The sequence below is a fragment of the Coregonus clupeaformis genome, chromosome 19 (assembly GCF_020615455.1).
Source record: "Coregonus clupeaformis isolate EN_2021a chromosome 19, ASM2061545v1, whole genome shotgun sequence".
Lineage (NCBI taxonomy): Eukaryota > Metazoa > Chordata > Actinopteri > Salmoniformes > Salmonidae > Coregonus > Coregonus clupeaformis.
This window is the reverse complement of record NC_059210.1, coordinates 24,273,482-24,417,660: the sequence shown is the minus strand read 5'-3', so window position 1 is coordinate 24,417,660 and position 144,179 is coordinate 24,273,482. Positions and strand designations below refer to the sequence as shown.

General features: G+C 42.9%; 7 protein-coding genes and 1 pseudogene across 10 annotated transcripts in view; 6 read left to right on the top strand and 2 right to left on the bottom strand.

The window, feature by feature from the left end:
- The window catches only part of LOC121531497, a 5,195-nt pseudogene extending 1,756 nt beyond the window's left edge, over positions 1-3,439 (top strand).
- Positions 3,440-10,502: 7,063 nt separating this feature from the next.
- On the bottom strand, positions 10,503-11,257 carry LOC123481386 (cyclin-dependent kinase 10-like). Its single transcript, XM_045205149.1, has 4 exons — positions 11,207-11,257; positions 10,936-11,075; positions 10,692-10,744; positions 10,503-10,597 (listed from the first exon to the last, which is right to left on the bottom strand). The coding sequence occupies exons 1-4, from the start codon at positions 11,255-11,257 to the stop codon at positions 10,503-10,505; spliced, it is 339 nt and encodes a 112-aa protein (XP_045061084.1).
- A 26,735-nt stretch (positions 11,258-37,992) lies between these two features.
- LOC121531807 (charged multivesicular body protein 1a) lies at positions 37,993-47,350 on the top strand. Its single transcript, XM_041837278.2, has 7 exons — positions 37,993-38,122; positions 40,470-40,489; positions 40,590-40,667; positions 45,390-45,536; positions 45,723-45,851; positions 46,142-46,338; positions 47,060-47,350. Exons 1-7 carry the CDS (start codon positions 38,116-38,118, stop codon positions 47,079-47,081), a joined length of 600 nt encoding a protein of 199 aa, XP_041693212.1. The 5' UTR covers positions 37,993-38,115; the 3' UTR covers positions 47,082-47,350.
- Positions 47,351-51,732: 4,382 nt separating this feature from the next.
- LOC121531808 (P3 protein-like) lies at positions 51,733-54,208 on the top strand. The gene has a single exon (XM_041837279.1). The coding sequence runs from the start codon at positions 52,332-52,334 to the stop codon at positions 53,730-53,732; it is 1,401 nt and encodes a 466-aa protein (XP_041693213.1). The 5' UTR covers positions 51,733-52,331; the 3' UTR covers positions 53,733-54,208.
- A 3,907-nt stretch (positions 54,209-58,115) lies between these two features.
- On the top strand, positions 58,116-82,994 carry LOC121531809 (Fanconi anemia group A protein). Of its 2 annotated transcripts, XM_041837282.1 has the most exons (42): positions 58,116-58,345; positions 58,746-58,858; positions 58,993-59,089; positions 59,234-59,367; positions 62,890-62,985; positions 63,845-63,918; positions 64,092-64,192; positions 64,311-64,424; positions 64,552-64,615; positions 64,709-64,821; positions 64,955-65,031; positions 68,055-68,196; positions 68,385-68,518; positions 68,623-68,733; positions 68,842-68,937; positions 69,134-69,193; positions 69,318-69,406; positions 69,545-69,605; positions 69,697-69,746; positions 69,885-69,961; positions 70,120-70,224; positions 70,301-70,434; positions 70,598-70,668; positions 72,843-72,942; positions 73,082-73,269; positions 73,425-73,524; positions 73,735-73,953; positions 74,064-74,137; positions 76,248-76,379; positions 76,490-76,568; positions 76,849-77,012; positions 78,796-78,901; positions 79,166-79,225; positions 79,337-79,441; positions 79,539-79,654; positions 79,768-79,918; positions 80,373-80,435; positions 81,502-81,604; positions 81,713-81,788; positions 81,882-82,032; positions 82,167-82,265; positions 82,548-82,994. In XM_041837282.1, exons 1-42 carry the CDS (start codon positions 58,285-58,287, stop codon positions 82,644-82,646), a joined length of 4,359 nt encoding a protein of 1,452 aa, XP_041693216.1. In that variant the 5' UTR covers positions 58,116-58,284; the 3' UTR covers positions 82,647-82,994. The 2 variants fall into 2 exon arrangements, with proteins under 2 accessions (XP_041693216.1, XP_041693215.1); XM_041837281.1 differs by having other exon boundaries at positions 81,713-82,032.
- Positions 82,995-87,018: 4,024 nt separating this feature from the next.
- vps9d1 (VPS9 domain containing 1) lies at positions 87,019-118,216 on the top strand. Of its 2 annotated transcripts, XM_041837283.2 has the most exons (16): positions 87,021-87,106; positions 96,266-96,338; positions 98,610-98,810; positions 98,894-99,056; positions 101,024-101,138; positions 109,345-109,407; positions 110,185-110,237; positions 110,545-110,632; positions 110,776-110,861; positions 110,983-111,452; positions 111,570-111,699; positions 112,250-112,455; positions 112,744-112,822; positions 114,944-115,048; positions 116,103-116,219; positions 117,359-118,216. In XM_041837283.2, the coding sequence occupies exons 1-15, from the start codon at positions 87,035-87,037 to the stop codon at positions 116,212-116,214; spliced, it is 2,016 nt and encodes a 671-aa protein (XP_041693217.1). In that variant the 5' UTR covers positions 87,021-87,034; the 3' UTR covers positions 116,215-116,219; positions 117,359-118,216. The 2 variants fall into 2 exon arrangements, with proteins under 2 accessions (XP_041693218.1, XP_041693217.1); XM_041837284.1 differs by lacking the exon at positions 96,266-96,338 and having other exon boundaries at positions 87,019-87,106.
- Positions 118,217-137,078: 18,862 nt separating this feature from the next.
- On the bottom strand, positions 137,079-141,439 carry si:dkey-238o13.4 (uncharacterized protein LOC560780 homolog). 2 transcript variants are annotated; one of them, XM_041837287.2, is made up of 6 exons: positions 141,199-141,439; positions 140,202-140,309; positions 139,919-140,058; positions 139,593-139,689; positions 139,243-139,367; positions 137,079-137,881 (listed from the first exon to the last, which is right to left on the bottom strand). In XM_041837287.2, the coding sequence occupies exons 1-6, from the start codon at positions 141,317-141,319 to the stop codon at positions 137,705-137,707; spliced, it is 768 nt and encodes a 255-aa protein (XP_041693221.1). In that variant the 5' UTR covers positions 141,320-141,439; the 3' UTR covers positions 137,079-137,704. The 2 variants fall into 2 exon arrangements, with proteins under 2 accessions (XP_041693221.1, XP_041693222.1); XM_041837288.2 differs by having other exon boundaries at positions 141,235-141,433.
- Positions 141,440-143,192: 1,753 nt separating this feature from the next.
- Positions 143,193-144,179, top strand: part of LOC123493211 — a 5,285-nt gene continuing 4,298 nt past the window's right edge. Inside the window, exon 1 of the mRNA XM_045227131.1 lies at positions 143,193-143,372. The gene's annotated coding sequence lies outside the window, so the exon portion shown is untranslated. The remainder of the gene's footprint in view (positions 143,373-144,179) is intronic.

The window sequence follows — 144,179 nt, the reverse complement described above, 5'->3', positions numbered from 1 at the left end:
GCACTCCATGGAGATTCTGCTCTTTGGACCCCCTGGGACAGGAAAGTCTTACCTGGCCAAAGCAGTAGCCACAGAAGCCAACAACTCCACCTTCTTCTCTGTGTCATCATCAGACCTCATGTCCAAGTGGCTTGGAGAGAGTGAGAAGTGAGATATAATTTTTATTTGTAATTCTACTGTTTGTGTAAATCCCCATTATGCATCCACAACTGATTGGATCTCATTCTTTCTCACTGATACTTACGTATCCTGTTTAATTTTGTGCCTCTCTTTTTCTCTCCATCCGTCAGACTGGTGAAGAACCTGTTTGATCTTGCCCGCCAGCACAATGTCACGAACGTCGTATGAAGGAGTGGACCAAAGCGCAGCGTTAGTTGCGAACATACTTGCTTTATTTAATTAAAGCATACACACGAAATAACAAAACAATAAACGACTCGTGAAGTCCTCAGTGACAATGACCGAACACGGAACAAAAACCCACAAACACAAAGTGAAACACAGACAGTTAAATATGGCTCCCAATCAGAGACAACCAGCACACAGCTGACACTCGTTGCCTCTGATTGGGAGTCACTCAGTCAAACATAGAAATAAACAACCTAGAACACCCAACATAGAAACAGAAAACATAGAATGAACACACCCTGGCTCAACATAATGAGTCCCAGAGCCAGGGTGTGACAGTACCCCCAAAGGCGCGGACTGCGACCGCGCCTAAATACGAGCAAAACAGGGGAGGGCTGGGTGGGCATTCCTCCTCGGCGGCGGCTCCGGCTCCGGGCTTGCCCACCACCCTCCAACAAACCCCCCATAGCGCCCCTGGTCCGGTCTGGCCCCGCTGGCTGGAGCTGGACTGGACGTAGCAGGAGCGGTAGGCTTCAGCTCCTTAGTGGAGCAGTAGAGCGGTACCTGAATTGGCACCGATGACCCAGGCACGGGTTGTGCCGGACTGACGACTCGCACCCCTGGCTTGGTGCGAATGGCAGGAACGGGCCGGGCCGGGCCGGGCTGGCGACGCGCACCGTAGACTTGGTGCGAGTGGCAGGAACAGGCCGGACCGGGCTGGCGACGCGCACCGTAGACTTGGTGCGTGGAGCAGGGACAGGCCGGGCCGGGCTGGCGACGCACCCCGTAGGCTTGGTGCGTGGAGCAGGGACAGGCCGGGCTGGGCTGACGACGCACACCGTAGGCTTGGTGCGTGGAGCAGGGACAGGCCGGACAGGGCTGGCGACGCACACCGTAGGCTTGGTACGTGGAGCAGGGACAGGCCGGGCAGGGCTGGCGACGCACACCGTAGGCTTGGTGCGTGGAGCAGGAACAGGCCGGGCTGGGCTGGCGACGCACACCGTAGGTTTGGTGCGTGGAGCAGGGACAGGCCGGGCTGGGCTGTCGACGCACACCGTAGGCTTGGTGCGTGGAGCAGGAACAGGCCGGACAGGGCTGGCGACGCACACCGTAGGCTTGGTGCGTGGAGCAGGAACAGGCCGGGCAGGGCTGTCGACGCACACCGTAGGCTTGGTGCGTGGAGCAGGGACAGGCCGGACAGGGCTGGCGACGCACACCGTAGGCTTGGTGCGTGGAGCAGGGACAGGCCGGGCAGGGCTGGCGACGCACACCGTAGGCTTGGTGCGTGGAGCAGGAACAGGCCGGGCTGGGCTGGCGACGCACACCGTAGGTTTGGTGCGTGGAGCAGGGACAGGCCGGGCTGGGCTGTCGACGCACACCGTAGGCTTGGTGCGTGGAGCAGGAACAGGCCGGACAGGGCTGGCGACGCACACCGTAGGCTTGGTGCGTGGAGCAGGAACAGGCCGGGCAGGGCTGGCGACGCACACCGTAGGCTTGGTGCGTGGAGCAGGAACAGGCCGGGCTGAGCTGGCGACGCACACCGTAGGTTTGGTGCGTGGAGCAGGGACAGGCCCGGCTGGGCTGTCGACGCACACCGTAGACTTGGTGCGTGGAGCAGGGACAGGCCGGACTGGGCTGTCGACGCACACCGTAGGCTTGGTGCGTGGAGCAGGGACAGGCCGGACAGGGCTGGCGACGCACACCGTAGGCCTGGTGCGTGGAGCAGGAACAGGCCGGGCTGGGCTGTCGACGCACACCGTAGGCTTGGTGCGTGGAGCAGGAACAGGCCGGACCGTACTGGGAACACACACCACTGGCCTTAAACGGGGATCAGGAACGGGCCGGACCGGACTGGCAATACACCTCAGTACCTCTCGCCGTGCCTCTACAACTTCCTTCCCTCCTCTCGCCAATGGCTCCCGTAACCCGGTGGCCTTCTCTCCTCGTCTCCCATTTCGCCCTGTGGCAGCCTCCTGCTGCCCAGTCGCCCATGCCGTGTGCCCCCCCCTAAAAAATTATTGGGGGTGCCTCTCGTCCGTCCGACAATGGCACTGCTGACGCCGCTGGTCCTCTCTCGCCAGGGCCTTAATCCTACCCCAAGGTCCCTTGCCCCCGAGCATGTCCTCCCAGGACCACGATTTGCCCACCTGGGCCATCGCCAGCCTCTCCATCTCCTTTCCTGGTGCTTCCTCCCATGTCCAGTCTGCCTGCTCCTGGACACACTGCTTGGTCCTTTTATGGTGGGTTTTTCTGTCACGAACGTCCTATGAAGGAGTGGACCAAAGCGCAGCGTTAGTTGCGAACATACTTGCTTTATTTAATTAAAGCATACACACGAAATAACAAAACAATAAACGACTCGTGAAGTCCTCAGTGACAATGACCGAACACGGAACAAAAACCCACAAACACAAAGTGAAACACAGACAGTTAAATATGGCTCCCAATCAGAGACAACCAGCACACAGCTGACACTCGTTGCCTCTGATTGGGAGTCACTCAGTCAAACATAGAAATAAACAACCTAGAACACCCAACATAGAAACAGAAAACATAGAATGAACACACCCTGGCTCAACATAATGAGTCCCAGAGCCAGGGTGTGACACACAAGCCCTCCATCATCTTTATTGACGAGGTGGACTCGCTCTGTGGCTCCAGGAATGAGAATGAGAGTGAGGCAGCCCGGCGGATCAAGACAGAGTTCCTGGTACAGATGCAACGTGAGAGATTAGTCACTACACCCACTCCCCACTATCTACCAAGACAGCCTTTACACTTCAGACCAAACAAACACCTCATCAGAGAAGACTTTAAACCTAAGCTTCTGCATCAGTTGACTTGAACCTTTCCGTTTCAATGCGTGTTCTATATGAGCAACAGGCTTATATAGAGTTCTCAAACCTCCTCTCTGATTGACAGGTGTGGGCAACAACAACGATGGAATCCTTACCCTTGGGGCCACTAACATTCCATGGGTTCAGAATGCTGCCATCCGCAGAAGGTCAGTGGTCAAAATAAGAGGAAAAGTAATCATCAAGTATTCTCATCACTACATTATGTCACCGTCAGGTTTGAGAAGCGTATCTAACGTCCTCTCACTGTCAATAGCGTTTATTTTCAGCAAACTTAACATGTGTAAATATTTGTATGAACATAACAAGATTCAACAACTGAGACATAAACTGAACAAGTTTCACAGACATGTGACTAACAGAAATTGAATAATGTGTCCCTGAACAAAGGGGGGTTCAAAATCAAAAGTAACAGTCAGTATCTGGTGTGGCCATCAGCTGCATTAAGTACTGCAGTGCATCTCCTCCTCATGGACTGCACCAGATTTGTCAGTTCTTGCTGTGAGATGTTACCCCACTCTTCCACCAAGGCACGTGCAAGTTCCCAGACATTTCTGGGGGGAATGGCCCTAGCCCTCACTCTCCGATCCAACAGGTCCCAGACATGCTCAATAGATAGCTAGCTAGCTAATGAGGTTACATGACTGAACAATGTGTAAACAAATTCTCGCAAGTGGTTTTGGAACAGCCAGCAAAATGGTTTATGAATATAAAGCCAATTCACGATAGGAAGAAAAAAACTTTGCACTGGTAATATGGATCATATCTTTTTACCTGTTTGTGCTAGAAACAATCCATTTTTGCTGTAGCAATGGTGCAACAATGACAGTAACAAATCTAGAATTCACCCCCCTTGGCATTTTTCCTATTTTGTTGCCATACAACCTGAAATTAAAATAGATTTTTTGGGGGTTTGTATCATTTGATTTACACAACATGCCTACCACTTTGAAGATGCAAAATATATTTTATTGTGAAACAAAGAAGAAATAAGACAAAAAAAACAGAAAACTTGAGCGTGCATAACTATTCACCCCCCAAAAGTCAATACTCTGTAGAGCCACATTTTGCAGCAATTACAGCTGCAAGTCTCTTGGGGTATGTCTCTATAAGCTTGGCACATCTAGCCACTGGGATTTTTGCCCATTCTTCAAGGCAAAACTGCTCCAGCTCCTTCAAGTTGGATGGTTTCCGCTGGTGTACAGCAATCTTTAAGTCATACCACAGATTCTCAATTGGATTGAGGTCTGGACTTTGACAAGGCCATTCCAAGACATTTAAATGTTTCCCCTTAAACCACTCGAGTGTTGCTTTAGCAGTATGCTTAGGGTCATTGTCCTGCTGGAAGGTGAACCTCCGTCCCAGTCTCAATTCTCTGGAAGACTGAAACAGGTTTCACTCAAGAATTTCCCTGTATTTAGCGCCATTCATAATTCCTTCAATTCTGACCAGTTTCCCAGTCCCTGCCGATGAAAGACATCCCCACAGCATGATGCTGCCACCACCATGCTAGCGTTTTCCTGGATGGCCAAAAAGCTCAATTTTAGTCTCATCTGACCAGAGTACCTTCTTCCATATGTTTGGGGTGTCTCCCACATGCCTTTTGGCGAACACCAAACGTGTTAGTTTAGCAATGGCTTTTTTCTGGCCACTCTTCTGTAAAGCCCAGCTCTGTGGAGTGTACGGCTTAAAGTGGTCCTATGGACAGATACTCCAATCTCCGCTGTGGAGCTTTGCAGCTCCTTCAGGGTTATCTTTGGTCTCTTTGTTGCCTCTCTGATTAATGCCCTCCTTGCCTGGTCCGTGAGTTTTGGTGGGTGGCCCTCTCTTAGCAGGTTTGTTCTGGTGCCATATTCTTTCCAATTTTTAATAATGGATTTAATGGTGCTCCATGGGATGTTCAAAGTTTCTGATATTTTTTTATATCCCAACCCTGATCTGTACTTCTCCACAACTTTGTTCCTGACCTGTTTGGAGAGCTCCTTGGTCTTCATGGTGCCGCTTGCTTGGTGGTGCCCCTTGCTTAGTGGTGTTGCAGACTCTGGGGCCTTTCAGAACAGGTGTATATATACTGAGATCATGTGACAGATCATGTGACACTTAGATTGCACACAGGTGGACTTTATTTATTTAGGGGCTTCATAGCAAAGGGGGTGAATACATATGCACGCACCACTTTTCCGTTATTTATTGTTTTGAATTTTTTGAAACAAGTTATTTTTTTCATTTCACTTCACCAATTTGGACTATTTTGTGTATGTCCATTACATGAAATCCAAATAAAAATCAATTTAAATTACAGGTTGTAATGCAACAAAATAGGAAAAACGCCAAGGGGGATGAATACTTTTGCAAGGCACTGTATTTTTATGTTTTTTTTTACCAGTATTGCCAGCATTACCCACTAAGTTTGCTGCAGGGAGAAAATCCTTCGCCTCTCCCGAGTCCGTGGTGGGACAAGACTGTAACTACCAATTGGAAACCACGAAAAAGGGGCTAAAATCTTAATTGCACCAAGCCTATCATTTGGCAGGGAATAGTATTTATAGATCAGTGATTCTACACCTCACTTTGCTTAAGCTGATCCTCTACAATGGACTTGGAAGTTGTAGCAAAACATTTGTAAATTAGGGGCAGTTTAAAGGGAGAGTCATTAGCTAGGTTTCTATACAATTGGCGACAGATTTTTTTAATGCGAATATTCTAAAATCCGCATAAAGAAAATGTTCCCACCAGTAGTGTTTCCACCAAAACAGACTTGTTGTGGATAAAAATCAGTGCCTTATGACATTGTGTACACAAAATGTCCTTTTTGGTAAAGTTTTCATGTACCGATTTAAAAAACAACAACTATTCTGATAGTTTTGTCATAAAAACTGTTGCGTTAAATAGCAAATGTGTTTACTATGGTGTTGGCACGTGCAAGCAGATACAGTGCCGGCAGGTTAGTCAACATTTAGGTTTTTGGTATTTTATTAGGATCCCCATTAGCTGTTGCGAAAGCCACAGCTACTCTTCCTGGGGTCCACACAGAACATGAAACATGAAATAATATCGAACATGAATAGACTAGCAGCTCAAGGACAGAACTACATACATTTAAAAACAGAACACATAGCCTATACAGTTTATCAATACATACACACAAAATATCTAGGTCAAATAGGGGAGAGGAGTTGTGCCGTGAGTTGTTGCTTTATCTGTTTTTTGAAACCAGGATTGTTGTTCATTTGAGCAATATGAGATGGAAGGGAATTCCATACATCAGGGGTTCCCAAACTTTTTCACTCAGGCCCCCCTTCCAGCATTGGGGAACATCCCGCACAGTAATGATGTGCGACAAAAGGTTGTTGAGCTGTACAAATCAGGAAATGGCTATAAGAAAATAGCTCAATGGTTGAAAATGCCCATTTCCAGTATTTATTTTTAGTGATCCAATTTACATTTTAGTCATTTAGCAGACGCTCTTATCCAGAGCGACTTACAATTAGTGAGTGCATACATTTTTCATACTGGCAATAATTAAGAAGTTTAAAGCAACTGGAGATGTTAAGAATCGGCCTGGAAGAGGACGTGTGTCTATATTGACCCCACGCACAGTGAGGAGGATGGTTTGAGTGGCCAAAAAATCTCCAAGGACCACAGCTGGAGAATTGCATATGTTAGTTGGGTCTTGGGGTCAGAAAGTCTCCAAAACTACGATCAGATGCCACCTACATAACCACAAGTTGTTTGGGAGGGTTGCCATAAAAAAGCCTTTGCTGTCATCAAACAACAAACTCAAACGCCTACAGTTTGCCGAACGTTACTGGAACTTTCAATGGGACCGGGTTCTATGGTCAGATGAGACCAAAATAGAGCTTTTTGGAAACAAACACCAGAGGTGGGTTTGGCGTAGACAGAAAGATAGCCATGCAGAAAAGTTCCTCATCCCCACTGTGAAGTATGGTAGTGGATCTTTGATGTTGTGGGGCTGTCTTTCTTCCAAAGGCTCTGGACAACTTGTTAGGATACATGGTATCATGGACTCCATCAAGTACCAGCAGATATTAAATCAAAACCTGACTGCCTCTGCTAGGAAGCATAAACTGGGCCGTGGTTGGATCTTCCAGCAGGACAATGATCCAAAGCACACCTCAAAATCAACACAAAAATGGTTCACTGACCATAGAATCAAGGTTTTGCCATGGCCATCCCAGTCCCCTGACCTAAACCCCATAGAAAACCTGTGGGATGAGCTGAAGAGGAGAGTCCACAAGTGTGGACCTCGGAATCTGAAGGATGTGGAGAGATTCTGTATGGAGGAATGGTCTCAGATCCCTTGCCATGTGTTCTCCAAACTCATTACGCATTATAGGAGAAGACTCAGAGCTGTTATCTTGGCAAAGGGAGGTTGCACAAAGTATTGAAAGAAGGGGTGCCAATAATTGTGGCACACATTTATTTGAGAAAAATATTTGTTTTATGATAAGAATGTATTTTTTTGAATGAAAGACCAAGAGGATAAACAATAAAGAAACAAAATTCACAGCCCGTTTTGCTCATATTTACGAAGGGTGCCAATATTGTTGGTCCGGCAAAATTAAGGCTGTTATACAATTTTTAAAACGTTACAATACATTCATAACAGATTTCACAACACACTAAGTGTGTGCCCTCAGGCCCCTACTCCACTACCACATATCTACAACACAAAATCCATGTGTGCGTGTGTGTATAGTGCGTATGTTATCATGTGTGTGTATGCATGTGTCTGTGCATATGTTTGTGTTGCTTCCCAGTCCCCGCTGTTCCATAAGGTGTATTTTTATCTGTTTTTTTAATCTGATTCTACTGCTTGCATCAGTTACCTGATGTGGAATAGAGTTCCATGTAGTCATGGCTCTATGTATTACTGTGCGCCTCCCATAGTCTGTTCTGGACTTGGGGACTGTGAAGAGACCTCTGGTGGCATGTCTTGTGGGGTATGCATGGGTGTCTGAGCTGTGTGCTAGTTGTTTAAACAGACAGCTCGGTGCATTCAACATGTCAATACCTCTCACAAATACAAGTAGTGATGAAGTCAATCTCTCCTCCACTTTGAGACAGGAGAGATTGACATGCATATTATTAATGTTTGCTGTCTGTGTACATCCAAGGGCCAGCCGTGCTGCCCTGTTCTGAGCCAATTGACCACACGACTGAATAATAGTCCAGGTGTGACAAAACCAGAGCCTGTAGGACCTGCCTTGTTGATAGTGCTGTTAAGAAGGTAGAGCAGCGCTTTATTATGGACAGACTTCTCCCCATCTTAGCTACTGTTGTATCAATATGTTTTGACCATGACAGTTTGAGTTTGCTCTAATTTTGTTATTCTCCTCAATGCAACCCTTACCCAAGTACTTAGCTTTAGGAAAGTGTAAATTGTGCTGTCAAGCAGTTTAGTCGTCTCAACTTGCTCAATTTCCACATGATTTATTACAAGATTTAGTTGAGGTTTAGGGTTTAGTGAATGATTTGTCCCAAATACAATGCTTTTAGTTTTTGAAATATTTAGGACTAACTTATTCCTTGCCACCCGTTCTGAAACTAACTGCAGCTCTTTGTTAATAGTTGCAGTCATTTCAGTTGCTGTAGTAGCTGACGTGTATAGTGTTGAGTTATCCGCATACATAGACACACTGGCTTTACTCAAGATTACCCCGTCCATTTGGATAATTACTGCTATGTACATGCATTCTATGACAATTAACATGTTTTTACAACCAGGCACATATTCTATGTGTAGTAGTAGTAAACATGACCATACAGTGCATTCGGAAAGTATTCAGACCCCTTGACTTTTTCCACATTTTGTTATGTTACAGCTTTATTCTAAAATTGATTAAATTGTTTTTCCCCCCTCATCAATCTACACACAATACCCCATAATGACAAAGCAAAAACAGTAAAAAAAAAAATCACATTTACATAAGTATTCAGACCCTTAACTCAGTACTTTGTTGAAGCACCTTTGGCAGCGATTACAGCCTCAAGTCTTCTTCGGTATGATGCTACAAGCATGACACACCTGTATTTGGGGAGTTTATCCCATTCTTCTCTGCAGATCCTGTCAAGCTCTGTCAGTTTGGATGGGGAGCGTCACTGCACAGCTATTTTCAGGTCTCTCCAGAGATGTTAGATCGGGTTCAAGTCCGGGCTCTGGCTGGGCCACTCAAGGACATTCAGAGATTTGGAAGGTGAACCTTCACCCCAGTCTGAGGTCCTGAGCGCTCTGGAGCAGGTTTTCATCAAGGATCCCTCTGTACTTTGCTCCATTCATCTTTCCCTCGATCCTGACTAGTCTCCCAGTCCCCGCCGCTGATAAACATCCCCACAGCATGATGCTGCCACCACCATGCTTCACCGTACAGCTGGTGCCAGGTTTCCTCCAACGTGACACTTGGCATTCAGGCCAAAGAGTTCAATCTTGGTTTCATCAGACCAGAGAATCTTGTTTCTCATGGTCAGAGTCCTTTAGGTGCCTTTTGGCAAACTCCAAGCGGGCTGTCATGTGCCTTTTACTGAGGAGTGGCTTCCGTCTGGCCACTCTACCATAAAGGCCTGATTGGTGGAGTGCTGCAGAGATGGTTGTACTTCTGGAAGGTTCTCCCATCTCCACAGAGGAACTCTGGAGCTCTGTCAGAGTGACCATCGGGTTCTTGGTCACCTTCTCCCCCGATTGCTCAGTTTGGCCGGGCGGCCAGCTCTAGGAAGAGTCTTGGTGGTTCCAATCTTCTTCCATTTAAGAATGATGGAAGCCACTGTGTTCTTGGGGACCTTCAATGCTGCAGACATTTTTTGGTACCCTTCCCCAGATCTGTGCCTCGACACAATCCTGTCTCTGAGCTCTACGGACAATTCCTTCGACCTCATGGCTTGGTTTTTGCTCTGACATGCACTGTCAACTGTGGGACCTTATATAAACAGGTGTGTCCTTTCCAAATCATGTCCAATCAATTGAATGTACCACAGGTGGACTCCAATCAAGTTGTAGAAACATCTCAAGGATGATCAATGGAAACAGGATGCACCTGAGCTCAATTCCGGGTCTGAATACTTATGTAAATACATTTTTTGCCAAAACTTCTAAAAACCTCTTTTCACTTTGTCATTATGGGGTATTGTGTGTAGATTGATGAAGACATTTTTTTATTTAATCAATTTTAGAATAAGGCTGTAACATAACAAAATGTGGAAAACGGGAAAGAGTCTGAATTCTTTAAGAATGTCACTCTCACAATTAACTCCATGACATTGCTATGAAGGATGTTGATGAAGTTACACTTTAACGCGTTTTGATTGGCTCTCTATAGCAGGGACTGCCCTTTTATTTAGGTTATGAGGGAATGTTGGCATCAGATCAGGCTCACAAGCTAAAAAGAGAAAAAGAGAGACTTTAATCACTCATTTAATTACAAAAACACTGTTCTAAGCCCTTCTGTGATATAACTCTGAGCCCACACTTACGTAAAGGTTTCTCCTTTAAGTAGGAACTCTCCAAGCAGTCCTTAGCTGTGGCCCTGACAGAGACAACAAGAAACACTTGTGAGCCTTGCAGGAATGAAAGGAAGTATAAATGTCTTCATTTAAGGTTTCTGTGTATACCATATTGAAGGAGAGTGTAAATATGTGAATGACAGAATGTGTAGAACTGTGTGTGGGTGTCTTCATGAAGGTATAATGCTTTGCAGGTTTGTTATTTGGTTGTTACCTGTGTAGGGGATTGTACATGAAGAGTAGGTTGAGTAAACACAGCCCTGCATCAGACAACCAGGTGAACTCATTCTTCAGATTGTTGTATGGTTTTTTCCTCAAACTATACTGTCCAACTAGGGGAAGACAAGTGAAGCCCTACTATCATTTATTGTTGTATAGTGTAAAGTTAATCAACCTTTAGCAAATCCACACATTAAACGGGTAAAATATAGTGTGTAAAATCTTAAAATAGGGAGCTCAATGATTCTCTAGGAGAGAGACATTACCGTCCAGATGTTCTCATTAGGGGTACCCAGCAGTTGCACTATGAGATCCATTCTTACTTACAAGCCCTTAACCAACAATGCAGTTCAATAAATAGAGTTAAGAAAATATTTGCTAAATAAAATAAAGTAAAAAATAAAATAAAAAGTAACACAATAAGATTACTGTAGAAAAGGCCCATGGAGTTGGTGGAATCGCCCTTTAATTCATGGCCACTTGCGCAGCTGGGCCAGTGCGCTTTAATTAGGTCAGTTGGAAATATCCGACAGATCTCAAATAATTAAAAGGAGGAAATCGCCACCGCCCGACCTCCCTGCTTTCTCTTCCTCAACTCCGTCTAATCCAGACATTCTGTGCGTCCACGAATCAACGTAAATCCACCGAATCTGTTATCTTTCATCTGAACTATCTGTTGAGATGAGGATATTGCTTCTGTATAACACTCACCGGGTAGGAGTGCTCTGCAAGATTCAGGCCATCTGCCGTGAAGGTGTGCGTTTCACCTTCAGGACAGAGGGACGTGGCCTACAACATCACCAATGCCTTCACGGCAGATGGCCTGAATCTCGCAGAGCACTCCTGCCCGTTGAGTGTTCTACAGAAGCAATATCCTCATCTCAGAGGACTGCCTCTTCCCAACATGGCCAGGGTTGCGCCACTCATCCTGATCGGGTCAGACCACCCACACCTCGTCACCCCAACCGAGCTTATACGAGCTGGACCAGAAGGAGGGCCCATTGCTGTCCATACATCCTTGGGTTGGGCTGTGTAGGGTCCAGCCCATCTACTTCTCTCCATCCAAGCTGTACAGTCACAGCAAGTCCTCTTTACCGGAAGCTGTCCAGCTCCATCTCCCTGTCCAGTCACTGACCTCCTTCGGAATGTGGAGGTGCTCTGGAAGATGGGCAACTTCTCCAACCGGAAGCTATAGGAGGTCACCCGCTCGAAACATGACACCTATGCATTAGACCTCCTGGAGAAGCACACCACCACCACTGAAATGGATGGCGTTCAGAGGTACACAACCCCACTGCTACGGGTGCTCAACCATCCTCCTCTGGTAACCACAACACGGGCTGTACTCCCACTACTCCGCAGAATGGAGCGGCGACTGGTGAAGAGTCCTGACTTGCTGAAGTTCATAACCAAGAGATTCATAACCTTGTGAAGTGGAGACATCAAAGCCGTTTCATCAGATTCGTCTGCTGCCTTCCGACACCACACTGCTCCGGTTCATATGGCGAGATACGGAACGAGACGCAGAGCCCACAATCTATGAATGGCAAGTACTCCCATTTGGCACCACATGCAGTCCTTGCTGTGCCATATACGCTCTGCAGAGACACGCCTGGGAGCACCCAGACAGTGACCCAGAAGTCTGGGATTCAGTGGAGAATGCCTTCGGTGTGGATAACAGCTTACAAAGCGTCCCATCCACTACTGAAGCGAAAGCACTCCTCTACAAAGTCCGGAATCTCCTGTCCAAAGGGGGATTCGAGGTCAGACAGTGGGCGAGCAACACAGCAGAGGTTATCCAGCACCTCCCGCCACAAGCCAGGTCAAGTAGCAGTGAACTATGTCTGTTGCAGCCTGGCTCTAACCCACAAGAGCCCACGCTAGGACTGAGATGGAGCTGCATACCGGATACCTTGGGGTACAAGCACAGCTCAGCCCTGAGCACCGAAACCCCCACTCTGCGCACCATCTATTGGACCCTGGCCAGTCAATATGATCCCCTCGGGTATATCCTGCCATACACAACCCGGACCAAAGTCTTAGTCCAGGACCTGTGGCAGACCAAGAGGGACTGGGATGAACCAATCCACCCAGCTGACCTAGTAGAACGATGGATCTGTTGGGAAACAGAGTTGTCGGAGCTCTCCAAAGTCCAGATGCAGAGGTGTTATGTGCCACTCTGTGCTGACCAACTGGGATCAAGCCGGGAACTTCATGTGTTCTGTGACGCTTCAGAGCGGGCTTATGGAGCAGTTTCCTATCTCAGAGTGGAGGATGAGGCAGGCCACACCCATGTCTCCTTTGTCATGGCCAGGTCCAGGGTCACACCCAAGAAGCAGTTGTCAATGCCTAGGCTGTAACTCAGCACTGCCCTTTCCGGAGCCCAGTTGGCCTCCACCTTGCGAGCCGAGCTGACCTTGTCAATCCAAAGGGTCATCTACTGGAGTGATAGGACCACTGTACTGACCTGGCTCAAGTCGGAGTCCTGCAGGTATAAGGTGTTCGTCGCATTGCGCAAGTCCAAGACCTAACGGAAGTCAATGACTGGAGGTATGTTGACAGCGTCAACAATCCTGCTGATGACATCACTCGTGGTAAAACTCTTAAGGAACTGGCTCAACCCCATCGCTGGAGCTTGGGACCACCATTCTTGTCCCAACCAGAGAACGAGTGGCCGACAGCCCCCGGGCCTGCGGCCCCTCCGCAACCAACTGAAGCTCATGAGTTAAGGAAGTCCGCCCAATACTACAACATCTCTACGGAGCCGACAACAGCTCTCCCTGACCCAGCACAATCCCAAACACTGCAGGTTCTGATCACCGCCACCAACCAGACCTCAGATGGGGTGGCTTCCATACCCACCTCCCTCACTGCAGAGACACTCCTCCTACAGCATGCACAGGCAGTCTGCTTCCCTGAGGAGCTAAAAGCTCTGAAAGCCGGTAAGGAAGTGGCTAAGGACAGCCGTCTTCTCTCTCTCGCCCCAGAGTACGACCAAATACTCTGAGTGATCAGAGTCGGAAGCAGAAGCAGAAGTATTGGATCCCGATGCTATCCATCCAATTATCCTTGACTCCAGACACCCTTTCACCAGCCTCCTCATCAAGAGTTATGATGAGAGGCTTCTCCACCCAGGGCCAGAAAGAGTCTATGGGAGATGAGGTGGAAGTACTGGATACTTGGAGGGCGAGGAGCAATTCGCAAGCACGAATACGCCTGCATGGAATGTCAGAGATGGCGGGCCAGAGCAACTTTGCCCAAAATGGTGGATTTGCCCCCTGCTCGCTTGCGCCTCCTTAACCCCCCTTCTGGTCAACAGGAGTAGATTGCTTTGGGCCCTTTACAATCAAGCTAGGTCCACGAGTGGAAAAGCGCTGGGGCATTCTGTTCAAGTGCTTGACAACTAGATGTGTCCACCTGGACCTACTGGAGAGTTTGGATACTGAAGCCTTCCTCATGGCCCTACGGCGGTTTATCTCCCGACGGGGGAAACCCTACAAGATCCTGGCTGACAGGGATACAAACTTCAAGGCAGGAGAAGCCAGGTTGGAGGAAGCTTTCCAAGCAATGGAACCAACCCTCCAGAATCAACTGATGGACCAACAAATCTCCTTCAAATATCACAACTCCAGGAGCTCCTCATTTTGGAGAAACATGGGAGCGAGAGATCAAATCTGTGAAGACGGCCTCACGAGTCATCCTGTGGGACCAAGCTGTCACTGAAACTGTCTTGCGGACCATCCTGATAAGAGGTGGAAGGGATACTGAACTCCTAACCCTTGGGATATCTCTCTGCAGACATCGTTGACCCAGATCCGGTCACACCGAATCTGCTCTTGATGGGGCGCCGAGACGCCATGTATGCTGATACCAACCTCATCGGGATTACCTACCAAACCAATAGCACAGAGGGAAATGGCGGAGAGAAACGGCCAGCCTGGACACTGGCCAAGTAGTAATGATAGTGGACCTTCAACTGCCTCGAGCCTCCTGGCCAGTGGGCCATATCACCAAGACCATGCCTTGGACCGACGGTCGTGTTAGATCAGTGGAGATCCAGGTAAAGAACCGAACATATATCCGGCCAGTTGCCCGACTAATTCCTCTCCCTGGGATGACAGAGGACGTGGAGCGATGAGCATTTTAAGGAGTGTGGAATTTAACAAATTTCCGGGGTGGCTGTAGAAATGGCCCATGGAGTTGGTGGAATCGCCCTTTAATTCATGGCCACTTGCGCAGCTGGGCCAGAGCGCTTTAATTAGGTCAGGTGGAAATGTCCAAAAGGTCTCAACTCATTAAAATGAGGAAATCGCCACCGCCCAACCTCGCTGCTTTCTCTTCCGGATATCCGTCTAATCCAGACATTCTGTGCGTCCACGAATCAGTTATCTTTCATCTGAACTATGTGTTGCGATCGGGAGAGCGGGCCATCAGTTATTGTTTAAAGTTATTACCGCGGAGCGCAGCTTGGAACGCACGCTTCAAACATATTGTGTTATGTCAATGGACAATGATCACGGCCCTACAGATCATCACAGGCCAATTATGCCATTGATATATGGTTAAAATGTAACGAAATGGCATGTACATATAAAGACAAACCTGGAAGGATTAAATATGAAACGTAATTATTATTTGCTAAATTGATAAATCCTGATATCAAACTGATTGAGATTATAGGTAGAATAATTGATTACTGATCGATGTATTTGCATTATCATGGTTATGAGCCTAAATGACTCAATCTGTAAGGACAGACGCTGGGAGACGAGAAGCAAGTACAGGGAGTGAACATTTAATAAAAAAAACAGACATGAACAAAACACCGACAGCTTCTGGACAACGGAAACGAAACAACATTAATGCAGACACGGGGATCAAACTGAGGAACAGACAGATATAGGGGAGGTATCAAAGCAGTGATGAAGTTCAGGTGAGTCCAATGAAGCGCTGATGCGCGTAACGATGGTGACAGGTGTGAGTAATGTAAATAGTCCGGCTGGCCATTTTATTAATTGTTCAGCAGTCTTATGGCTTGGGGGTAGAAGCTGTTAAGGAGCATTTTGGACCTAAACTTGGCGCTTCTGTACTGCTTGCCATGCGGTAGCAGAGAGAACAGTCTATGACTTGGATGACTGGAGTCTTTGACAATTTTTTGGGCCTTCCTCTGACATAATCTGACCAGGTGAAGGCTATGATCCCTTATTGATGTCACTTGTTAAATCCACTTCAATCAGTGTAGATGAAGGGGAGGAGAGGTTAAAGAATGATTTTTAAGCCTCCAGACAATTGAGACATGGATTGTATATGTGTGCCATTCAGAGGGTGAATGGGCAAGACAAAATATTTAAGTGCCCTTGTACGGGGTATGGTAGTAGGTGCCAGGCACACCGGTTCGTGTCAAGAACTGTAATGCTGCTGGGTTTTTCACACTCAACAGTTTCCCATGTGTATCAAGAATGGTCCACCACCCAAAGGACATCAAGCCAACTTGACACAACTGCGGCAAGCATTGGAGTCAGCATCGGCCAGCATCCCTGTGGATCATTTTCGACACCTTGTAGAGTCCAAATTGAGGCTGGTTGCAACTCAATATGATGAAGGTGTTCCTAATGTTTGGTATACTCAGTGTTTTTGCACAAGACTCGATACTTTTCACTGTCGTATGTGTGCCTCTGAGAAAGGTGTCAGCATGTTTTCTAGCAGACTGGCCAGGTCCAGCTCACAGAAACGCATCACTAGGAAGAGACTGAGCAGAGACACAAACAGATCAATTACTGATAAAAAGCTGAATGAATACAGTCAACCAAGATGGGAGAGTTAAATACTGAATACACCCACACTAAAATACTATGTAACAACAATGTTGAGTTACTATAGTAATGCCTAACTCTCCAGGTGACTGCCCACCACCACCTCCTTCAGCTCTACTATGTTGGGGTGTCTGAGCTTAAGCAGCAGGGTGAGACTACTGATGGGGATCCCAGTTTAGAACAACAACCCCAAATCAAACAAAGCAAAACAACAGCATTAGCCTACATAACAAAGGCCCTAATTAAAGAAGCTATTAAGAAGCTATTAATATGATAGAAATGTCACAACTATTGTATACTTTGGCAAAAGCAATTGAAGCAAGGCAAGTGGCTGAGACCCAAGCTGTCAGCCTACCATCCTTATCTTTGTCCATCCAAACCTTCAGTGCTACAATCTCATCAGACCTGGTGTCTTGGGCTCTGTCTGTGAACAGGACACAGTGTTTCAACATAGGCTTACAGGCACATACACAGACAAGTTGTACAGTACATCAAGCGTTGTTACCGGTAATTAAATGTCTAGGGGCCTATGTGTAGGCTTAATCTGTGTTGCTTTTGAAAGTAGAATAAATTACTCCATCAAATCATCTCTTTCTAAGAATAGACAGTCCAGTGATAATAGATCAAGGATAACTTACACATAATTCCATATGTTCCCTCACCGATTCGGTTCAGTTTCTAAAATTCTTTCACACTCCTACAGTTCCGAAGCTGACAAATGAAGAGGAAATACATGCTTTTTTTCAAGAATTGATAATAGAGATGGACAATTCCACAGTAAATTGTTAAATGTAGTCCTTGTGCATAGAGTTTAAATCAATGGTTTTTGTTTGGTAAGTGAAAAATCTGAGTCTCAGTGTAATTCCTTTACCATGGAATTGCCCAGACCCATTTTGCAATTATTACTAATGCCACCTGCAACTTGGGAATTTCACTTTAAAATGTATGCCAAACATAACACAATGCTTGCCAAGTTAAACAAACCATACAGCTCTATGCACAAGGATTACTTTTAACAATTTCCACTGACATTTTTACAAAAACATTTACCAGTACTTAAAGAACAGTGCAGTTGCAAAGTTTGGTAACAGAATGACGGTTTGTTATTCCAACAATTGTTTACAGACAGATTATTTCACTTATACAGTGGGGGAAAAAAGTATTTCGTCAGCCACCAATTGTGCAAGTTCTCCCACTTAAAAAGATGAGAGAGGCCTGTAATTTTCATCATAGGTACACGTCAACTATGACAGACAAAATTAGACAAAAAAATCCAAAAAATCACATTGTAGGATTTTTTATGAATTTATTTGCAAATTATGGTGGAAAATAAGTATTTGGTCAATAACAAAAGTTTCTCAATACTTTGTTATATACCCTTTGTTGGCAATGACACAGGTCAAACGTTTTCTATAAGTCTTCACAAGGTTTTTACACACTGTTGCTGGTATTTTGGCCCATTCCTCCATGCAGATCTCCTCTAGAGCAGTGATGTTTTGGGGCTGTCGCTGGGCAACACGGACTTTCAACTCCCTCCAAAGATTTTCTATGGGGTTGAGATCTGGAGACTGGCTAGGCCACTCCAGGACCTTGAAATGCTTCTTACGAAGCCACTCCTTCGTTGCCCGGGCGGTGTGTTTGGGATCATTGTCATGCTGAAAGACCCAGCCACGTTTCATCTTCAATGCCCTTGCTGATGGAAGGAAGTTTTCACTCAAAATCTCACGATAAATGGCCCCATTCATTCTTTCCTTTACACGGATCAGTCGTCCTGGTCCCTTTGCAGAAAAACAGCCCCAAAGCATGATGTTTCCACACCCATGCTTCACAGTAGGTATGGTGTTCTTGGGATGCAACTCAGCATTCTTTGTCCTCCAAACACGACGAGTTGAGTTTTTACCAAAAAGTTATATTTTGGTTTCATCTGACCATATGACAGTCTCCCAATCCTCTTCTGGATCATCCAAATGCACTCTAGCAAACTTCAGACGGGCCTGGACATGTACTGGCTTAAGCAGGGGGACACATCTTGCACTGCAGGATTTGAGTCCCTGGCGGCGTAGTGTGTTACTGATGGTAGGCTTTGTTACTTTGGTCCCAGCTCTCTGCAGGTAATTCACTAGGTCCCCCCGTATGGTTCTGGGATTTTTGCTCACCGTTCTTGTGATCATTTTGACCCCACGGGGTGAGATCTTGCGTGGAGCCCCAGATCGAGGGAGATTATCAGTGGTCTTGTATGTCTTCCATTTCCTAATAATTGCTCCCACAGTTGATTTCTTCAAACCAAGCTGCTTACCTATTGCAGATTCAGTCTTCCCAGCCTGGTGCAGGTCTACAATTTTGTTTCTGGTGTCCTTTGACAGCTCTTTGGTCTTGGCCATAGTGGAGTTTGGAGTGTGACTGTTTGAGGTTGTGGACAGGTGTCTTTTATACTGATAACAAGTTCAAACAGGTGCCATTAATACAGGTAACGAGTGGAGGACAGAGGAGCCTCTTAAAGAAGAAGTTACAGGTCTGTGAGAGCCAGAAATCTTGCTTGTTTGTAGGTGACCAAATACTTATTTTCCACCATAATTTGCAAATAAATTCATAAAAAATCCTACAATGTGATTTTCTGGAAAAAAAATTCTCAATTTGTCTGTCATAGTTGACGTGTACCTATGATGAAAATTACAGGCCTCTCTCATCTTTTTAAGTGGGAGAACTTGCACAATTGGTGGCTGACTAAATACTTTTTTCCCCCACTGTAATTCACTGTATCACAATTCCAGTGAGTCAGATGTTTACATACACTAAGTTGACTGTGCCTTTAAACAGCTTGCAAAATTCCAGAAAATGATGTCATGGCTTTAGAAGCTTCTGATAGGCTAATTGACATCATTTGAGTCATCATTGGAGGTGTACCTGTGGATGTATTTCAAGGCCTACCCTCAAGCTTGACATCATGGGAAAATCAAAATAAATCAGTCAAGACCTCAGAAAAAAAATTGTAGACCTCCACAAGTTTGGTTCATCCCTGGGAGCAATTTCCAAATGCCTGAAGGTACCACGTTCATCTGTACAAACAATAGTACGCAAGTATAAACACCACGGGACCACGCAGCCGTCATACCACTCAGGAAGGAGACACGTTATGTCTCCTAGAGATGGACATACTTTGGTACGAAAAGTGCAAATCAATCCCAGAACAACGAGTCCTATATTGATATAACCTGAAAGGCCGCTCAGCAAGAAAGAAGCCACTGCTCCAAAACCGCCATAAAAAAGCCAGACTACGGTTTGCAACTGCACGGGACAAAGATCGTACTTTTTGGAGAAATGTCCTCTGGTCTGATGAAACAAAAATAGGACTGTTTGACCATCGTTATGTTTGGAGGAAAAAGGGGAACGCTTGCAAGCCGAAGAACACCATCCCAACTGTGAAGCACGGGGGTGGCAGCATCATGCTGTGGGGGTGCTTTGCTGCAGGAGGGACTGGTGCACTTCACAAAATAGATGGCATCATGAGGAAGGAAAATGATGTGGATATATTGAAGCAACATCTCAAGACATCAGTCAGGAAGTTAAAGCTTGGTCGCAAATGGGTCTTCCAAATGGACAATGACCCCAAGCATACTTCCAAAGTTGTGGCAAAATGGCTTAAGGACAACAAAGTCAAGGTATTGGAGTGGCCATCACAAAGCCCTGACCTCAATCCTATAGAACATTTGTGGGCAGAACTGAAAAAGCGTGTGCGAGCAAGGAGGCCTACAAACCTGACTCAGTTACACCAGCTCTGTCAGGAGGAATGGGCCAAAATTCACACAACTTATTGTGGGAAGCTTGTGGAAGGATACCCAACACGATTGACCCAAGTTAAACAATTTAAAGGCATTGCTACCAAATACTAATTGAGTGTATGTAAACTTCTGACCCACTGGGAATGTGATGAAAGAAATAAAAGCTGAAATAAATCATTCTCTCTACTATTCTTCTGACATTTCACATTCTTAAAATAAAGTGGTGATCCTAACTGACCTAAGTCAGGAAATTTTTACTAGAATTAAATGTCAGGAATTGTGAAAAACTGAGTTTAATTGTATTTGACTAAGGTATATGTCAACTTCCGACTTCCACTGTATAAACTCAGCAAAAAAAGAATAGTCCCTTTTTCAGGACCCTGTCTTTCAAAGATAATTTGTAAAAATCCAAATAACTACACAGATCTTAATTGTAAAGGGTTTAAACACTGTTTCCTATGCTTGTTCAATGAACAATAAACAATTAATGAACATGCACCTGTGGAATGGTCAAGACACTAACAGCTTACAGATGGTAGGCAATTAAGGTCACAGTTATGAAGACTTAGGACACTAAAGAGGCCTTTCTACTGACTCTGAAAAACACCAAAAGAAAGATGCCCAGGGTCCCTGCTCATCTGCGTGAATGTGCCTTAGGCATGCTGCAAGGAGGCATGAGGACTGCAGATGTGGCCAGGGCAATAAATTGCAATGTCTGTACTGTGTCAATTTTTGCTCAATCTTGCATGCTTCCACAAACAGCTGTAACTGTATATGTATTCGTAAATCAGGTCCTTTCTTGAGTTGGGCTCTGGGATGTAACAACCGTTGAGCATCTGATCTTATGGTTGATTGTGGAGGAAAGGGGTTGAGTGTGTTAGAGTATGTGCGTGTGTGTTTATCCCACATCTAAGGATGTTAGGGAGAATATAGGATGAACCAAAATAATTGTTTGCTAAAATGTAATGTAATACAATGGCAATCCGGGTTATAGGTTAAAATCCTACGCATCAACTGCTGACATTATTATGCATATTAATTGATAATGATAGAAAATAAGATATTTGAATAGAAATATATTTTGAAATAGCTATATATATATATATATTGAGGTGAAAGCATTGGAAATGCTTTTGGTGGTTGACCTGCTTCTGTTTTGTGGGTGGCACTGTGTGCTGTTTTCGATGGATGGGTCCTGGCCTCTCGGGGGTCTAGGGATCCGGGGGGACAGGGGTGGTATGCCGATCACTGGGATGACAACCCAACTTGGGACGGGGAGTGGCTTTACCGGGGGAATTAGTGGAGAACAATTGGAGGGTTACTTAGTAGCAATGCAAATATCATGGTACAGCTATATGGCCACTCAATCACTATGGTATTTTTTATTGGTAAATTTACAAACATATATATAATGATAAATAGACTTGAAACTTGTATCTCATTATGGTATGTGGTGAAATAAGTATAGCCAGTTATAATTGTAATGGCTTAGCAGATAATAACAAAAGAAGAACAATATTTACGTGACTCAAAGAGAAGGGATATAATATCAATTTTTTACAGGAAACTCATTCAACAATTCTAGATGAAGTTGCGTTGAAAAAGGAATGAGGGGGCCAAATATACTTCTCCCATGGGCAAAGAAACTCAAAAGGGGTGATGATATTAATTAACATTAATTTCAATCCGAATGTGAAAATTGTCCAAACAGATACGCAAGGTAGATGGATTATTTTAAATATGTTATTGGACAATAAACAGATATGGCTTATTAACCTTTACAGACCAAATAATGATGATCCACACTTCTTTGACAATATATATAATAAATGATCAACCCTGCAAGCAATTCAAGACTCTATTATTATGGTGGGAGATTATAAGACCGTTTTAAATAGCTCAACGGACTGTAAAGGAAATCACACTACAAACAATCACCCTCATGCTCTTAAGGAAATCGTGAATGTCATGGATACATTAGAACTAGTAGATATATGGAGGCTTAAATATCCTGATCTAGTGAGATATACATGGCGGAGACTCAATCAAGCTAGTCGTCTTACAGTTTACAGTTTAGTCATTTAGCAGACACTCTTATCCAGAGCGACTTACAGTAGTGAGCGCATACATTTTCATATTTGTTCATACTGGTCCCCCGTGGTCCTCTGTAGCTCAATTGGTAGAGCATGGCGCTTGTAAGGCCAGGGTAGTGGGTTCGATCCACGGGACCACCCATACGTAAAAATGTATGCGCACATGACTGTAAGTCGCTTTGGATAAAAGCGTCTGCTAAATGGCATATTATATTATTATTAATCGAACCCACAACCCTCTTGACTTCTTTCTTATGTAATTCTCGTTGGCACCAAAAGTTTAAAAAGTGTTGATAGGGGACAGAATGCGGTCAGACCATCATATAATTGGCATATACATTACTCTTACTGAATTTCCACGTGGGTGAGGATATTGGAAATTTAATCAAAGCCTATTGGATGATAACTTGTTTTTAACTAGGACAGAGGAATTTATAACTGTTTTTTTCCCGACATAACATAGGTACAGCAAATCCCCTTATTGTATGGGACACCTTTTTAAATGTGACTTTAGAGGCCATGCAATTCAGTACTCATCTCGAAAATAAACGCAATTTAGGTCAAAAGAGTCCATACTAACAAAGGAAATAGAAGGTCTAACAGAACAGATGGATAGCAATAAAAACTGTAACATAGAGGCTCAGAATAAATTAGAGGAAAAACTAAAAGAAATGGAGAAACTTATTCAAGAAAGATCAAGTGTAATATATTATAAAAATAAAGGAAACCGGATAGAAAATGGGGAAAAATGCACCAAATTATTTTTAAATCTTCAACATAGGAATGCTACCAAAAATAATTTACTGAAACTGGTTACAAATGACGGAGTCACCCATGATTCACCAAATTATATTTTGAAGGAGGAAACAAAGTACTTTAAGCATATGTTTTCATTTCAGTCGCCTCCATCTCCTCTAACTGAAGCTAATTGTAGAGATTTTTTTTCTATTGATAATGTAAAAATAACAGCCATACAGAAAGACTCATGTGAAGGTGAAATTACAGAGGAGGAACTTCTTGGATGCAATTAAAGACTTTAAGTCCGGGAAAACTCCAGGGTTGGATGGCATACCAGTCGAGGTATACCAAACCTTTTTTGATATACTCATAGGACCGTTATTAGCATGTTTTAACCACTCCTATGTAAATGGTAGATTATCAGACACTCAAGAAGAAGGACTGATTTCATTATTACTGAAACAGGATACAAGTGGGAAATATAAAGATCCAGTCCATTTGAAAAATTTGAGGCCCCTTACATTTCAGTGTTGTGATGCAAAAATTCTAGCAAAATGTATAGCGCATAGAATTAAAAAGGTATTGTCGGACATTATTCATTCTAATCAGACAGGTTTTTTACATGGATGATACATTGGAGATAATATAAGGCAAGTACTGGAAACAGTAGAACACTATGAAAAATCTGGGAAACCAGGCCTGCTATTCATAGCAGACTTCGAAAAGGCATTTGATAAAGTACGACTGGGGTTTATATATAAATGCCTGGAGCATTTGAATTTTTGAGATTATTTTTTAAATTGGGTTAAAATCATGTATAGTAACCCTAGGTGTAAAATAGAAAATAATGGCTATTTCTCAGAAACGTTTAAACTGTCAAGAGGAGTGAAACTCGGCATATCTATTTATTATGGCCATCGAGATGTTAGCTATTAAAATCAGATCCAACAATAATATCAAGGGATTAGAAATCCAGGGCTTAAAAACAAAGGTGTCATTGTATGCTGATGATTCATGTTTTCTTTTAAATCCACAACTTGAATCCTTCCACATCCTAGATACATTTTCTAACCTCTCTGGATTACAACCAAATTATGATAAATGTAGTACTATATTACGTATTGGATCACAAAAAAATAAGATTTTTACATTACCATGTAATTTACCAATAAAATGGTCTGATGGTGATGTGGATATACTCGGAATACATATCCCAAAGTATAGCTCAGTTGGTAGAGCATGGCGCTTGCAACGCCAGGGTTGTGGGTTCGATTCCCATGGGGGACCAGTATGAAAAAATTTATGCATTCACTATAACTGTAAGTCGCTCTGGATAAGAGCGTCTGCTAAAGGACTAAAAATTTAAATAAATGATCTCACTCCAATAAATGTTAATAGAAAGTTTGCAAAAATAGATAAGATCTTGCTACCATGGAAAGGTAAATACCTGTCAATTTGTGGAAAAATCACCCTGATTAACTCTTTAGTATTATCCCAGTTTACCTATTTGCTTATGGTCTTGCCTACGCCTAACGAACAGTTTTTTGAATTATATGAGAAAAAAAAGATTCAATTTTATTTGGAACGGCAACCCAGACAAAATTAAACAGGCCTATTTATATAATGAATATAAATTCGGAGGACAGAAATTAGCCTATCACTAAAAGCTTCAGTCATACAAAAGTTATACTTAAATCCGAACTGGTTCTCTAGCAAATTAGTAAGATTGTCTCACCCAATGTTGAAGAATGGCCTTTTCCCCTTAATTCAGATTACAATCTCTCACTTTCAGTTATTTGAAAAGGAAATAATCTCCCAAATATCACTATTTCTAAAACAAGCCATATAAAGTTGGTTCCAATTTAATCCTCCAGAAACGACAGAACAAATAATGCAACAAATATTGTGGTTAAACTCAAATATACTCATTGATAAAAAAACTATTTTTTTTGACAAAATGTTTAATAAAGGTATAATCTTCGTAAATGATATCATAGGTAGGACTGGTGGATTTATGTCGCACATGCAGCTAACAAAAACATATGGAAATGTCTGCTCTACCCAAAATTACAACCAAATAATTGCAGCATTACCTCAAAAATGGAAGAGCAAAGTGGAAGGGGGAAAAGGTAAGGAACTTGTCTGTCAGCCTTGCATTAAAGAACATAATTGGTTATAGAAAATTGTGATAAATAAAAAAGTATACCAGTTTCATTTAAGGACCAAAGGATTGACAGCCGTCCCATATAGATTGCAAAATAGTTGGGAAGAGATTTTTGACGTACCGACTCCATGGCATAGTGTTTATGAACTGATACACAAAACGACGGCAGATTCAAAACTTAGAATTGTTCAATTTAAATTATTATACAAAATTCTTGCTACCAATAGAATGTTATTTATATGGGGGATACAATCTTCCCAGCTCTGCAGATTTTGCTGCGAAGAGACAGAATCATTAGATCATTTGTTTTGTTTCTGGTCACAGGTCCAGGAATGGCTGAAGGATTGCAATATTTACCTGGAGCTAACCCTGCAGATAGCATTACTGGGTGATCTGAAAAGTCATAGTCAATCGATCAATAATATAATAATACTTTCAGCAAAAATGTATATTTTCACTGTTCAAATAAACCTACCATTGAAATTATAGACTGATCATGTCTTTGTCAGTGGGCAAACGTACAAAATCAGCAGGGGATCAAATACTTTTTTCCCTCACTGTATATAGGTTATAGGTTGAGAGCTTTTGTGAAGAAATATATGGCATATAGAAGCAAACTGGATGGACATCATGAAAATGATCGGAGAGGTTGAGGGTAGAGGACGTTCAGGAGTAAAAACAAACAAAATAGAATGATTCTAAAATTGACTGTGTCCATAAAATCTATATTGTATGTATAAGCTGGAAGTAGAGGCCTAAGCATTGTTGTTCACTAGTTTACTCCAATTACTCCAATTTAATATGTATGTGTATGTGTATGTACAGTGGGGAAAAAAAGTATTTAGTCAGCCACCAATTGTGCAAGTTCTCCCACTTAAAAAGATGAGAGAGGCCTGTAATTTTCATCATAGGTACACGTCAACTATGACAGACAAATTGAGGAAAAAAATCCAGAAAATCCCATTGTAGGATTTTTAATGAATTTATTTGCAAATTATGGTGGAAAATAAGTAATTGGTCACCTACAAACAAGCAAGATTTCTGGCTCTCACAGACCTGTAACTTCTTCTTTCAGAGGCTCCTCTGTCCTCCACTCGTTACCTGTATTAATGGCACCTGTTTGAACTTGTTATCAGTATAAAATACACCTGTCCACAACCTCAAACAGTCACACTCCAAACTTCACAATGGCCAAGACCAAAGAGCTGTCAAAGGACACCAAAAACAAAATTGTAGACCTGCACCAGGCTGGGAAGACTGAATCTGCAATAGGTAAGCAGCTTGGTTTGAAGAAATCAACTGTGGGAGCAATTATTAGGAAATGGAAGACATACAAGACCACTGATAATCTCCCTCGATCTGGGGCTCCACGCAAGATCTCACCCCGTGGGGTCAAAATGATCACAAGAACGGTGAGCAAAAATCCCAGAACCACACGGGGGGACCTAGTGAATGACCTGCAGAGAGCTGGGACCAAAGTAACAAAGCCAACCATCAGTAACACACTACGCCGCCAGGGACTCAAATCCTGCAGTGCGAGACGTGTCCCCCTGCTTAAGCCAGTACATGTCCAGGCCCGTCTGAAGTGCATTTGGATGATCCAGAAGAGGATTGGGAGAATGTCATATGGTCAGATGAAACCAAAATAGAACTTTTTGGTAAAAACTCAACTCGTCATGTTTGGAGGACAAAGAATGCTGAGTTGCATCCAAAGAACACCATACCTACTGTGAAGCATGGGGTTGGAAACATCATGCTTTGGGGCTGTTTTTCTGCAAAGGGACCAGGACGACTGATCCGTGTAAAGGAAAGAATGAATGGGGCCATGTATCGTGAGATTTTGAGTGAAAATCTCCTTCCATCAGCAAGGGCATTGAAGATGAAACGTGGCTGGGTCTTTCAGCATGACAATGATCCCAAACACACCGCCCGGGAAACGAAGGAGTGGCTTCGTAAGAAGCATTTCAAGGTCCTGGAGTGGCCTAGCCAGTCTCCAGATCTCAACCCCATAGAAAATCTTTGGAGGGAGTTGAAAGTCTGTGTTGCCCTAGCGACAGCCCCAAAACATCACTGCTCTAGAGGAGATCTGCATGGAGTAATGGGCCAAAATACCAGCAACAGTGTGTGAAAACCTTGTGAAGACTTACAGAAAACGTTTGACCTGTGTCATTGCCAACAAAGGGTATGTAACAAAGTATTGAGAAACTTTTGTTATTGACCAAATACTTATTTTCCACCATCATATGCCAATAAATTCATTAAAAATCCTACAATGTGATTTTCTGGATTTTTTTTTCTCATTTTGTCTGTCATAGTTGACGTGTACCTATGATGAAAATTACAGGCCTCTCTCATCTTTTTAAGTGGGAGAACTTGCACAATTGGTGGCTGACTAAATACTTTTTTTCCCCACTGTATATATACACTGCTCAAAAAAATAAAGGGAACACTTAAACAACACAATGTAACTCCAAGTCAATCACACTTCTGTGAAATCAAACTGTCCACTTAGGAAGCAACACTGATTGACAATAAATTGCACATGCTGTTGTGCAAATGGAATAGACAACAGGTGGAAATTATAGGAAATTAGCAAGACACCCCCAATAAAGAAGTGGTTCTGCAGGTGGTGACCACAGACCACTTGTCAGTTCCTATGCTTCCTGGCTGATGTTTTGGTCACTTTTGAATGCTGGCGGTGCTTTCACTCTAGTGGTAGTATGAGACGGAGTCTACAACCCACACAAGTGGCTCAGGTAGTGCAGCTCATCCAGGATGGCACATCAATGCGAGCTGTGGCAAGAAGGTTTGCTGTGTCTGTCAGCGTAGTGTGCAGAGCATGGAGGCACTACCAGGAGACAGGCCAGTACATCAGGAGACGTGGAGGAGGCCGTAGGAGGGCAACAACCCAGCAGCAGGACCGCTACCTCCGCCTTTGTGCAAGGAGGAGCAGGAGGAGCACTGCCAGAGCCCTGCAAAATGACCTCCAGCAGGCCACAAATGTGCATGTGTCTGCTCAAACGGTCAGAAACAGACTCCATGAGGGTGGTATGAGGGCCCAAACAAAAACATATGGAAATGTCTGCTCTACCCAAAATTACAACCAAATAATTGCAGCATTACCTCAAAAATGGAAGAGCAAAGTGGAAGGGGGAAAAGGTAAGGAACTTGTCTGTCAGCCTTGCATTAAAGAACATAATTGGTTATAAAAAATTGTGATAAATAAAAAAGTATACCAGTTTCATTTAAGGACCAAAGGATTGACAGCCGTCCCATATAGATTGCAAAATAGTTGGGAAGAGATTTTTGACGTACCGACTCCATGGCATAGTTCTTTCCAAAACTATTGAGCGTGCCGTCTTTAGCCAACTCTCTTGCTATCTCTCTCAGAATGACCTTCTTGATCCAAACCAGTCAGGTTTCAGGACTGGTCATTCAACTGAAACTGCTCTTCTCTGTGTCACGGAGGCTCTCCGCACTGCTAAAGCTAACTCTCTCTCCTCTGCTCTTGTCCTTCTAGACCTGTCTGCTGCCTTTGATACTGTGAACCATCAGATCCTCCTCTCCACCCTCTCCGAGCTGGGCATCTCCGGCGCGGCTCACTCCTGGATTGCGTCCTACCTGACCGGTCGCTCCTACCAAGTGGCGTGGCGAGAAGCTGTCTCCGCACCACGTGCTCTCACCACTGGTGTCCCCCAGGGCTCAGTTCTAGGCCCTCTCCTATTCTCCCTATACACCAAGTCACTTGGCTCTGTCATATCCTCACATGGCCTCTCCTATCATTGCTACGCTGACGATACACAACTAATCTTCTCCTTTCCCCCTTCTGATAACCAGGTGGCGAATCGCATCTCTGCATGTCTGGCAGACATATCAGTATGGATGACGGATCACCACCTCAAGCTGAACCCTGGCAAGACGGAGCTGCTCTTCCTCCCGGGGAAGGACTGCCCGTTCAATGATCTCGCCATCACGGTTGACAACTCCGTTGTGTCCTCCTCCCAGAGTGCGAAGAGCCTTGGCGTGACCCTGGACAACACCCTGTCGTTCTCCGCTAACATCAAGGTGGTGACCCGATCCTGCAGGTTCATGCTCTACAACATTCGGAGAGTACGACCCTGCCTTACACAGGAAGCGGCACAGGTCCTAATCCAGGCACTTGTCATCTCCCGTCTGGATTACTGCAACTCGCTGTTGGCTGGGCTCCCTGCCTGTGCCATTAAACCCCTACAACTCATCCAGAATGCCGCAGCCCGTCTGGTGTTCAACCTTCCCAAGTTCTCTCACGTCACCCCGCTCCTCCGCACACTCCACTGGCTTCCAGTTGAAGCTCGCATCTGTTACAAGACCATGGTGCTTGCCTATGGAGCTGTGAGGGGAACGGCACCTCCGTACCTTCAGGCTCTGATCAGTCCCTACACCCAAACGAGGGCATTGCGTTCATCCACCTCTGGCCTGCTGGCTCCCTTCCTCTGCGGAAGCATAGTTCCCGCTCAGCCCAGTCAAAACTGTTCGCTGCTCTGGCACCCCAATGGTGGAACAAGCTCCCTCACGACGCCAGGACAGCGGAGTCACTCACCACCTTCCGGAGACATTTGAAACCCCACCTCTTTAAGGAATACCTGGGATAGGATAAAGTAATCCTTCTACCCCCCAAAAAAAAAAAAAAAAAAAAAAAACTATTGTAAAGTGGTTATCCCACTGGCTATAGGGTGAATGCACCAATTTGTAAGTCGCTCTGGATAAGAGCGTCTGCTAAATGACGTAAATGTAAATGTAAATGGCCCGACGTCCACAGCTGGGGGTTGTGCTTACAGCCCAACACCGTGCAGGACGTTTGGCATTTGCCAGAGAACACCAAGATTGGCAAATTCGCCACTGGCGCCCTGTGCTCTTCACAGATGAAAGCAGGTTCACACTGAGCACATGTGACAGACGTGACAGAGTCTGGAGACGCCGTGGAGAACGTTCTGCTGCCTGCAACATCCTCCAGCATGACCGGTTTGGCGGTGGGTCAGTCATGGTGTGGGGTGGCATTTCTTTGGGGGGCCGCACAGCCCTCAATGTGCTCGCCAGAGGTAGCCTGACTGCCATTAGGTACCGAGATGAGATCCTCAGACCCCTTGTGAGACCATATGCTGGTGCGGTTGGCCCTGGGTTCCTCCTAATGCAAGACAATGCTAGACCTCATGTGGCTGGAGTGTGTCAGCAGTTCCTGCAAGAGGAAGGCATTGATGCTATGGACTGGCCCGCCCGTTCCCCAGACCTGAATCCAATTGAGCACATCTGGGACATCATGTCTCGCTCCATCCACCAACGCCACATTGCACCACAGACTGTCCAGGAGTTGGCGGATGCTTTAGTCCAGGTCTGGGAGGAGATCCCTCAGGAGACCATCCGCCACCTCATCAGGAGCATGCCCAGGCGTTGTAGGGAGGTCATACAGGCACGTGGAGGCCACACACACTACTGAGCCTCATTTTGACTTGTTTTAAGGACATTACATCAAAGTTGGATCAGCCTGTAGTGTGGTTTTTCACTTTAATTTTGAGGGTGACTCCAAATCCAGACCTCCATGGGTTGATAAATTTGATTTCCATTGATAATTTTTGTGTGATTTTGTTGTCAGCACATTCAACTATGTAAAGAAAAAAGTATTTAATAAGATTATTTCATTAATTCAGATCTAGGATGTGTTGTTTAAGTGTTCCCTTTATTTTTTGAGCAGTATATATATATATATATATATATATATATATATATATATATATATATATATATATATATATATATATATATATATTCACAGTGGGGGAAAAAAAGTATTTAGTCAGCCACCAATTGTGCAAGTTCTCCCACTTAAAAAGATGAGAGAGGCCTGTAATTTTCATCATAGGTACACGTCAACTATGACAGACAAAATGAGAAAAAAAATCCAGAAAATCACATTGTAGGATTTTTTATGAATTTATTGGCAAATGATGGTGGAAAATAAGTATTTGGTCAATAACAAAAGTTTCTCAATACTTTGTTATATACCCTTTGTTGGCAATGACACAGGTCAAACATTTTCTGTAAGTCTTCACAAGGTTTTCACACACTGTTGCTTGTATTTTGGCCCATTCCTCCATGCAGATCTCCTCTAGAGCAGTGATGTTTTGGGGCTGTCGCTGGGCAACACAGACTTTCAACTCCCTCCAAAGATTTTCTATGGGGGTTGAGATCTGGAGACTGGCTAGGCCACTCCAGGACCTTGAAATGCTTCTTACGAAGCCACTCCTTCGTTGCCCGGGCGGTGTGTTTGGGATCATTGTCATGCTGAAAGACCCAGCCACGTTTCATCTTCAATGCCCTTGCTGATGGAAGGAGGTTTTCACTCAAAATCTCACGATACATGGCCCCATTCATTCTTTCCTTTACACGGATCAGTCGTCCTGGTCCCTTTGCAGAAAAACAGCCCAAAAGCATGATGTTTCCACCCCCATGCTTCACCGTAGGTATGGTGTTCTTTGGATGCAACTCAGCATTCTTTGTCCTCCAAACATGACGAGTTGAGTTTTTACCAAAAAGTTATATTTTGGTTTCATCTGACCATATGACATCCTCCCAATCCTCTTCTGGATCATCCAAATGCACTTCAGACGGGCCTGGACATGTACTGGCTTAAGCAGGGGGACACGTCTCGCACTGCAGGATTTGAGTCCCTGGCGGCGTAGTGTGTTACTGATGGTAGGCTTTGTTACTTTGGTCCCAGCTCTCTGCAGGTCATTCACTAGGTCCCCCCGTGTGGTTCTGGGATTTTTGCTCACCGTTCTTGTGATCATTTTGACCCCACGGGGTGAGATCTTGCGTGGAGCCCCAGATTGAGGGAGATTATCAGTGGTCTTGTATGTCTTCCATTTCCTAATAATTGCTCCCACAGTTGATTTCTTCAAACCAAGCTGCTTACCTATTGCAGATTCAGTCTTCCCAGCCTGGTGCAAGTCTACAATTTTGTTTCTGGTGTCCTTTGACAGCTCTTTGGTCTTGGCCATTGTGGAGTTTGGAGTGTGACTGTTTGAGGTTGTGGACAGGTGTCTTTTATACTGATAACAAGTTCAAACAGGTGCCATTAATACAGGTAACAGTGGAGGACAGAGGAGCCTCTTAAAGAAGAAGTTACAGGTCTGTGAGAGCCAGAAATCTTGCTTGTTTGTAGGTGACCAAATACTTATTTTCCACCATAATTTGCAAATAAATTCATTAAAAATCCTACAATGGGATTTTCTGGATTTTTTTTTTCTCAATTTGTCTGTCATAGTTGACGTGTACCTATGATGAAAATTACAGGCCTCTCTCATCTTTTTAAGTGGGAGAACTTGCACAATTGGTGGCTGACTAAATACTTTTTTTCCCCACTGTATATATATATACAGCTCTGGAAAAAATTAAGAGACCACTGCAAATATTTCTTAAATCAGCATCTCTATATGTATGACAGCCATTCCATTCCAGTGTCGGTTGATTCCAACACAGGCTCACCTCATTCTACTGAATTAGGTACTGATTAGGTGATCACATGAACCAAATATGTTATTAACGAGGAAAAGTATAACATCCACTGCTGTGTTCATCACTATCCTCTTGCAATAGGACCAGCTGGATGGCAAAAACAGTGCTATTAGTACGTCAAAAGTAATATGAATCAAAAAATAACTATTGACCATGCCAAAAGAGTTTAAAAGGAAAGTTTTGAGTGAGGAAAAGAAGGGTTCAATTCTGGCTTTACTGGCAGAGGGATACAGTGAGCGTCAGGTTGCTTCCATCCTTAAAATTTCAAAGACGGCGGTTCATAAGAACAAGGTCAAGCAACAGACATTGGGGACAACAAAGCTACAGACCGGCAGAGGGCGAAAACGACTCTCTACTGACCGGGATGACCGCCAACTCATTCGAATGTCACTCAACAACCGTAGGATGACATCAAGTGACCTACAAAAAGAATGGGAAATGGCAGCTGAGGTGAAGTGCACTGCGAGGACGGTTCGAAACAGGCTCCTAGGGGCAGGGCTGGAGTCGTGCAAAGCTAGAAAAAAGCCCTTCATCAATGAGAAGCAAAGAAGAGCCAGGCTGAGGTTTGCAAAAGACCATTAGGATTGGGCAGTAGAGGACTGGAGTAAGGTTATCTTCTCTGATGAGTCCAATTTTCAGCTTTGCCCAACACCTGGTCATCTAATGGTTAGACGGAGACCTGGAGAGGCCTACAAGCCACAGTGTCTCGCACCCACTGTGAAATTTGGTGGAGGATCGGTGATGATCTGGGGGTGCTTCAGCAATGCTGGAATCGGGCAAATGTGTCTTTGTGAAGGACGCATGAATCAAGCCATGTACAAGGTTGTCCTGGAAGAAAACTTGCTTCCTTTTGCTCTGACATTGTTCCCCAACTCTGAGGATTGGTTTTTCCAACAGGACAATGCGCCATGCCACACAGCCAGGTCAATCAAGGTGTGGATGGAGGACCACCAGATCAAGACCCTGTCATGGCCAGCCCAATCTCCAGACCTGAACCCTATTGAAAACTTCTGGAATGTGATCAAGAGGAAGCTGGATGGTCACAAGCCATCAAAGAAAGCCGAGCTGCTTTAATATTTGCGCCAGGAGTGGCATAAAGTCACCCAACATCAATGTGAAAGACTGGTGGAGAGCATGCCAAGACGCAGGAAAGCTGTGATTGAAAATCAGGGTTATTCCACCAAATATTGATTTCTGAACTCTTCCTTAGTTAAAACATTAGTATTGTGTTGTTTAAAAATGAACATGAACTTATTTTCTTTGCATTATTCGAGGTCTGACAACACTGCATCTTTTTTGTTATTTTGACCAGTTGTCATTTTCTGCAAATAAATGCTCTAAATGACAATATTTCAATTTGGGAGAAATGTTGTCAGTAGTTTATAGAATAAAACAAAATGTTTAATTTCACCCAAACACATACCTATAAATAGTAAAACCAGAGAAACTTATATTTTTGCAGTGGTCTCTTCATTTTTTCCAGAGTTGTATATGTGTGTATATATATGTACAGTGGGGAGAACAAGTATTTGATACACTGGCGATTTTGCAGGTTTTCCTACTTACAAAGCATGTAGAGGTCTGTAATTTTTATCATAGGTACACTTCAACTGTGAGAGACGGAATCTAAAACAAAAATCCAGAAAATCACATTGTATGATTTTTAAGTAATTAATTTGCATTTTATTGCATGACATAAGTATTCGATCACCTACCAACCAGTAAGAATTCCGGCTCTCACAGACCTGTTAGTTTTTCTTTAAGAAGCCCTCCTGTTTTCCACTCATTACCTGTATTAACTGCACCTGTTTGAACTCGTTACCTGTATAAACCTGTCCACACACTCAATCAAACAGACTCCAACCTCTCCACAATGGCCAAGACCAGAGAGCTGTGTAAGGACATCAGGGATAAAATTGTAGACCTGCACAAGGCTGGGATGGGCTACAGGACAATAGGCAAGCAGCTTGGTGAGAAGGCAACAACTGTTGGCGCAATTATTAGAAAATGGAAGAAGTTCAAGATGACGGTCAATCAACCTCGGTCTGGGGCTCCATGCAAGATCTCACCTCGTGGGGCATCAATGATCATGAGGAAGGTGAGGGATCAGCCCAGAACTACACGGCAGGACCTGGTCAATGACCTGAAGAGAGCTGGGACCACAGTCTCAAATAAAACCATTAGTAACACACTACGCCGTCATGGATTAAAATCCTGCAGCGCACGCAAGGTCCCCCTGCTCAAGCCAGCGCATGTCCAGGCCCGTCTGAAGTTTGCCAATGACCATCTGGATGATCCAGAGGGAGAAGGTCATGTGGTCTGATGAGACAAATATAGAGCTTTTTGGTCTAAACTCCACTCGCCGTGTTTGGAGGAAGAAGAAGGATGAGTACAACCCCAAGAACACCATCCCAACCGTGAAGCATGGAGGTGGAAACATCATTCTTTGGGGATGCTTTTCTGCAAAGGGGACAGGACGACTGCACCGTATTGAGGGGAGGATGGATGGGGCCATGTATCGCGAGATCTTGGCCAACAACCTCCTTCCCTCAGTAAGAGCATTGAAGATGGGTCGTGGCTGGGTCTTCCAGCATGACAACGACCGAAACACACAGCCAGGGCAACTAAGGAGTGGCTCCGTAAGAAGCATCTCAAGGTCCTGGAGTGGCCTAGCCAGTCTCCAGACCTGAACCCAATAGAACATCTTTGGAGGGAGCTGAAAGTCCGTATTGCCCAGCGACAGCCCCAAAACCTGAAGGATCTGGAGAAGGTCTGTATGGAGGAATGGGCCAAAATCCCTGCTGCAATGTGTGCAAACCTGGTCAAGACCTACAGGAAACGTATGATCTCTGTAATTGCAAACAAAGGTTTCTGTACCAAATATTAAGTTCTGCTTTTCTGATGTATTAAATACTTATGTCATGCAATAAAATGCAAATTAATTACTTAAAAATCATACAATGTGATTTTCTGGATTTTTGTTTTAGATTCCGTCTCTCACAGTTGAAGTGTACCTATGATAAAAATTACAGACCTCTACATGCTTTGTAAGTAGGAAAACCTGAAAAATCGGCAGTGTATCAAATACTTGTTCTCCCCACTGTGTGTGTGTGTGTGTGTGTGTGTATATATATATATATATATATATATATATATATTTATTTGCGAGAGACAAAAACATATGGGAGATTGGAAGTGATGCAGACAATTACATTGATGGAAGTTACAATCTATCTGCAATATTAAAGCTGATCTGCCCCCTAAAAAATAAAAAAATAAAAAACATCTCACAGCAAGAACTGGCAAATCTAGTGCAGTCCATGAGGAGGAGATGCACTGCAGTACTTAATGCAGCTTGTGGCCACACCAGATACGGACTGATACTTTTGATTTTGACCCCCCCTTTGTTCAGGGACACATTATTCCATTTCTGTTAGTCACATGTCTGTGGAACTTGTTCAGTTTATGTCTCAGTTGTTGAGTCTTGTTATGTTCATACAAATATTTACACATGTTAAGTTTGCTGAAAATAAACGCAGTTGACAGTAAGAGGACGTTTCTTTTTTTGCTGAGTTTATATATTTAGTCTCTCTGTGTTTTCATAATTTTCCGTCAATTCGCAAGTGGCTGAATCTCACAAGAGATATCATCAGAGCGAGGGAAACAGCGCCCCTCTGTCTCAGTATGTGTAGCCCATGTATCTGATGCTCTCTGGGCCAAAAGAGTATAACATGTTGCTGCCGTAGCATTTCATTGATTGATGCCAGCAAGCATTTGGCCTCCCTTGATAATCTTTTAAAATAAAATAATTAGCCAATCAGCGTTGAGCTGAGCTCAACTGAGGGTTGTCCTGGTGCAGCAAAATGCCCCCCAAGGGAGGCCAGTTTGGATTTGGCTTCAGACCAATCTAATCATTCTGTTTCTGGTCTACTTGTGTTGATGTCCTGCAGTAGTTAGCTTGCTAAATCGGCCCTTTCCTGAGCCATGTATGGAGATGGGGATTTGGACTTCTCTGTACAGGCCAATGATTATGACGGCGATTCTGATCTAACCATAAATGTATATGTTGTGCCACTGGCCTGAGAACATTGAAGTTCAGTTTGTAGCCTAGATGTAGCCTAGTATGCTCACGTTAACTAGCTAGCTAGCTAGCTAACTTAGCTGGTTCATTGTTGCCCAATGCGAGGAACTTTGGCTAGCAAGCATTTTAGCTAGGTAGCCTATGACAACAAAAACTAAAAGTGTACTGAATGACAGAGCCATAGACCGTTTTGCCAACATGAAAGAGAGGAGGATGGCATTGGCGTTCAACTAGTTTACACGTAGGGTGGGTTAAAAAAAACACACACACACACAGAAATTAGTACCATGGACAGCCACATTATATTTAGCAACATTGATTGGAATAAATTGTTTTTGGTATCTTTAAATTTGTTTTCAGTGTATTAAACTAAGCATATATAGCCTTGTTGAGGAACAATACAGCTGCTGCTATTCATTCATTCATTTGTTTGTCAATTGTCATTTTATGTTTTGAAGTATTTGATGACCTGAAATACTACAGTTATTTTTAGGTACACAAAAACATTATTTGCAGGGATTGAAATAGTTTTTGTATGTTTTCAACATAAAGAAAACCAATAGACTAGTCATTTATTTGTTTAAGAAAAATAGTAATGGATAGCAACACCCAAAAAGGTAGTCTACACTGTAACTTGGTATAATATTTTCAATAAATCATGCATTTTTCACCATGTATGCTTATGGTCAGGATTTGATTTGGGGAGGTTGATCCTGTACCTTGGCTTGGAGAGCGGATTACAAGGGGCTAAAACAAAAGCAACATTTTGTCATGTGACAGCCAATAATGGCCTCTTCCAATTTGGCTTCAGCAACAGAAAAGCCTCTCTCACGTGACCCGCTCTGAAACAGGAAGAGGATCTTCATACACGGAAATCTAAACAATAGGACAATTAGCTCATTTGCGAAGTAAACGTTTTTTGTTTTTAGTTTAGTGGAACTCAAAGACACGCGGACATGGATGGTAAGTCGTTTTCGACTTTTGATATGACGAGATTGTCATCTTAAGTTGATCTATGTCGCGCTAGCTAGCCGACATAAGCTAGCACAAAGCTTGGCAGCCAGTTGGTGAGCTAAATCACGTTTTCAAGTTTTAATACCACATGCACAAGTACAGTGAAATGCCTTTAATAAATGTTATGAGTTTTTACCAAATATACATGTTTTTAATAGATAGCTAAGTAAGATACCCACTGTTTGGAGTTACATGTAGTCTCCTGTAGCTCAGTTGGTAGAGTATGGCGCTTGCAACGCCAGGGTTGTGGGTTCGTTTCCCACGGGGGGCCATTATGAAAATGTATGCATTCACTATCTGTAAGTCGCTCTGGATAAGAGCGTCTGCTAAATGACTAAAATGTCAATGTAAACATGATTGGCTCGACTGAGTGAAACGAGAAGAGGTGGAACTCATAGGATAGCATGCAGCCTGTTTGGGGGAACTGCCAAATGGGAGAACCTCGTAAATGACGTCCTTTGAGAAAGCAAGAAACAGATGTATGTCAGGAGAAGTGCAGTATTATCATAAGGATACGTATACTTGGATGACGGAAGAGGAATGGAGGGAAAAAGAGAGGCAGAGGAGGTCTAAGAGAGAGAGGGAGGAAGACTGTGAGCTTGAGTCGGTAAAAAAGGGAGAAGGTTTGTTAAAGAAGAATGGTAGGAAATGTAAGCAAAGTGAGGTGAAGACAGGAGGAGAAATGGAAGTGAATGAGGGTGAAGCACTCAGAGCCCGAGGCTTGCACAGAGGGTCAGGATAAAGATGAGTCTGTGACAGTAGGAATGAAGTTTTTGGAAAAAGTGGACCCTTGCCTTTTGGCTGATCCATTTGGGGTTTCAGCATGGGTGAAAAAAGCGATGGGTATAGTGGAATCGGTGAGGGTAACCAGAAGTGGTCTAGTAATAATTGTTTGTGTTTCTGTTGGTCAGAGGGAGAAGGCGCTCAGAGTTAAACAAATGGGGGAAGAATTGTGAATTGTGCCATTGAAAGGAGTGATTACTGGGGTAGCAGTAAATGTAAAAGTTGACCAGCTGAAGGGGAATATTCCCGGTGTTTGTGATGCTTGTCGTTTGGTGCGAAGCAAACAGGGTGGCGAGAGTGGGGAAACAAGAGTCATTGTCTGTTCTTTTGAGTTTTGAAGTTGAGTCTTTGCCTGACAAAGTGAAGTTGGGATATATAAGTTATCCTGTACGAGCTTATGTGCCGAATACATTACGATGTTACAGGTGTCAAACTTATGGGCATGTGGCAGCAGTGTGTAGGAGGGAGGTTCCAAGGTGTGAAAAGTGTGCAGAAGGGCATGAGACAAAGGAATGTGTAGCATTGGGGAAAGTAGTGGTGTGCTAATTGTAGGGGTTCCCATGGGGCTGGGATCAGAAATGTCCCGGGCGAGAGAGGCAGGTTGAGGTTTCAAGGGTAAGAGTAGTGAAGAAGTTGTCATATGCTGAGGCAGTGAAGAAAGTAGAGGAAGATGGGTCAAGGGGGAGGAGTAGTAGATATGTACCAGTACAGAGGGATAGGCCAACAAGTGATATATGTTTCAGTTAGATTGGATTTTTTGCATTTATAGCAATGGTTATTAATTGTACTGCAGGGATGGAATGTAAGTCGAAGAAAATTGAGGTTGTGGTGGCAGCTGCAGAGAGGTATTTGGGTGTGCGAGACTTGACATCAGAAGAGTTACAGGGAGTGTTAAGTGGTGATGTCCCATCATTTCAGGTTGAGGGCATGAGGTAGGAATGAATATATTTAAATAGTGGAGTAGGGTGGTGTTAATTATTAATAATATTTTTGAATTTGTGAGTGTAGTGTTAGATGGTAGGGTATTTCTTTATTTTATTTTTGAAGCAAATATAAGGGTGTTGTACTCCAGTCTAGTAGGTGACTGTAATGCAACAAATTGGATCCCAACCACCGTTAAACCTCATCGAAGAAAAAGAAGATACCCACTGCCATGTCAGATGTCACCAGAAACTAAGACTAGTTCAAAGGAGGAAGGTTCAGACGAGTAACGTTACATGGCTGATTTTGCTACACTGTCTGGAAGCCTAGATAGCTATCTAACGTTAACTAGTTAATTAGCTACTTCCCACTTTCATTTATTTCACACGTTATCGCAATGGGAGTACAGTAGAGTTTAGAATTATCAGAAAGCATTGATACCTTACACAATTCTATGATTTAGACCCAGAGATCACTACCCTCAAGCTGTCATATTGTCATTGCACAATGTTAGTGCAAAGTATAACAGGCCCAATGCACTGGGCTGTGTCTGTGTCACCCCTCCCATCCCATTTTTCTTTATTTCTTTCAGACACACTCTTCCAACTGAAGGTATGTAAGAAATTATGCATTATCTTTGTGGAGTTTAAACACATCAATCTTTTTTTTTTTTCACATCTCAAATGTCTGCTTATACTTTTCTCTTTTACAGTTTACAGCAAAACAGCTTGAGAAACTTGCCAAAAAGGCAGAGAAGGATTCAAACTCTGAGCAAGCCAAAGTTAAAAAGGTCAGTAAAGAATGTGCTTTCTGGGACACAAATGTAGGCTAGTAAACAATTGTGTGCAGTAAGGAGAACATATTTTGAAGTGTGAAGGTACTGCCTGAACAGATTTTTGTTTTTTTTCTGCAAAACGTATTGCTATATGGTGTACACTTCTCTACTGAACACAACCCCGGTTCTGGGTTTTAGTGTTGAATGGCGGGAACCGTGTTGCCGAGATTTACCGCCCAAAACCACTCCCTTTTCCCGGGATAAATAACTGCGAGAAACCAGTAAATTATAATAAATTATTTATATGAACAGCATGGCGTGAAATGGAACTGTTAAATTATATGCAATGTCTAAATCTGGCTTTTCTACTGCCTCTTCATGATGAATCATCAACGCTCAGGGTGGGGACAGACAGCCCATCTCAGTATGGAGCGCAGTTCACAATGCATGTAGACCTATCATCTCATCATGGTAACTTTTTTTCTTGTGACAGGTAGGCCTGCATTTGCTGCAGCATAGTCTGTGCTACAGTAATTAAGACCAAATTAGCGTCTAATTTACCCATCTCCACCTGGCGTTTGGAGGTCACCGTCTTTTTTAATTGTAAAGAATATTTTAAAATTGTAGCTGCAGAGTTTTAAACAGCCTATCACTTTAATCATGTTGCTTTAAATCAGTGCACGCACGAGCACTCTCTTGCAGTCTTTCTCTATCTCCATCAACTCCATTCAAATTGCATCCAAAATAGATAATCCTGTCTAGATTAATATATAGATGTCTTAGCCTACCTCTTTCAGGTAATACATTCAATGCGGTATTAGCCTTATATTTGGCTAATTCATGATGGGATATGCATAATAAGCTTCTAACTTATAGCCTGTGCAATATGCACGCACATGTGCTCCGCTGGCCTCTCTCCCTAAAAAAACGTTCCTCAGCTCTTGGAGTCCCATGCAGGAAAAGCTAGACAAGAATAGCTTGCTGGATATAATTTTTTTTTAGCATTTCTTCTACAAATAGACTATTCGAAGACTACTGCAAGCTCTTGTTTGCTGAATGTTAAATACAGCAGCCAATAGCACTCACAGGTAGTTTGAAAGAAGAGCGAACGCGTGATGGTGGTAGGCTATAGCAGTTATTTATTCCGACCCATAACCATTCAATCTTCGTGAAGAGAAGTGAAAGCCTTTTGCATCTAATTCTTATGTTATTCAAGGATGTCATTAGAATGCTGAAAATAAGGACAATAAAACGTATTTAACTGTTGAAAGCGAGGAAGGACTGAATGAAGCAACAATAGAGAGAGAAAGAGGAGGTAGGCTAATAACAGAGGAAATATTATGAAAGGTATATATGCATCAGCCACTAGTTATACAAATAGAGCCTATTATATTTAAAAATTACAATAAAATGTCTAGCCTATACTTGTAACTTTGTAGGCCGCATCGGCTGCACCAGAATCGCATGTTCTCTTCCTACTTTATCCTTGTTTGAACGATGTGCGTAATTCCAGTCCATATAAAACCATATAGTACAGTAATACAGGTCACACTGTATTAGCCTACTGGAGCTAGTTTCAGTTATTTGCCCAAGAGAACATATACAGTGCATTCGGAAAGTATTCAGACCCCTTGATTTTTTTCATCATTTTGTTATGTTACAGGCTTATTCAAAAATTGAACGAACACAATACCCCATAATGACAAAGAAAATAAAGGTTTTTAGACAATGTTGCTAATTTATAAAAAATAAAAAACTGAAATATCACATTTACATAAGTATTCAGACCCTTTACACAGTACTTTGTTGAAGCACCTTTGGCAGCAATTACAGCCTTGAGTCTTCTTGGGTATGACGCTGCAAGCTTGGTACACCTGTATTTGGGGAGTTTCTCCCGTTCCTTTCTGCAGATCCTCTCAAGCTCTGTCAGGTTTGATGGGGAGCGTTGCTGCACAGCTATTTTCAGGTCTCCAGAGATGTTTGATCGGGTTCAAGTCCGGGCTATGGCTGGGCCACTCAAGGACATTCAGACTTGTCCCGAAGCCACTCCTGCATTGTCTTAGCTGTGTGCTTAGGGTCGTTGTCCTGTTGGAAGGTGAACCTTCGCCCCAGTCTGTCCTGAGCGCTCTGGAGTAGGTTTTTATCAAGGATCTCTCTCTACTTTGCTCCGTTCATCTTTGCCTTGATCCTGACAAGTCTCCCAGTCCCTGCTGCTGAAAAACATCCCCACAGCATGATGCTGCCACCACCATGCTTCACCGTAGGGATGGTACCAGGTTTCCTCCAGATGTGACGCTTGGCATTCAGGCCAAAGAGTTCAATATTAGTTTCATCAGACCAGAGAATCTTGTTTCTCATGGTCTGAGAGTCCTTAGGTGCCTTTTGGCACACTCCAAGCGGGCTGTCTTGTGCCTTTTACTGAGGAGTGGCTTCCGTCTCTACCATAAAGGCATGATTGGTGGAGTGCTACAGAGATGGTTGTCTTTCTGGGAGGTTCTGCCATCTCCACGGAGGAACTCTAGAGCTCTGTCAGAGTGAACGTCGGGTTCTTGGTCACCTCCCTGACCAAGGCCCTTCTCCCCTGATTACTCCGTTTGGCCGGGCGGCCAGCTCTAGAATGATGGAGGCCACTGTGTTCTTGGGAACCTTCAATGCTACAGAATTTTTTTGCCACCCTTCCCCAGATCTGTGCCTCGACACAATCCTGTCTCGGAGCTCTACGGACAATTCCTTCGACCTCATAGCTTGGTTTTTGCTCTGACATGCACTGTCAACTGTGGGACCTTATATAGACATGTGTCTGCTTTTCCAAATCATGTCCAATCATATTGAATTTACCACAGGTGGACTCCAATCAAGTTGTAGAGACATTTCAAAAATTATCAATTAAACAGGATGCACCTGAGCTCAATTTCGAGTCTCATAGCAAAGGGTCTGAATACTTATGTAAATAAGGTATTTCTGTTTTTTATTTTTTTATACATCTGCAAACATTTCTAAAAAACAGTTTTTGCTTTGTCATTGTGGGTTATTGTGTGTAGATTGATGAGGGAAAATAATATTTCATCCATTTCAGAATAAGGCTGTAATGTAACAATGTGGAAAAAAGTCAAGGGGTCTAAATACTTTCAGAAGGCACTGTGGAGAGCTACATTTATGAGTTTTATGTTTTTCTGTTGTGCGTAATGTGCAGTAGCCTATATCATATAGGCCTATGTATTGATAACGGCACAATCATTTTGGCTTTTTTTGGCTTGGGGTCATTAAATGTATTTTTTAATGTAGGGCTCATAAAATGTATTTAATGTATGGCTCATCAGGCTCAGGTAGCATCAGGCTTGAATTTTCGATCAAAGTTCTAGTCAAATCCAGACATAGTCCTATTTATATGCATTATAATGGAACATTTGTAAAATACCAGGAAAGTATTCAACTCTAATGGGTAGACAGGGTATGGCTGTTTAGCTAGTGAGTGTATTGTTCATACTTGTACTCAAACGACTAGGCAGGATCAGCGCTCAGTAAACCCCATAGCGTATAAACAACAATGTGAGAATATTTATACAATTTGTGTAATTAAATACACTACACTGCTCGTCAAACATCTAATTCCAAAATCATGGACATTCATTTGGAGTTGGTCCCCCCTTTGCTGTTACTGTATAACAGCCTTCCCTCTTCTGGGAAGGCTTTCCACTAGATGTTGGAACATTGCTGCAGAACTAAGGAGCCTGAACCATGAAAAACAGCCCCAGACCATTATTCCTCCTCCACCAAACTTTAGAGTTGGCACTTTGCATTCGGGCAGGTAGCGTTCTCCTGACATCCATCAAACTCAGATTTGTCCGGACTGCCACATGGTGAAGCGTGATTTATCACTCCAGAGAATGCGTTTCCACTGCTAGACGTTGCCACTTCACAATAACAGCACTGACAGTTGACTGGGGCAGCTCTAGCAGGGCAGAAATTTTACGAACTGACTTGTTGGAAAGGTGGCATACTATGATGGTGCCACATTGAAAGTCACTGAGCTCTTCAGTAAGGCCATTCTACTGCCAATGTTTGTCTATGGAGATTGCATGGCGGTGTGCTCAATTTTATACACCTGTCAGTAACGAGTGTGGCTGAAATAGCCGAATACACTAATTTGAAGGGGTGTCCACATACTTTTGGTGATGTAGTGTAGCTCATGTTAACGTAATAATTATTAGGCATCGTGTTCAGTTGGCGTGGTCCTCTGTAGCTCAGCTGGTAGAGCACGGCGCTTGTAACGCCAAGGTAGCTCAGCTGGTAGAGCACGGCGCTTGTAACGCCAAGGTAGTGGGTTCGATCCCCGGGACCACCCATACACAAAAATGTATGCACGCACGACTGTAAGTCGCTTTGGATAAAAGCGTCTGCTAAATGGCATATTATTTTATATTATTTATAAAGAGGTGTGCTACACATTAACCAGCAGGTGGCAGTGGATGATCATGGTTGAGGCTGCACCGGTCCATTACTGACCAAAGGATTTACACCGACGACCAGGGGCCATATGTGTCAAACCTCTCAGTGTAGGAGTGCTGATTTAGGATCAGTTTTGCCTTTTAGATCGCAATTAATAAGATTACATGGACAGGGGGGACCTGATCCTAGATCAGTACTCTTACTCTAAGATGCTTGTTACACATATGGCCCCTGAACTTGTTTTCATAGGCAACTGAAGTGACTTTGTGTCTATGTTTGTCTCACCAGGCTCTTCAGCAGAAGAATGTGGAAGTTGCCAGAGTGTATGCAGAGAATGCCATCCGTAAGAAGAACGAGGGCCTTAATTGGCTGCGTATGGCATCTCGTGTTGATGCTGTGGCCTCCAAGGTCCAGACTGCAGTCACTATGAAGGCGGTGAGTCTATTCCCTCTGCCTAATAATAACAATGTGCTATCATTCAATTGTATCTCACTCTTTAGTCAAAGTCATATTTCTCTTGACCCCCAATCTCTACCATCTTCTCTATTGTCTACTTTCATAAGCATGCACTCTGTTGTGTGGCTCTCTGCTTGTCTGATCCAGTCTGGCTTTTTTCCCTAGGTCACAAAGAATATGGCGCAGGTCACCAAGGCGCTGGACAAGGCACTGGGTTCCATGGACCTGCAGAAGGTGTCTGCTGTCATGGACAAGTTTGAGACACAGGTCCAGAACCTGGATGTTCACACCTCTGTGAGTGGCACAAGTTATAGAAAGTATTCCTCATGTGCATAACAGTTGTACTGCTGATCGATTTCATTTCTTTAATTCATTACTTCACTAGCCTCTTATTCACTTGTCGCCTTCTTTCCTAAGACCTCTATTTCACTAGGCCTCCTCGACCATTATACTCCTAATTCGCTAACCATCGTAGTTCACTTAACCCTCTATCTCACCATGTATTACTGTACCCTTCTGGATGATCATATATGTCGCATTAATGGTGAAACAACATAAACCCACTCACTGTTGCCATCCTGTAGGTGATGGAGGACTCGATGAGCTCGGCCACCACACTGACCACGCCCCAAGACCAGGTGGATGACCTCATCGTCCAGATAGCAGAGGAGAGTGGTCTGGAGGTGATGGACCAGCTCAGCCAGCTGCCTGCAGGAGCCACCTCACTGGGAGAGAGCTCCTCACGCTCACAGCAAGAGAAGGAGGACCAGCTGTCCCGCAGGTACACTAACAATGCAGCTTTTACTGCTGCTTTCACTGGTTACTGTGGGACATTTGGCTTGTTTTCTAAAAGAAGGAAATGTGATGATGACAAGGGTACCTAAGCTATTCTCAAATGATTTGAGACTGGAAAGTAGTGTAGTTTCTGGCTAGATGTGTTGGAGCTTTGATAGACCCCCTTTTTAATTATGCAAGTGAAATTCTATGCACTATAGAAAACACTTTTTTAAAAATACAATTAATGACTGTTTATAATCAATTATTTATTTGTTTAATAACCCTTTCAAGCAGGGAGTCCCGTTGAGACCAAGGTCTCTTTTTCAAGGGAGCCCTGCATGACAAGATCAGCAGCAATTACCCTAAAAAGTTCCCCAGATACTGAAATCAAGGCAGGAGCATAGGAAACACACAACAAAACAACCACATTCCTCAGTGAAGAGGTCCTCTATCAACAATCTGAATGGCCCGAAAGGCGCCAATGCATTCAATTGTAGGGTATTCTGAACGTTTTTCCATAAGTGAGGTGTGAAGAAACTAAAACTGTTTAACTAAATATGTAGTAACCGATGGCATTTCAAGCATTAGTAACAATGTTAGGTAATGCGGGGTTTTTTGCAAAAGGGCTTTATAAATTAACAGAATGGAATGTTTCAACCTACGCGACGTCATAGGAAAATATTTTCATATAAATCAACAATTGCACTTTTTTCTTTTAATTGCAGGTTGGCTGCTTTGCGGAACTGAAGATATATCTTGGCTATTTGCAAGACAGATGGAGGCTTGACAGCTGCTTGGAAACAGACAGCGCAGAGTTGTGTGATTCTATCGAACTGTTCTTATTGTGAGGACCTAATGAGCCTATTGATTTCCATCCCCACATCTATTTATATACACACTCACACTGTGTTGCTGAAAATACCACCTGAGAAGGCATGGGTCTCTCTTTGTCTCTGTCTATGTCTGTCTATCTCTCTCTCTCTCTCTGTCCATCTCTCTCTCTCTCTGTCCATCTCTCTCGCTCTCTGTCCATCTCTCTCGTTCTCTGTCCATCTCTCTCTCTCTGTCCATCTCTCTCTCTCTCTGTCCATCTCTCTCTCTCTCTGTCCATCTCTCTCTCTCTGTCCATCTCTCTCTGTTGCACAACAATCTATTTTTCCCACCTCTCGTTTTCCCTCTCCCATGTCATTCTTTCTGTATCTCACTCTTGTCTTCTCTCCTTCAGGGCTCCCTCAAATATCCCCCTTGGTTAGTTGTTCTTGTGAATTTCAGTACATTGCCACATGACAAAATCTTTTTTTATGTATATTTGAATGGGAGGGTTTTCCTGAGAATAAAAAAGGGTTTTACAAAATGTATAAATACTATAGTGGAAAGGGGTGTTTTAAAACAGACATATTCATGTAATATAAGCTTGAACCCCTGGCACTTATTGGGTGTTGGATTTCAAATGTTGGTTCTGTTTGTTTTTATATTTAAAATATTTAGGTTTCTGTTTGCTACCAGTCAGGTGGTGTATGATTTTGAGAAAGAAAGTGGAACATGGAAGGAGTATAACACAGGTTTTCTTCAACACAGTGTAATGGGGAGGTGATCCAATTTTTTTAGTGATCCAATTGACATTTTAGTCATTTAGCAGACGCTCTTATCCGACTTCTTCTACCAAACAGACCATCAATATGAATGCTCTGATGTATTCCAACTTTTACACAGTTTGACAACACTAACAAAGAAAGTCAATACATCACACACACACACACACAGTACTTATTCTCCCCAACTCATAGTAGAAATGATCCTTTGACATAATGTAAACATTTACAAAACATCATTAGTTATGTATACTGTACAGGGAGGACAATCCTCAGTCATACATATTTTTTAAGCAAGTCAAATTAACTACTTTTTGTTTCATTATTTTTCTTCAAATCTATTGCTAATTCATGCCTATGTTATTTGCTTTGAATATGTACGCCTTATTAGGATGCAGGTATTTGCGTAGGTGCTTCTCCTCAGTGCCTGAATGAAACTAGTTTGAGTTATAGTGATTGATCCTATGTAAGTTATATGTCAGCATATAACAAGGATGACCCCTTTCTGTACCCATCAAACCAGAGATTTGGCTGCTGTAGCTACAGTAAGACATTTTGGGAATAATTTTCCTTTTTTGTTTTACAGGGTGAGGTTTATTTATACTCCAATGTATATTATCATGTGGAAATAAAATTCCTCTGATATGAAAACTTGTCACTACTAATGTAATTTCAACACTCAGGAAATGACTGCAGCAGATGGCAGCACAAGCAAACTGATATACGTATTGCTTAGTTGAAGATTGCAGCATTTTTAAATGTAACCACAACATGGGTTTAATCCATAGACTAGGATCAACCTGTCTTATTTAGTGATTGATTATTGTTTTCACACACATACATATTTGACTCTTTGCCAAAGTAAGCTCACATACTTCACACTTGATAATTCTCTGTGATGCTGTGACATTTCCTGGTGGACTGATGGTCCTTATATTAGCCAGATCATATTATATAACACCAGTGGAGGCTGCTGAGGGGAGGATGGCACATAATAATGGCTGGAACGGAGCAAATGGAATGGCATCAAACACATGGAAACCATGTGTTTGATGTTGATACATTTCCACCTATTCTGCTCCAGCCATTACCACATGCCCGTCCTCCCCAAATTAAGGCGCCACCAACCTCCTGTGTATAACACGCTTGCCTACATTCATCTAGTGTAAACAGGTCACTGTGTCATGTTGTAGATAACTGTTGAAGTCTGTTTAGTCTTTCAGTCAGAGACAGACTAATTGTTGGATACTGTACATGCCTTAGTGCCTAGCTTCAAAGAAACCTCTAATTTGGCCAAATTGGAACAACTGTCTACAGTACAGTAGGTGTGGGCAGAATTCTACCGAAGGGCTTTTTCCCTGTGTCTTTTGTGAGTTCTATTATCATACCAGAGCTGGGAAACAAAACACAGGGCTGCCTTGTGGCTCTTAACATCAGTCACTCTGCTAAATGTCAGGAGAGCTTTCCAGATCATTAGGTTGTCGGCTGAAATGTTTTCACAGAAGATCTCCCCCTTTTCTTGGAACCTCTGTTTGAGTCATGAGTCAAAGTAGGCCACACTGCACAATAGATAACTGCACTCATCATTAAATTGAAAGTGGCTGCACTCACTATCTATGATAGGTTGAATAGCTGTCTCGCTAAAAATACCGACTGGACTCACTTAACCTTCTACAAAGGAGACACATCATGCCATAAATCCTTTCATCTTATGTGCACTGGCTGTTCTGAGAGAACAGTGGTTCCCTTACATAATACAAATGTTGGTATCACATTTCAGAATTGTATTTGTTGTGTACGAATGTCCCATCAGCAATACTTGGCATCGACCTGGAACTGGATACCGTGCAGTGTGTGTGTGTTAATGGTCACTGTGCTTTGATAGTGAATTTGATAGTGAAATGTTGTTCCTGCAGTGGCCCAACAAGCTTCTAAAGATAAAACAATAAAGGTTACAAAACCTCAAGATGCCTAGTAAGTTCAATGTAGATTTTCAATGGAACACAGTGGATGTTATTCTAGTTCCAGATGTTTGATGTCTGGTGAACTCTAGAACAGACTAGCTTGAACACTTTCCACCCTTCTGCTCGACAAACATTCCAGGTGCTCTCTCTTACATACTGTATAGTAGGGAAAGGAAATTGCCTCATCAAGCCCCCCTGCCCCGCTTAAATGCATTATTTATTGCATAAACCATTTGCATAAAGGAACACAGTTAGTAATACTTTGCTGTGTGTGTGTTTTATTTTTCTATGAAAATTCTGGCTTTTTGACCAGCCAATTAAAAAAATATATACAGTACATATACACAAAACTTTGTCAGATAATAGTTATTATAAATCAACATAAATGACAGGTTAATGTATTTAAATATGTTTATTACACTAAATAAATAAATGCTTGTGCTGCCTTTTTGTCACTTGTGTTATCTATATTTTAGATGACAATTCAGGCTTTCCAGAATGTAATTTGACTATTTAAATGTGCATATATAATCAAAGACCGAAAAAGTTCATGATAATATTAAGAAAATGTTTTAATTAGTTATAATTGACCAGGTTTGTGTAAATTCTATTGTGTGACATTTTGCTATTAACACTAGGGATGCTAACACCAGTGACCGGTAACACTATTAACACTACTCAGTCCCTCCAGGATTTCGTGGGGATTTTGTGTGTTATTTGGGGGGACAAATGCTTGATTTAGCTGCGGCTATTCTGACATTATGCATGGAAATATGCAATGATTGTCAATTTATTTGCAAATGTGCTGACGACGGAAAAAGTTAGTTGACATGTGGCTTGATTTAACCATATTTTGCAGTAAATATGCAGTGATTGGTTGAAATTGCGAGCCCTCTTTTTGTACTGAGGTGATTGATCAGTTTTATGCGATAATATTGAGATTATTTTACTGTTCTATGCGGAAAAGGTGCGGTGATTGGTCAAATGTGCAAGCCCTCACATAATATGCAGGGACTTGTTGATTTCGCAACAAAAAAAAAAAAATGCAATCGCAGAATCCTGGAGAGACTAACTACTCTATTAAACCCATGATGTGACCAGTAATGGTAACACATTTCAGTTAATTACTATAGGTCCCGCCTTGGGCCAATCAGTGTAATTTTGTAAATGCCAGATCTCTATGGCAAAACGCATCATTCACCCAAGTTCCGTCATAATCGGGCCAGTGGTGTCAGAGATATCGCTTGGGTTAGCTAGATTCACATCCCTGAGCATGTGTGCCAAATTTCAACACTGAGTCAAAGAGATCAAGAGATAAAAACGTGCCCGTTATCACGCCACCATGTGGTCGATATGAATGTTCTTGCATATGTTGAGTCTTGACAGTGTTTGCAACGTGTACTAAATTCTGTTACAATAAGAATATCCTTGACTGATTTATATGCATTTATGTGCCAGACCACTCCCACGTGAATGTTTATTGGTCAATAGTGGCAATGTTGTTTTAGGTAATAGTCTGGAAAATATTGCGTTGAGAGACCTTTGTCTATAGATGCCACATATCAAGTTTCGTGAAGATCGGTCATTCAGTGCCAGAAGTGTAGCGTTTTAAATGTTTTTCACAAAACTATAAATGGCGGAAAATACATCATGGCTGACCTTATGGGTCCCTGAGGCAAATTTGTTCCTTGTGAGGAGAGGGACCTATATACCGAATTGATTTAAGGTCAAACGAGGTGAAGGGCGTGAATTTTCAGCGTTTTGCATTTTCAATCTATTGTTATAGGGCCACCACCTGGCCAATCAGTGTAATTGTGTAAATTCCAATATCTGTGGCAAGACCCCGGTCCGTCATAAACCGTGTTTCCTCTATGATGCTGAGAATACAGCCCATATAGGGAAGAAAGAACACCCCCGCTTTTAGATTTTCAGATGTGACGTTGGTGCTTATTTGGTAAGGGAACTAGAGAGTTAACGCTGGGGACTGCTTTGATTGGATTAAGAGAGGATTTAACGAGTGTGTGAGAGGAGAAGCTGGGGAAACGACGGTGGTGACAGTTGCGATCAAGTAAAGACTATAAAAACCGTAACGTGAGGCGAGGGTTCACCGAGGTATATATATTTTTTGTTAGCACGGAAAAAGGAGTCTGGAATCGATATAAATATGACAGTTAATGTTTGCTCGGAATTGAAGCACCGTACAATTCGGATGGGGCGGGGTGATGTTTAAGTTCCGGTAGAAAGAGAGCAAGAACACGAGTGACGCTAAATGGGTAGCAGAAGGAATTTAGACCTGGCTGCATACGTAGCTATTATATCAGGGGATCTGAGAAGTTTTATCTCATTTTGTAAAAGGGAATCAGTTTAAGACGGACTGGGGAGGTCGCAGGTTGGGCAAAGGCGTGTGTTTGCGGCGCCCCTTTTCCCCCTGGCCGTCAACGATGAGGACGCTATTTGTATTCTGTTTTCTCTTCTTGATAAAGAGAGGAGCAGACTGTTCGACGGCGGTTCGGTCCCTGACAGACAACAACACGAACGTGACGGCCGACAGCAGCAGAAGGTATATACAAATCGGGGACGGTACCTCCCAGGAATTTGAGTTTCCCGAAAACACTAAGGGCGTGATTGTAATCTCCAGTCAATACCGGAGCGCCGCAAGTAGGAAGGGCCGCGAGAGCTGGAAGCAGACAGTCAAGGTACGCTCCCTGGATCCGGAGGTTCTTTCCATTCTGAATGTAAGCGACAGTGGGCATACGGGGCCCTTGAAGAGTTACATAATCAGCATACGGTCTGGGTGGCCAGGTCGGGCACAGCTGCTCATCCAGCTACTGGACTTGGACCAGGATTCTGCCCAGGTCGTAATTGAGGAAAGGACAGACTACTCCATCAGGGTGGCGCCTGGCAGTGATGACCCAGCCGCCCAGCTCATACAGTCGGGCGGGCTGTCCCACTTCTCTGAGAACCCTGTCCTATTTGCCTTGCTGCCGCTCATCTTCATCAACAAGTGTGCTTTCGGGTGCAAGGTAGAGGTAGAGGTGCTGAGGGGTCTCCTGCGGAGGCCAGTGCCCCTCATCTTAGGGGTCGCAGGTCAGTTCCTGGTCATGCCACTGTATGCATATGGCCTGTCCAGGCTGGGCTCCCTGCCCAAGGCCCTCTCCCTGGGCCTGGTCATCACATGCTCTGCCCCTGGTGGCGGCGGAGGCTACCTCTACAGCCTGCTACTAGGTGGAGACGTCACTCTGGCCATCTCCATGACGCTAGTGTCCACAGTGGTAGCTGCAGCAGCCATGCCCCTGTCCTCTGCCCTGTATGGCAGGTTACTGGGGGTCCACGCTGCCCTCCACGTGCCCTTTGTCAAGATCCTGGGCACCCTTCTTTTCATTGCCATCCCCATCTCCCTGGGCATGCTGGTGAAGCTACGTCTGCCCAAGCTGACCCGTGTGCTGCTGGCTCTGATCCGTCCCTTCAGCTTCGTGCTCATCGTGGGTGGCATCTTCATGGCCTACCAGATGGGGGCGTCTATCCTGGCCAATGTGAGACCTCAGATAGTGGTTGCGGGGGTGACTGTGCCCCTGTTTGGGCTGCTGCTGGGGTTTGGGATGGGGAAGCTGGCAGGGCTGGCAGTGCCACAGAGGAAGACTGTCAGTATTGAGGTGGGGGTGCAGAACAGTCTCCTGGCGCTGGCAGTTATGCAGCTGTCGTTCCGGCGGGTGGAGGCTGACTTTGCGTCTCAGGCACCCTTTATAGTGGCTCTCAGCAGCACCTCTGAGATGCTACTCATCGTCCTCGGCCACTTCGCCCATCGAAAGTTCTGTGCCCCGAGCGCCCGGACTGACACCTGATTGTAGGCCGAGTTTCTGTTCTGAACCAAACCTGTAGAGGTCCCACAGACTTGGCTACAAATCACATGGACAAGATGAAAACAATCAATGACATTGACACTGTACTTAGGAAAGGGAATGGACATTTACATTTTCTTGAAACCAAAGGCCTTTCCCTTAACTACTTTTTCTTTTATGCCATTTTTAAATTAGATTGTACTGAGAAGTACCTAATGTAAATAGGCAGAAGAGAAATACCTATAAAAGGAAAGATATTTTTCTATCAGATTTCTTTTTTTGTAATTGAAATTATTGATTTGTGTCATGTTTACAAGAGGTCAACGTGTCTTAGGAATGGGAACGGGATTGTTTGTCATATGGTATTTGAAAAGTACTGCTACTGATTGTTTTTTTCTGGATTAAAAGGTGGTTATCTAAGAATCCATGTACTTGAATTATAAAGAGGAGACAAAAAAATAAAAGCATTCATAAAAGCAGCCTTGAGTTTGTCCTAGTCTCTGTAGACATCCGTGTTGTCTCCCGCAATTTTCAAATGCTCCGGCTTGTCACTGTTGCCTAGGGTCTGGTTTTCAAGACTAAGTTTGTCCAAGGAGGATCTTTATTTAAAAAAGGAATCTTAATACTGAGCTGTACTAAAGTAAAGATTGTGCTGCAGCACAGCTGAGCAATATAGCCAGTACTTTTGTGTCTGAGAATATTTGCTTGTGCATATTTGTGGACTGATAGGTTTCTTTGTGTATGCCAATGTGAGAACATTTGCATGTCTCTTTGCAATGTGTATTTGCATTTGTGTAAAAAAGAAATGTATTCATCTAGCTTTACATGTTGTGGTTACCTTTTTTAAAGAGGGTCAAGGTCGAATGTTTGTCAACCTTTTTACTCATGAACTGGAGGTTCTAGTTTACAGGCAAGAAATACTTATTTTTCGTGTGTAGTTCATAGGTCATTGTGTGAGAGAGCATGTTATGACTGAAAGGAACATGATTTTTGGTAGGTGTTGGACTTGAAATATTCGCATACAGTCAGAATCGCTGCCTATGTATTCATGTTCTGGCTAAAGCAAAGCTGACACCTGAGGGGAGGGAGAGTGTTTTATGAAAGGCGTTTATGTAGAAGAGTGCTTTTCCTGTTTATTAAGTATTTTAATTACTGCGTTTTGTGTCCACATTTGTAGTGGGAAAACAGCATTGGAGCTTTGTTTTGGCCCAAGATATGTGAGTGGGCCCTCAGGAATGTAGCACAGTGCTCAGCTCTATGAACTGAACCCAGTTGTTTGGCGTAAGAAGAGGCTTTGTCAATATTGACCTACTTCAACTGCTGTGCGAGGTGGATTTTATTATCCTTTCCTGTAAATGAGAAGGGATAGTTACAACAGGAAATTGATATGACTCCCTTTTCCTGTCAATTATTGACACTTTTCCAGAGCAAGGGGTAAAGTTGCATTTTGATTTTTTATATATATAGTCAGTTGCAGACAGTGAAAATCTGGAATATTTTTTGTGGCAGATTCATTTTGTGTTTTTCCATTACAAAATGCCACATACTGAAAACTTTGTGATCCACTGTAAACACTGGCTGTTTTGTTTTCCGATTGCAACTAACCCCTAAAACTAATGGATTAACACACATTGAAGCCAAGGGTAAAAAATACCACACGGCTTTCTACTAAGAGCATGTTCTGGACCCTACTGTGTAATGTCATAAGCCTTGCATATCAATTACGCTCAGATGCGCAACATATCACCCATTTAATTGATATACCTGCTGTTAGACCTATTTTTAGCTAAAGGTATTTTAAGGATTTCAAGCTTTGTTTGAAAACGATGCACATCCACACACTGAGCTACAATCATAACATTACCAATGGGAGAGTCATCAATTTTGTAAATGCATCTCTCTTTCTCTCTCACTGCCACGCACCCCATCTAATTTTAAATGAAAGGCTCTAAAGCTGCACAGCCTCACTCTCAATGGTAATTTGACCTTTAATAACCACAGATTTCAGACCGACCGAGACACACAATATACTCCCATTTACCTGGTATGATATTTATCTTCTTGGTACTACGGAACCATGAGGTTACTATATGAGCTGTGTGGTTTGTAAAATCCTACTCAAACTGTTTATACATTGTACTTTGACAAACTGCCTAAAGTAATAGTATCACTTCCATTAGGGAAACAGGTGAAAGTACCTGATGTGAGTGCAAGGACAGTGTCACGTCCGCTTGAGTGACAGCTCAGATCGTTTGCCCCAGGTAACAGTGTTCACTGTACTTTACAGGTTGACAGGTGATTTCCTATCAACCAGCTGCAGTATTTAAACTTTCTATGCTGCAGTTTAGTGACACAGTAGCAAAAAACACTTGATGAGACTAATGGGATAACGTTTTAATTAGTTATTTTCACCTCCCATGAGCAGGTTTCCTGCCAGGGTGTCCAGGAACACATAGGCGGAATTCCCAGGAAATCCTAAAAAATATTGTCATTCATGTGTGCATGTATCTCCAGTAGGCCCATTCACTGGAACCACTAACCAGGGAAGATGGTCTGAAGGGCATACAATTCTCTCATCTTACATTAAACTATTTGTGAATCAGGACTGGTCTTATCTGGTCCATCGATGGTATGGATGGATAGCTCATAGTCAAAGCTGTACTACCTTCATGTTGATGTTCTAGCAGTCAGGATATACATTACTCAACAAAGATATGCACACAGAGAAATATTCTGTTCAATGAGAACTTGTTTACTATAAACCAGCATTTCCCAAACTCGGTCCTGGGGACCCCAAGGGATGCATGTTTTGGTTTTTGCCCTAGCACTACACAGCTGATTCAAAGAATGAAATCATCAAGCTTTGATTATTTGAATCGGCTGTGTAGTGCTAGGGCAAAAACCAAAACGTGGGGGTCCCACGGACCGAGTTTGGGGAACCCTGCAAACAATGTGTCTGCTTAGAGTAATGCACTATAGTACCTCTCATTATTGCTGTTGCAGACACTCATCATCCCAGAGACAGTGTAGCTCTAAATGGACTAGTTGGTGCCATTTACCTTCAATGGATCGATCGTGTGCATAAACACCTGGGCCCCAGATCTGCCAGTCGGCAAGAGAGAGACAGAGACAGTGAAATGTTAGCCTTGCCAACCCTGATATGCATTGATCTGTTTGTCCCCTGTTCTGTCTGAGGATATTGATCTTTAGATGGTCATTAGTAATGCCTCTGTTCATTGTGTTAAGATTAATAAAAAATAATTTGCTTTTAGTTTGATTTCTTAAAATACCATATACCTAAATATCAATTATTGCTAGAGGGATTACTGACAGGGTCAACTACTATCTTCTCAATTGGATAGCTCAATCCAGATGGTCTATGATCAATCTTTCCACTATCTGAAATGTAGATGCCAACTGTATTAGTCAATAATTTTAAGACCATAAAAAAAGCAACGTTTTGAGCCTTGAACAAAGCTTTAAATTCAGGGTTTGTTTTTGATTGCCCTGGTATGTGAGAAGTGTGCAGAAGGGCATGAGACAAAGGAATGTGTAGCATGGTGTGTGCTAATTGTAGGGGTGCCCATGGGGCTGGGGATCAGAAACGTCCTGTGCGAGAGAGGCAGGTTGAGGTTTCCAGGGTAAGAATAGTGAAGAAGTTGTCATATGCTGAGGCAGTGAAAAAAGTAGAGGAAGATATGTACCAGTACAGAGGAATAGGCCAACAACATTTTTACATTTTAGTCATTTAGCAGACGCTCTTATCCAGAGCGACTTACAGTTAGTGAGTGCATAAATTTTTTATACTGGCCCCCCGTGGGAATCGAACCCACAACCCTGGCGTTGCAAGCGCCATGCTCTACCATCTGAGCTACAGGAGGCCCAGTGATATATGTTTCAGTAAGATTTGATTTTTTGCGTTTATAGCAATGGTTATTAATTGTACTGCAGGGATGGAACGTAAGTCGAAGAAAATTGAGGTTGTGGTGGCAGCTGCAGAGAGGTATTTGGGTGTGCGAGACTTGACATCAGAAGAGTTACAGGGAGTGTTAAGTGGTGATGTCCCATCATTTCAGGTTGAGGGCATGAGGTAGGAATGAATATATTTAAATAGTGGAGTAGGGTGGTGTTAATTATTAATAATATTTTTGAATTTGTGAGTGTAGTGTTAGATGGTAGGGTATTTCTTTATTTTATTTTTCAAGCAAAATATCAGGGAGTTGTACACCAGTCTAGTAGGTGGCGGTAATGCAATAAATTGGATAACAACCGCCGTAAAACCTAATCGAAGAAGAAGATTACCCTGGCACGTCAACAGCACACTGTCCGTTGATTGGCTGCGCAAAACCAGACTCAGACCAACGAGAGTAAAGAGCGCGGGGACATGGAAGTAGCTCGACAACAACATCCGACCGTGTCAAAAAATGACTAGCTAGTTAGCCAGTCAAATATTTACCAGCATATCAAAACTATGCTCAATAACCTGCTAGTTAGCTGACTCACTTTACTAAGAGGTGAAAATGCTTGTTGCATATTAACATTAATTGCCATAATCATGTCGCTGGGTGCGTCAAATATGTGTCCCACTCAGAAAAGGACACTCTCGTGTCTCCTCGGTAAGTTGGCAAGATGGCTAGCTAGCGGTAGCTTTGCACCACAACCCCAGGTTTTGAACTGGGTAGTTAGCTAGCTATCTACTACCCCATTCATAAACGTGAACCGCTTTAGCGCCTATTGACGATAGTAGCGGTGCTAATTAGCTATCTGCGTTTCGGAACACGTATGTAAACAGAAGACGGACGCCACAAACGTATTGTCATTGTCACTGAAAAATACTGTCGACTGCAACTTTGTTAAAAACCGGTTAAAACAGTGACAGTGTACGTTCCGTGGCCTCCGCTTGATCTTGACCCATATCTTGACTCAAAACCCTAACCAACCATTCATTGTCAAATACTTTACCTGGCTTACAGATTTTTATAATGATAAAACAACACAGTGTTGATCCTCCCACAGCAGGGCGTGTTGGGAAGAGGCCAAAGCAGGAGAATGCACAGGAGTTGCAGGAGGCAGCAGTCCAGCTGCTGAACAGACACCAGAACCTCTCAGATCTGTTTCTGGAAGTGGGGGTGAGTGAATGAGTCCAGTCTAGACTGGGATGGAGTCAGTGGACTGTGGTAGCAAGGGGCACTATACATAACATTTTGTGCCCTAAATTAGACGTGTCAGATTTAGACAAGTTACTTACTTTATCCTCTTCTAGAGTCCAAATCCTTGCAATTTCATTCACAAAGAGAACTCTGGACAGAAAAATGCAGCCAGTGAAAGGCCGTCACCTACAATTGGGGGTTCACTTCTGGGTGAGTTTTTAGGATATATCCCCTCCATGAAGGTAAATACTCTCAATGTGTCAGTGGTGTATGTACTATAATGCTACACTGTGTGTGTGAGATAAGTATGTAGAAATTGAAGTGATCAGTGTGTCTGTGTCTTTTTTTCATCAGTAAATGAGTTGAGGAGGAAGGCTGGGGAGCTGGGGGTCCCGGTGGCAGCCCTGTCAGTGAAGATGGTGGTAGAAAGACTGTTGGACCTGACCAAAAGAGACAGAGAGCAAGTGATGCTCAACTCAACTCAAAGGGTTTGTGCTGGGAATAATGTCTGGATATGCATCTACAGTCCCAGTCAAACGTTTGGACACACCTACTCATTCCAGGGTTTTTCTTTATTTTTACTATTTTCTACATTGTAGAATAATAGTGAAGACATCAACATTATGAAATAACACATGGAATCATGTAGTAACCAAAAAAGTGTTAAACAAATTCTTCAAAGTAGCCACCCTTTCATAATGTAAAAAAAAAAAAAAATCTGAACATAGTTTATTAGGTACACTACCCCGTTCTTGAAAAAGGATCGCTCCTACAGACAGCGAGTCACGTGGCCGTGGCTTGCTATATAAAGCAGGCAGACAGACATCGATGCGTTCACTTACTGTTCGATTGAATGTTAGAATGGGCAAAAGGAGTGACCTAAGCGACTTTGAGCGTGGTATGATCGTCATTGCCAGGCGTGGCGGATTCAATATCTCAGAAACAACCGCCCTCTTGGGCTTTTCGCCCACGACAGTGTCTAGGGTTTACAGAGAATGGTGCGACAAACAAAAAACATCCAGTCAGTGGCAGTCCTGTGGGCGAAAACAGCTTGTTGATGAGAGGTCAAAGGAGAATGGCAAGAATCATGCAAGCTGACAGGCGGTCCACAAACAGACAAATAAGGGCGCAGTACAACAGTGGTGTGCAGAACGGAATCTCGGAACGTTGATTGTTGATCCTTGCCACTGATGGGCTATTGCAGCAGACGACCACACTGGGTTCCGCTCCTATCAGCTAAAAACAAGAAGAAGCAGCTCCAGTGGGCACACGATCACCAACACTGGACAATTAAGGAGTGGAAAAACATTGGCTGGTCCGACAAATCCCAGTTTCTGTTGCGTCATGCTGATGGCAGAGTCAAGATTTGGCCTAAGCAGCATGAGTCCATGGACCCATCCTTCCTGGTGTCAACGGTACAGGCTGGTGGTGTACTGGTGTGGGGATTGTTTTCCTGGAACACGTTAGGTCCCTTGATGCCAATTTAGCACCGATTGAACGCCACAGCGTATCTGAGCATTGTTGCTGACCAAACCCAATAGAGCAGGGATGGGCAACTTTGATGGGGGTGGGTGCCACAAAAAAACTGAACTCATCATGAGGGGCCGCAGTGGCTCGTGGGTCTGCGTACCCACATCCATGGGGGGGCATGGCAAAATGAGTAGAATTGCATGAAATTAGTTATACAATTGCAAAATCTTCTCTCCGCCCCATGGCAATTCTGCACGTTTTGCCATGGGGTGTAGAGAAAATCGGACAGTTTTAAAGCAAGTTTGCTGCAATTTTACACATTTTACCATGGGACGGAGAGAAGATTTAGCAATTTATAACTCATTTCATGCAATTTTACTCATTTTGCCATGGGGCGGAGAGAAACATTTGCAGTCTTTAATATGATAACTGATGATCAATGGGCGGCCGTGCTTACTACAAGTTTAGAAAGCTGGCCGCTAGACTAACTTACCAAGAAATAAAAAATGGGTGTACCTAATAAACTGTATATTGTATGGAAAAGAGATGTACATTTATTTTTACAAATAACAAATAATTAAAGAGCAGCAGTAAAATAACAGTAGCAAGGCTATATACAGGGTGTACCGGTACAGAGTCAATGTGCGGGGCCACAGGTTATTTGAGGTAATTGAGGTAATATGTACATGTAGGTAGAGTTAAAGTGACTATGCATAGATAATAAACAGAGAGTAGGAGCATCATGCCTGGTTGTGTTCATGCCATTAAAAGGTAATACATTTTTACAGTTAAATGACATGTACAGTGGGGAGAACAAGTATTTGATACACTGCCGATTTTGTAGGTTTTCCTACTTACAAAGCATGTAGAGGTCTGTCATTTTTATCATAGGTACACTTCAACTGTGAGAGACAGAATCTAAAACAAAAATCCCGAAAATCACATTGTATGATTTTTAAGTAATTAATTTGCATTTTATTGCATGACATAAGTATTTGATCACCTACCAACCAGTAAGAATTCCGGGTCTCACAGACCTGTTAGTTTTTCTTTAAGAAGCCCTCCTGTTCTCCACTCATTACCTGTATTAACTGCACCTGTTTGAACTCGTTACCTGTATAAAAGACACCTGTCCACACACTCAATCAAACAGACTCCAACCTCTCCACAATGGCCAAGACCAGAGAGCTGTGTAAGGACATCAGGGATAAAATTGTAGACCTACACAAGGCTGGGATGGGCTACAGGACAATAGGCAAGCAGCTTGGTGAGAAGGCAACAACTGTTGGCGCAATTATTAGAAAATGGATGAAGTTCAAGATGACGGTCAATCACCCTCGGTCTGGGGCTCCATGCAAGATCTCACTTTGTGGGGCATCAATGATCATGAGGAAGGTGAGGGATCAGCCCAGAACTACACGGCAGGACCTGGTCAATGACCTGAAGAGAGCTGGGACCACAGTCTCAAAGAAAACCATTAGTAACACACTACGTCATCATGGATTAAAATCCTGCAGCGCACGCAAGTCCCCCTGCTCAAGCCAACGCATGTCCAGGCCCATCTGAAGTTTGCCAATGACCATCTGGATGATCCAGAGGAGGAATGGGAGAAGGTCATGTTGTCTGATGAGACAAAAATAGAGCCTTTTGGTCTAAACTCCACTCGCCATGTTTGGAGGAAGAAGAAGGATGAGTACAACCCCAAGAACACCATCCCAACCGTGAAGCATGGAGGTGGAAACAATTCTTTGGGAATGCTTTTCTGCAAAGGGGACAGGACGACTGCACCGTATTGAGGGGAGGATGGATGGGGCCATGTATCGCGAGATCTTGGCCAACAACCTCCTTCCCTCAGTAAGAGCATTGAAGATGGGTCGTGGCTGGGTCTTCCAGCATGACAACGACCCGAAACACACAGCCAGGGCAACTAAGGAGAAGCATCTCAAGGTCCTGGAGTGGCCTAGCCAGTCTCCAGACCTGAACCCAATAGAACATCTTTGGAGGGAGCTGAAAGTCCGTATTGCCCAGCGACAGCCCTGAAACCTGAAGGATCTGGAGAAGGTCTGTATGGAGGAGTGGGCCAAAATCCCTGCTGCAGTGTGTGCAAACCTGGTCAAGACCTACAGGAAACGTATGATCTCTGCAATTGCAAACAAAGGTTTCTGTACCAAATATTAAGTTCTGCTTTTCTGATGTATCAAATACTTATGTCATGCAATAAAATGCAAATTAATTACTTAAAAATCATACAATGTGATTTTCTGGATTTTTGTTTTAGATTCCGTCTCACACAGTTGAAGTGTACCTATGATAAAAATGACAGACCTCTACATGCTTTGTAAGTAGGAAAACCTACAAAATCGGCAGTGTATCAAATACTTGTTCTCCCCACTGTATGTTACTATTAGGCCCATAAAAATAATTTGGTGGTCCCGTACCAGGAAGGAATTACATCTACTTTCACCCCTGCCTATAGGACTATTGTTTGAGAGGTTTTACATAGCCTATGCCTTTATGAATGTTCACTGCCCTCTGTCCAGGTCCAGCTCTCCGTGCTGTTCCAGTCAACCCGTGAGCTTCTCTCTCTTGAAGCCTTCTGCTCTAAACTCTTCTGGCAGGAGTACTGGAGGGATCAGGTGAGTGTGTGCACACAGACCAGACTCTTGTCTTTATACAGCCAATGCCATACCTTCGGGTTTTGGCAGTTTGAGCCTATTGAACCTGTTTGTGTGTACATGACAGTAGCTACAGTGTGTTTCCATGAACTTGTCCAGTGATTTTGTTATTTTTTGTCGACATTTAGAAAGTTTGCATAGAAAATAGATGCGACAATTGCCTGTTACGGTACGTTTCCATTGATCTGTCTTGTGTCGATTTAAAAACATCTGGACGTAATGATGTCACACACGCAAAAAACTTTTTTGCAAAAACCTAGTTCACTGGAGTGTTGAATAAAAATGGTTGGTGTGTTTCCAATATCCATTTAGGCAAATTGCGCATTAAGAAATTGGTGACAGCCTGTATGCCCTCCCACCTGTCTGATTCATGTCCCGCAAAAGCCAGCATGGATAGAATGCAAGAATTGATTTGCCATATTCTAATAATTCTCATGTGCCAACGTATCGCCATGGTCCGTGCCATGGTGAAACTTGCATCCAGAAAAGTAAGGCGAAGCAATTCATTCAATCTTGAAAGTCAGGACAATCCTTGTCCTGCAAATAAACATAATTTTTATAGTACCTTCAGAATTATATACGAAAATCATAATTTATTTGAAAAACACTTTCCATTATTTGTCGCAAATAAAGTTAGACACAAAATAAATCCACCCCTGGCAAACAAATAAATGTTGTCGATCTTTAGAACATTTCTCCTATAGCTGCCGTTTCCATTACACATGTCGTAATGTAAATTTTTTTGTGACATTGCTTTTGTCTAATAAACCTGGGTCAATGGAAACCTGCCTAGTGACTTCCTTCCCTGATCCTTGTGTAGAAACAGCCCATGCTGGAGGTGGTGCACCACTTACACACTCAGAATATCCTCTCTCTGGAGTACATGTTGGAAAGGTATCTGACGTTCTAGCTAATAGCTACACACTATGTTAAACAATGTATGAGATTCGGTGTGTTGTGGGATTCAAAAGCATTTCAGATTGTGTTTCTATCCCACATATCTAATTTCAATCTATTAATTGCTCTGCTATTAATCGATTCATATTTCACACGGGCTCTTCTTGCAGTGAGAATGGGGTGAGGTCATGGTTGATGTCTGAGTTGAGGGCTCTGTGTGGTAGGACAGCTACTGAGGAGGGAGATGGAGTGCCTCAGCAGGTTCTCTCAAGTAAGCCTTTACAGTAGAGTTTCTCATCCATCATGGTGAACCAATACTATGTATACACATCTATTCTTATCTGGCATTCACCTCACCTCAGTCTGCCTGTGTTGTGTCCATGATTCAGCTGTGGTAACTGTGTTGGTGCGAGCTGTTTTTGAGGAAACCCAGGACTCTGCAGCAGCACCATGCAGGAGGCTCTCCCAGGTGTGCCGTTCAGTGCTGGATGACATGCTCTCCTGTGAGTATACAATCCCCCTCTCATTGCAGCTCAAAGCTGCATTCAATAGACAGAGACTTTATATTGTCCAACTGCTAAGATTCCTTTGTTAACCTTTGTGATATTATGTTTGTCCATAATTTTTCAGGGGTACTGGATACTTTGGATAGCAAGCAGACCCTGCAGTCTGGTGAAACAGCAGCTGAATTATGGTAAAGGGGGAAAGTCTGCTAACCAAACTGAATTATAGAACAGGCATAATAATCCATATTCACTCTTTTATGTCTCTCTTTCTGTTTGAAAAGGGTACAGATGTTTGACGCTTCCTTGTGTGGTGTGTCTGTATCACCTGATGCACTGCGCCGTTTCTTCACCCACTCTCTGACACACACTCTCACCTACAGACCTAGACTCAAAGGTAAGATCACAGAACATATTATCATTGACATATCTCTTTTAATATAGGTTCTCTTGTAAAACAGCTACATATGTTGTCAAGTTCTATCTCATCCTGTCATCTGAGTATTCTCCTCGACCTGTATTGTCTGTAGTATCTGATGCCATTGCCATGCAACGAGAGTGGGGCTTTGCTAAAACCTGCAGACTGTTGAGCTCCTTGTTTCGTAAGGTAAATTACTTGTGCTTTGCTCTACTCTGTTCTAAAGAAACATCTAAATACCTTTGTACATCTATAAATAGATTAACCTGTCTGGTTAATGTGAGCTGCTCTTCAAAATATGTATTTTCTTATGTAGTTGTTTGTGTGTGTGTGACTGAACATATACATCAGAAAGGGAATGATAATATCCCTGTGGGTGTGATTTATGACATGGTGTTTTAGAGGACATTGTGATCTTGTGTGAAAGTACAATAGGATGTGTTGATTGTATTATCTACATTGACATACTATTGACGTTTGAAACATGTACCATTTCCTTTGTGAATTTGCCCAAAGTGTGGGAATGCTGGATACAAGGATAAGGCGAACAAATTATATATTTAAAGGTTTATTAGACAAACAGACAGACATATGCATATGAGGTTTGTAGTAATCTGCCAACCTACTCAAGGGCAGGCATAAATACTCTTGCTTATCTGTTTGTTCTCCAAGTGTTCCAGGCCCCTTGCCTGATGACTCAAACTGAATTATTCTGCTGCTCTATGTTCGCTACATACAGTGCCTTCAGAGAGTATTCACACCCCATGACTTTTTCCACATTTTGATGTTACAGCCTGAATTTAAAATTGATTAAATATAGATTTTTTGTCTCTGGCCTACACACAATAACCAATAATGTCAAAGTGGATTTATGTTTTTGGAATTGTTTACAAATTCTTAAAAAATGAAAAGCTGAAATGTCTTGAGTCAAGTATTCAACCCCTTTTATTATGGCAAGCCTAAATAAGTTCCAGAGTAGAAATGTGCTTAACAAATCGCATAATAAGTTGCAAGGCCTCACTCACTGTGTGCAATAAGTGTTTAACATGATTATTGAATGACTATCTAATCTCTGTACCCCACACATACAATTCTCTGTAAGGTCGATCAGTGAATTTCAAACACAGATTCAACCACAAAGAACAAGGAAGTTTTCTAATGCCTCACAAAGAAGGGCACCTATTGGTAGATGGGTAAAAAACAACAACAAAAAAACAGACATTGAATATCCCTTTGAGCATGGTGAAGTTATTAATTACACTTTGGATGGCGTATCAATACACCCAGTCACTACAAAGATACAGGCGTCCTTCCTAACTCAGTTGCTGGAGAGGAAGGAAACCGCTCAGGGATTTCACCACGAGGCCAATGGTGACTTTAAAACAGTTAGAATTTAATGGCTGTGATAGGAGATAACTGAGGATGAATCAAACATTGTAGTTACTCCACAATGCTAACATAAATGACAGAGTGAAAAGAAGGCTGTACAGAATATAAATATTCAAATATATGCATTCTGTTGGCATCAACGCACTAAAGTAATACTGCCAAAAATGTGGCAAAGCAATTAGCTTTTTGTCCTGAATACGAAGTGTTGTGTTTGGGTTAAATCCATCACAACACATTACTGAGTACCACTCTCCATATTATCAAGCATAGTGGTGGCTGCATCATGTTATGGGTATGCTTGTAATCGTTAAGGACTGGGGAGTTTTTCAGGATAAAAAAGAAACTGAATGGAGCTAAGCACAGGCAAAATCGTGGTCTACGGTTGTGAGGCCGGTTGGGCGTACTGCCAAATTCTCTAAAACAACGTTGGAGGTGGCTTATGGTAGAGAAATTAACATTAAATGATCTGGCAACAGCTCTGGTGGACGTTCCTGCAGTCAGCATGCCAATTGCACGCCCCCTTAAAACTTGAGACATCTGCGTCATTGTGTTGTGTCAATACTACACATTTTAGAGTGGCCTTTTATTGTCCCCAGCACAAGGTGCACCTGTGTAATGGTCATGCTGTTTAATCAGCTTCTTGATATGCCACACCTGTCGGGTGGATGGATTATCTTGACAATGGATAAAATGCTCACTAACAGGGATGTAAACAAATTTGTGCATAACATTTGAGAGAAATACGATTTTGTGCATATCTCTGGGATCTTTTATTTCAGCTCATGAAACATGGGACCAACACTTTACATGTTGCGTTTATAGTTTTGTTCAGTACATTTCAATTGACTAATCTGCTTATATGAACTGTAACTCAGTAAAATCTTTGAAATTGTTGCATGTTGCGTTTATATTTTTGTTCAGTGTGTTTTTTGTCTTCATGTTTTATTTTACAAATGTTAGATTTTTTCTTCCACTTTGACAGAATTATTGTGTTGTGTAGATTGTTGACAAAAAATGTACATTCAATCCATTTTAATCCCACTTTGTAACACGGCAAAATGTAGAAAAGGTCAAGGGGTGTGAATACTCTCTGAAGGCACTGTACTTCAATCTGAGACTGCCGTCATTGAAGTCGTTTGTGGTGATGTGAAAATGAGGTGTGTTGTACAAAACAAAGTAATCAGCCATAAGATCATTTCTAACCAATAAGAGTATCAAAGTCAAAATGTGTGTTCAGGCTCTGGCCCAACTCATCGGTTTCTGGGACCAGTGGCAACGGTTAGAATGTGTTTGTGTTCTAGAAATTATCGGAAGGTCCTCAGATCCAGACTCATTGCGGAGAAGAAACTAACGTCCGTGGGTGTGGCTTAGCGTTTGGCCAGAGCAGGGAGTTTGGGGAGCCAGGCAACCCCTGGTCAAAACATTATTCAAGGTTGTCGAGACCACTTGGGTCAGAGTGAGCCGTATATTAGATGTCTCTATCATTTGACACCACCGATGACAGAATTTACAGCCATTTGCCCATGGTCTCAGGGAGATCACCTAGAGGTCACCTAGGATACCAGGTTCTGCTTTATGGTAACTCCTAACCTCTTGGAAGTCACTCAGGGGCTGAGTTCAGATTTAAGATGGGGCAAGAATTTAGATCTTCTTAACATAACCTATGAAAGCAATTCCTTTTCATGGCTCCAATCAATTTAGTAATTGACCTGTAAAACTGGTCTATAGAATAACAAGTGTAAACCTTTTATTGGAGAGTTGTGAAGTGACTGTCTCTGTGGTGTAATACAACATCCAGCCCTTTCTCTTTGTCTTTGTCCTAGTTGGCAGTGATATTCAAGGTAGAGGAGCTTCTCTCTCACCTGCAGCAAGTACTGGAGACTCATGAGGTTAACTGGCAGCATGTGCTCTCCTGTCTCTCCACCCTGCTGGTGTACAATCCAAACGCCCAGCCTAGCCTAAAAGGTACACACAATTCAAATCAAAGTTTGTTCATCACGTGCACAGGATACAGTGGGTGTAAATGGTACACTGAAATGCTTACAAGCAGCTCTTCCTTAATAGTGCAGAATAAATGTAAAGTAGCAGCGCACACACACACTTAATTATTTCCAACAACACTCGTATGACATTTATCTTTCTCTGTACCTCAGAGCTGCTGTCCAGGCTCCTAAGCTCAGCGTTTGAGGGGTATGACTTGGAGAACATGATCACAGCCTTCCTCCTGGCCCGTCAGGGTGCGCTTGAAGGGCCTGGTGTTTTCCCCTCCTACAGCGAGTGGTTTAAGGCAAGTCCCCTCAGAGCTTAGTCAGTGGCTACTAGAATATAATTTAATGGTCCCTTCCTTATGTTCGTCTCTTCCAATAGTTGGCTTCTCTCCTGTCTTCCTAGATGTCTTTCGGCGGTGCTAGCAGTTACCACGGCAACAGTAAGAAGTCTTTGGTGTTCCTGCTAAAGTTCCTGTCGGACCTGGTGCCCTTTGACCCCCCACAGTACCTGAAGGTCAGGTGACAGACACTGTTTGGCTCTACTTTAACACTTTACTGCTGGACTGGGCCTAAGTCTAAGTGGTTCTGACGGCTAATGTCTCTGGATGGTCTGGTCTCTCAGGTCCACATCCTCCATCCGCCCTACGTGGCAGTGAAACACCGGGCCCTACTGCAGGAGTATGTATCCCTGACCAAGACCAGACTGGCTGACCTGAAGGTAGGGCCTAGAGTCACTGAACCAGTATTTGATGGTATTGATGGTACATAGACAGGCTGAGCGACATAATACAGTTATTACAATGTAACTAACTCGGACTGGTTGACGTGCCATACCACAAATTCTCTCATCATGCAGCCAATTCATCTACTCCCCTCCAGTTGTATAAACAGGGTCGCCATGTCTCTGTCTGCAGGTCTCAATCGAGGAGATGGGCCTTTATGAGGATATCTCTGGAGCAGGAGCCTCAGTGCAGGTTAGAGTGCCTTCTGCTGGTTGTTTATGTATTTGTGTACTGTCCCTTTTCAGTGAATGTTTTTTATGTGCTCATGACTGTGTGTATCACTCTGTGTCTGTATCTGTTCAATCTGCCTTCTCAGCCCCAGTGTCAGGCACGTCAGGATGTGGAGAAGGCAATCTCGTTGTTTGGGAGCACAGGAAGGATATCTGCCACAGTCATGGAGGCTAGGTACCCTACAAATACACCACCAGCATAACTCTCACAAATCACCTATTGAGATCAATGTACTGCATGACCTACTTATCCTGTTGTGTCCTACACTTTCTTTTTATGTTTTACCACACTCATACTCTTTTCCTACTCCAGCATTTTCAGAAGGCCTTATTTCCTGACTCGTTTCCTCCCTGCCCTCCTATCCCCACGTGTGGTAAGTCTTATGCTCTCTTGCTTTAGATTGACTGAATGGTGTGTTTACATGGTCTGTCCAATATTGTATTCTTTGTCTCGGCCCATTTCAGCTTCCTGTGAAGCCTGATGACAGGATGAATTTCATAGATTCACTCAAAAAGTATGTTCTGGCATTCAGACTCAGCCATACAACCACTCACCACACAGTTTTCTGTCATCTCTTTGAGACTGATACAGATGTTTTTTGTATGTTGATTCCAGCTGTTTGTTGTTCAAATTGTTTTCTGTTGTCTACTAGAGCGGAAAAGATCCCAGCTGCCCAGCACTCCTCCTACATAGAGTCCTGTCAGAGAGAGAGACAGAGGCAACAGGACAGTGTGTACCATCACATTATACCATGTTTAACACCCTACGCATTTTAATATAATCATATATTTAATATTAGCTTATTCCACACTAAGCACCACTGTAGTCATATATCTCTGTGCTTTTGTCCATGATTGAAGAGCTCTGTTTTACCTGTGGGTTATCAGGTAAAGGAGTCTCTGTGGGGAATGATGATGATAACCCGCAGGAGGTTCTACAGGTCCAACTACAGGAACATAGAGCCCTGCTAACAGAGGGGGGCAGTGATGGAGGTGAGCAGACTGCAACACACACACATACACACACACACATCAAACCAAACCAGTCTTATTGTCTCTGACTTTACAGAGGTGTCAGCCCAGCTGGCCAGGATCTCGCACACTCTGAGTATTGTGTTCCCTGAACGTGCTGAGGAACTAGTTGGCCAGGCAGTCATCAAGCTTCATGTAGATGAGTCTACTTTCCCTGAGCTGCACAATAAAGTAGGAAGGAATGCGAGGAACTTCTGTATTTCTCTCTTTCTTCTGCTGTTTTCCCTCTGCTCTGTCTCACCTTTTCGTTTCCTACTCTATTTGTCTGTCTGTCTGTCTAGTTATTTGTGCTGGCCACACTCTCTGTCTCTCACACTGTCCTGTCTTTGTTCAGGTGGTGAACATGATCCTGAGGAGCTTCTGCCAGAGCCTTTTGGATGCCTCCAGAATAAGCCCACCAAATAAGTGAGGAACTAATCATGTCACTCAGTAAAAACCTGAAAGATGTATGGAAGAGTGAGATTTGAAGAAAAATTATACAGAATCGTCCCCCATTTTTGTTTGTTTATCTGCACATTGTCGTGCATATTATGTGCTTCTTAAAGGCGGTGCGTGGTCAATCCGACGTCTGCATTGGCCGTGCAACATTTGCGGTGATACGGCCTCTGCAGAAGTCAGGGCATTCATACTTTTTGCGCTTCGCGGAGCAGTACAGAGCTGTTATGAAGGAAGTTGTCAAGGAAGTGGGTTTCTGTTTATACAGGACCTCCTGCCCCCACCTACCGTCAACCAATCATGACAATGCAGAGCTACAGTGGGGAAAAAAAGTATTTAGTCAGCCACCAATTGTGCAAGTTCTCCCACTTAAAAAGATGAGAGAGGCCTGTAATTTTCATCATAGGTACACGTCAACTATGACAGACAAAATGAGAAATTATTTTCCAGAAAATCACATTGTAGGATTTTTAATGAATTTATTAGCAAATTATGGTGGAAAATAAGTATTTGGTCAATAACAAAAGTTTCTCAATACTTTGTTATATACCCTTTGTTGGCAATGACACAGGTCAAACGTTTTCTGTAAGTCTTCACAAGGTTTTCACACACTGTTGCTGGCCCATTCCTCCATGCAGATCTCCTCTAGAGCAGTGATGTTTTGGGGCTGTCGCTGGGCAACAGACTTTCAACTCCCTCCAAAGATTTTCTATGGGGTTGAGATCTGGAGACTGGCTAGGCCACTCCAGGACCTTGAAATGCTTCTTACGAAGCCACTCCTTCGTTGCCCGGGCGGTGTGTTTGGGATCATTGTCATGCTGAAAGACCCAGCCACGTTTCATCTTCAATGCCCTTGCTGATGGAAGGAGGTTTTCACTCAAAATCTCACGATACATGGCCCCATTCATTCTTTCCTTTACACGGATCAGTCGTCCTGGTCCCTTTGCAGAAAAACAGCCCCAAAGCATGATGTTTCCACCCCCATGCTTCACAGTAGGTATGGTGTTCTTTGGATGCAACTCAGCATTCTTTGTCCTCCAAACACGACGAGTTGAGTTTTTACCAAAAAGTTATATTTTGGTTTCATCTGACCATATGACATTCTCCCAATCCTCTTCTGGATCATCCAAATGCACTCTAGCAAACTTCAGATGGGCCTGGACATGTACTGGCTTAAGCAGGGGGACACGTCTGGCACTGCAGGATTTGAGTCCCTGGCGGCATAGTGTGTTACTGATGGTAGGCTTTGTTACTTTGGTCCCAGCTCTCTGCAGGTCATTCACTAGGTCCCCCCGTGTGGTTCTGGGATTTTTGCTCACCGTTCTTGTGATCATTTTGACCCCACGGGGGTGAGATCTTGCGTGGAGCCCCAGATCGAGGGAGATTATCAGTGGTCTTGTATGTCTTCCATTTCCTAATAATTGCTCCCACAGTTGATTTCTTCAAACCAAGCTGCTTACCTATTGCAGATTCAGTCTTCCCAGCCTGGTGCAGGTCTACAATTTTGTTTCTGGTGTCCTTTCACAGCTCTTTGGTCTTGGCCATAGTGGAGTTTGGAGTGTGACTGTTTGAGGTTGTGGACAGGTGTCTTTTATACTGATAACAAGTTCAAACAGGTGCCATTAGTACAGGTAACGAGTGGAGGACAGAGGAGCCTCTTAAAGAAGAAGTTACAGGTCTGTGAGAGCCAGAAATCTTGCTTGTTTGTAGGTGACCAAATACTTATTTTCCACCATAATTTGCAAATAAATTCATTAAAAATCCTACAATGTGATTTTCTGGATTTTTTTTCTCAATTTGTCTGTCATAGTTGACATGTACCTATGATGAAAATTACAGGCCTCTCATCTTTTTAAGTGGGAGAACTTGCACAATTGGTGGCTGACTAAATAATTTTTTTCCCCACTGTATATGGAGCCCTCCGCATTGTTAAAACATTTGGGAGGCGCACCGTGATGCGGTACGGAGCTCAATTTGGCCTCTGCATGCCTCCGGAGGCTCTGCAATTGTGTCACACACTCCATATGGAGCCTCCGAACACATTTTCAGATCAAGCATAAATTGGCTCTTAGCCTCCACCACTGTAACGCAAGTCAGCATTAAACTGCACTCTCATTTGAGTTTAATGTGATCTGTGACCCAAGACAGAGCCCCTGGGCATCCCCGTTTGTCAACATCCTGCTGGGACACAGACAGCTGCTCACTGCCCTCCTGCATCGCATGTGGGACCTGCTCCACAACCAGGTATCCATCTCTCTTTCTCTCTCATAAATGTTTTAATGCGTCTTTCTTTCTCTCGCTCTCCTTTTTACCTCTTTCTTACCCCCCTCCCCTTCTCTCTGCCCTTTTTCTAACTACAGTCATCTTCTATCCTTTTCTATAGGGGGCATCATTGAGTGCTGCACATGTACTTGGACTGGCAGCGTTTGTTGTGCACCTTCATGCCTCCCAGGCCCAGTGCCCCCAGGTGCAGCTGTGCCCTCCCCTGCTGCCCGGCCCTGTGTCAGTACCAGAGGCACTGACCACTGCTCTGCCCTGCACCACCCAAACCAACATGCTCTTCTGTGTTAGGTGGGTGAGACTGGAGAGGGACCTTCAGCATCTAGGATTACATGATGATAATTATACAGTGTATTGTAAACCAAAAGGCACAGTTAACTTTAGTTCAATAGGACAGTGTTATCAGAATATTTATTTATGTGGACAGCTTTGTTTTTGTTTGCCAGGTTCTGCGTGGCTGCAGTTTGCTATGGTCTCTGCAGGAGTGAGTCACTGTGTGAACAGCCGCAGCAGCAGCAGTATAATCCCTGCGGCCTCTATAAAAAGGTATGCACGTTATTCTCCCAGTGTCACTGAAATTATGCTCTCTCTTATCACCCAGCCACACTCTGAGATGCCCTTTATGCAAGCAGCAGGGGGCTGGCATTTTAGCAGAATGTCACATACAGTTGGCCTACAGTTGTACCTCTCTGCTTGACTGCACAGATCCATGTCCTGCCTATTCCTGAGTGTGTGTTTTGTATTTGGTATTTGTAGCTGCTGTACCTAATTCCCAGACTAATGCCAGATGTGAGGAGGTTGCCCATTGAAGCGAGTGGGGAATCTGAGTATGTGGGGGCAGATAAACAGGGTGAGGAGGAGAATTGTGGGTTGTGGAAGAACGTTACTGACACAAATACGACCTGGAGGAAGTCAGCCTGGGCGCTATGGAAACACGCCCCCTTCCGTCTCCTAGTAAAATTCCCAGAATACCAGGTGAGGAAAACTGTCTAAACATTGGCGTAAAGCTCCACCAGCCTTCTCAGCACATTGACATGTCTGCTTCTCATTTACTTGGAGACGTTCTAATTTTCTTCTTTGTCTAGTTCTCATTTTCAGAGTGGCTGGCAGCTGAACTCAGAGTTCAGAGGAGTGAGGATGCCCTGTCTGACCCAGATAGGTGAAGAACATGCCTAAATAAGCTGTGCACACACACACACACACACACACACACATTCATATAAAAGTTTCAGTATATGTTGATGTGTTTTTGGTATTTTATTAGGGTCCCCATTAGCTGTTGCGAAAGCAGCAGCTACTCTTCCTGGGGTCCACATGAAAAATTACATAATACAGAATATTAATAGACAAGAACACCTCAAGGACATAACTAAATACATTTAAGAACGGCACACAGCCTACATATCAATACATAGACACAAAATACACTACATGACCAAAAGTATGTGGACACCTGCTCGTCGAACATCTAATTTCAAGATCATGGGCATTAATATGGAGTTGGTCCCCCCTTTTGCAGCTATAACAGCCTCAACTCTTCTGGGAAGGCTTTCCACTAGATGTTGGAACATTGCTGCGGGTACTTGCTTCCATTCAGTCACGAGCATTAGTGAGGTCGGGCACTGATGTTGGGTGATTAGGCCTGGCTCGCAGTCGGCGTTCCAATTCATCCCAAAGGTGTTCAATGGGGTTGAGGTCAGGGCTCCGTGCAGGCTAGTCAAGTTCTTCCCCAAACTGTTGCCACAAAGTTGGAAGCACAGAATTGTCTAGAATGTCATTGTATGCTGTAGCGTTAAGATTTCCCTTCACTGGAACTAAGGGGCCTAGCCCGAACCATGAAAAACAGCCCCAGACCATTGCCGCCAAAAAGTGTGTTTTATCACTCCAGAGAACACGTTTCCACTGCTCCAGAGTCCAATGGCAGCAAGCTTTACACCACTCCAACCGACGCTTGGCATTGCACATGGTGATCTTTGGCTTGTGTGCGGCTGCTCGGCCATGGAAACCCATTTCATGAAGCTCCCGACGAAAAGTTATTGTGCTCACGTTGCTTCCAGAGGCAGTGAGTGTTGCAACCGAGGACAGACGATTTTTACGCGCTTCAGCACTCGGCGGTCCCGTTCTGTGAGCTTGTGTGTTCTACCACTTCGCGGCTGAGTAGTTGTTGCTCCTAGACGTTTCCACTTCACAATGACAGCACTTACAGTTGACCGGGGCAGCTCTAGCAGGGCAGAAATTTTACGAACAGACTTGTTGGAAATGTGGCATCCTATGACGGTGCCACGTTGAAAGTCACAGCTCTTCAGTAAGGCCATTATACTGCCAATGTTTGTCTATGGAGATTGCATGGCTGTGTGCTCAATTTTATACACCTGTCAGCAACGGGGAGGTTAGGGAATGATTTGTACCAAATACAATGCTCTTAGTTTTAGAGATGTTCAGGACCAGTTTATTACTGTCCACCCATTGCAGAACTGACTGCAACTCCTTTTTGAGAGTTTCAGTGACTTCATTAGCTGTGGATGCCAACACATATATGGTTGAATAATCAGCATACATGGACACAAAGGATTTGTTTAATGTCAGTGGCAGGTCATTGGTAAAAATAGACAAGAGTAGAGAGCCTAGTGAGCTGCCCTGCGGTACACCACACCCTACATGTTTGACATTAGAGAAGCCTCCATTAATGAAAGCCCTCTGAGTTATATTAGCTAGATAGCTCTGAATCCACATGGTTGAAAAGCCATAAAACATAAGCTTTCTCAACAACAGGTTATGGTCAATAATATCAAAGGCTGCACTGAAATCTAACAGTACAGCTCCCACAATCTTCTTACTATCAATTTCTTTCAAACAATCATCAGTCATTTGTGTCATTGCAGTACATGTTGAGTGCCCTTCTCAATAAGCATGCTGCAAGTCTGTTGTCAATTAGTTTACAGAGAAATAGCATTGTATTTGGTCAAACACAATTTTTTTCCAACAGTTTGCCAGAGAACTGGCAGCAAGCTGATAGGTTTGCTGTTAGAACCAGTAAAGGCCGCTTTACCACTCTTGGGTAGCGGAATGATTTTGGTTTTCCTCCAGGCCTGAGGACAAACACTTTCCTCTAGACTCAGATTAAAGATATGACAGATAGGAGTGGCCAGCGTCAGCTACCATCCTCAGGAGTTTTCCATCTAATTTGTCAATGCCAGGAGGTTTGTCATTATTGATCGAAAACAATAATGTTGTGTACTGGTATGTAACAGAGCCTGCGTGTGTATCAGACAGGAGTATCAGCAGTGGGCGTGTCAGCAGCTATACCTGCCGTCTCCTGTGGACCAGGGGGGCTGTGCAGGAGACATAAGGAAAGTCTGCTCCCATATTTTCAACGCTGTCATGGACCAGCAGACAGTATGGTCAGTATGATTTTGGCTTATGGCCACCTGCACCTCAGATCATCCTGATTATTTGAATAATAGACATGGTTGAGTTGTTTAGTCTGTATCTCCTCTCTTTGTGTCCTAAGTGCTCAGACCCAGGAGAACACTGATCACAGACCCTCGGAGGCAGGCACCTGTCTCCCAGACATTCTGTCCAGACTTCAGGTACAGTACACAGGCCTTTTGATTGATTTATATGTTTGTTTCTGTATATGATTCCTGTTAATGTTTGCACTGATGTTTGCACCGTGGTCCTCTGTAGCTCAGCTGGTAGAGCACGGCGCTTGTAACGCCAAGGTAGTGGGTTCGATCTCCGGGACCACCCATACACAAAAATGTATGCACGCATGACTGTAAATCGCTTTGGATAAAAGCGTCTGCTAAATGGCATATTATTATTATTATTATGTTCCTGTGTGTGTGTATGTGCCCTTTGTCTTTATAGGAGATTGTCTATGAGATGGAGCTCACTAGTCGCTCTCAAAGGACTCAAGATAAGAATGGACATTTCCTATTGGATCTGATTTCACATAGATGCTCTGTGACCTCTGACCTGCAGAGTATCAGCAGTGAGCTTAGCCTTCAGCAAACACTACATACATGGAACAGGTAATGTACTGACACACATACACATCCTCTATACAAGGGCTGTGGCGGTCATTAAATTGTCAGCCGGTAACTGTCATGCAAAAGACTGCCGGTCCCACTGTAATTGACCGTTAATTAGCATAAACAGGTTTAGCATCTCCAGGCCTCCACGCATACAAGCCGCTGATGCGCACTTTTGTAACATCTACATAAAAAAGTATAATAACTACATTTAATATACACCATCACAATAAATCCATTACTTTTTTTACGCAGGTTTTAGAAACACGACATGAAGAAAATGTATTTCAGAAGAACCGAATATGAGTTGGCCTACTATATGTTATCTGGCTATGCGTCCTGCTGTAGGCTTGTTAATTTAGCAGACAAGATATGCTTAAGTCCTGTGCCATTATTTTATATTATGATATTATAGTAAGAAGAATATAATTGAACTTAGATGAATAAAATAGAAAGGCAATTTTTCCCATTACGGAGCGAGTGCGCATATGAAGTGGCTATGTTGAGTGTAAAAGTGAAAATTTGAAACCGGTCCTATACGCTCAATTTAGAGTTATTTGGCAACTTTTGTTGTGAATGACACAAACCTTATGTTTTGATTTCTAAGACATTCTATGGGCTGCATGATGCAACTATATAGGCTATTGATGATTTGAGAAAGTCGCAAAAAAAAGCTTGCGTTCTGTTCTTTTCCTCAGGCTGCACATGCTGTTCTCTCATCAACTGATCATATTTTCACCCATCAGATTATTCTCAATTTAATCTCGTCTTTACTAATATGTCAAATTTGTTTCGATTTAGAATGGCCCATTATCAAATGGGCAGGAACGGGAAAAAATACATGCACTCGAAAGCAAATGGAGGCCGCTTTCTCGTCGGTTTGTTTTTCAATCATGCCCGGTAGGCTACTCTGGTGATTTCACCCCACATATCAACCACTGTTTGAGGAGCATGCAGCCTCTCGCGATATTTCGCCCAAACTCTGTATGCCATGGGCTCTCCAACCCTGTCCCTGCAGCTACCCAGTGCTTAATTTGTCTGGAAGAGCTGAGGTGAGAGACCAGAGTCAAATCTGTTCGGGAACATCAATAGTAACATGTTTTCACAAGGAAACGTATTTCAATAAACTGTTGACAACTCCTCTCTGCGCGCTGGAGAAAGGAATAAAGGAAAGAGGGGAGGAGATGGAAACTCACTGTGGTGAGATATTCTGTAACTAAAGGTAATGTCAGCCTATTAATTATGAAAATATAAACATTCCATATTACTAGGCTATTCAAAATATAATACAAATTCACTATAATTGTAGGCTAAATCTGTAAGCCGCCCGGCTAGACCAATTATGTACCAAAGAGATCTTAAATATTTTTTTTCCAAATGTTTTTCGGCCGTGCCTATCTGTTCTATAACAGCACAATCATTCTTTTAATTCAGGTTAATTTTTTTTAGGCTTGGGCTCATGTATAGGCCTATGCGTATTTATAAGCTCTAATATGCGTATTTATAAGCTCTAATATGCGTATGGGTGTTTTGAATTAATCATCACTTTAGAAAGAAAGCGCTGTCCATTTCGTTGTTAGCCTTTGAAACAACATAGACAACGACCATGTTATCCACTCAGTTTCAACCTGTTGTTGAACTTCACTCTTCAAATTGATCAATCAGAGTGAGGTGTTTTTAAAAGCACAGTAGTCATGAGTCTGGGTGGGTCTGAGGACTGCTCTACACCAGTGTGAACGTGTGTGTGTATTAACTTAACAAAACGTGTGTTTGTGTATCATAGGGTTATACTGGCACTCCCTGCAGTCATGTTGGTTACAGTGAAGACTGGAGGAGGGAAGAGGACTCTGGACTGTGAGACCCTCATGGAACATATCAACCAGTATCAGGTATGCCACAATGGGGGTTGAGAGAGGGATGCAGGGAGAGGGGGATGGAGTATGACAGAACGTGGTGATTTAAGATTTAGATTAATTAATCATTAATTCAAGCTAATGTATTGTAGCTACAGTCTGTGTGAATCAATCCATAGTTCACTTCTCATCTTGACCAAACCTGTAGAAGTCAAGATCTGTTTTACAGAAACCACCTACTATAGATGCGTTTTCCCAGATTTGATCATTATCGTTATACAGTATCTCTTTGTGTATCAGAGGAAGGGCTGCTCCCCAGCTGGACTGCTGCCCTACCACCTCACAGCACACTTCTTAAAAGTAAGTTCCACTCACAGATTATTAACTGTACTGCTATAGACCTGGGTAGACGGTGTTAACAACATATTGTGATATTTGTGGTATGAAATGTCATTGTCTCCCCTCTCATAGGCTGTGCTCATGGCCAGTGTGAGCTGTGACTGTCCATCAGGAGAAGTGAACAAGGCCATGTCCCTGATCAGTCTTCAATGTCCACTGCTCCTCGTCTCTGCCGGGGTACCGTACATTATACTAACAGGATCATGTCTGATTTATTAATCTGAGAGTTTTAACGTATGATGCCGACTGAGTGTAATTTGTGTGTGTTGGGCAGCACTGGTGGGGCCGTCTCTCCCCTGTATTGGTGTCTCTCTGGCATCGCCTCACTGACGGACAGCCCCTGCCTCAGCAGCTGCAGGTCCTGGCTGATTGTCACTTGTGGGTCTGCAGGTAAAACAGGATAATGCGTACATGCCTGTGTATATAGAGAGCATTTACTGATAATACTGTTTTACAAACTAAATATATGATTGATTGTGTTCTTTGTCCTGTCTCCTTGGCAGTTCAAAGAATGGGGTGTCATGCCCTGTCCCCTCTGCCCCGCCCCTGCTCCTGGCAGCTTGTCTGCACTGTGTATGGGAAGGCCAGGGGAGTGGCCAGGTCATCAGGACAAGCCTGGAGATGTTGGGACAGCTGACAGAGCAGCACAGACAGGTAAGGACACTTCTCTTCTCTATCACAAAGTGTTTCAAACTCAACCTAGATGTTTGTTCAAAAGGTTCACTAGCCATGTTTGTAAGCCCCAATTGAGAAAATCTATTTCACAGCACTTAAAGGAGGTCAAAGTACACTGAAAAAAAATCCCCATTTACGTAGGTTTCTTGGGATATATAGGTTTCTTGGAATATATTCTTGGAATGTATTGTTAGTTGTGACTCATTAGTAAAACACTGACACTCACATGCTCATAACTAACCTTTGGCCTCACAAAAACACAGTTTCTAATTCATGATTTAGGAGTAGAGACACTCAGATGATTAGGGAATTAACTTAGCAGTTTTCTATTAGAGACGTGATCATTGTCACGAGACTCCATTTTGTCATTATAGTAGACACCAGGGAAACTGCCATGTAACCTCAACTAATTTGTGCTGCCATTTGTCCCCAGCTGCTGGTGTTTCTGCTGTTCCTCTGTGTGACCGACCTCCTCACAACTTTTCTCACGCCCCAGGTACATTTACATTTTAGTCATTTAGCAGACGCTCTTATCCAGAGCGACTTACGGTTAGTGCATTCATCTTAAGAAAGCTAGGTTAGACAACAGTCATAGTAAGTAACATTTTTCGTCAATAAAGTAGTTATTAGCAAAGTCAGTGCTAGTAGGAAAAGACAAGTACAAGTTTTTTGTGGGGGGGGGGTTGCTGTGGGATTTAGTCAAGATACTGAAGAGGTGGGTTTCGGAAGATGGGTAGGGACTCGGCTGTCCTGACATTAGGGGGAAGCTTGTTACACCATTGGGGTACATCATTCCTACACCTTAAGACCAGAAGTTTTTCCTGGCTAGGGCACATGGTCAGGGAACTCCTAGCCCAGGGGTTCCCAAACTTTATGGGCCCGCGACCCCATTTTGATATTATACTTTCTTTTGACCCCACCATGTAAAAAAACGTTTGTAATCAACGGCCAATGTTTACTTTTTTAATTGGGGCTATGACAGTCTATTACAAATCAGTCAGACAGTACTTTTGACAGTATTTTAATCTGAAGGAAGTATGGTTTGAAGTGACAGAAATGCATCAGAAAGGTATTGGCAAGTTCAGGCAATAATTTTGTATGATCTTCTGTGAAGAAAAGAACATCATCATTGATGTTATTTTCCCCTCCAGTCTGTTCTGAGTCCTGCATGGCCGGGAGTCTGCACGGCTGGGAGTTCCTGGGAGGCTTATCTTTCAGTGATGGGGTCATATTTTGTAGCTTAAACTGTTGAAAAGATAGACACATTTGTAGTAAGAAAACAGAAACCACTCTGTTTATTACAACCGCATCTAGCTGCTACCAGAGTGACATAACCCTGGTTCTATGAACCAAGCACGTTTTTTTAGAATGTTATTTCAGAGTTTCTCTCGCAATACCATTTTCAAATCATTCGACCCCTAGTTTGGGAAACGCTGTCCTAGCTCTACATACTCAACAGTGTAACAGTAACGTATTCAACAGACTAAAACACATTTTCTACTAACAAAACATCACAATTACAACATTTATCATACAACTTGTGTGTGACATGCAACACATAGGGGGTGAAGGGCCTGCAGAGAGCTCAGGAACTCTGTAAAGATATCCTGACTGTCCTTGTGGACTCTGCTGACTGGCTGCTACTATTCAAGTCACCTTGCTCTGGTACAGTATATCACTTGCTTATTTACAGTAGCCCCTGGCTTTGTCCCATTTTGTGTGTCTGTGAGGTTATATTTGGTGTTTTATAATATATTGTTTTTCCTATTCAAGAAAAAGGCCTATACCAGCCTGTGGCCGTGGTAACATCAGATGAATACACAAGACTGATGCCTTTAGCCTTTTACAGGTATATTTACTTGGTGGTCAAACTGTCAATGTTGTCATCCATTTTCTCATTTATATGTGAGTTCTGTATGTGTGTATTGTGTTTCCATGCCAGCCTGGTCCCCCATCTTAACTCTGAGGTATTGGAGAAAACAGTGAAGGCCCCAGGGTTCCTCCACACTGCTGTGCTCTGCTACTCCTCCCTTATCAAGCTCTTTATGGATGGCCAGACTCCCTGCCCAGTGACTGAGCACCCGACTGACCAGGTGAGCTTATTTTGAAATGCACAAAAGCACAGATAATCATGTTTATTCATCAGACTCTGTCACTGTGGTTGACTGGTATGTGGTCACCAAACTACTGACTGGCATTTTTCTGAATCTGCGTTTTGGTCTCACAGATGGACCCCTCACACATTCTGACTAGGGCCCAGCAGGTGCTTCTGAAGACCATATCTCTGACATCCCCAACCTCAGTGTCTCAACATCAGCTGAACCAGGTAACACATTCGTGCACTGACCACCCAGAGTAAGGCTGATCTCAGTCTGTAGCCCAGAGTAGTACTGGGTTGAAATCAGATGGAGATGACATCATGAGACATTTATTAGATTTTCACAAACATCACACAACTACAGCCTATGATTTCTTTCTGGGCTTTACCTTGCATCAGACTCCGGTTTTTACCAATGGCTCTCAAAATCCAAAAGAATGATATACCCTGATACTTCCTTTTGAACTACACAATACCCTTCTTGTGACCCTTTCTCTCTCCTGTTCCTAGCTGGAGGCCTTATGTGTTGACCTGGACCCGGAGGTGGCAGCAGCTCTGGTCTCTCACCTCAGCTCTTTCAGCCTCAGCCCAGAGCTGGACTTCCTGTGAATGGATGGATATGAGTCTATAGGCACACCACGGACTGTTACTGACACTTCAACTTAGCTTCCTTCATGAAGAAGATATGTAAAGATGATTAGTGTGGGTCCGAGAGGACTTGGTCTTTGTCCTCCCATGAAAAATATACTTGGATAGCTACATTATAATGTTGCCTTTAGGTTATGTGGTTGGCAGTTGTATTTTATTTGTATATTTATTTTGTGTGTGTGGGGAAGGGATTGTGGTTTTGGGAGCACATTATTAACTGGGTGGTTTGAACCCTGAATTCTGATTGGCTAAAAGCCATAGTATATCAGACCGTATACCACGGGTATGACAAAACGTTTAGTTTTACTGCACTAATTACATTGGTAACCAGTTTATAATAGCAATAAGGCTCCTCGGGGGTCTGTGAAACATGGCCAATATACCACGGCTAAGGACTGTGTCCAGGCACTCCGCGTTGCGTCGCGACTACGAACAGCCCTTAGCCGTGGTAAATTGGCCATATACCACACCTCCTCCGGCCTTATTGCTTAATTGTAGAAAGATACCTGTACACAGAAGAGCCTGATCACTTGTACAGCTGTTTAAGTTTTACCAGCCTTTCTGAATGTTTAAGGAATACAAGTTAATTTGTGTAGATCAATGCTTTTTAAAATTAATTTGTCATTCATTTTCCACTATCAAGTATGCTGTGGGTTTAGAGCAGGTATGGGCAACTGACGGCGGCCATAAAACCACAACATTTTCTCTATGTCCCATGGCAAAATTTGTAGAATTGCACGAAATTAACTCTAAAACATTTTTGCATGTGTGGGTATGGATGTGGGTACGCGGCACTGGAAACCACACACCTCACACCTGAAAGTAAAGACAAAAAGCCTTAATGAGGGTGCCAAATACAAGCTTGCATTCTCTTGTGTTCCTATCCATCTCTTCCATTATTACTGACTCACCCAAATCATACCACATAATCAAAGGCTTGGCTAACTCCTGACAGACTCACCAGTGCTTGAGCCCCTCACACCACAAATCAGCAGAACCTTGCCTCCTGATATGAGCTTTATCTCCCCCTGTACTTACTGTAGTGGCTTGACCCCTGAGTGGCGCACAGACAGGTGCTTCCTCTGCTTGAAGGTCTGACCACATTGGTCAGATGTAGTTCCTGACCTCTATAAAAAAGGAGAATGGTCTAACTTAAAACCAACACATGTTGGCTGTGTCCCAAATGGCAACCTATTCCCTTTATAGTGCATTACTTTTGACCAGACGACCAATTGGGCTTTCAAAAGTAGGTAAAAAGTAGTGCACAATATAAGAAATAGGGTGCCTTTTGGGACACACACAAACACATCTCTCAGTCTCCAGTATAAGCGCTGTGTCCAGTCCAAATCTACCTGTGTGAATGAGTTTGACGTGTCGCTGCAGGTAGCGGTCAATCATGAAGACCTCGTTGCAGCTAGGGTGAGGGCAGGGCCGCTCGCAGACCTCTTCATGGTGCTCCTTAATGTGTTTTTGTACCCCAGAGATTTAAAAAAAGCACTCAGAAAACGAATGTACCAACAGACATGTTCATGGTCATAAGAGGATAAACAGTGCTGTAAGGAGGACCTTCATGCCGTCTGCTCCTATGTACACAGCTCAGCAGCCCAGGTACGGGCATTTGTAGATATTGGGCAGCTCCTCTCTCAAAAACAAACATGGATACTACACCTCAATCCAAATGTCTTATGTATTACTCACCACTACCAGCTCCACTCCAATTTGTGATTAAAATCAAATCTGTTTTGGTGCTTTGCCACCCCAGACAGCTTGTACCGTACCTTTCTGACTTGATTGGCTTCTTCCAGCCAGGCCTGGTTCCTGGCTTATTTCTAACTTTAGGCTCCTTGGGGGTCTTTGTTTATTTTATTCTGGTTCTCTTCTTCTGGGAATGAACTCTGCAAGGCATGGGAAAAGGGAGAAAACACTGAAGTTGTCAAAGCCATGATGCCCTTTTTCCGCTACTAATCTTGCTCTGATAAGAGATCTTTCTGTCCCCAGATGTGTTACTATGTATTATTGTGTGTATCATTACAAATTGTTCCACACATTGTACATTATTTTTCTTCGATATGCAAAATAGCTAGACCTGAGGGGGCACAAAGTACTTGAATTGTACTAGATTTAGATTTTAGTAATTTAGCAGACGCTCTTATCCCTGCTGCCTTGAGATCATTGACAAGATCCTCCCGCGTAGTTCTGGGCTGATTCCTCACCGTTCTCATGATCATTGCAACTCCACGAGGTGAGTTCTTGCATGGAGCCCCAGGCTGAGGGAGATTGACAGTTATTTTGTGTTTCTTCCATTTGCGAATAATCGCACCAACTGTTGTCACCTTCTCACCAAGCTGCTTAGCGATGGTCTTGTAGCCCATTCCAGCCTTGTGTAGGTCTACAATCTTGTCCCTGACATCCTTGGAGAGCTCTTTGGTCTTGGCCATGGTGGAGAGTTTGGAATCTGATTGATTGATTGCTTCTGTGGACAGGTGTCTTTTATACAGGTAACAAGCTGAGATTAGGAGCACTCCCTTTAAGAGTGTGCTCCTAATCTCAGCTCGTTACCTGTATAAAAGACACCTGGGAGCCAGAAATCTTTCTGATTGAGAGGGGGTCAAACACTTATTTCCCTCATTAAAATGCAAATCAATTTATAACATTTTTGACATGCGTTTTTCTGGATTTTTTTGTTGTTATTCTGTCTCTCACTATTCAAATAAACCTACCATTAAAATTATAGACTGATCATTTCTTTGTCAGTGGGCAAACGTACAAAATCAGCAGGGGATCAAATACTTTTTTCCCTCACTGTAACATTTGATTTGATTTGATTTGGTGGTGGGCCCAGGACACCAGGCTGTGGAGACACTTGGGATAGGAGGGGATGGAGGGTACTGGTAGAGGAGAGGTGGTTGTCAGGTTGGCGGTAAAATAAATGGGACATTTAGTAACAGTGGTTATAACCATGAAAGCCATCTGCGTACCAAAATCTGGTAATCATCTTGTCCCGATGGAATGTATCAACTTATACAACAAGATGGGATCCACCGTTGATTGAGAGCACTCTGAACTCTTCCTGAAACCAAAATCAATATATCTATCATGTTATGGTTTCACTGCTGTTTTGGGCCAGATTTCCAGACTTGCTCATTGTTGACCCTCATATGTTTACAATTTCCGCTCTCTACATTGTGACATTAGTTGTTTTCCTCACCTGTCTGGTGTGCACATTCACAGAGGGTAAGATGTTTACCCTCTGCAGAAATGTGAGCAGGATAGTGTGGCACTTGCAGAATTTTGTGTGGCAGTTCTTGCAGACAAACTGAGAGACGTAGATCACGGTTAAGTGGCACTGCAACTAGGCGCTGAAAGTCTATGTAGAAAAGCAGTGGCGACTGGGCTGGTTCTGTCTGGTCAGGGACCCCCTCCGGCTCCCCTGGCCACTTGTTGAAGGCATGCCGCAGCCTCCGAGGTGAGAGCTTTCCATGACAGTCGACAGAATGCAGTGCTGAGTCTGCCCATACCTGTAGGATCAGTCAAGGAAGTAGGTTGCATTTGAGAAAGTTTAACAGCTGATCCTTTACCTTATGGAGGTAAAACATCTGACAACAACCTATCATTGACCTCAAAATCTTGACTGCTTCTGTCAAGAATTTTGAAGGGGACTCACCTGATTTCTTGATGTATGCTCTGGACGCTCCTCCCCTTCTGTCTCCACAGCTGACACTGTTGTGCTCAATTGTAATCTTGCAGATCTGTCACTTGTACCAACATCCTCGAAACCTCTATCACATGCGACTGATGGCGAAGTTATCTTTGCAGCATTATTATTGGTTCTTCCTCGCCGCCGAGCAGGTTTCTTGACCCCTGCAACTGACTGAGTGTGGCTTTTCTGTACTGCTGCCACATTGGAAAACCGCGCACGCCTCACTCTCTTCTTCATAACAGTCCTAAAGAGGATACGGAGGATCCTAAAGGAAAATCCTATCAAGATAATGTGGCAGTAGCTTTCAAAGTAACTTAAGCCTTACATGGGGAGCTATCCATAAAGCTGTTTATAACCCAAAGTTGGGTTCAAAGCTGCAGCTGCGACTTCCAATGAGGAGAACACGATTCGCCTCAAATTCTAGCAGTCATATCTAGTTTAACCACTGGTGGTTTAGTAAAATATACATGGTCGTTTTTAACAGTAACACAATATCGTTAAGCACGAACTGGCAACAGTTTATATTGTAAACAACGAAACCCGGAAGTAGTAAGAAAATAATAAACATCAAAGAACCACCAGACTGCAGAGTGCATATCCGGAACATTGAGTGGTCACAACGACCGGAGCAGCTGGCGCTGACGGTGCAATGAAGCCCGTTCAAAATGCCATGAAAATGGCTAAAGTGGCTATACAATTGGACGCAGGGAACCGACACAAGGTATTATAATGTCTATCTTTCAATAGATTTACAATTACAGTGGCGAACAAGTTTTATAGCCAAGATATAAATGCTTAATCGTTGATGTAAACAATCCACAAAATAGGCGGGGCTATCCGATGCCAGCTGCGGTCAATAGTGTGCTATTGCGGCCTGAAATTCGGAACTTTCATGCATGTGGGCATTCCTGCATTTGCAGGAACACCCCCTTTTCGAGCATCCTATTGGTTCCTGCTTGTGTTTAAGTGACTTTTTATATTCTAGATTTCCCTGATTGTCCATGGGATTAAAATGTGGGTCAAAAGGGAAATTATCAGAGTTTTTCGTTTAGCCTATGCCATTGTAGTATAATACATGTGCAACGTTTTATCTTAAAATTGATGCATAATCTGTTGATGCGTTGGATAGGAGATAGGTGCTTTTTGCAACGCGGGTGTATTTGCATACACTAGCGTAGCCAATTCATAGAGCCTAAGAATGGCCCTGACCCTAGCTTTATGCTTGTTTACACTGAGCTGGGATCAGAATGCAATTGTGGTTACATTAAGACACCCTGTAATCAGATTAAAGATACTTTTGAAAAACTAGATGATTACTTTTGAGAGAGAAAATATTTGTTCCGCCTTAGCGAGTATGACCACAAGTCAGAGACCACTATGATTACACACCAAATGCGTTTGATGGATAGTATGAAAAGAGCAGGAATTGGCTTTTGTAGGCTACAGTCTGAGCAATGTCTTCATATGGTGTTACTCCTGTCGGCATGCAAAGATGATCCAATTTGAATAAATGCTTGGAGGTAAGTACAACAGCAGGGCTGTAGGCTACGGTTGATACGGATATCAAGTTATTGATATCTGCATATCGCATTGATGTGAATCGCACTGCTGCTCTTTCATTTAACTATTTGCGCCTTACAGATTGTGGTTGTTGTGGATGGCAGTTCACAAATGTATATGTGTATTTTAACTCTATAATGGTTGAATATAAGAAGTTTAAGCTGCCTATCAATCATTGTTTTTTGCGACCAGCGGAATACAAGTTTGAGGGAGTTCCGATCAGGTAAAACAATTTCGCTAAAATATACTATACTGTATATATTCTGTACCCAATCTTCAAGGAAAATAGATTAAAATGGAAGCGTGTTGCTCTCGTAGTAGATAAACTGTATTTTGACAACCAATGATGTTTCCACCTCCATGCTTCACGGTTGGGATGGTGTTCTTGGGGTTGTACTCATCCTTCTTCTTCCTCCAAACACGGCGAGTGGAGTTTAGACCAAAAAGCTCTATTTTTGTCTCATCAGACCACATGACCTTCTCCCATTCCTCCTCTGGATCATCCAGATGGTCATTGGCAAACTTCAGATGGGCCTGGACATGCGCTGGCTTGAGCAGGGGGACCTTGTGTGCGCTGCAGGATTTTAATCCATGACGGCGTAGTGTGTTACTAATGGTTTTCTTTGAGACTGTGGTCCCAGCTCTCTTCAGGTCATTGACCAGGTCCTGCCGTGTAGTTCTGGGCTGATCCCTCACCTTCCTCATGATCATTGATGCCCCACGAGGTGAGATCTTGCATGGAGCCCCAGACCGAGGGTGATTGACCGTCATCTTGAACTTCTTCCATTTTTTAAATAATTGCGCCAACAGTTGTTGCCTTCTCACCAAGCTGCTTGCCTATTGTCCTGTAGCCCATCCCAGCCTTGTGCAGGTCTACCATTTTATCCCTGATGTCCTTACACAGCTCTCTGGTCTTGGACATTGTGAAGAGGTTGGAGTCTGTTTGATTGAGTGTGTGGACAGGTGTCTTTTATACAGGTAACGAGTTCAAACAGGTGCAGTTAATACAGGTAATGAGTGGAGAACAGGAGGGCTTCTTAAAGAAAAACTAACAGGTCTGTGAGAGCCGGAATTCTTACTGGTTGGTAGGTGATCAAATACTTATGTCATGCAATAAAATGCAAATTAATTACTTAAAAATCATACAATGTGATTTTCTGGATTTTTGTTTTAGATTCCGTCTCTCACAGTTGAAGTGTACCTATGATAAAATTACAGACCTCTACATGCTTTGTAAGAAGGAAAACCTGCAAAATCGGCAGTGTATCAAATACTTGTTCTCCCCACTGTATAATAAATTATCAATCCTGCAAGCAATACAATACTATTATTATGATGGGAGATTATAATACTGTTTTAAATAGCTCAATGGACCGTAAAGGAAATCACACCACAAACTATCACCCTCATGCTCTTAAGGAAATCATGAATGTCACGGATACATTAGAACTAGTAGATATATGGAGGCTTAAATATCCTGACCTAGTGAGATATACATGGCGGAGACTCAATCGAGCTAGTTGTCTTGACTTCTCTCTTATATCATTCTCGTTGGCCCCAAAAGTTAAAAAATTGTTGATAGGGGACAGAATGCGGTTGGACCATCATATAATTGGCATATACGTTACTCTTACTGAATTTCCACGTGGACGAGGATATTGGAAATGTAATCAAAGCCTATTGGATGATAATTCCACCATAATTTGCAAATAAATTCATTAAAAATCCTACAATGTGATTTTCTGGATTTTTTTTCTCTCATTTTGTCTATCATAGTTGACGAAAATTGATGAAAATTACAGGCCTCTCTCATCTTTTTAAGTGGGAGAACTTGCACAATTGGTGGCTGACTAAATACTTTTTTTCCCCACTGTATACTAATTGATAAAAAACCATTATTTTTTTGACAAAATGTTTAAAAAAGGTATAATCTTCGTAAATGACATTATAGGTAGGACTGGTGGAGTTATGTCACACATGCAGCTATCGAAAACATATGGAAATGTCTGCTCTACCCAAAATTACAACCAAATAATTGCAACATTACCGCAAAAATGAAAGAGGAAAGTGGAAGGAGGAAAAAGTAAGGAACTTGTCTGTCGGCCCTGCATTAAAGAACATAATTGGGTAAAGAAAATTGTGATAAATAAAAAAGTATATCAGTTTTATTTAAGGACCAAAGGATTGACAGCCGTCCCATATAGATTGCAAAATAGTTGGGAACAGATTTTTGACGTACCGATTCCATGGCATAGTGTTTATGAACTTATACGCAAAACAACGCCGGATTCATTAGATCATTTGTTTTGTTTCTGGTCACAGGTCCAGGAATGGCTGAAGGATTGCAATATTTACCTGGAGCTAACCCTGCAGATAGCACTAATGGGTGATCTGAAAAGTCATAGCCAATCGATCAATAATAATAATACTTTTAGCAAAAATGTTTGTTTCTACAGATTGTAAATTGAAAATAATGAGAATAGAAGGGTTCAGAACTTTTGTGAAACATCACAGTACATTTGAAAAAGATATGGCAAATAGAAGAGATAGTTAGGTGATAGATGGGAGGTGTTGAATGAAGCTGAAGGATGGGACTAATAACAATTAACAACAACTAATAACAACAAGATAACTAATGTAAAGCATTCTGTGTCCATAATAAGTATATACAGTGGTGTGAAAAAGTGTTTGCCCCCTTCCTGATTTGTTATTTGTTTGCATGTTTGTCACACTTAAATGTTTCAGATCATCAAACAAATTTAAATATTAGTCAAAGATAACACAAGTAAACACAAAATGCAATTTTGAAATGAAGGTTGTTGTTATTATTAAGGGAAAACAAAATCCAAACCTACATGGCCCTGTGTGAAAAAGTGTTTGCCCCCCCCTGTTATAACACAACTCAACTGTGGTTTATCACACCTGAGTTCAATTCCTCTAGCCATACCCAGGCCTGATTACTGCCACACCTGTTCTCAATCAAGGAATCACTTAAATAGGACCTGCCTGACAAAGTGAAGTAGACCAAAAGATCCTCAAAAGCTAGACATCATGCCGAGATCCAAAGAAATTCAGGAACAAATGAGAAACTGACTCTGAAAAGTCAAACATTTTAAAAAGTTTTTCAGAGGGATGCAGCACTCTTGAAATTGCTAAGATATTGGGGCGTGATCACAGAACCATCAAACGTTTTGTTGCAAATAGTCAACAGGGTCGCAAGAGCCGTGTTGAGAAAAAAAGACGCAAATTAACTCCCAAAGATTTGAGAAGAATCAAACGTGAAGCTACCAGGAACCCATTATCCTCCAGTGCTGTCATATTCCAGAACTGCAACCTACCTGGAGTGCCCAGAAGTACAAGGTGTTCAGTGCTCAGAGACATGGCCATGGTAAGGAAGGCTGAAACCCGACCACCACTGAACAAGACACATAAGTTGAAACGTCAAGACTGGGCCAAGAAATATCTGAAGACATGAGATGAGATGAGAGTCACTCTTGACGGACCAGATGGATGGGCCCGTTGCTGGATCAGTAATGGGCACAGAGCTCCACTTCGACTCAGACGCCAGCAAGGTGGAGGTGGGGTACTGGTATGGGCTGGTATTATTAAAGATGAGCTAGTTGGACATTTTTCGGGTTGAAGATGGACTCAAACTCAACTCCCAAACCTACTGCCAGTTTTTAGAAGACACTTTCTTCAAGAAGTGGTACAGGAAAAAGTCTGCATCTTTCAAGAAGACCATGATTTTTATGCAGGACAATGCTCCATCACATGCATCGAAGTACTCCACTGCGTGGCTAGCCAGTAAAGGCCTTAAAGAGGAAAGAATAATGACATGGCCCCCTTCCTCACCTGACCTAAACCCTATTGAGAACTTGTGGTCCCTTCTTAAACTGTCGATTTATGGTGAAGGAAAACGGTACACCTCTCTGACCAGTGTCTGGGAGGCTGTGGTTGCTGCTGCACAAAAAGTTGATTGTCAACAGATCAAGAAACTGACAAACTCCATGGATGAAAGGCTTATGACTGTTATTGAAAAGAAGGGTTGCTATATTGGTCACTGATTTTTTTGTTGTTGAAATGTCAGATGTTTATTTGTGAATTTTGAGTTGTCTGTTTATTATTCTCACTTTAACAGATGACAATAAACAAGTGAGTTGGAACTTTTCGTTTTTTCATTTAGTTGCATAATAATTCTGCACACTAATAGTTGCCCAATAATTGTGCACACATAGATATTCTCCAAAGAAAGCCAAAATCTCACTTTTACTTTCTTAAATATTCAGGTTTGAGGTATATTAACATATTGGATTGACAGAGAGCACTGTAGTTGTTCAATAATAAAAATGTATCCTCAAACATACAACTTGCCTAATAATTGTGCACACATTATATATATATATATTTCCAAGTCCTATTCTTGAAGATCAAGGGGTAATAAATTAATTGGAATGACTGGAAATCTGACAGACTTTGGTTTTTAATGTAAAGATAAAACATAATCGTATTATTATCTGTAGTAGAAAGCAATGGGTTGGAATAAGCCTACATAACCATCCCATAAAGTAAAATGCAACATCCATTTATGGCCAGCTATGTAAACGCTAACATTGATTTATCCTGCAATAGATTGGTAATAAACATTATTGTCTTCTTCTAATGCCTCTTAAGGGGAAAGTAATCTGAAAGTAACAAAAAAATCAGATTACGTTATTGAGTTTGGGTAATCCAAAAGTTACGTTACTAATTACAATTTTGGACAGGTAACTAGTTCTGGAATGGATTACATTTAGAAAGTAACCTAGCCAAACCTGTATGCCACTGTACTCCAAATTTGACCTTTATCCACACTGCTCCATCGAAGATTGAAATACTGCTAGTTTTTCCCGGAAAACTGCCCTTTTCATCCTCATGCTAGCTACCATTAGCCACAGCAGCCATTATGGAATGGCACGTCGTGTTGAACAACAAAGGAGCTGATTGGCTGACATGGCTGCGGTGGCTACTGCTAGCTAGCATGAGGACGAAAAGGGCACTTTTCCAGGAAAAATAGTAGTATTTCAATCATTTCGATGTATCAGTGTGGATAAAGGTACAATTTGTAGTACAGCGACATATCCCATCCCTGCATTGAGGTACGTTTTCCGACCATGTCTCGCGCTGGCGCCATGGTGTCTTAATGTAACCATGATTGCGCTCCGACTCCAGTGCAGCTCAGTGTAAACGAGTGTAACGGTAGGGTCGGTATCTTCTGGCAACTATTGACGATAGTATCCTCTGGCTGGGGGAGTTTTTTTTTAAGAGCACCAACGCATGCTCTAAACGTTAACACGCATCCCTTGCGCTATGGTTTTGGAAACATAAGGAACATCTTTCATATCAGCGAGAAATAACACTCAAAAATACAGGAGTTTAAATTACTACACACCTTTATATGGTTAGGGTTCCCACACGGCCGTATTTCCATGTTCCAGTGCTTGTTTACGGAAAACAGATGAAGACAGTCGACTACCTGTGCTAATTAGCTATCTGCGTCTCCGAACACCTTTGTGTAAATGGTATATGGACGCCACAAACGTGTTGTCACTGAAAATTATTGTCGCTTGCAACTGTGTTAACTGTGTATATTTAGCATTCGTGAAATTATTTTGATGTGATATGAAAGTAGAGGGCTTAATGTTTCTAGAACCATACCGCAATAGCGGAGGTTCATAAAAATGACAGCCCCCATGCATTTACAACAAATGCCTTGTTGGCTAAGTTTGCCATATTATACATTGTTCTCTGTTACGTTTTTTTTGTGTGGACCTCATTCACCTTTCAATCACCCACGAGGGTATATGAGCCTAAAAACCAATGAGGAGATGGGAGAGGCAGGACTTGCAGCGCATCAAGCGTCTAAAATAGAACCAAGTTCTATTTTAGCACCTGGCTACACAGACGCTCGCGAGCAGTTAGGATGAAATTATTGAGTAACATGTACAGTTGAAGTCGGAAGTTTACATACACCTTAGCCAAAGACATTATTTAAACTCAGTTTTTCACAATTCCTGACATTTAATCCTAGTAAAAATTCCCTGTCTTAGGTCAGTTAGGATCACCACTTTATTTTAAGAATGTGAAATGTCAGAATAATAGTAGAGAGAATGATTTATTTCAGCTTTTATTTATTTCATCACATTCCCAGTGGGCCAGAAGTTTACATACACTCAATTAGTATTTGGTAGCATTGCCTTTAAATTGTTTAACTTTGGTCAAACGTTTCGGTCAGCCTTCCACAAGCTTCCCACAATAAGTTCGGTGAATTTTGGCCCATTCCTCCTGACAGAGATGGTGTAACTGAGTCGGGTTTGTAGGCCTCCTTGCTCGCACACGTTTTTTCAGTTCTGCCCACAAATGTTCTATAGGATTGAGGTCAGGGCTTTGTGATGGCCACTCCAATACCTTGACTTTGTTGTCCTTAAGCCATTTTGCCACAACTTTGGAAGTATGCTTGGGGTCATTGTCCATTTGGAAGACCCATTTGTGACCAAGCTTTAACTTCCTGACTGATGTCTTGAGATATTGCTTCAATATATCCACATACTTTTCCTTCCTCATGATGCCATCTATTTTGTGAAGTGCAATAGGCCCTCCTGCAGCAAAGCACCCTAACAGCATGATGCTGCCACCCCCGTGCTTCATGGTTGGGATGGTGTTTTTCTGCTTGCAAGCATTCCCCCTTTTCCTCCAAACATAACGATGGTCATTATGGCCAAACAGTTATATTTTTGTTTCATCAGACCAGAGGACATTTCTCCAAAAAGTACGATCTTTGTCCCCATGTGCAGTTGCAAACCGTAGTCTGGCTTTTCTATGGTGGTTTTGGAGCAGTGGCGTCTTCCTTGCTGAGCGGCCTTTCAGGTTATGTCGATATAGGACTCATTTTACTGTGGATATACTTGTTTCCTCCGGCATCTTCACAAGATCCTTTGCTGTTGTTCTGGGATTTATTTGCACTTTTCGCACCAAAGTACGTTCATCTCTAGGAGACAGAACGCGTTTCCTTCCTGAGCGGTATGACGGCTGTGTGGTCCCATGGTGTTTATACTTGCGTACTATTGTTTGTACAGATGGTACCTTCAGGCGTTTGGAAATTGCTCCCAATGATGAACCAGACTTGTGGAGGTCTACAATTTTTTTGCTGAGGTCTTGGCTGATTTTCTTTTGATTTTCCCATGATGTCAAGCAAAGAGGCACAGAGTTTGAAGGTAGGAATATACACCTCCAATTGACTCAAATGATGTCAATTAGCCTATGAGAAGATTCTAAAGCCATGACATCATTTCCTGGAATTGTCCAAGCTGTTTAAAGGCACAGTCAACTTAATGTATGTAAACTTCTGACCCACCGGAATTGTGATACAGTGAATTATAAGTGAAATAATCTGTCTGTAAACAATTGTTGGAAAAATTACTTGTGTCATGCACAAAGTAGATGTCCTAAACGACTTGCCAAAACTATAGTTTGTTAACAAGAAATTTGTGGAGTGGTTGAAAAACGAGTTTTAATGACTCCAACCTAAGTGTATGTAAACTTCCGACTTCAACTGTATGTGTACATTTATTTTGCAATGCTCATGCACGCAACGCGGCCGGTGTGGTCAGCATGTAACGTTAACAGAACTGCGGGAATGTAAGCCAGGGCGGGATCAGCCAGCGGCGGCTTCCCGCATGCGTGATTCATTTGCAGTCTGGACGCGGAGGGGTGAACATCTCCTGCTCTGACTGCAGCTGGGAGGTACTGCTGCGTGAGGACTGGGCCGCCTGTGAGTGCTTTGGGACGGGGACGGGGACGGGGACGGGGGTGGGGCCCACGGCAGCACCGCTGCTCGTTGAGAAGAGTAAGAACGATACGTGCTTTCACATCAGTCTCCAATAACACCAGCAAAAGTCGCTAGATTTGTCGCTAGTTGCTTTTTTGAAAATGTGTTGCTAGAGGGGTCTGAATACTCACTAAATATAGTGAAAAAGTCGCTAAATTCGCAACACTGCGCCTAACTAGCGGTGTCCTAGTTTAAAAATTGACCTATAGAAGTAGATGCAGGAACGACCCGAATTGCGGGCTGCAATCATACTCTTCTCTCTGCTGTGGCAACATATTTTATAACAATATTTTCACTATGTCATCATCGTTGTAAAATAATAAGAATGTAACAGCGGCAATATCATTTGTTACAGTAGTTGCCCTTTTGGTATTATGTGATCATGTTCTATCTCTATGATGTAATGCTATTATGTTTCTACTGTTGGAAGTTTTACAGCTTACTTTTTCTCTCTAGGAAGCTTACTGTGAATACTTGAGAAGTATCAACTTCATCTCCCATGTTCTTCTGGAGGATGCTGTATCAGGAAGTAAGATGAGACCTGGACTATATTCCATTATGCAAAACTAAATAATGGACAATTCATAAATATATCTCCTTTCATTCAAGATGTGCTCTGAAAATGAGAGTTCTGATGCGTTCAAGATGGGACTGCAACTACATCTTTATGGCAGTCACTGGCTGTGTTTAGACAGGCAGCCCAATTCTGATATTTTCTTCACTAATTGGTCTTTTGACCGATCAAATCAGCTCTGAAAAATATCTGACGTGAAAATATCTGATGTGATTGGTCAAAGACCAATTAGTGGTAAAAAGATCAGAATTGGGCTGCCTGTCTAAACGCAGCCGCTGAGCATAAAGAATAAATACATCTGAGCTCAGTCAAGATGCTGCTCATACCATGATGTATGTTTTTCTCCACGGCTGCGTTTACACAGGCAGCCCAATTCTGCTCTTTTGACCAGTCACATCAGATCTTCTTCAGAGCTGATCAGATTAAGACCAATTAGTGGACAAATTGGGCTGTCTTTTAGAATTTAGAAAATTGTTTCCGGAGGTTGGACATTAAATAAGTCCTGGAGTAGTAAACTCAGCAAAAAAAGAAACTTCCCTTTTTCAGGACCCTGTCTTTCAAAGATAATTTGTAAAAATCCAAATAACTTCACAGATCTTCATTGTAAAGGGTTTAAACACTGTTTCCTGTGCTTGTTCAATGAACCATAAACAATTAATGAACATGCACCTGTGGAACGGTCGTTAAGACACTAACAGCTTACAGATGGTAGGCAATTAAGGTCACAGTTATGAAAACTTAGGACACTAAAGAGGCCTTTCTACTGACTCTAAAAAACACCAAAAGAAAGATGCCCAGGGTCCCTGCTCATCTGCGTGAATGTTCCTTAGGCATGCTGCAAGGAGGCATGAGAACTGCAGATGTGGCCAGGGCAATAAATTGCAATGTCCGTACTGTGAGACTCCTAAGACAGCGCTACAGGACGGACAGCTGATCGTCCTCGCAGTGGCAGACCACGTGTAACAACACCTGCACAGGATCGGTACATCCGAACATCACACCTGTGGGACAGGTACAGGATGGCAACAACAACTGCCTGAGTTACACCAGGAACGCACAATCCCTCCATCAGTGCTCAGACTGTCCGCAATGGGCTGAGAGAGGCTGGACTGAGGGCTTGTAGGCCTGTTGTAAGGCAGGTCCTCACCAGACATCACTGGCAACAACGTCGCCTATGGGCACAAACCCACCGTCGCTGGACCAGACAGGATTGGCAAAAGGTGCTCTTCACTGACGAGTCGTGGTTTTGTCTCACCAGGGGTGATGGTCGGCTTCGCGTTTATCGTTGAAGGAATGAGCGTTACACCGAGGCCTGTACTCTGGAGCGGGATCGAGGTGGAGGGTCCGTCGTGGACTGAGGCGGTGTGTCACAGCATCATCGGACTGAGCTTGTTGTCATTGCAGGCAATCTCAACGCTGTGCGTTACAGGGAAGACATCCTCCTCCCTCATGTGGAACCCTTCCTGCAGGCTCATCCTGACATGACCCTCCAGCATGACAATGCACCAGCCATACTGCTCGTTCTGTGCGTGATTTCCTGCAAGACAGGAATGTCAGTGTTCTGCCATGGCCAGCGAAGAGCCCGGATCTCAATCCAATTGAGCACGTCTGGGACCTGTTGGATCGGAGAGTGAGGCCTAGGGCCATTCCCCCCAGAAATGTCAGGGAACTTGCAGGTGCCTTGGTGGAAGTGGGGTAACATCTCACAGCAAGAACTGGCAAATCTGGTGCAGTCCATGAGGAGGAGATGCACTGCAGTACTTAATGCAGCTGGTGGCCACACCAGATACTGACTGTTACTTTTGATTTTGACCCCCCCTTTGTTCAGGGACACATTATTCCATTTTTGTTAGTCACATGTCTATGGAACTTGTTCAGTTTATGTCTCAGTTGTTGAATCTTGTTATGTTCATACAAATATTTACACATGTTAAGTTTGCTGAAAATAAACACAGTTGACAGTGAGAGGACGTTTTATTTTTTTGATGAGTTTAGTTTAGTGGGTTTGTTTGTTTGTAGACAACAAGTAAAGAAGCACAGGATGCCCTCACATTGATTCATTTGAATACCTTTACTCCCTCCTAAACTAAACAACGACACGTCATGACTATGTCAACCTTGAAGTTGTACTCCCATGTAGATTTGGAAATATAATCAGTTCTTAGCATTGATTGTTTTAATTAAGTTTGTATAACTGCTATTTTTATTTTCTCTTTCCTCACCCAGAGGAGGGGGAGATGGTAGCAGTAGAGGTGGAAAATATGTTGAGGCTGGCTGAGCAGTGTTTGGAGAGAGCCAAGTACTTCATAGGAAAGAGAGATGAACCCCCTACCCCTCCCTCCTCCACCACCACACCTACCAACTCAGCAGCACTCAGCCTGACCACAGCCTTAGCCCCATCTGTTGCAGTAAGCCCTGGAAAGATTGGTAAATATATTTATCCTCGTATTTTGCAACGTTTTTCAAATGACTTTTTTCCTAAATGTATCATCCTCCTGTCCCTCCTCCAGTTTTGCCACAACCACAAGAGATGTTTATTGACTCAGGGCCTAAACATAACCCCAGGCCTGGACACCGCAGAGTTCTCTCTGAGGGTGGAGGGGATTTCTCCCCCTTCCTGCCCCCAGAAGTCTTCCAGAGGTTGCAGACAGTGAAGTCACAGGACACCAGAAAGTGAGTTATCAGAGAAACTGAGGACTAAACAATCAGGGGACAAATGGGAAATATAAATAGCCCATCCGTGACAGCAGAAGGACTCTGTTTACAGTATTCATGAGACGCCTACATCAGAAGTCAACTCTTATTAGAGAATGGTTGTCACTGTAAAAATGTGTTACATTGTCAGAGGCAGTTGATTAAATAATCTACGTGTAGAATGCAGCCCCCTTGTGAAAACTAGGCGAATTGCAACAACACAACCTGAATTCAAACAATTCTCCCCCTTTCCTGGCTTTACTCCCTGTCCTCTCCCCACTTTTGCATCTTTTTACTTTGTTTTGTACACCAGCTTCAAACAGCTGAAAATACAATATTTTTGGTTATTTAAAATATATTTCACATCGGTTTAGATGGTACAATGATTCTCTACACTATACTTGTTTTGTCTCATAAACTGACATTAAAATAAATGGCAGAGAGAATTCTACTACCCAAGTCTGCCGTTGTTGATTCTGCTCCTGAGGAGATTACTGTTAAGTTGCGTCAATTCAAATCTGGTATTTGGAACAAAAGAGGTCAATACACGTCTTCTAAAATAGACTAGTATTTTAATTAATGCAAACCACTTCAATGGTAAATATGATGTTCGTATATACGGGTCCACTGAAATACCACGCAGGGCACTCAGAGAACTAAGCCATTGTTATGAGTTCTTCTTAAAATACTCTGACCGAGATAGTTCCCGCTCCCTGCTGGCCAATCAGAGTAGAGACTGAGCGCGGTTTAGACTTACTCAGCCAATCGTTGGCGCACAGGCTGGTCTCAGCCCCTTGGCGCTCCACTGTTGCACACTGTTGCCAGGCATAAGTTTGTTATCATCACAACCTGTAGAGTCATCACCCATAGACACTGTTCCCCTGTACTCCTTCTACCTACGTCCTTGGACGGTTCACAGACAACAAAGAGGCAGTTCTTATCTCCCCCTACTCCCTAAAACAGCTCCTCACATTAATCACAGCTTGTTAGGTTAAACAATTTAAATCAGTACAGTACAAACCTTTTATGTTTAATCATTAATGCATTCTTTCTAAGCTAGGTATCACATCCAGTTACAAGAAAAAGATCCCCACATTACCAAGCCTCTGCATGATGCTGATGGAAGAGTGGGAGGGTGCAGCTTTCCCATTTGACAACAAGAGGCAGACCATCTTTTGTTGTGAAATAGGAAGGCTACAATTTTGTGAATCAAATTCCGCTATTACTGCAGATACACTGAACGTACAAAACATTAGGAACAGCTTCCTAATATTGAGTTGCACCCTCCTTTGTCCTCAGAACAGCCTCAATTCGTTGGGGCATGGACTCCACAAGGTGCCGAAAGGGATGCTGGCCCATGTTGACTCCAATGCTTCCCACAGTTGTGTCAAGTTGGCTGGATGTCCTCTGGGTGGTGGACCATTCTTGATACACACAGGAAACTGTTGAGCGTGAAAAACCCAGCAGCGTTGCAGTTCTTGAAACACTCAAACCGGTGCGCCTGGCACCTACTACCATACCCCGTTCAAAGGCACTTAAATATTTTGTCTTGCCCATTCACCCTCTGAATGGCACATATACACAATCAATGTTTCAAGGCTTTAAAATCCTTCTTTAACCTGTCTCCTCCCCTTCGTCTACATTGGTTGAAGTGGATTTAACAAGTGACATCAATAAGGGATCATAGCTTTCACCTGGTCAGTCCCTCATGGAAAGAGGCGTAATGTTTTGTACACTCAGTGTATATTATGGACATTTTCTGAAATTACAATGCAAAAATTGTACATGTAACTCCTTTAATACAGAGTTGATTAGTGCAGAGTATTTTAATACTACAGAACTGAAATGCACATTGTATGCCCACCCCAGTCGTAGACTTGCTACATTTTAAACCTTTGTTAACATGTGACTAAACATTTTGTAAAATGTTTTTGTGTATATGAAAGGGAGCTTACACCCATAGAGGAGGCATCACGGTTGAACCAGAAGTTGAAAGCAAATTATGAAGCTCGTCTGGCCCGACTGCTCCCTGCTCAGGCCCGTACACAGAAGACATCTCTGGTCAGTCTTTGTGTTTGTGTGTTATTATGTCACTTGTACCAAACAGACACCACACACCACATTGAGTTGAACAATGTGTGTGTGTGTGTCAAACTTTTATGTAGTGGATTTAACAGCTATGTGGATTTCACAACCTTTCTTTTTTGCTTTGTTGTTCTACTGTAATATGACACACAGTATTAAACTCAGAATGAAAATGGCAGCCAGTTTACTAAGAAGATCCCTCAATTTATCCCAGTTTAATACAAAGTAAAGCAGAAAGGTTGTGAAATCCACACCGCTGTTATATTCACTACATATACTGTACGTTTGAGACACATGCACGCACACACACACACACACACACACACACACACACACACACACACACACACACACGAGTACCATCTGATGTTGGTATAAAATCATCTTCCCTCTTCAGGAGGGAAGATGGTGGAAGTGCTGGTTGATTCTGATGGCGCGCGTTTGAGTGAAGTCGTTGAGAATGAATGGAAGACGGTGATAACGAAAATGGAGCAAAAAGAGCAAAGTTGTAAACTAACTTCGGTTCCTGGTAGGAGTGCAATTCATCAACAATGATCCATTTGAGGTCACAAAGATTTTAAAGGAGGCATTAAGAAAGGCAGTCAGTCAGAGGGATCAGGAGTGGTTTTGTTTTGATTTCCTGCGTCTCAAAAGAGCAGAAGGAGAAGGCATTGTGGCTCTATAAATGATCAAAATCTGAAATGGAGAGCTTTTTATTTTCGGCGCAATCAAATCAAATTTTATTTGTCACGTGCTTCGTAAACAACAGGTGTGGACTAACAGTGAAATGCTTACTTACGGGCACTTCCCAACAATGCAGAGAGAAAGAAAATAGAGAAAATATTAGAAAAGTAATCATAAATACACAATGAATAATGATAACTTGGCTATATTCACGGGGTACCAGTACCGAGTCGATGTGCAGGGGTACAAGGTAATTGAGTAGATATGTACTGTTAGTTTTTACTCTGTTTATTTAGAACCTAACGGACAACTAGAAAAAGCTCAATCCAAGTTTATTCACCCACTGGGTCACACAGCTGCATAAGACAAAGACATGTTCCCACCAGCACAAGTATTTATACCCCACCTTAGGCAGAGTCTCCTCCTTTTCTCTAAACATTACATCTTTGTTGCTAGGCAGGAGTTAAGTGATGTGGGTAATAAACTGTTCCTTCTCCCTTCATGTGACCTGACCTCGGCCCCCATTCCTCACTAATCCACAGCTATCCAACCTTATCAGTGACCGCAACCAACCAAAGCCATTTCCCTTACTTAGTAACATTCCAAGCCCACCATTCCTCCTACATATAACCATTAACTTCTGGTGTAGCAAGTATTTCAAATTACAACCCAACAACTGAAACCAGACTGTGGCCCTTCTCCTCTCCATAAGATACCTAATATCTAACAATAACATGTTCTGACAGAATGTAAACTTTCTGCATTCCCCTCTCCCTCAGTAACATCAATAAGGATATTTCAAGTTTAGAAGTCAGAACCCATCAGTACATATAACTAAGAATAAAGTGAATAGTCCACAGGACAGATACTAAACAGTAACTGTAGCAGCAGTGTATGTGATGAGCAAAAAGGGTCAATGCAGATAGTCCGGGTAGCTATTTGGTTAATTATTTAACTAACTATTTAGCAGTCTTATAGCTTGGGGGTAGAAGCTGTTCAGGGTCCTGTTGTTTCCAGACTTGGTGCATCGGTAACGCTTGCTGTGCAGTAGCAGAGAGAACAGTCTATGACTTGGGTTGCTGGAGTCTTGGACAATATTTAGGGCTTTCCTCTGACACCGTCTGGTATAGGGGTCCTGGATGGCAGGGAGCTCGGCCCCGGTGATGTACTGGGCCATACGCACTACCCTCTGTAGCACCTTGCGGTCAGATGCCATGCAGTTGCCATGCCACGCGGTGATCCAGCCAGTCAAGATGCTATCAATGGTGCAGCTGTAGAACTTTTAGAGGATCTGAGGGCCCATGCCAAATCTTTTCAGCTTCCTGAGGGAGAAGAGGCGTTGTCGTGCCCTCTTCACAACTATATTGGTGTGAGTGGACCATGATAGATCCTTAGTGAAGTGGACACCGAGGAACTTGAAGCTCTCTGCCCGCTCCACAACAGCCCTGTTGATGTGAATGGGGGTGTGCTCAGCCCTCCGTATCCTATAGTCCACGATCAGCTTCTTTGTCTTGCTGACGTTGAGGGAGAGGTGGTTACCCTGGCAACGCACTGCCAGGTCTCTGACCTCCTCCCTATAGGCTGTCTCATTGTTGTCCGTGATCAGGCCTACCACTGTTGTGTCATCAGCAAACCTAATGATGGTGTTGGAGTCGTGCACGGCCACGCAGTCGTGGGTGAACAGGGAGTATAGGAGGGGACTAAGCACGCACCCCTGAGGGGCCCCCGTGTTGAGGGTCAGCTTGGCGGCTGTTGTTGCCTACCCTCACCCCCTGGTTGCGGCCTGTCAGGAAGTCCAGGATCCAGTTGCAGAGGGAGGTGTTCAGTCCCAGGATCCTTAGCTTAGTGATAAACTTGGAGGGCACTGTGGTGTTGAACGCTGAGCTGTAGTCAATTAACAGCATTCTTACATAGCTGTTCCTCTTGTCCAGGTGGGAAAGGGCAGTATGGAGTGCAATAGAGATTGCTTCATCTGTGGATCCGTTTGGGCGGTATACGAATTGGAGTGGGTCCAGGGTGTCTGGGATTATGTTGTTGATGTGAGCCATGACCAGCCTTTCAAAGCATTTTATGGCTACAGATGTGAGTGCTATGGGGCGATAGTCATTTAGACAGGTTACCTTGGTGTTCTTGGGCACAGGGACTATGGTGGTCTGCTTGAAACATGTAGGTATTAGACTGGGTCAGGGAGAGGTTGAAAATGTTAGTGAAGACACTTGCCAGCTGGTCAGCGCATGCTCTGAGTAAGTGTCCTGGTAATCAGTCTGGCCCTGCAGCCTTGTGATGTTAACCTGTTTTAAGAGAATGTGATCACACAGTTGTCCAGAACAGCTGGTGCTCTCACAAATGGTTCAGTGTTGCTTGCCTCAATGCGAGCATAAAAGGCATTTAGCTCATCTGATAGGCTCGTGTCACTGGGCAGCTCGTGGCTGGGTTTCCCTTTTGAAATCTGTGATAGTTTGCAAGGCCTGCCACATCTGACAAGTGTCAGAGCCGGTGTAGTAGGATTCGATCTTAGTCCTGTATTGAAGCTTTGCCTGTTTGATGGTTCGTCTGAGGTCGTAGCGGGATTTCTTATAAGCATCCGGATTAGTGTCCCACTCCTTGAAAGCGACTTCTCTAGCCTTTAGCTGAGTGTGAATGTTGCCTGTAATCCATGGCTTCTGGTTGGGATTTGTACATACGGTCACTGTAGGGACGACGTCGTCGATGCACTTATTAATGAAGACTGATGTGGTAAACTCCTCAATGCCATCGGATGAATCCAGGTGCTAGCGAAACAGTCCTGTAGTTTAGTATCAGCTTCATCTGACTTTCTGTGTTGAGCGCGTCACTAGTACTTCTTGTTTTGAGTTTTTGCTTGTAAGCAGGAATCAGGAGGATAGCGTTATGATCAGATTTGCCAAATGGAGGGCGAGTGAGAGCTTTGTATGCATTTCTGTGTGTGGAGTAAAGGTGATCTACAGTTTTCTCACCTCTAGTTACACAGGTGACATGATGGTAGAAATGAGGTAAGACAGATTTCAGTTTTCATGCATTAAAATCACCGGCTCTGGATGAGCATTTTCTTGTTTGCTTATTGCCCTATACAGCTCGTTGAGTGCGCCAACATCGGTTTGTGGTGGTAAATAGACAGCTACAAAAAATATAGATGAAAACTCTCTTGGTAAATCTTATGGTCTACAGCTTATCATTAAGTATTTTAACTCAGGCGAGCAGAACCTCGAGACTTCCTTTAATATCAGAGATTGCGCACCATCTGTTGTTAACAAAGACACACACACCTTCCCCTTGAGCTTACCCGACGCTGCCGTTCTGTCCTGCTGATTCATAGAAAAACCAGCTAGATGTATATTGTCCTTGTTCAGCCACGACACCGAGAAACATTGGATATTACAGTTCTTCAGCACCGATAAAAGGTGTTATATCTGGAGTCTTTTTGGACATTGTGGTTAGTTATATTATGCAGAAGATTCCAGGAGTGGTTAAAGCATGTCGCCTAAACCGTGTAGTAGATGGAAAGAAGGAGGAAAGTCAATCGGTTTTACTGATGTTTGAAGAAGTATCTGCCTACTCATGTGAAGCTGGGATACGTAAGATACGCAGTAAGAGCGTTTGTGAAGTGCCGAAATTGCAAAATGTATCAAGTGTGTTCTGACGAAATCAATATATTGGTGAAGAATGTGATGATCTACGGAGTTGCAATTGTGGTGGAAATCACGTTGCCGAATTCCCGGAGTGCTTTGCTAGGGTGAAGGAGTTTGAAGTGGCACGGATCTGGGCTGTACAGCAGGTCGTTCACCAGTTGAAGGATACAGATACATTGTTAGTGAAGGAGGTGGATTTTGTGGCGTTTATTGTGCAAGTGATTAATTGTACTGCCCAATCGAACAAGAAGTACAAGAAACTGGACATAATTGTATCTGCGGCTGGAAGGTATTTGGGTATTCAGGAATTAACAACTGAAACATTGCAGGGAATACTGACTGAAGATTATCCCCCCCCACTCCCAGGCCCCTGAGCCTGTGTAGGGATGTGATTTGGATTGGACTATGACTGAAGAAGTGGGATGTTTTTTTTTATTTATCAAATTTTGTCTTTTGTGTGATGTCGTTTTATTTAACCATTCCGCAATGGATAAAAAAAGTATCCAGTTCACTACCCGTAAAGTAGGTAGCGACATGCACGTTAAATTAGTGCGAACACCATTCTATCAGAGAAGAAGAGCTCAGCCTCATGTTTCTTCCACCTAAATGATGTCCCTCAGTTCTGTGACCCTGTTATGTTATATGTAGACCAGCAGAAACCAGCTTCAAATGAAGTCGACTGATAACATGGAAAGAAGATAATTAATTATTTATGCTGGATGCAAGTGTACATCATTGACTCCTGTATCTATCTTTGTTAAATAGAATACTCTGGGCTTTCCATTGAAGCACAATCACATGCGTGCACGTGACTAGTGGCCTGCAAATCCATACAAGGTTCACGCCCCTACCGAGGTAACATTAGATCATAATGGATATTAATTGGGGGGGTTAGATTATTATTTTCATAGTCATGGCACGCTTTGTCTAAGAGCTATTGAAAATTGAATGCAGATTATTATATTTTTTTATTTTTTATTCTACAACAACAAAAAGCCATGGATTTCTGTCCATCCTCCCCGATTCAGAATAGATCATTTTCATAGTCATGGCATGCTTTGTGTAAGAGCTATTGAAGATTGAAATCTGAAATATTTTATTTATTTATTTAAGCTGTGGATTGTTCTCCTTCCACCCCTGATTCAGAGTATACCATCTTCATAGTCATGGCATGCTTGTAGCTCAGCTGGTAGAGCACGGTGCTTGTAACGCCAGGGTAGTGGGTTCGATTCCCGGGACCACCCATACACACACAAAAAAATGTATGCACGCATGACTGTTAGTCGCTTTGGATAAAAGCGTCTGCTAAATGGCTTATTATTATTATTATTATTATTATTATTATGCTTGGTTCAATAGCTATTGACGAGAGAACTGAATATCCAATATAGGCTAAAACTAATTTGACCTCGGTCACGCACCTTCATCTTCAAGGTGATCAGGTACGTTTGGCGTTTATTTGGCGCGTTTGCTGGATCCTGACCTTCCAGTTGAATCAATAGGATTAGTGACTCCGTGAAGGTTAGAGATTGAGGCAAGATACGGTCAGAATAAAAACTACAGCGTGCAGTTTTTTCTTCCTTGTGTTAATTTATCATACCGGTAGTCATAAAACCGAAACAAATGTTCTTCTCAGAAATAGTGAGTATACATCCTCCCGAGTGGTGCAGCGGTCTAAGGCACTGCATCGCAGTGCTAGAGGCGTCACTACAGATCTGGGTTCGATCCCAGGCTGTGTCGCAGCCGGCCGCGACTGGGAGACCCAGTCGTCGCACAATTTGGCCCAGCGTCGTCCGGGTTAGGGGAGTGTTTGGCCGGCTGGGATGTCCTTGTCCCATCGTGCTCTAGCGACTCCTGTGGCGGGCCGGGCGTATGCATGCTGATACGGTCGCCAGTTGGACGGAGTTTCCTCCGACACATTGGTGCGGCTGGCGTCCGGGTTAAGCGAGCAGTGTGTCAAGAAGCAGTGCGGCTTGGCAGGTTCGTGTTTCGGGGGACGCATGTTCCTCGACCTTCTCCTCTCCCGTAGGGGAGTTGCAGGGATGGGACAAGACTGTAACTACCAATTTGGATATCACGAAATTGGGGAGAGAACGTTGGGGTAAAAATAAATAAAAATAATAGTCAGTATTTCGGGGGCACTTTAAGGGACACTGGTCGCATTGTCATGTCAACACTATTTTTACTTCGTTCCCAAGCGTTTTAGTAGGTAAAAAAAAAAAAAAAAGATTCCACGATTTAGATGCCAAGAATGTTCTAGCGACATAACGGCCACATGGATCTGCGGTCTCACTGGAAAATACTATAGGAATTTGTGAAGGTACACTACATGGCCAAAGGTATGTGGACACCCCTTCAAATGAGTGGATTCGACTATTTCAGCCACACCCGTTGCTGACGGGTATATAAAATCGAGCACACAGCCATGCAATCTCCATAGACAAACATTGGCAGTAGAATGGCCCGTACTGAAGAGCTCAGTGACTTTCAACGTGGCACCATTATAGGATGTCACCTTTCCAATAAGTCAGTTGATCAAATTTCTGCCCTGCTAGAGCTGCCCCGGTCAACTGTAAGTGCTGTTATTGTGAAGTGGAAATGTCTAGGAGCAACAACGGCTCAGCCGCGAAGTGGTAGACCACACAAGAATGAGACCGCTGAGTGCTGAATCGTCTGTCCTCGGTTGCAATACTCACTATCGAAAAACTGCCTCTGAAAGCATCGTCAGCACAAGAACTGTTCATCGGAAGCTTCATGAAATGGGTTTCCATGGCAGAGCAGCCGCACAACAAGTCTAAGATCACCATGTGCAATGCCAAACGTTGGTTGGAGTGGTGTAAAGCTCGCCGCCATTGGACTCTGGAGCAGTGGAAACGCATTCTCTGGAGTGATGAATCACGCTTCACCATCTGGCAGTCCAACGGACGAATCTGGGTTTGACGAATGCCAGGAGAACGCTACCTGCCCCAATGCATATTGCCAACTGTAAAGTTTGGTGGAGGAGGAATAATGGTCTGGGGCTGTTTTTCATGGTTCGGGCTAGGCTCCTTAGTTCCAGTGAAGGGAAGTCAGCATACAATGACATTCTAGACGATTCTGTGCTTCCAACTTTGTGGCAACAGTTTGGGGAAGGTCCTTTCCTGTTTCAGCATGACAATGCCCCCGTGTACAAAGCGAGGTCCATACAGAAATGGTTTGTTGAGATCGGTGTGGAAGAACTTGACTGGCCTGCACGGAGCCCTGACCTCAACCCCATCGAACACCTTTGAGATGAATTGGAATGCAGACTGCGAGCCAGGCCTAATCGTCCAACATCAGTGCCCGACCTCACTAATGCTCTTGTGGCTGAATGGAAGCAAGTCCCCATAGCAATGTTCCAACATCTAGTAGAAAGCCTTCCCAGAAGAGTTGAGGCTGTTATAGCAGCAAAGGGGGGACCAACTCCATATTAATGACAAAATGGTGTCCACATACTTTTTTTTATATCCATGTAGTTTAATTGTTCCAATGATGCGTTTCGCGCAGTAAGAGATGTAGCACAGACTTCCGCGTATGTACTCGCAGGGTGACTAGTAGTGACTTCTCCAGTAGCCTACTCAAGAGTGCAATCAATGACAACCCTTAAACTATGACGTTTCGTTGTTCAGACCCTGATAAGCCATATATAATGCAATTGGCCAGCAGTTAGCCGACCTCAGGCTAATACTGGTTGTAGTGTTGAGGTGATAATAACTTTTATGTTTACCTTTCAACAAGAATTCTGCCTCCTGGAAAATATTACTTGTCTTATTTACTAATTACATTGTGTGTGAGATATCTGACATGCATGTATTAATTTTCTTTCATTGCAGACTCTCTCTCTTCAGAGGCAGATGATGGAGAACCTGATTATTGCCAAGGCCAGGCAAGATGCTGTATCCTTCGTTTCTGTAATTTAATGTGGACTTTCGGTTGCCTGGCTACCAAGCCTCAATGCTCCAGCAAAACGCTACGCCACGCCCACGGACGTTAGTTTCTTCTCCGCAATGAGTCTGGATCTGAGGACCTCCACGACCCTTCACCGAATGCGAACACATTTGGGGCCGTCTGATTTGTGGGTTCGGCTGGAGCCAGAACATGTGGGTAAAGCGGTGGTTTTAAAATGTGTCATTGGCTTTGATACAATGATTGGTTTGAGACGATCCAATCGCTGATGACTTTGTTTTGTACAACGCCCCTAGTTATCACAAACGATTTTAATGATGGCAGTCTCAGACTAAAGTATGTAGCGAATGACAGAGCAGCGGAAGAATTTGGTGTGAGTTGTTGACTCAACAGGCTAGACTTTCGGGGTCAGTTTGTTATTATATAAGTCTAGGGGTTATTGGGTAAGACTATCCACTTGAGTAAACCAGGATCCAAATGATGGTATCAGGGCTCAAGGAGCCTTACGTGTGACCCTTGGAACACACATTCCAGACATCTCATGCACTGGCGTACCGGACACCCCCACAGCCCACGCAAGGAGGACCCTAAAGGGTTATATCATCTATTATAGTGATTGACCTATTGGTTGTTTGAAAGTAAACACCTTCTGAGATAATGAATAATATTGGTTGCCCATGGTGGTAGGCATGTAGCTTTGGGGTGAGCTGCTATATTATGTTTATATCCAGTGGACATTTGGGAAGGTTTCCTTAATGTGTGTGAAGCTCCAAAGGAAGATGGAGGAAAGGAGACTGAGGCTGCAGGAGGAGGCCAACAGGTGAGCATTCATTCATCCCCTCTGACAGTAGAGCTCAGTACACATCACAGTTGTATGGCTTTACAGGCTAACGGAAGTATAACTTTGTAGGGATTAGAATCAGAACAGAAAGCCAATAGTTGTGTACTTGCCGTTAAGTATCGAATATTCCCGAACCATTTCCCTTCATTGAGTACTCAATTTACATCCACCTATGATTTAAGTGTTCTGATATGTAGTATGAATGAAAGTCATTGAAGTGGTGCTTGGAGCTGAGCTCCAGTTACATCCATATATCAGATTAGTAATGTGTCTGTGCTGTATGCAGGAGGTTTGCCGCATCTGGAACAATTACTGCAGAAGAACAGGAACAACGTGTTCTGTACACAAATATTTTGGAATATGAACAAGATCATGTGAGTTCAGAGTTCAGTGACAACTTGACAAGCCTTTGTGTTGATAAGTGAACTTTAGTGTTTGTTTTCAGAGAATGAGAAGGTTATTGGTTAAGTGACTGCTGTCGAGTTGTCCTCATCCTGTGTATGTGTTTGACTTACAGGACTGGCCCAAGTTTTGGAAAGCCAAACTCAAGAAAAATCCTGATGATGCCACCTTGGTCTCTGGCCTTGTTTCATGTCTTCTCAGGTACTGAACACGAGGCATCACAAGGCAGTCATAAATCTTGCCAAACATAATGTTACTTAATTTCCTTTTGAATAGAGGAGTAATTTGTATTGTTCTGTGTTGTGTGCTCTGTGTATCCTAGCTGTCCAGACCACCCTGTGATGAAGCTACTGAAAAGTCTCCAGTACAGAGTTTACAACAGGCTCTATCCAATCGTGAGCAAGAGTCTACCTGCAAGTCCTGCCCTGCCCATGAAACCCTCCCGCAGTGCTCAGAGCTTGTTGATTTCAGACTCTCATCAGAACGTGTCAAAATCTGGCACGGGTCACAGTCTGTCCTCCGACGCCTCTCTCAATATCTCCTCCTCCCACGACCATAATGCCAACGAGGAGGAGTTGGATAGTGATGAGCCCCATACTCTGGACAGGGAGAATTTGTTTGAGGATCTAGAGCAGTTCCTGACACAGCTGGATCGGGCCCCCTCTCATAGGGACCCTAACATGACCTTTGAACCATCACAGTTGGATCAGGAGTCCCTCGTTCAGGACTTGGAGATGCGTGCTCTCAAAAAGCACCTGAAGGCTATAGTGAAGGACATCCATATTGCCATTGGTTAGTAGTAAACCTCACTTTATCAGGAAATGTTTTACAAAGATGTCAAGGGGATGTGTTCTCTAATGGAAAACATATCAACCGAAATTAATGAACATATTTGTTTGTGGGTTCCAGATCAACTGTTGTCTCTGTGTCTGCTCTCATTTGAGTGTCTGAACACGGCCAGTTCTAAGGACCTGTGTGTGGCCAGCATAGAGGAAGCCTTCTTCACTCCCCTCTGGAGCCCTCTTTTGGTCCTCTTCAGGTAATGCAGCTTCAAGTCTCATCATCCCTTCCGTTTTGCTTTATTACAATTTTCTAGTCTTTTAATTTACAGTCACTGTTTGATAAGACTTCTTAAATTACACTTTTAATGGCCATTATACTAAAACCCAGTCCAACGCTGTATTTTGCTGCTCTGATCACATGCACATATTTTGTGATTTTTATTTTATTTATTTAACCAGGCAAGTCAGTTAAGAACAAATTCTTATTTACAATGACAGCGATGATGATGATTGAAATCTCTTGTATGCAAAATGAGTCGGATGTCAGGCAGTGGTCAGTAGATGGCGTCAGTAGGCTACAAGTAGAAACTGTTCCCTCTTCTTCTATTGTTGATTATGCTATCAGTGCAGTGAGATGATTACTAGACCTGTTACAACTTTGTTGTGCAACCATTTGTTGATCTATTCAATCTATTGTCCATTTAGAAAGTAGTTCAGTATGACAGCTGGTGTCAATCATGTCACAAAACCTGTTGGTTAGTCATAGTAACCCCTTGTATCTTTGTGTGTCCTGGCTGGACTATGCAGGAAGGTCCACAGAGAGAGGGAGCTGTCCTTTGAGTCCAGTATGAGGCTGTATCAGGACGCCTCACCTGGTGACGTTGGTGTCGCATCGAAACTGTACCCCCAGGACCCTGTTGTGCTGCATGGTTCCTACCCCTATGAATCAGCAGTGCAGGAGCTTCGCTTGCTGTGCAGAGATTGCTGTCCCCAGAGAAAGCTGGAGTGCATTGGTGAGTGAGCCCCTTAAAACCCTCACTGGACAATGATAGTGTGGGAAGTGTTCTTCACATTGCTCATACAAGGGAAGCATTTGATCTCTACTAGCACCATTGTTTATTGTGCTGAATGAATGCCATGGGGGGGGAAATCCATGTCTCTCTGGCACAATAACATCCAGTACACAATGTTCTTTATTTTAGACAGGCTGGAAGCTGAATTGACTTGTTTGGTCTAATTATTGATATTTTCCATATGCCTATCTATTAGTCACCTTTGTTTTGCTTGCTGTTCTGTTGCAGTTCGGACATTGCGTCTGATATGTGCTTGTGCTGAGGACTACTGCTGCCTTCATGAGCCGGAATCCAAAACAGCAGCCATGTGAGTCTAATACTACAACATTGCTTTTATGGATATGAACATGCTCACACGTGCTGGACCATGCTGATTTCCCTCTCAGGTCTCTCTCACTCTCACTCACTCACATTTCAAATAAAGTTATTTATATTTCAAAATTTCTTCCCCCCATTCTTCTGTTTGTGCTTTTATAAAGACTAGGACTTACGGTACAGACGTTTTTTTGGGGGGGGGGTGGGGGAGTATCCTAATATAATTTTCCTCAGTCAGTGGTCGCCTTGTCAGACTTCATCAGGGCTCACTAAGGCCAGGCGCAGCAGGGGTCTGGCCAAGGATCACTGCCCCCTGCAGAGTGCCCCATCCTGGCCGACCCTCAAAGTGGGTCGCCTTGTCTGGAACTTACCCAGGCAGGTCCCAGCTAGCCAAGGAGCCGTGGGAGGGAAAGCAGCTCTACTGAAGGAATACAGAGTGTAGATGCTAAGTCATGCTTGAGGTTGGGGTGGGGGGAGTAATATAGTGAGGAAGTTTACTGGGTTGTTTGCTTGATTTAGGGGTCTGCTACTTGAGGATTTAATGAGGTTTGCTAGTGTAGGCAGGAAACTGATGAGGTAGATCACAAACATTTAAGAGCCAGTCCACAAGCTACCTAAATGACATCCAGTAAACGGCTGTCTGCATCATAGGCCCATTGCAGGAGCTTATACAAGGCGCCTTTAAAACTAAACTGTTGGAGGATGTGGGCTTCAATTCCATGCTCCCCCCAACCCAGGACCAACAAAACAAATCTCTGTCTCGCTCATTTTCTCTCATATTAATGTTTGTTAGGGGCATTGAGAAAAAAGCTCATGCTCTATATCTGTCTCCTTGTATTGATGTAGTCGGAGCTGAATTCCACAAAGCCTGGTCTCTGCTCCACTCTGTTAGTGGAGTTCATCAGAAACTTCCTTCACCATGGAGTAGAGTTTAGTCAGCTAGGTCTAGTCAAGATATTTTGGGGTGCTGTTTGGTTTTGGACATGGCATACTGTTTCCAACAGTGTAAATTTTTTCGGGGGGAATATCTTTTCTCCATTGCTTCTTAAGGTTCAGAGTGTTTCAATTTAAGAAAAAGGTTTCCAACATTATTGAAAGAAGTGCTTCCTATTCTGAGGAGTCAGTTTGGGACTGCAGAATTAATGGGTTCAATGTGACCATTATTCTCACTAATTACTTTAAAAAGTGTTCACATAAAAGTATGAATGCAGTACGCATGTGTGAACATTATCAATGCATTTTCCCTTTTTTCCTGTCACTTTAGTTTCCTTCTTACAAACACACACACACACACACACACACACACACACACACACACACGTCTGCAGCCAACTTCCTCATTCATTGTTAGTCTCGTTCTTTCTTTTGTTTCTGACCAGGTGGGGCTCATTTTGTCCTCTCCATCCTCTTTTGTCTGAACCAACTCCAATTTCGCTTTCTTTCTCTCCCTCACACTCCTCTACTTCTCTCTTCACTTTGTCTTTTTTCTTTTTCAATATCTCGATTGTTTTCTCAAATTGACCATTTCAGTTTTGATTTTGATCCGATTTCTTTAGATAAACAACCCTGTAATGGCTTTTCAATTATGTCAACTTTGTCTATGACTGGTTGTGTTATGACGCTTCACGTTTGCCCCTTAATTTGATATTTATGCTAACACTGGAATTTATAGACACTCATTTGAAGGTTCTAGGAATGTGTTTGTAAGTGTCAGTGCGTATTTACAGTTAATAAGGGGGTGGTTTCGTGTGTTGTGATTATGGGTGTAAACTGTAAAGTGTGAGCCCTGGGTTATATGACACGGTCCACACCTCTTTTAACCTGCATGCCAGGGATTTGGTTACCTCTGGCTGGGTCAGTAAGGGGACAGTCATCCACCTTCTCACGCAAAGAAATCTGTGATTGCGTGTGATGGGTGATGAACAAGGGTCACTGGACCAGTGGGGATGCTATCATTATCATCAGTGGAAATGTGTACCACAACAGATAATACTTTTTTTAACACTTGATATTCTAACACAACCATTTCAAATGGAATTTGATTTCGTTTTTAACTGTTTGTTATTACTTGGTTTTCTGTTAAACAAATCCTCCTCTTCTGTTTCTTTGTCAGTGGGGCAGATGACTTGTTGCCCATCCTCTCCTATGTGGCTCTGCACTGTGAGCTGCCTCAGCTGGTGTCAGAGTGTGCTGCCCTGGAGGAGTTCATTCATGAAGGGTAGGTCTCCAATTTACACACACTTAAAGCCAAGTTCACCTCACAGAAAACGTGTCCCCAACTCCATTGCACCTGCGATACGCTACTCTCCCCCTCCAATCTCAACTCCTGACTCTGGAGACTGTCACCCTCTGGCTTAGTCTGTATCAGGGTCCCCTTGCGTGTCAGCTCAGACCACACCCGAGAGCTCTATTTATCTTAGTAAAAACAGCCTTTAACAAGCTGGTTAGATTGGCAGTTATGAAGGAATGTGGGGATATTCTGGTTTGGTTTTCCTTCCCTATAAAAATACAAATAAAAGCCTACTTGATGTTTATGCAGCTCAGTGGTTTGGAAGAGCAGAGTGTAGGGAAGGCTGGGCTCACTGGGTCCAAGGCCCTACAGAGGTGGGCCCCCATGTAGGAATTATTGCTGTGATTTCCAGAATGACTCATCAAAAAGTAAAGAGGATGGGGAGATGTTATTTACATTCTTATAAAAGCACGCAGCCCCCTGCCCACCCCCACCATAGACGCTTAGGGATAGATATCTTTCGATCTCTCTTTCTCTCTCCCTCTCTCTCTCACTCACTCTCACACACACATTGCCCTGGCTTGAGTTGCTCTCGTGTCTTGGTCTCATTAACTTAAGGTCACCCAGAGTTGACTTGAGGCTCAGGCCTTTCACTGCTCCCTTAAGAAAACCTCCACCCTGCTTACTATCCTGCCTTTTCATCCTCCCCACGAATCTGCTCTTCCCTCCCCTTTTACATACAGATGGGCCAGGAAAAAACCTATTGTTTTACTGGACCATTTGCCTTGTTTAGTCATGGTATGGTCGGATATGAGGAGGAAACTTGTTGCATAAAACCATCTTTATGATAATCCTCAGAAGGAAATGTGATTGAATGATGTGAGCGTTGATTTGTTGTTAAGAGCAAAATGGAATAAATTAATAAAATATCAGGTGTTGGTATTCAATCACTCAATCTGCAATGCTGATTTTCTTTTATTGATCTGTCTGTAAATTGTACAATGATGGTGCAGAGAGTTCTAACGGTTCTTCTCTATCTCAGGTATCTGATTGGAGAGGAGGGCTACTGCTTGACCTCTATGCAAAGTGCTCTGCAATATGTGGAGTCATTGCACACAGGAGGATTTCAGTTGCACAACACTAAATTCACCTGATACAGGTAATATACATCCAAGATTATTAAAAGTCACACTGAGTACAAACGAGATCTTTCTCAAATGCATCCGGTTTAGAGGCAACTCTTCAATATTAATTTGTTTTTAATCTCAATTGTTTTTATCTTACCCTAAACAATGGTAAATTGAAGTGAAATGTTAAGTTGAGAATTCTATGATAACATTGAGAAAGGGCCCAACTAGAAGTGATTGAACTGATTGGGGTTGGAGGGTTCATTGTTCTCAGTATCTATGAAGTTGGATGAGTCGTATAGTATAGCGGGCCCTTGAGCAATCTTCCCAGAGCTGAAGAATTTACACAGGGATTCATTCTATGTGACATCATCAAACAGTCCCACCTAAACTCCCTGTGACATAATTAATCCATGCTAACTAAACATTTGACTTAAAAGTGTGCTCTGTCTGCAGAGCTGTCAGTTATGCAAGGCTGTTCAGTTATGAGAAGGACTCCTCTGTTTCACATTTCAGATGGAATAACAGATTTAGTTTAAATGTCAATCCGATCTCCTCCCAATTCGTGCGTCCTAAATGGAACAGTCCGTTGTCGCCTTGGATATAAAGGGGGGTGAATTGGAGTGATTTGGAGTGTACCTGTAGCCTTTTCTCATTGAGTGGCCAATCAATGTTTTACAGAATTTCATCTAATTTGGGGATTATTGTCATTCTTAGTTCAGCTCCTATTGATCTGAAATTATTCTGTATAACAACACACATGGGCTCAGTACTACACTTCTACATAACATGGAGGTGCAGGCTAGTGCTGTAGTCTGATTCTCTACCCTTCTCTCTGAAGTGTGCACTCTTTCACCCCTCATGGATGTCAGAAGGAATGGACTGGTGTAAAAGGGAAACTCCCTAGCCCATGCTTACGCTAATCCAATGCATTTAACTCCATGGGGGGGTGTAAGCAAGTGTATACTTTGGGTAGAAGGGTAAAGGATCGGAATGCAACCCTGGACCAAGTGAATAGCAACTTTTCTACCCCTAAGAACATTCAACCCACAAGGTCATTGATTGAAAGTGCATCCATTAAATACAGTAGCTTGAGCACATTGTAGGTCTCACATTGTGTATCTGGGTGTTGGGTACCAATGAATTGAGCACTTATTGTTTGCTGTTTCAGGGTGCTGCTTTGAAATGGAATCCAGTATTCCCCTTGTTGCAGTGCTCTGGAGTGGCAGTGCCTGTTAGCTGCAGACTGGACCACCGTTCAACTTAATTCAGATGTTCTGCGCAAGAAAGGACCCTACACTTCGGTGTGTAGTGATCCCTATTGAACTGTAGTTCATCTATGCAACAATGGTTCTGTTCTGATGGGCTGGTCATGATTTTCAAGTTATGTTTATGTTCAGCCAAGTGATTTGACATGGCCTGTTGATTGTTACTTGGATTAGCTGCAATGTGGAATGGTCTGGATGGACTACAGTGTCTTTGGTTATGAGTCCCCTTATTTGAGGGGCATTTAGGTCAAGTACTGGAAGCTTTATGTCATCTGTCACTGAAGTCTGCAAAATATCTTATCGCTATTGTCCAATATTGCACATTTTTATTGCTTTCATTTATGAACTGACCCTGTCATTTTATTCAGTTCATGTCTGATTAAAGCACTATGTACCACCATAGAGCCAAATGTATCTCTTTTTGAAACTCTAAAAAAAGCATGGCTTGATAAATGATTGTGTAGATGCTTAAAGTATATTATGATAAATTATTCTTATTTTAGGAGATGATATGTGGAAATTAAGACCAGGATGTGTTTAGATTCCAGTTTCATTTTAATCCTTGCATTCAGGAGATGTTTTAAGATAATGCACACATAATGCCAAAGAAAACTAGGTTGGTATTTATTGTGCTACCTGAGAATGTGTGTGCATACAAGAATGTGTTAGAACAATTCCTCTGTGTAAAAGTACATGCAAAATTGAGATATGGGCCCCCCAACAAAACATTTTGTGACCATGATTAAAACAAATGTACTGTCCAAATTAGTTAGTAATTACTTCTAAATATCTACCATCAAGTTACCTTTTGTATTTTGTACACTTGGAGTATAGAGGGGATGGAGTTATACAGGGGATTCACAAGGGGTTATGTTTAATCGCTCTTTAGGAGCTGTTTTGGAGTATCTTAGAACAGAAATTGGTAATACTTACATTTTAATTGAATTATTACTTTAGGTTTGTCCCACTTCTGAAATCCCCATCACTTAAACAAAATCACTGTAATTGTGTGCGCGCCAGCATGCGCTTGCAGATAAAATGTTAAAGCTGCAGGGACTGCAAAGATATGAAAGGCTTTTTGACATCATGGTTTAACATTTTCACAACAAGTGTTTTATATTTACAGAATTTAACATTTAATATATAATGAACTGGTGTTAGTACAGTATTAGGTTAAGAGGCATATTAATTAAAGGAGAGTTTTATCAAATAAAACGTTATTTGTCACATGCGCCGAATACAACAGGTGTAGACCTTACTGTAAAATGCTTACTTACAAGCCCTTAACCAACAATGTAGTTTTAAGAAAGTAGAGTTAAGAAAATATTTACTAAATAAACTAAAGTGAAAAATAAATATATATATATATATATATATATCACAATAAAATAACAATAATGAGGCTATATACAGGGGGTACCGGTACCGAGTCAATGTGCGGGGGTACAGGTTAGTCGAGGTAATTTGTACATGTAGGTAGGGGTAAAGTGACTATGCATAGATAATAAACAGTGAGTAGCAGCAGTGTTAAAACAAAGGGGGGGTCAATACAAATAGTCAGGGTGGCCATTTGATTAATTGTTCAGCAGTCTTATGGCTTGGGGGTAGAAGCTGTTAAGGAGCCTTTTGGACCTAGACTTGGCACTCCGGTACCGCTTGCCGTACGCTAGCAGCGAGAACAGTCTAGGACTTGGGTGACCGTAGTCTTTGACAATTTTTTGGGCCTTCCTCTGACACCGCCTAGTATATAGGTCCTGGATGGCAGGAAGCTTGGCCCCAGTGATGTATAGAAATATTCTATAATGTATAGAAATAGAATCTAGTTGTTGTCTGGATATTTTGATTTTATTTCTATAAGTTTTATAGTGTCTAGAGGACATGTGCTGAGAGGTGACTAGTTAGTTTCTACCAGGCTCTAACAGTCACTTAAAGCACTGGAGATAAGGCAATGGTCACGTTCCAGGCTGACTACATTGCAGACACATGCCAGATCTCACAACAACTGGGTATGGGTTTAATATATCCGCTAACCACATCGTATGATATTGCAATCTGATGCCCAACTCCACAGTTGATGACGAAGCACGCAACCATTGGTTGATGCAATGCAACGCAACATCTGCGATGTAGTTGGCCTGGAACGCCACCAATGTAGTTTGCCTCCTCCACTGCATGACCAAAAGTATGTGGACACCTGCTCGTCGAACATCTCATTCCAAACTCATGGGCATTAATATGGAGTTGGTCCCACCTTTGCTGCTATAACTGCCTCCACTCTTCTGGGAAGGCTTTGCTCTAGATGTTGGAACATTGCTGCGGGGACTTGCTTCCATTCAGCCACAAGAGCATTAGTGAGGTCGGGCACTGATGTTGGGCGATTAGGCCTGTCTTACAATCGGCATTCCAATTAATCCCAAAGGTGTTCGATGGGGTTGAGGTCAGGGCTCTGTGCAGGCCAGTCAAGTTCTTCCACACCGATCTCGACAATCCATTTCTGTATGGACCTCGCTTTGTGCATGGGGGGGGGGGGCATTGTCATGCTGAAACAGGAAAGGGCCTTCCCCAAACTGTTGCCACGAAGTTGGAAGCACAGAATCGTCTAGAATGTCATTGTATGCTGTAGCATTAACATGATTTCCCTTCACTGGAACTAAGGGGCCTAGCCTGAACCATGAAAAACAGCCCCAGACCATTATTCCTCCTCCACCAAACTTTACAGTTGGCACTATGCGTTCGGGCAGGTAGCATTCTCCTGGCGTCCGCCAAACCCAGATTTGTCCGTTGGACTGCCAGATGGTGAAGCGTAATTCATTACTCCAGGGAACGCGTTTCCACTGCTCCAGAGTCCAATGGCGGCGACCTTTACACCACTCCAGCCGACGCTTGGCATTGCACATGGTGATCTTAGGCTTGTGTGCGGCTGCTCGGCCATGGAAACCCATTTCATGAAGCTCCCGACTAACAGTTCTTGTGCTGATGTTCCAGAGGCAGTTTGGAACTCGGTAGTGAGTGTTGCAACCGAGGACAGACCATTTTTAATCGCTTCAGCACTCGGCGGTCCTGTTCTGTGAGCTTGTGTGGCCTACCACTTCACGGCTGATCCACTGTTGCTCCTAGATGTTTCCACTTCACAATAACAGCACTTATAGTTGATCAGGGCAGCTCTAGAGGGGCAGAAATTTGATGAACTGACTTGTTGGAAAGGTGGCATCCTATGACGGTGCCACGTTGAAAGTCACTGAGCTCTTCAGTACCGGCCATTCTACTGCCAATGATTGTCAATGAAGATTGAATGGCTGTGTGCTCGATGTTATACACCTGTCAGCAACAGGTGTGGCTGAAATAGCCGAATCCACTAATTTGAAGGGGTGTCTACATACTTTTGTATATATACTGTAGTGTATATGAAAACGCATAGCTACAAAGTACAGAGAACATTTTTTTTAAAATTTTACGATTTTTATTTTACATATACAAAAGACAACCTACAGACATACACAAAAATCAACGACATCACACCTGCCTAGTCCCACCTGTTCTCCCCCTATCTCCAGTGCCTGCACTACTCTCTGCCACGTCCTCAAATTGCACCTTTTTGTTCCTCTCCATCGCCCATGCCCTTTCAATATTTAGATAATTAAGCATATTATTTTTAAATTGTCTTAACGATGGAGGATTGGTTAGTTTTCAGTTTTTATGTATACGTTTTTTCAAGATAATTGACGAGAAGTGTATCATCCAACCCATCGGGTATCTCACTGCACCCTCATATGACATGTCTTGAAATATGCAGACAGACGGATTAAAAGTACATTTACATTGTAATACTTGTCCCCACCAAATTTGTAACGCCGCCCATAACTGTTGGACTTTATAGCACTCCCAGAAGGCATGGATTATTGGGTCATTGTTAGTTTTACACTTAAGACATGACACTGTCGTGTTGTAGAATTTGTGAATTTTGTCTTGTATAATCAATTCTCTACATTAGTTTGTAATGGATTAAGAGTACATTTTTGTTAGTTATGTTCCAACATTCCCTCCATCTTGTGCCAATATCAATTATTTTTAAGTCTTGGTTCCAATAGTTTATATTTTTTAAGAGGTAGTCAGTTAGATAGGCGCTCTGCAACCTTTTGTATATCTTACCTATCATATGAATATCCTTTTCTGACTCAGATAGGATTCCCTTAAAATTGCTCTGATGTCCAATTTTTTTTCAAATCGAAATGTCGTGATTTGAAACTTTTAAGTTGCATGCATTTGAAAATATCTTCGTTGGTCAGTCCAAAATTGCTTTTTAATTCTGTCATGGAAATGTATTTCCTATTACCAAGTCATTTATGGTTTCTATGCCTTTAGTTTACCATGTGTACCAATTTATCGGTGCATTCTGAAAAGCTATCCAAGGATTGTTCCATAAGGTTGTGTTTTTTGGGAGTGAAATTAGTTTTTGTAGAATCTGTTTCATTTTCTTCCATATTGTTATAGGGTTCTTAACTATTAAGTTGTTAACAGTTGGAGTGCCGGAATGACATAACTACTAGAATGGCCATGACCGTCATATACTGACTTTGATATTTCAATTGTGTAAATATTCCATAACGAATAAGAAATAGCTAAATCCATGCATTTGTTATGTTAAAATTGGTCAGTTGCCTGCCCAGCTGGCCCATCCAAACTACACTGAGTGTACAAAGCATTAAGAACACCTGCTCTTTCCATGACAGACTGACCAGGTGAAAGCTATGATCCCTTATTGATGTCACCTGTTAAATCCACTTCAAATCAGTGTAGGTGAAGGGGAGGAGACAGGTTAAAGAAGGATTTTAAAGCCTTGAGACATGGATTGTGTATGTGTGCCATTCAGAGGGTGAATGGGCAAGACAAAATATTTAGGTGCCTTTGAACGGGGTATGGTAGTAGGTGCCAGAAGCACCAGTTTGAGTGTGTCAAGAACTGCAACGCTGTTGGGTTTTTCACGCTCAACAGTTTCCTGTGTGTATCAAGAATGGTCCACCACCCAAAGGACATCCAGCCAACTTGACACAACTATGGGAAGCATTGGAGTCAACATGGGCCAGCATCCCTGTGAAACGCTTTCGACACCTTGTAGAGTCCATGCCCCGACAAATTGAGGCTTTACTGAGGGCAAAGGGTGGGGTGGAGGTCCTAATGTTTGGTATACTCAGTGTATTTGTCACTTATTAAGCATCCTAAGTATTTTATATTTTTTGTGGTCCACTTAAAGGAAATTAGAAATGTAATCAGATAATGTATATTTTTGCTTTAGGATATTTATATACTATTTTTATTAAATGTATTATTTCAGCTGGGAAGTTAATATAACTGAAATAACTGTTGGATACATGGAACTAGGAAGTAAAAAAAATAGTTTTATTGTCACATACACAAGATAGGTGCAGTGAAATGTGTTGTTTTACAGGGTCAGCCATAGTAGTATGGCGCCCCTGGAGCAAATTAGGGTTAAGTGCCTTGCTCAAGGGCACATCAACATATTTTTGACCTTGTCGGCTCATGTATTCAAACCAGCGACCTTTTGGTTACTGCCCCCAATGCTCTATTTGTGTAAATAAGGCCGCTACTTTGTCCCAAAAGGTTAAATAGAATTCTATGGGAAAGCTGTCCATTCCTGGTGCTTTTCTCTGTGCGAATGTTTTGTGTCTAATATTGATTTTTGGGTGATCTCTATTTTTTGTGATCATTTTTTGTCTGCTGATAGTTGCTTCAGTGTTGTTGAGTCTAACATGCTGACTAGACCGGCGTCCGCCATTACGTGCATGTTGATTTTATCCATCCACACCAGACGCGATCAGGACACACAGGTTGAAATATCCAAAAAACTCTGAACCAACTGTCGAAACAAATAAAACATTCATGGACATTTAGCTAGCTAGCTTGCTGTTGCTTGCTAATTTATCCTGGGATATAAACATAGGGTTGTTATTTTACCTGAAATGCACAAGGTCCTTTTTTTCCTGGATCTCTGTAGAATTTTCACCCATTTTGAGTCACACAAAATCGTGTGTTCTCTACACCGACAATTATTACACAGATAAAAGCGGAAACCTAGTTAGTTTTCTAATAATCTCTCCTCCTTCAGTCTTCTTCTGTGTACTTTATATGGCTTTTGGCAACCAACTTTAAGGTGCATTACCAACACCAACTGGACTGGAGTGTGGACCTCAGTTAATGTTTTAATCACCCACGTGGGTATATGCTCCTAAAAACCAATGAGAAGATGGGAGAGGTAGGACTTGCAGTGTGTCATGCGTCAAAAATAAAACCAAGTTCTATTTTAGCGCCTGGCTATGCAAATGCTCGTTGACACGTGCGAGCAGTTTGGATGAAATTATTGTATATATGTATGTGTACATTTATTTTGCAATGAGGGCAGTGTGGTTAGCATGCAAGAAGGCTGTAGGATTAATTCAGATGTTATATATCTTTTCATAAAGTTTTTAAAATTGATGTTAATTGTGTTTCTAATTAACGCATTTGTATCTTTTAAAATTATAACTGGTTTGGCATGTATTTTTGTGTACTGTGAGATGTTTACCAGATTTATTTGCCATTAAGTAGTATGCTTTATTTGAGTTTAACCTGTAGTTGTTGGCTCTTTTCAAAAGAAAAAGATTAATTAATTAATCTTCTTTACCTTGTAAAGGTTTTTTATGGGCTTTTTCTAAGATAGTGATTTATTTTTCTTGAATAAAAATGTCTAACTCAGATTTAACTTTTGCAGAGTATGAGATGTATCATTCCCCTAATGTACGCCTTAAAATCATCCCAAGTTATATCGGGGGTGGGCTTTTCTCTGTCCACATTTGTAATGGTAAAGGTTTATATTTTTTCATTTACATATTTTTAAAAAATGTGGGTCTTGTAGATGCGCTCTGTTCATTCTCCATATTCTGTCGCTAAGTGTATTTTCTGTTGGTGTAATTAAGCATGATACAGGTGAATGATCCGATATCACTTTGTCATGGATTTTTGAACCCAGTAAATTGTTGAGTGCATTTTTGGAAATAAAAATGTAGTCAATTCTTGAATAGCTTTTCTTATTTTGAAAAAGCAAGTAGTCTTTTGTAGTTGGGAATAAATCTCCTGTAAATTATTTGTAGAGATGACATCTTTCAGCCTCATTGGAGGCTCCTTCAATTTGCCTTTTTTTTCCTGTCTGTATTTGATTTAATATAGCTTGAATCCTATCAAATAAAAAATAAAGTTTGCCCCTGGGGGGATTTAAAATTAAATTGATGTGTATTTTTCACCATGTAAGGTACAATTCAACATTAGAAAACAGCCTTGTTGATTCGTGTGCTGGGAAATAAGGGAAAAAGGTGTCTTCTTATTTATCAGGATGCCTACACCTCTGCTGTTACTACAGTAGGTGGCAGTATAGGCCTCTCCAACCCAGCTCCTCTTTAAAGATTCAATTGATCTTTTTTTTTAAAGTACTGTAACTATTGCAGGAAAATAGTACAGACAACTCTTAATACCTGGTTTATTTACTCGTTATTTTTCATTCTGTTTTTGATGTTGTAATTTTTTCTATTTAATTATTTTTATTTGGTCTGTTAAAGAAATGAATGGGTCCAAAAGGTAACTAAAATAATTGTACCACCTGTTGTCAGCGTTCTGTCTTTTGAAACATTCTGTGAAAATTGTAACACAATAAATGTGCTAATATGTGTATATTTATGTGAGGGGAATAGTATGGGGAAGTATATAAATAGTATGGTAATCGATGTAATGTATGCTGTTGTATTTCACACAGTACATGAACCACTACATTGCCTCAAGAAATTATGACCTGTATTTATTTTTGTTTATTTGGCTCTTGAAGACTTATGAATATGTATGTTAGTTTGAGTCAGATTCAATATGCTATTTTATTGGAAAAACCACAATAAACCTTCATCTTAATTTGTGTGGAGAGTCTTGGACTGGGTGGTTATTATGAATGTGTGTGTGACAAGTCCTGTAGGTTCTAACAATAAAAAGTTGAGGAAAAATGGTTCCTTTGAGAATGTGTTCTTTACCATTCAAACTCACTTCTCCTAATACGATATGAAACGTTCAGCAGAATCCTTACACAGCCCTGCTGCATGCCCCGCCCCTCTGCACATAGTGAGTCGACTGACTAGAGTCTAATGCATTCTTCTGCTGTTCTTTAGGATGAAGATTTTTTTAGAAAAGGAAGACAGAGCCCCAGACAGAGTGGTTGGGGCAGTGTAAACCTGACGGGGCTGTGTGCTGGAGGCTGGGCAGGGAGAAGGAGAAGACGTAGGCTCTGTTGGGCAGATGGCTGGACTGTTCAGAGAGTTTCCGGACCAGAGGAGAAAACATGCCACTCTAAATCAGGAGGAGTCCGTTGACAACCTCCCCCAACCCGGAATACCCTCTCCCTCGCCTGTGGAGAACTTTAATAACTTTAATGCAGATCTCTCGCTCACTGCGTGTCCCGTTGAATCTCTTCCAGCCCACTTACCTTGTCACCTACATGCAAGCTGAACTTCCTATCAGGGCCCATTATGCCGTAACAGACTGTACTCATTCCAAGCCTTCTCTCCTCGCAGGACACAATCACTGCTCCATTCCAACAATCACTGCTCCAACATTTTGGCGCCCCCCTTGACAATGGCGAGGAAAAAAAGTTTGAGTTCATTTCCTGCAATTCTACACATTTTGCCATGGGGCGTAGAGAAAATGTTGCCGTTTTAACTGAAGTTGGATGTAATTCTACACATTTTCCCAATGGAGAGAAGATTTTGCAATTTATAACAAATTTCATGCAATTCTACTGATTTGGCAATGAGTCAGAGAGAAAAATTGGCAGTTTTACAGCTAATTTCCTGCAATTCTACAGATTTGGCCATAGGCTGGAGAGAACAAGTCTAAACATTTTGTCCTGACCTATGCCATGTTAATATGATATCTGAGTGAGAGTGACTTACAAAATCAATGGGGGCCTCCTCGGTCCATAATTTAAACATGTATACTACAAGTTTAGATAGCTGGAAAGACTAACTTACCAGTCTTAAAAATATTAGCTGACATGGGTTAATTGAGTGACTGTCAGTGACTGACATAAGAGAAAAACTGCTGATGAACAACCACATTTCTAAATTGCACGTTGTGTATTCTATCTATCTATCTATCTATCTGTATGTATATACATGGCCAAAAGTATGTGGACACCTCTTCAAATTAGTGGGTTTGGCTAGTTCAGCCACACCCGTTGTTGACAAGTGTATAAAATTGAGCAAACAGCCAATTTAGTGAATAATAGTGAAGACATCAAAACTATGAAATAACACATATGGAATCATGTAGTAACCAAAAAAGTGTTAAACAAATCAAAATGTATTTTATATTTGAGATTATTCAAATAGCCACCCTTTGCCTTGATGACTGCTTTGCACACTTAGCATTCTCTCAACCAGCTTAATGAGGTAGTCACCTGGAATGCATTTCAATTAACAGGTGTGCCATCTTAAAAGTTAATTTGTGGAATTTCTTTCCTTCTTAGTGCGTTTGAGCCAATCAGTTGTGTTGTGACAAGGTAGCCCTATTTGGTAAAAGACCAAGTCCATATTATGATAAGAACAGCTCAAATAAGCAAAGAGAAACGACAGTCCATCATTACTTTAAGACATGAAGGTCAGTCAATACTGAACATTTCAAGAACTTTGAAAGTTTCTTCAAGTGCGGTCGCAAAAACCATCAAGCGCTATGATGAAACTGGCTCTCATGAGGACTGCCACAGGAATGGAAGACCTGGAGTTAACTGTGCTGCAGAGGATAAGTTCATTAGAGTTACCAGCCTCAGAAATTGCAGCCCAAATAAATGCTTCACAGAGTTCAAGAAACAGACACATCTCAACATCAACTGTTAAGAGGAGACTGTGTGAATCAGGCCTTCATGGTCGAACTGACGCAAAGAAACCACTACTAACGGACACCAGTTAGAAGGTACAACCCTAAATCTGTAAACATGGGCACCCTCATAGATATCATCCTGACAAATTTACCCTCTGAATACACCTCCGCTGTCTTCAACCAGGATCTCAGCGATCACTGCCTTATTGCCTGCGTCCGTAATGGGTCTGTGGTCAAAAGACCACCCTTCATCACTGTCAAACACTCCCTAAAACACTTTAGTGAGCAGGCCTTTCTAATTGACCTGGCCCGGGTATCCTGGATGGATATTGACCTCATTCCGTCAGTAGAGGATGCCTGGTTGTTCTTTAAAAGTGCTTTCCTCTCAATCTTAAATAAGCATGCCCCATTAAAAAAATTCAGAACTAAGAACAGATATAGCGCCTGGTTCTCCTCAGACTTGACTGCCCTTGACCAGCACAAAAACATCCTGTGGCGTACTGCATTAGCATCGAACAGCCCCCGCGATATGCAACTTTTCAGGGAAGTCAGGAACCAATATACACAATCAGTTAGGAAAGCAAAGGCTAGCTTTTTCAAACAGATATTTGCATCCTGTAGCGCTAACTCCAAAAAGTTTTGGGACACTGTAAAGTCCATGGAAAATAAGAGCACCTCCTCCCAACTGCCCACTGCACTGAGGCTAGGAAACACTGTCACCACCGATAAATCTACAATAATCGAGAATTTCAACAAGCATTTTGCTACGGCTGGCCATGCTTTCCACCTGGCTACCACTACCCCGGCCACCAGCTCTGTACCCTCCGCTGCAACTTGCCCATGCCCCCCCGCTTCTCCTTCGCACAAATTCAGACAGCTGATGTTCTGAAAGAGCTGAAAAATCTGGACCCCTACAAATCAGCTGGGCTAGACAATCGGGACCCTTTCTTTATAAAATTAGCCGCCGAAATTGTCGCAACCCCTATTACTAGCCTGTTCAACCTCTCTTTTGTAATGTCTGAGATCCCCAGAGATTGGAAAGCTGCCGCGGTCATCCCCCTCTTCAAAGGGGGTGACACTAGATCCAAACTGTTACAGACCTATATCCATCCTGCCCTGCCTTTCGAAAGTATTTGAAAGCCAAGTTAACAAACAGATCACCGACCATTTCGAATCCCACCGTACCTTCTCCGCTATGCAATCCGGTTTCCGAGCTGGTCATGGGTGCACCTCAGCCACGCTCAAGGTCCTAAACGATATTATAACCGCAATCGATAAAAGACAGTACTACGCAGCCGTCTTCATCGACCTGGCCAAGGCTTTCGACTCTGTCAAACACTGCATTCTTATTGGCAGACTAAATAGCCTTGGTTTCTCTAATGACTGCCTCGCCTTGTTCACCAACTACTTCTCAGATAGAGTTCAATGTGTCAAATCGGAGGACCTGTTGTCTGGACCTCTGGCCGTCTCTATGGGGGTGCCACAGGGTTCAATTCTCGGGCCGACTCTATTCTCTGTGTATATCAATGATGTCGCTCTTGCTGCTGGTGACGCTCGGATCCACCTCTATGTGGACGACACCATTTTGTGTACATCTGGCCCTTCATTGGACACTGTGTTAACAAACCTCCAAACGAGCTTCAACGCCATACAACACTCTTTGCGTAGCCTCCAACTGCTCTTAAACACTAGTAAAACTAAATGCATGCTCTTCAACCAAACGCTGCTTGCACCCGCCCACCCGACTAGAATCACTACTCTCGGCGGGTCTGACCTAGAGTATGTGGACAACTACAAATACCTAGGTGTCTGGTTAGACTGTAAACTCTCCTTTCAGACTCACATTAAGCATATCCAATCAAAAGTTAGATCTAGAATCGGCTTCCTATTTCGCAACAAAGCCTCCTTCACTCATGCTGCCAAACATGCCCTAGTAAAACTGACTATCCTACCGATCCTTGACTTCAGCGATGTCATTTACAAAATAGCCTCCAACACTCTACTCAGCAAATTGGATGTAGTCTATCACAGTGCCATCCGTTTTGTCACCAAAGCCCCATATACTACCCACCATTGTGACCTGTACGCTCTTGTTGGCTGGATCTCACTACATATTCGTCGCCAAACCCACTGGCTCCAGGTCATCTATAAATCACTGCTAGGAAAATCCCCGTCTTATCTTAGCTCACTGGTCACCATAGCAACTCCCACCCGTAGTCTGCGCTCCAGCAGGTATATCTCACTGGTCATCCCCAAAGCAAACACCTCCTTTGGCCGCCATTCCTTCCAGTTCTCTGCTGCCAATGACTGGAACGAACTGCAAAAATCTCTGAAGCTGGAGACTTATCTCCCTCACTAACTTTAAGCGTCAGTTGTCAGAGCAGCTTACCGATCACTGCACCTGTACACAGCCATTCTGAAATTAGCCCACCCAACTACCTCATCCCCATATTGTTATTTATTTTGCTAATTTGCACCCCAGTATCTCTATTTGCACATCATCTTTTGCACATCTATCATTCCAGTGTTAATACGAAATTGTAACTATTTTGCACTATGGCCTATTTATTGCCTTACCTCCATAACTTACTACATTCGTACACACTGTATATACACTGCTAAAAAAAATAAAGGGATCACTTAAACAACACATCCTAGATCTGAATGAATTAAATAATCTTATTAAATACTTTCTTCTTTACATAGTTGAATGTGCTGACAACAAAATCACACAAAAATTATCAATGGAAATCAAATGTATCAACCCATGGAGGTCTGGATTTAGAGTCACCCTCAAAATTAAAGTGGAAAACCACACTACAGGCTGATCCAACTTTGATGTAAAATCCTTAAAACAAGTCAAAATGAGGCTCAGTACTGTGTGTGGCCTCCACGTGCCTGTATGACCTCCCTACAACGCCTGGGCATGCTCCTGATGAGGTGGCGGATGGTCTCCTGAGGGATCTCCTCCCAGACCTGGACTAAAGCATCCGCCAACTCCTGGACAGTCTGTGGTGCAACGTGGCGTTGGTGGATGGAGCGAGACATGATGTCCCAGATGTGCTCAATTGGATTCAGGTCTGGGGAACGGGCGGGCCAGATCATAGCATCAATGCCTTCCTCTTGCAGGAACTGCTGACACACTCCAGCCACATGAGGTCTAGCATTGTCTTGCATTAGGAGGAACCCAGGGCCAACCGCACCAGCATATGGTCTCACAAGGGGTCTGAGGATCTCATCTCGGTACCTAATGGCAGTCAGGCTACCTCTGGCGAGCACATGGAGGGCTGTGTGGCCCCCCAAAGAAATGCCACCCCACACCTGACTGACCCACCGCCAAACCGGTCATGCTGGAGGATGTTGCAGGCAGCAGAACGTTCTCCACGGCGTCTCCAGACTCTGTCACCTCTGTCACATGTGCTCAGTGTGAACCTGCTTTCATCTGTGAAGGGCGCCAGTGGCGAATTTGCCAATCTTGGTGTTCTCTGGCAAATGCCAAACATCCTGCACGGTGTTGGGCTGTAAGCACAACCCCCACCTGTGGACGTCGGGCCCTCATACCACCCTCATGGAGTCTGTTTCTGACCGTTTGAGCAGACACATGCACATTTGTGGCCTGCTGGAGGTCATTTTGCAGGGCTCTGGCAGTGCTCCTCCTTGTACAAAGGCGGAGGTAGCGGTCCTGCTGCTGGGTTGTTGCCCTCCTACGGCCTCCTCCACGTCTCCTGATGTACTGGCCTGTCTCCTGGTAGCGCCTCCATGCTCTGGACACTACGCTGACAGACACAGCAAACCTTCTTGCCACAGCTCGCATTGATGTGCCATCCTGGATGAGCTGCACTACCTGAGCCACTTGTGTGGGTTGTAGACTCCGTCTCATACTACCACTAGAGTGAAAGCACTGCCAACATTCAAAAGTGACCAAAACATCAGCCAGGAAGCATAGGAACTGAGAAGTGGTCTGTGGTCACCACCTGCAGAACCCCTTCTTTATTGGGGGTGTCTTGCTAATTGCCTATAATTTCCACCTGTTGTCTATTCCATTTGCACAACAGCATGTGAAATGTATTGTCAATCAGTGTTGCTTCCTAAGTGGACAGTTTGATTTCACAGAAGTGTGATTGACTTGGAGTTACATTGTGTTGTTTAAGTGTTCCCTTTATTTTTTTGAGCAGTGTATATTTTCTGTTGTATTTTTGACTTTATGTTTTGTTTACCCCATATGTAACTCTGTGTTGTTGTTTTTATCGCACTGCTTTGCTTTATCTTGGCCAGGTCGCAGTTGCAAATGAGAACTTGTTCTCAACTGGCTTACCTGGTTAAATAAAGGTTAAATAAAAATAAAAAAAGAGACCTGCTTGGGCCAAGAAACACGAGCAATGGACATTAGGAAATTTGTCCTTTGGTCTGTAGTCCAAATTGGAGAGTTTTGGTTCAAACCGCCGTGTCTTTGTGAGATGCGGTGTGGGTGAACGAATGATATCCGCATGTGTAGTTCCCACCATAAAGCATGGAGGAGGATGTGTTATGGTGTGGGGGTGCTTTGCTGGTGACACTGTCTGTGATTTATTTAGAATTCAAGGCACACTTAACCAGCATGGCTACCACAGAATTCTGCAGCGATACGCCATCCCATCTGGTTTGGTGGGACTATCATTTGTTTTTCAACTGGACAATGACCCAATACACCTCCAGGCTGTGTAAGGGCTATTTTACCAAGATGGAGAGTGATGGAGTACTGCATCAGATGACCTTGCCTCCACAATTCCCCGACCTCAACCCAATTGAGATGGTTTGGGATGAGTCGGATGGCAGAGTGAAGGAGTGCTCAGCATATGTGGGAACTCCTTCAAGACTGTTGGAAAAGCATTCCAGGAGAAGCTGGTTGAGAGAATGCCAAGAGTGTGCAAAGCTGTCATCAAGGCAAAGGGTGGCTATTTGAAGAATCTCAAATATAAAATATAGTTTGATTTGTTTAACACTTTTTTGGTTACTACATGATTCCATATGTGTTATTTCATAGTTTTGATGTCTTCACTATTATTCTGTAATGTAAAAAATTGTCAAAATATATAAAAACCCTTGAATGAGTAGGTGTGTCCAAACGTTTGACTGGTAGTGGGTATATATATATATATATATATATATACATACATACATACATACAGTGGGGAGAACAAGTATTTGATACACTGCCGATTTTGCAGGTTTTCCTACTTACAAAGCATGTAGAGGTCTGTAATTTTTTATCATAGGTACACTTCAACTGTGAGAGACGGAATCTAAAACAAAAATCCAGAAAATCACATTGTATGATTTTTAAGTAATTAATTTGCATTTTATTGCATGACATAAGTATTTGATCACCTACCAACCAGTAAGAATTCCGGCTCTCACAGACCTGTTAGTTTTTCTTTAAGAAGCCCTCCTGTTCTCCACTCATTACCTGTATTAACTGCACCTGTTTGAACTCATTACCTGTATAAACCTGTCCACACACTCAATCAAACAGACTCCAACCTCTCCACAATGGCCAAGACCAGAGAGCTGTGTAAGGACATCAGGGATAAAATTGTAGACCTGCACAAGGCTGGGATGGGCTACAGGACAATAGGCAAGCAGCTTGGTGAGAAGGCAACATCTGTTGGCGCAATTATTAGAAAATGGAAGAAGTTCAAGATGACGGTCAATCACCCTCGGTCTGGGGCTCCATGCAAGATCTCACCTCGTGGGGCATCAATGATCATGAGGAAGGTGAGGGATCAGCCCAGAACTACACGGCAGGACCTGGTCAATGACCTGAAGAGAGCTGGGACCACAGTCTCAAAGAAAACCATTAGTAACACACTACGCCGTCATGGATTAAAATCCTGCAGCGCACGCAAGGTCCCCCTGCTCAAGCCAGCGCATATCCAGGCCCGTCTGAAGTTTGCCAATGACCATCTGGATGATCCAGAGGAGGAATGGGAGAATGTAATGTGGTCTGATGAGACAAAAATAGAGCTTTTTGGTCTAAACTCCACTCGCCGTGTTTGGAGGAAGAAGGATGAGTACAACCCCAAGAACACCATCCCAACTGTGAAGCATGGAGGTGGAAACATCATTCTTTGGGGATGCTTTTCTGCAAAGGGGACAGGACGACTGCACCGTATTGAGGGGAGGATGGATGGGGCCATGTATCGCGAGATCTTGGCCAACAACCTCCTTCCCTCAGTAAGAGCATTGAAGATGGGTCGTGGCTGGGTCTTCCAGCATGACAACGACCCGAAATACACAGCCAGGGCAACTAAGGAGTGGCTCCATAAGAAGCATCTCAAGGTCCTGGAGTGGCCTAGCCAGTCTCCAGACCTGAACCCAATAGAACATCTTTGGAGGGAGCTGAATGTCCGTATTGCCCAGCGACAGCCCCGAAACCTGAAGGATCTGGAGAAGGTCTGTATGGAGAGGTGGGCCAAAATCCCTGCTGCAGTGTGTGCAAAACCTGGTCATAACCTACAGGAAACGTATGATCTCTGTAATTACAAACAAAGGTTTCTGTACCAAATATTAAGTTCTGCTTTTCTGATGTATCAAATACTTATGTCATGCAATAAAATGCAAATTAATTACTTAAAAATCATACAATGTGATTTTCTGGATTTTTGTTTTAGATTCCGTCTCTCACAGTTGAAGTGTACCTATGATAAAAATTACAGACCTCTACATGCTTTGTAAGTAGGAAAACCTGCAAAATCGGCAGTGTATCAAATACTTGTTCTCCCCACTGTACATGTGCAGTGCCTTCAGAAAGTATTCATACCCCTTGACTTATTTTTATTTTTATCACCCATCTACACACAATACCCCATAATGCCACAGTGAAAACATGTTTTTAGAAATGTTTGGAGATTTATTGAAAATGAAATACAGAAATATTTAATTTACGTTATGTATTTACACCCCTGAGCCAATACATTTTAGAATCACCTTTGGCAGCGATTACAGCTGTGAATCTTTCTGGGTAAGTCTCTAAGAGCTTTGCACACCTGGATTGTACAATATTTGCCATTATTCATTAAATAATTATTCAAGCTCTGTCAAGTTGGTTGTTGAACATTGCGAGATAGCCATTTTCAAGTCTTGCCATAGATTTTCAAGCCGATATAAAGTCAAAAGTGTAACTAGGCCACTCAGGAACATTCAATGTCGTCTTGGTAAGCAACTCTAGTGTGTATTTGGCCTTGTGTTTTAGGTTATTGTCCTGCTGAAAGGTGGATTTGTCTCCCAGTTTCAATTGTAAAGCAGACTAAATCAGGTTTTCCTCTGGGATTTTGCCTGTGCTTAGCTCTATTCCATTTATTTGTATCCTATTAAAAACTCCCTAGTCCTTGCCGATGACAAGCATACCCATAACATGTTGCAGCCACCACCATGCTTGAAAATATGAAGTGTGGTACTCAGTGATGTGTTGTGTTGGTCCCAAAAATAACACTGTATTCAGGACATAAAGTTAATTTCTTTGCCACATTTTTTGCAGTTTTACTTTAGTGCCTTATTGCGAACAGGATGCATGTTTTGGAATATTTGTATTCTGTACAGGCTTCCTTCTTTTCACTCTGTTATTTATGTTAGTATTGTGGAGTAACTACAATGTTGTTGATCCATCCTCAGTTTTCTCCTATCACAGCCATTAAACTATGTTTCTGTTTTAAAGTCACCATTGGCCTCAATGAAGAAATCCCTGAGCGGTTTCCGTCCTCTCTGGCAACTGAGTTAGGAAGGACGCCTGTATCTTTGAAGTGACTGGGTGTATTGATACAGGCCTAGGGGAGTTGCCTATCCCTGGTTGATACAAAAAATGGGTTGAACAAGTGCCTAGATACACGGTATCCCAAACTAAAAATGCAGAAATAGTCATAACACTCACAGTGAAAAGTACAGGAGGTACAGCAGCGGAATTCATGATAGGGGACTCTGAGGGAATCCCTTTAACCGGAATGGGGGTGGGTGCTGCTATAACCTTGGCAGATAACAATCCAGACCCCAAGGGCTACACCATTACACCACTGGTAGTCTGTTATATCAGCCTATAACCATGTGTGGGGTGCAGTGTCCTTGCTCTTTTGTGTGATCTATACCAGAGGGAGCAGTTTATCTTTGCTTTATCTTGGCCAGGTCGCAGTTGTAAATGAGAACTTGTTCTCAACTGGCTTACCTGGTTAAATAAAGGTGAACTAAGCATCTGTGAGGTGTGATCTTCCTCATATAAGGACCATGGCCAGTGCCCTGGAAAGCATGAATGACAGCTACCCAGTGCATTTGTCATCCCATTGTCACCGCCTGCTGACATCTACTGTTCATGTCAACATTGGGAACTTATCTGATAAAACTGTGTATGTGTGGCCACACCCTGATGATGGTTGCGTGAGATTAACTGCCCTTTCCATCTCCCTCTGACCTCAGAGCTGGCCACGGATGTGACAAATGTCTATGGAGTGTGTAAGCCTATATCACTGGTTTCCAAAAACACCAAATAACCATCTGTTTTTTATTAGACACAGCATTTAACAGATAGATCACTCTGCTCTCTCTGTCATCACACCACTCTAAGAGTTGTTCCCCTATCTGTCATATGTGGGACCACACACACACATCATCGTAACTAAGATGAATTGTAACTAAGACACACAAACACTTGCACGTGCTTAAATGATACACATGCACACATGTTCTTATTCGAAATCTAAATTGTTTTTTCCCAAAACGTGTCAAGTTAATCTGTTGCCTGTCTGTTTGTCAGCCTAACTGTGTGTTGTGATGTCTTTTGGCCTGTGAATGTGAGGCATGTGTTTTTAGAAATGTAAAACTAAATAACCATTTTGGTAAGGACTTGCTACACTCGCACGGAAAGGAGAGCATGATACGGCCAACATCTCATATTTGTTTTTCCGTCCGTTTCAATATTTCAATCCCTTAGCTGATTCCCATCTTTTGAGGAGTCTGGGTCAGTCCAATTTTTTTATGAAAACCAGAGGAGAAATTTGACGGCCACTTTTTAACCGTTCTGCCTCGCTCCTTACCATGGCTTCAGCCTGTCCTCAGTGATTTCTTGTGTCATCAGGTAAAGGCCCAGCCCAGGCATTAACGTATTACACTTAAGTAGTGCAATTAATCAGTTGCATTTCAATCATTTACAGTACTTATTGAATTACATCTGTAGTTCTGTCTGCTCTTTTATTTGATGAAGAACTGCACCCATTGTCTACTGCAGCTTGAATGCCTTAGTGATATGTCAAATGAGGTCAGGTGCCATACAACCTGCTCTTTCTTCCCCTTAAAATACTCGTTACCTCTCTCTGTCCTTTCCCCATACATTCAAAAATCCCTTCTCACCCTTCTTCCTCCTCCCTTTGCCCTCTTTTAGAGGCTGATTCACAATTTGACCTGCCTTATAAGAACTTGTAAGCCCACTACCATCCCTCCTTGTTCTCTCCCTACAGAATACTTATATTTTTCTATTAGAATAAGAAAGGGCATCATACAGGAGGGTATATAGGCATTAGTGTGTGTAAATGTGTTTGTGTGTGATGGAGCGAGAAAGACTGGCGGATTCTCCCCCGCGGTTCATTAAAAGTTGGCCTAATTGAGCTGTCAGCCGACACGGTCAAAACAAAACCACTGCCAACAACCTCTGACCCAACTACATAGGCCCCCCTCATTTAGTTAGTGTTGCCTTGACACAATTCAGGTTTCTTTATTGGCATAACAAATATACATTCTTGTTGCTAAAGCATGTATGCCATTAATAGAACAGTAAACAAAGACAACAATGCACTCTGATATTTATTTTCCCTCTATCAGCTCTTTCCCTCTATCAGACCTTCCACCTCCTCACCCCGCATTGTTTATTTACGGAATGTGCTGTCCCAGATAAAGGGGGTGGGTGCCTGTGAACAGGACAGAGAGTCACGCTAGGGGGACACAAATGTGCCACATAACCCCATCGCCGCCCCTACAGTCTACCCTCCCTGTCCCCCCGCCGTCTTTTGCTGCCTCATCTCAGAGTCATCCTGCATTTTCCCAACAGGGTGTACCTAAATAATCTACTATGCACCTAAACAGCTCCATTGATGTCCAGGAAGGTAGTGCATTATGTGGTTATTAGTGCACTGGAACAATGAAGGACTATGCAGAAGCTGGCATGAAGTCACATAAGCTTGGCATCTTCCTTACAGGGTTAGGGTTATAATTTGACATGCAAAGAAAACAATCACATTACCGACTATACAGTAAAATGGATGTGGAATGACTCAAGCACTATAGTTTTGAGAGTCTGCAGGGACTTATGGCAGAGCGGGGAAGCCTTAAAGGTTACCCTCTAGAATGACGGTTTTTAAGTCTGCCGGGGAGTTGACAGGGAACACTGTGTGGGTGGTGTTCTTTCTCTCCACCAACGTGGCCACAGCCTCACCAAGGTCCAGGTGGTTCAGGTAACCAGGAGCCATGCGCTCTGGAAGGGCCACACCAGTGTTGATCTTTACCTGAGAGAGCAAGTGAATGGAAGCCAGTTGGCATTGGATAACAGTGGTGTAAATTACTTAAGTAAAAATACTTTAAAGTACTATTTAAGTAGTTTTTTTGGTACCTGTACTTTACTATTTATATTTTTGACAACTTTTACTACACAACATTCCTAAAGAAAATAATGTGCTTTTTACTACATACATTTTCTCTGACACCCAAAAGTATTCGTTACATTTAGCAGGACAGGAAAAGTGTCCAGTTTATGCACTTATCAAGAGAACATCCCTCGTCATCCCTACGCCTCTGATCTGGCGGACTCACTAAACACAAATGCTTCATTTGTAAATTATGTCTGAGAGTTGGAGTGTGCCCCTGGCTATCCGTAAATAAAAAAAGTAAAAGAATTGCGCTGTCTGGTTTTCTTAATATAAAGGAATTTGAAATGATTTATACTTTTTTATTTTGATACTTAAGTATATTTTAGCAATTACATTTACTTTTGATACTTAAGTATAAGTATATTTAAAACCAAATACTTTCACTCAAGTAAGATTTTACTGGGTGACTTTCACAAGTCCTTTTTCTATTAAGGTATCTTGACTTTTACTCAAGTATGGCAATTGGGTACTTTTTCCACCACTGTTGGTTAATGATAGCCAATCTGCTGTACATAGAGTGTACAAAACATTAGGAACACCTAATATTGAGCTGCACCACCTTTTGCCCTCAGAACAGCATCAATTCATCGGGGCATGGACTCTACAAGGTGTCGAAAGTGTTCCACAGGGATGCTGGCCCATGTTGACTCCAATGCTTCCCACAGTTGTGTCAAGTTGGCTGGATGTCTTTTGGGTGGTGGACCATTCTTGATACACACGGAAACTGTTGAGCATGAAAACCCCAGCAGCTTTGCAGTTCTTGACACAAACCGGTGAGCCTGGCACCTACTACAACACCCTGTTCAATGGCACTTAAATATTTTGTCTTGCCCATTCACCCTCTGAATGGCACACATACACAATCCATGTCTCAATTGTCTCAAGGCTTAAAAATCCTTCTTTAACCTGTCTCCTCCCCTTTATCTTCCTGATTGAAGTGGATTTAACAAGTGACATCAATAAGGGATCATAGCTTTCACCTGGATACACCTGGTCAGTCTGTCATGGAAAGAGCAGTTTTGTATACTCTGTGTATATGAACCAACAAACAAGACAAGGGAAGGGTGTATTCAGGATCAATGTTGCAGACAACTTTTACTGGCAATTGTTATTTGGGCAGATTGAGACAACTTCTGCAACTGATAGCATGATCCTTAATATACCCTAGCTAACTATCTAACCAAACAATGGGGGTTTTATGTTATAGATCTTGGCCACACCTGGTTGAGTTTGCAGGGCACTTCCGGGTACTCCTCTCGTAGTACCTGACAGAATGCCAGGGTGCTGGCGGCACCAACAGTCAGGAACCCTGTACCTGGCATCAACAGCTTCTCCCCAGCACCACCTGCGGCACAGCACACATCACTGCCCAAAAACCCCAAAGCCATACTCTGCGTAATGTGCATGGACAAAATTGTGTGTTATCAAGCGGGGAAGAAAGTTGTTCCTCAAGACATGCGCACTAACAGGTGTTGCCGATGTCACTCAAATGGTCCAACCACTTTCACAGAACACTCAGAAGGACTACTACTGGCTGGGATGTAGGGAGGAGCCAAGGTGGGAGACTCACCTGTGATAAAGGTGTAGGTGCAGTTGGGGTCGTCTCTCACCAGTGGAAAGAAAACCTTCCATGATACAAAGGTGCTGAACAGCAATGTCTCAATCACCTATGGGTGGATGAGAAGTATTAAAATAGATTAATACAGAGAACAAAGTAGTGAGAGAGAGGAAGAATTCAAGACGAGAGGGAAATCGAAATAGATGTGGAACTGACAAAAGAGAGGAAGGTTGTGGAGTGCAGATTTAAAACAATGAAATCATAGCAGCTTAAAAGCTCATGGGTATGATATCAACTCTGGATCATGGATTAGTCGGTGAGGTGTGTGGAAGACTCACCCAGTGTAGTTCTTTCAGCGTCTGGGTATGTGGAGGTCCACCCTGCCACCAGCTGAACCCCAGAGATGACACAATGTCTGTGACCTTGCCAACAGACTTCAGAAGGGACTGCTTGACCACCTCTGCCCCCTCCTCTGAACCTGAGATAAAGAGTAAAAAAGAGTTTGAGAGGTGTTTCCATACACTACTTTTTGGGGATATGGGATACCTTCAACAATACTCTCATTTCTAAAATATGTCTATGTAAAATTGTCTGCCAAGGAGTGTGAATGGGTGCTCTTACCAACATTCCCGACTAGGGTGGTGAGGTTGTCTCGGGTGGAGGGAGAAACAAACCCCCTGAGTTTCTCTAATCTGCTGTTGTCTCTGGATATGACAGCCACCTTGAAACCTTGAAACATGGACAGTACACACTCACGATCAGACATTCACAAATGTGACTGTGGCAAACAGAAGGGTAATTTTGCTGCAGTTTGCTTATTGCCAAATCTAGTTCATATAACATTTTAGAGAGTCATGTACAATATATTATACTATTCAACAAACCACAATGTTCAAGAAACCAGAATGTCCACTTGACAAGCGATGAAGACACTTAAGGCAACTTGTCACCTGAGGAATGACTGTGTGGTATAAATGAAAAGGGCTATACCAAGCAATCAACTCGTCGTGATATTTCGATCCACCATACATTTATTATCTATCGCATCCCGAGAAACCTGTGTGAAAACATTAAACGAAGATAGCCTAGCCTAAGCCTGTTTTGACGAAAATACAACAATGTATTTACATTACTCACGATGTTAACTGCTAGTTGGATTTAAACACCTCAAGACAACATCAAGTTTTTGGACATTTAGGAGAATCACAACTTGAAGTCTGTGCGTAAAGGAGAGGCCGGTTATTTTATGCGCCGTGACAATTCACAATTCACATTGACAACGAACGGTAGCCTCATCCTTTTTTCCCGGGCAGTCTCAATTACTCAGTCTTTTTCATCTATTACCCAACAACATTACTTGAGAAACACAAACAAAACAACTACTTCCCAGCAGAGCCATGTTGATCCACCCAACAATGACCATGAGTCAAATGGCGCGCACACAGCATACGATTTAGTAGACCTCTTCATATATCCTACATATTTTGCGCACCGGAAATTATAAATTACGTTGCACAATTTAATCCGGCCCATTAATCGCGGGCGGGGGCATTGTCTTGACGCAGGTGTAATTGTTTCAAGTCTCCATATGCTCCCTAACTCAATAAGGACAACTTACCTTTGTCGAGGAGTGCTTTAACTATTCCGAACTTACCTTTGTCGAGGAGTGCTTTAACTATTCCAGAACCCACTGTTCCTGCCCCACCGAGAGCTAACACAACTCTGTCCGCGTTTGACATGCTGGATAGGTCCAAAGGAATTTAAACACCGCTGACAGTTTTAGTGAGGCTGACAGTCTGAGTCCATGGAGAGTACCCTGTACCACCCAGGACCTTTAAACAAATCACAAGGGCCACAGTTCCGCCCTTTTACCAGTGTCACTGAAGCCACGCCCGTATCAGGTGAAAGAACAACCCATAAAAACCTAATTAATCTCTCTCTCTCTCTCTCTCTCTCTCTCTCTCTCTCTCTCTCTCTCTCTCTCTCTCTCTCTCTCTCTCTCTCTCTCTCTCTCTCTCTCTCTCTCTCATATTTTGTGGGCAGTGTGCACATAGCCTCTCTCTGTCTCGCTAATATTACAGATATTTAATATATTAAATTCATAGGCCCAACCTCTTTTGCTGTATTTTGAATATTTATATTGCTCTATATTAAAATAAAATCGCAAATGAATTGCTTATTAATTTGTGTAGTTTAAAAATGACATTTTTTGGTCATTCCGATTCAGTGGATCTTCACTAGCTAACACAATCACAAAGTCATAAACCCCGCCCAAAGCCATGTATTTAGCAAGTTGGGCCAATGCAGTTTCTACATTATGATGCATTTACATGACACTTCAACATTCTACGTCAGCCATGTTAGCTCCCCATTAACACTAGGCTACATGGAGAGTTAAAATACTATAAAACTAAATGTCTGCAATGAGCATTATGAGCATTTACATGACACTACAACATTATATGGCAACCATGTTCGCTCTTCATTAACATTACATGGGACATGTTTAAACAATGCTATGTAACAATGTCTAGAATTAGAACAATATCCAATAAGTTGGCCTAACTCTCTAAATATATGGCTGTGACCCCGCCTATTTCTACAATTTGTATTCTTAAAATCAGATGTTAAACCTAACCCTAACCTTAATCACACTGCTAACCATATGCCTAATCCTAACCTTAATTTAAAGACCAATTACACCCCTTTTCAACCTCATTTTTATTATCTCCAGCACAATACCAGTGTCTACATATGTGAAAATGGCACGTTTTGTAGATTTTTTTTTATTATTTTTAAAACAGTGATTTTAAAACACTATGAGATTTGCGTTGATGTGGGGAGCAAGTAAATACCACCCCCTGGCTAGAAAGTTGTTGCAAGCTTTGAAAATCACTGGTTTTGTTTTTACTTTTAATCCTACCATGATTTCACATACATTTTTTAAAAGGAGATTTCTTCTCATCTTTTTAACCACAGATCATAGAAACGCTGTGTTTTCACATATGTAGACACTGGTTTTGTGCTGGAGATAATAATTATGAGGTTGAAAAGTGGCAGAATTGCCCTTTAAGAACAAAAAGCTCATTTTTGATTTCATACTTTTTTACCACTTTACTTTCTGGCTGTGCTATAGATGGGTTAGCTGACAACTTCACGAAAATGACAAGAAATGTGGGGAATAGAAGGTGACTCGTTTCAGCTAGTTTAATCTTGTTCTTGATACCATGTCTTGTTTTGAGGTGTTTTGACTGATTTCATGTCAATGCTAATATGGCTAAAATTCGCTAGCTAGATAACCAACAACTGTAATGATGTATTTGAGAGACAACAAGTGCTCATTGTGCAAATTTATTTATGTTTTCAATAAACATTGGAGATTAAATATAGTTGTCAACAATCTAAGCCAACCCGTCTGTTTTGCCCCATAGTTGCACATGCATCGGTTTTGAGGCTAGCCTAGTGGTTAAGAGCATTTGGCCAGTAACTGAAAGGTCACTGGTTCGAATCCCCAAGCCGACTGGGTGAAACATCTGTTGATGTTCCCTTGAGCAAGGCACTTAACCCCAATTGCTGCTTTAAGTCACTCTGGATAGGAGCGCCTGCTAAATGACTAAAATGTAAACAACCAACCCGTCTATTTAGTGCAAACCAATTCAACGCGCGGGCCGGGGGTCGAGCTAAATCGAGTGCACCCACACATTTGGGGTGTCACGTGACAGTGTTTAATTTTCTGAACTTTATGTTGGGTTCAAACATTCAAATCACGCTCATCGATGTTCCAGGTTTAGGGTAAGTAGCTACAGAGATACTTTTGAGGAGACGTGAAACACCATTGGAATCGTATTAACGCCCATTGTGTACGTTGCCCATGCGTCGTCAATGGGCCGCGCGGTGTATTCTGAGCTGGTACAAGGCGAGTGCTTCTTCAAGGAGCGAATGGGAGTCAATTGGGCGCTAGCTCAAAAACCCAACATTAGCATGAATTTCGTCAACAACAAGTATAACATTACAAATCTTTTCCGAGATCATTAATTTGTGTCAGAGGAAGGCCCAAAAAATGGTCAGTCACCCAAGTCATAGACTGTTCTCTCTGCTACCGCACGGCAAGCGGTACCGGAGCGCCAAGTCTAGGTCCAAAAGGCTCCTTAACAGCTTCTATCCCCAAGCCATAAGACTGCTGAACAATTAATGAAATGGCCACCCGTACTATTCACATTGCCACCCACTCCTTTGTTTTTACACTGCTGCTACTCGCTGTTTATTATCTATGCATAGTCACTTTACCCCTACATGTACAAATAACCTCGTCTACCCCTGTACCGCCGCACATTGACTCGGTACCGGTACCCACTTTATATAGCCTCGTTATTATTTTATTGTGTTACTTTCGTATTTTTTTTTTCACTTTACTTTATTTAGTAAATCTTTTCTTAGCTCTATTTCTTGAACTGCATTGTTGGTTAAGCATTTCACGGTAAGGTCTACACCTGTTGTATTCGGCGCATGTGACAAATAAAAAATGATTAGATTTTGATTTGAGTGTTTGAGCGCACACTGGATGCTCTGGCGGAGGAGTAGGGTTGATCTGAGCGTTCT

Excerpts from the sequence above, each read along its gene's own strand:
- LOC123481386 (XM_045205149.1), bottom strand. The coding sequence starts at position 11,257 with ATGGATCTCATAGTGCAACTGCTGGGTACCCCTAATGAGAACATCTGG. Across the intron at positions 10,745-10,935 it reads ATGTACAATCCCCTACACAG|GGCCACAGCTAAGGACTGCT; the intron begins GTAACAACCAAA and ends TGTCTCTGTCAG. Across the intron at positions 10,598-10,691 it reads CTTAAAGGAGAAACCTTTAC|CTTGTGAGCCTGATCTGATG; the intron begins GTAAGTGTGGGC and ends TTCTCTTTTTAG.
- LOC121531807 (XM_041837278.2), top strand. Across the intron at positions 45,537-45,722 it reads CTGCAGTCACTATGAAGGCG|GTCACAAAGAATATGGCGCA; the intron begins GTGAGTCTATTC and ends TTTTTTCCCTAG. Across the intron at positions 45,852-46,141 it reads ACCTGGATGTTCACACCTCT|GTGATGGAGGACTCGATGAG; the intron begins GTGAGTGGCACA and ends GCCATCCTGTAG.
- LOC121531808 (XM_041837279.1), top strand. The coding sequence starts at position 52,332 with ATGAGGACGCTATTTGTATTCTGTTTTCTCTTCTTGATAAAGAGAGGA.
- LOC121531809 (XM_041837281.1), top strand. The coding sequence starts at position 58,285 with ATGTCGCTGGGTGCGTCAAATATGTGTCCCACTCAGAAAAGGACACTC. Across the intron at positions 70,669-72,842 it reads AGAATAAGCCCACCAAATAA|ACAGAGCCCCTGGGCATCCC; the intron begins GTGAGGAACTAA and ends CTGTGACCCAAG. Across the intron at positions 72,943-73,081 it reads GGGACCTGCTCCACAACCAG|GGGGCATCATTGAGTGCTGC; the intron begins GTATCCATCTCT and ends CCTTTTCTATAG.
- vps9d1 (XM_041837283.2), top strand. The coding sequence starts at position 87,035 with ATGAAGCCCGTTCAAAATGCCATGAAAATGGCTAAAGTGGCTATACAA. Across the intron at positions 99,057-101,023 it reads AAGTCACAGGACACCAGAAA|GGAGCTTACACCCATAGAGG; the intron begins GTGAGTTATCAG and ends TGTATATGAAAG. Across the intron at positions 115,049-116,102 it reads GAGGAGTTCATTCATGAAGG|GTATCTGATTGGAGAGGAGG; the intron begins GTAGGTCTCCAA and ends TCTCTATCTCAG.
- si:dkey-238o13.4 (XM_041837287.2), bottom strand. The coding sequence starts at position 141,319 with ATGTCAAACGCGGACAGAGTTGTGTTAGCTCTCGGTGGGGCAGGAACA. Across the intron at positions 140,310-141,198 it reads TAAAGCACTCCTCGACAAAG|GTTTCAAGGTGGCTGTCATA; the intron begins GTAAGTTGTCCT and ends CCATGTTTCAAG. Across the intron at positions 140,059-140,201 it reads CACCCTAGTCGGGAATGTTG|GTTCAGAGGAGGGGGCAGAG; the intron begins GTAAGAGCACCC and ends TCTTTATCTCAG.